General features: G+C 41.7%; 1 protein-coding gene and 1 non-coding gene across 2 annotated transcripts; one reads left to right on the top strand and one right to left on the bottom strand.

The window, feature by feature from the left end:
- Window positions 1–50,957: 50,957 nt before the first annotated feature.
- PAG1 (phosphoprotein membrane anchor with glycosphingolipid microdomains 1) lies at window positions 50,958–112,710 on the top strand. Its single transcript, XM_019453349.2, has 8 exons — window positions 50,958–51,047; window positions 86,284–86,490; window positions 88,287–88,338; window positions 92,566–92,662; window positions 94,969–95,570; window positions 99,266–99,325; window positions 104,032–110,579; window positions 110,637–112,710. The coding sequence occupies exons 2-7, from the start codon at window positions 86,366–86,368 to the stop codon at window positions 104,398–104,400; spliced, it is 1,305 nt and encodes a 434-aa protein (XP_019308894.2). The 5' UTR covers window positions 50,958–51,047; window positions 86,284–86,365; the 3' UTR covers window positions 104,401–110,579; window positions 110,637–112,710.
- Window positions 112,711–133,935: 21,225 nt separating this feature from the next.
- LOC128775377 (U2 spliceosomal RNA) lies at window positions 133,936–134,127 on the bottom strand. Its single transcript, XR_008420107.1, has one exon. It is a non-coding gene; the product is annotated as a U2 spliceosomal RNA (small nuclear RNA).
- Between the last annotated feature and the right edge of the window lie 10,052 nt (window positions 134,128–144,179).

Raw genomic sequence — 144,179 nt, 5'->3', positions numbered from 1 at the left:
TTTGTTGACCTACTTAGTGTTGAATGGTAAAGTAGTATTTTAAAATTTATATTAGTATCTATTAAAACATTGTGAGACATGTGGGGCACCTGGGTGGCTCAGTCAGTTAAGCCTCTGACTTGGGCTCAGGTCATGATCTTGCAGTTGACAAGTCTGAGCCCCGCATCTGGCTCTGTGCTGACAGCTCAGAGCCTGGAGCCTGCTTCTCATTCTGTGTCTCCCTCTCTCTCTGCCCCTCCCCTGCTCATGCTCTGTCTCTCTCTCTCTCCTTCAAAAATAAATAAAAACATTAAAAAAAAATTTTAAACGTGGTGAGACATGTAAAAATCCAAACTTCTAGCTTCTCTTAAGAAAACACAGAGAATCTGCCAACACGGGGTTCACATTTCCAAGTTCCCCCAAAGAAGTAGGATACGTCTGCTTGTCTGCTCAGTGACTCACCCCTTTAGATGAGGAATGTTCGCCTCAGTTTTCACCACACCTTATTGCTCGCAGATACACAGCCAGTCATCAGCTGCCCTTCTATCATTGTGTGGCACAGTTGTTTTTCTTAAAGCAGAGTAGAGGAAAGTCACATTTATACCCACCTCTCTACCAAATCATGGACCTGACAAGGCTTTGAGTTCCTGTATACTTCACTCATATATGGTACCTACATGACAGGGGTCAACACTTGAATGTATGACTCTTGGCTTTCATGATACTGCAACACTGTTAACCTCTGCTAGGACCGTGTTCTCCTACCCTTCCTCACCTCACCTGCCCAAATGGGACTTCTTCAGAGTTTATGCAGCCTTTCTGATCTCTTCAGTAAGAATTTATTGCTGTGTGTACACACACACACACATACACACACACACACATACACACGTTACATTTCTTTCTCATGGCTTTAATGTTCTACCTTTTATCTTAGTAATTTGTATCTTCCCCAATTATAAAGTTGTATTTCTGAAAATCTCTATTGTTAAAGAATTTGCAGTTGTTCTAAGATTTTGATGTAATCGGAGGAGCATTTAACCATCTATGGAAGTTATTCACTAAAATGAAATAGGTATATGTGAAAGAAAATATGTCTCCTTTGGCATTTCTTAAATCGGTAGTAATGAGTATTGTGTAGTTACTTCTTCATTGTTATAGTCACTTTAACATTTCTTGCTGAAGACTTTCTCATAGTTCTATCTGGAATTTCAGTGAGGTGCTTATAAATTGATCTGGTTTCATGGCACACAATATACATGATATTTCTTCTGCATCTGGTTTTCTAACAAAGTACTCTGGTGTTTTCAGTTTTACAACTCAGAGGCCCCAACTGTTTCCTGAGGGGCCCAATGCGCAGTGTATCTCCTCATTCTCAGATATTCAATCTGAACTAGGTGACCTAGTAGGAAATAGGAGTAAAGAATCTCACAGAAGGAAATTTACCATGAGGGAAGGATTAATAAATTATTCATATTGATATACTTCGTAGTACTTAGCACATTTTTGGTACAGAGCACACATTCAGAAGAGAACTGATTATGTTCGATATTGAACTCCTCAGTAATTCAACATGGTCTGAGGATAATGGTATTGCAAACGATATTACAATTATGTTTGTTTCCTGATCAAAGAGGAGATGGCAGGAGGCTGCCTTGTCTGCATAAGTTGTGTTAGCCCATGAAGAAGATAACCTTCCAGGCTGGGCATGTGACTGGTCCTGATAGAAAAGTGGGAGAGGTTTCAGGAATGGAAAGTCTCCTGGGCTCTATCTAGTCTGTGGACCCTCCCTGCTCATTTCACAGCTTGCTTCTGATCTGTGCTATCTTTATTCGAAGGGAAGGTCTAAGAAGGTTGAGACCCGGCTGGGGTTTCACCAGATCAGGGGATCAGCATCTGCTTAGCTCGTAATGCTAGCATGGGCAAAACTCGAGCATTTACAAGAGGGAAGGAACATAATGGAGAGTTGAGCAAAAGGGTGTCAAATAGAGTAAACGTTGAGAGGATAAGAGTTTGGACTCTGGAGCCAGACATTTTTGGTATGTCTACCTCCCATTCTCCCTAATCGCTCTGTGACTTGAGCAAATAATCTCTCCATACTTCAGTTTTCTCATCTGTAGAGTGGGATAATAATCGTATTTCCCTCATAGGGTTGTTTCAGATGAAAAGTGCATAGAACAGTGACTGGTGTATGTTGTCAGCCCACTGGCAGTGTTGGCTATTATAGGAGGGAAGGCTCACAGGACAAAGGCAGAAGACATGCTTGCTCTCTCCTGCGCCAGTCAATGTTTCCTTTCAGAAATAGCAACATCTCTGCACGGTACATTTTTTTTTTCTTTTTGGTCAATTGCTCTTTTTATTCTGTACCTACAAGGTCATCTGAAACAGCCTGTCTTTTAATATAATGAGTCAGGAGCCTGGGAACTAACTTAGATAAAAATAAGGAAGGATAAAGAATGACAGTCAAAGCAACACTTGCTTTTGGGACCCTTATCAATGTGTGAGCATTCTCAGACGTCTCTTTGAAGACCTATTTCCAACCGTAGATGTTTTTTCAGGTTTAGTCTTTGTAGTAAACCCAAATATCTGCTCATTTCCAAAATACATCCACTCATGACTTATATAATGTTAGGATGATCTTTGCCCCTGTTGGAAAAAGACTTAATTCTTATCCCCACTTGCCTAAGGACTAGAGGAGAAAAACCTTGATGTTAACTGTGAAAGTGACCTCATTTCTTTTCAAGATACTTCTTTTATTTTAAATTTTTTTAACTTTTTATTTTTTGAGAGACAGAAAGAGACAGAGCGCGAGCAGGGCAGGGGCAGAGAGAAAGGGAAACAGAATCCAAAGCAGGCTCCAGGCTCTGAGCTGTCAGCACAGAGCCCGATGTGGCACTTGAACCCACGGATACGAGATCACGACCTGAGCCAAAGCTGGGCGCTCAACTGACTGAGCCACCAAGGTGCCCCACAAGACGCTTGTTTTTAAAGCATCTTTAGTAATAGACTTAAATGTTTTTTGCAGTTGATTTTATTATACAGATGAAAAAACTTGTCACCTTATTTCAAGAAACAAGTATGTGAGAAAAAACATGTAACTGAGCAATTTGAACCCAGAAACTCTAGCATTAAAAGAAATATACTAGCAGACTCTTTCTTTCTTTCTTTCTTTCTTTCTTTCTTTTTCTTTCTTTCTTTCTTTCTTTCTTTCTTTCTTTCTTTCTTTCTTTCTTTCTTTCTTTCTTTCTTTCTTTCTTTTCTTTCTTTCTCCTACTTCAATATGTCAAGAGGTTTGCTAAGTACATTTATAACAGTGATCCCACAAGGAAAAGTATTTTTGAGTTCAGGAATTTTCACCGATCCAATTCCATTCACGTGGCCTTGATTCCTGGGCCAGGCAATGGTAGGCACCATTATACACACCTGTTGGGCAAGATGTGAGTCCGGTCTTCAAGGAGCTGCTCTTCCAGCCCCAGGTGTGGCTCCTTGGAGTGGATTTAGAGGCGGAAGGGAAAGAGCAGACTGAATTGTGGGAAGAGGCATTCATGCTGTCAGGGAGAAGCTTGGCACTGAGAAGTGGACATAGGAATGAAGGAAGTTTAAAGGCTTTTGAGATGGCAGGCAAGGTTGGTGTGAGGAGATTTGACTGCCCCTTATTCTCTGGCATCTCTCTTTCCTGTTCTTTCAGGAGCTGCTGTATCTCAGAGGTGGGGAATTATGGAGAGTCACTTAGAAAGTCATGAGGAGCCAGAGTGGGGATGTTTCTCTTATCTCTTGCCTCCTCCGCCTTCACCTCCACCTCTTCCTCATTCTTGATCTTACCTTGTCACATAGACCTGACCTGCAGAGTGGAAGCTGGGAGGGGGAGTTTGGAAGTATTGGAAGAAAAGGAAACAACTTTTTTCCTTCGTCTTCTCCGGTCTCCCTTAGTTACTGCATTTCTTTATAGGTCCTGTGGGGATAAGAGATCCAAATCCAGAAGGCATACAAATGCCTCCTTTTCCCTTTTTACCTACCTCCTTCTTTGCTACATCCCTTCCAGCAGAGCCCCCCCCCCCCCACATATGCACTCACACTTCCAGTCCATTCTGAGGTATGTGTGTATGTGTAGGATGGTGATAACTATGGCTCCAGTAGAAAGGAGGTTGAGAAGTTGCTGCTGGATGTTGTAATGGATGACCTTACATTATGAGGAAGAAGATCAAAAGATTCAACCATTGGCCTAAAATGATTCATAGTCCAGAGAACTCATTCTAAGATTTTAGTACACGTAATAATGAAGCGGTAGGTTCTGACTGATGAGGTTAGGAAGACTGCAGAAGCCTTGCAAAGTGAATTCTAATTGGGCAGATGGGAAAGGAAAAGAGAATGATCCTGGCAGAAGTAACAGCTTGATAGCATTATTCAGGGCAAGAGTCACAAGCTCAGGTGGGTGCCATAAATGAGTTGAGTGAGCCAGAGCATCTCAAAGCCCTCCCAGGAGGTCAGTGATTTGGTAAAGAGGTGGGTAAGATGACATCCCCTTTCTTTATAAGAACAACATCAGTGCCATGCAGTGCTCAAGAGCAGCTAGTACTTGGGTGTGGTATCTGGGAGATGATAGGGAGTGGTAAGGACTGTGGCAAACAGGGAACATAGGCTTTATTTAAAGGGCAGCAGTTGAGGGGCGCCTGGATGGCTTAGTCAGTTGAGCATTTGACTTCGGCTCAGGTCATGGGTTCAAGCCCTGGGTCGGGCTTTGTCCTGACAGTTCAGAGCCTGGAGCCTGCTTCAGATTCTATGTCTCCCTCCCTCTCTCTCTCTGCCCCACCTCTGGCTTGTGTGTGCTCTCCCTCAAAAATAAATAAATAAACATATTTTTAAAAGGGCAGCAATTAAATAGTTCATTCAGTTGCTGCTTTTGGGGAATTTGGGAATGTGGGTCTAATGCTGGTAGATTTTACTGACATAGGCCCTGTTCTTAGTGCTTAATATACTGACTTAACACAAGCTCAAAAGTGCAATGAAAATCTCTTAAAACCTGATACCTCAACTAGTTTGTGATAGGCTTCTTGGGATGTGCATTTCAGCAAGCAGTATCTTGGTACTTTTTTCCTTCATCTTTTCTGGTATTTTCTGGGGTACTTTGTACCTTCAAGTGATGAAATGATGTTCTTTTATGAAGGACGTTACCTTGAGAGAGAGGCGAATGCTTCTGGGTGAGCCTGGCTCTCATATGGTGGTTTCTCTCAAGGTTTATTTAGGAGGTGGTACCTACAACATAGGTCAGTCTGTTCTTGGCTCCAACTAATCTGAATGTTCTGCTTACAGCAGAATTTTCACATTTTTCTCAGACCTTTAGCCTAAACGTTGAATTACTTACTTGGTTAATCTTTTGTGTTTTTAAAACATGCCTTCTCCAATGCGGTGCATTTCTTTTATGTTCAACAAATTCTTTTCTGATTTCTAAATGTGCAAAAAAAACCCCCTCTGCGTTGTTGAAAGAATATAGCCAATTTTTTCATACCTGGAGAAATTCATGTTTTGTTTTGTTTTTTTCCAGAAAAGTCACCATATGTTGGGAGGGTGCCACTTCGTATTCATGTGTGAGTCGAGACAGATGTCTGTCATGTCCAGATCCAATTAAAGTGTGTGTCAGTCCTTTTCAGCCTTTTGCAAAATAATAATTGCACAACAGTGATGGAATTTGAATACTGAATATTTTTAAACACTTTTTGTGGCTGAAGTCTAGGGGGAAACCCATAATAAAATTCCCCTAATTTAATTAGAAATTGTTCCTAAAAAAAAAAAATAAATAAAATAAAAAAATTAAATTAAATTAAAAAAATTAAAAAAAAAAAATTGTTCCTAATCTGATATAGGAAATATGTAATCTGGCCAGTCCAGGAAGGTGTGCAGGGAACTGGCTTAAAAGATGCAGTGACAAGGGGCACCTGGGTGGCTCAGCCGGTTAAGCGTCCAACTTCAGCTCAGGTCACGATCTCACGGTTGCTGGTTGGAGCCTTGTGTCGGGCTCCACGCTGACAGTGCAGAGCCCACTTGGGATTCTCTCTCTCCTCTCTCTGCCTCTCCCCCGCTCATGCTCTCTCTCTCTCTCTCAAAATAAATAAATAAACTTAAAGATGCAGTGACAAGCCAGCATGTTGACAGCAACTCAAAGAAGCTTTTGCCGTTTCTCAAGCCGTTCTGTTTTTTTGCTCAGAATACATATCGTTGAGGGTTTGAATTCTATTCATTTAGTTGGAGTCCAAGGCAGAGCTACTTGTCAGCCTGGGCTGCATCCCTGGACCTGAAATCCGGATTTCGATCAAGAAGCCATGGTGTGGTCTCATCTCTGCCGCGCGTAGTGAGCGAGCCTGCTACTGTGAGATGGTTTTCTAGATCTGCTTCCAGCATCTTTATAAGTGTGTTCAAAATGTTGAAAGAATAAAGGCCTCTGGTGGAAAATAAATACATCCGGTGTTCTCAAGAAGCTATAGATTGCTATGTATTTGTAGGTGCACAGAAGAGTAATTTTGGGAGGAATAGGCCTGAAGGAGCAAGAGGTGGTAGAACATTGGGGTCGCAAGGTACCAGGCCCAGTTCAGGATCTGCTGCTGCTTGCACATCACTGAGGCTTTCTGGGTGTCTTCCTTCCTCAACTATAAAATGAAGTTTGTTGAACCAAATGGCTCTCTGGTCTGTGCTTTCAGACTTTAATGTGCATACACATTGCCTAGGCATCCTGTTAAATTGCAGATTCTGATTTAGTAGGTCTGAGGCCTGAGGTTTGCCTTTCTGACGAGCTTCCGGTAACGCTGCTGCTAGGCCACAGACCACATGTCGTTTAACTAGCTCTGCACGATCCCCAAGCCCATTAGCTCTACAAGGCTGGGAGTGTGATCATCCGACATTTCAGAAAGACAGGAAGGTTTCAGGAAACATGCCTGCCATGGTATTAACTGTTCTCATTCTTCATAATCATCTTCATCAAAAGCCCTTTAAGTGCCTAATTACGCATAACAATTTCACATGCTTTACAAAAAGAACTAAATAGGTTTGGCCCTTGCCTTATCAGACTTGACAACCTAAGACAGATGGAGAAATATGCAATAGAGACAGTCATAAATATTGAGTGATAAATATCCAGATACAGAACATGTTAAAATAAAAAGGTTATATATTTAGCATGAGCCTTAAGGTATTTCTTTTCTTACAGCTTTGGTTCCTTTGAAAAGCTGGGAAACTGTAAGGGTTGTTCTGTAATTGTATTTGAAGAGGTTTCTGTTTCTGTTTTATGGATAGGGACTCGGGAATGGGAAGGTCAGTTTCTGAGGCTTCCTTTGTTGTTATTGTTGTTTATTTTGGCTTTACTAACTTCAAAAGAAATATTTTATCGGCCTCACATGCCAAACTCTGATTACCATGAGCAGGTGTCCTGGCCAGATTTTGCATTGCTCAGTGCTGAGTGTGTGGACACAGTCTCCTTAACCTCAGCTCTTCTCATCCAAGGGCCCTGGGCCCATCAAGTCGTCACACTGCCCTCAGGAAGGGGGTTAGGGGGGTGGGCAGGGCCAGACGTTGTGGCCTCTGCCTCGTGGGCAGTTCAGTGATTCAGGGAAGGAAACCAGTGTGTCTGAAGTCTTGTGGCAATTAATTCACACAATAAGGTTTGGATTCTGTTCTTTTTTCTGTATGCTTGCTAAACCAACCTGAGGTCTCTGCCTCCTTGCTGGAGGAAGGGGTCAGACGAGTGACCATTGTCGGTATTTTCTTCTGACAGCAGAACAGATTCTGTTCCTCAAAGCCAGGCTCCCCACCTGCCGGGAAGTATATTCAGGTACCTATAGTAATGAATAGGTTTGTTGCATGCATATCAAAACTTATCAGAATGATGCCAGATTGGCTCAGTTTGTTCATTTATTCTAGCTGAGAAACAGCTAAAAGAATTATCACAGATCTAGAAAATGGTCCCACAGATCTAGAAAATCTAACCAAGAGGGTCATCATCAAATATTTACTGATAATGGGATTAGAGACCATTGATTTAGACCTTCTTGATTCGTGTAGGCACATATAATATTTCGTAGTGACTGTGCATATGCTTTGGGATGCAGAGACACAGAGGAAATCATATGGCCATACTCTTAGGTGACGGCTGTAAGTTAATCTAGTCTGAAATGGTATGTGAGTGAGCCCACGCTTTGGATCAAACTTGGGTTTGAAACTTGGCTCACTCACTGGCTGTGTTACTTAACCTTCCCAAGTCTTAGTTTCCCCATCTGCAGCATAACAACAGCACAGACCCCATGGAATTCTCATGAGCATTGCATGAGATGAGAATGTATGGGGTGTGGAGCACAGTGACTGCAAACAGTAGGATCCACAACTGCAATTTTTAGTAATCATGATGAAACTATTGGAAGTGCAGCCTCTGGAATCATTTAGGTCTTGAAAGAGAAGAGATTCTAAATTTGGAATTTTTATATTATTTCATGCGTGCGTATTTGTGCGAGAGTTTGTGTCTGGGTTAATGAAAGTGTCACACTCTGTTTATTAGGAATAAAGCTGTTATTGAAGCAGAGCCTACATTAATTAGGCCCAGCCTCATCTTTCGTTCCGTAATGTCGTGTACAGCCGCTGTTTTCTTTGTTTTATAAAATTAGCTATAGTGAAGGCAGTCTGCTCATATTAAAGGAGATACAAAATCCTGAGTAATTATGATAGCAGGAAGGTAAACCTTTAGAAAGCCGTCTTACGTATTTTGCCAATACCGTGTATTTTGCATCAGTGCCTGGTAAGCAGTCTCTGTAGGCGCGTGGAATCATGTAGGCTGATGGAGTGCACTGTCAGCTTGCCACCTCGAGCAGAGGGGGCCAACAGGAAATTGGTCTCAGGAAGCAAGGGGATGCCACTTACCTTCAGAAAGGATGGGGATATGAATGAGGCACTTGGAGGGGCCAGCATTCTTTGGTAAATGGAATCTAAAGCCTGCCGGCGATATCATAAGGCTCTAGGGCAAGACGAAGCAAGGGCGTGAGGAGCTGGATAAAGACCCAAGAAGCCAAAAGGAGCCGTTTAAAGTGGAGGAGGGGGAAGTGGATCCCCAGGGAAGTCCCTAACCTCAGAAACCTATTCAGTAGCACCTTTCTGTCTGGTGTCTGTGGCTTCTGGTCAAGTGGGGGTTGAGCTAACTTGGCTCAAAGCAAGCCAGTCCTCCTTCAGATTTTGTTGTGCACCCGAGTCACATGTTACAATGTAGATTCTGATTCAGTAGATCTGAGATTCTGCATTTCAAAGTCCCAGGTGTTGCTGATGCTGCTGGTCCAGGGACCACACTTTGAATAGTGAGGGTGTAACCCCCCCCTCCCCAAGCATCCTATCCTCCAATCACCACCTCTTTCTGTTCATTTGTACCCCCATACCTTAATTCCAGTGATTTTTGCATTCTGCCAGTACCTACGGTCCATCGGTCCTCCTAATTTCCACTATCTGTCACTCCTTCCAGTTCTTTTCCAGGTACCCAGCTTAGCTCCCGTTGTCTCTCTAACGCTCCTTTGCATACATACATCCTCAGGCTCTTTGCTTCTTTCTCTCTTTCTTCATTGTACTGACCTGCATAACTCGACTCTCTACCTGCCCCATCTCTTCACCTGGGCTGCTGATGTGGCTGGAGGAACACACACCCCTATGCTGATAGGTCTCACTTTCATCTCAGTGGGCCCCTAAGACTGCTGCCTCCCTTGTCCATTCATGCTTTCCCTCTCCCAGAAGACTTCTTTCTACTTTCTGCTCTCCTATGAAACCTTCACTGCTTCCTTCCCCGTCCTTATTCTCAGCTGATAACCTTCCTTCTGACTTTCCCTCTGCTGGATTCACCCACATGTCTGCATGTGGGCCCATGTCTGGTGTCCTCCCTGCAGGAGCCATGAGGGCACTGGGCATGCTCCAGTTCTACCAGTGGTGCCATCATGATGGTCACACTGAGGGGCCAGCATGACTGGCTCCTCTCTGACTTGCTTTCCCACCACAGTCCAGCATGTGCCTCCAGTTGGCCACTTCTGTTCTCCCCCACATCCCTACCCAAACCTTCCCCATGCCTTCAGGGCCCTGCTCAGCCAGCATTTTCTCTGTGAGGTCTTTCCCAACTCCCCACTGAAAGTAATGCCTTCCCCTAGGGCTGTACCCAGCCCCGAACTAGCTTCAGTTGTTCAGTAATTATCAGAACTGCTTTGCCAGATGGATGGCTTGTCTCCCACCTCTGCTAGAAAGTTCCATGACGGCTGGGAATTTTGTCTGTCTTGGTCAGTATTGAAACCTCACCTAGAATGCTGTCCAGCACATGGAAACTCTCCTTAAATAAAGTATTTGAACAGATAGCAGATATATTAGAATAGAAGATGTGATTATATTTGAACAGAGTCAAAAAAAGCCAAGTAATAAAAACGACATATCAACATATATATGTTTAAAAAGACACTATCCTCCTTTCTGAATACACAAGGCTACGGGAGACCCCTGTTTGGGGACTCTTTTGGACCTGACTGTGTTGAATGTAATAGAGATTGTTGAGCCCGCTAGGTCCTTGGGAGATCAGCAGGGAAAATGACCAACATCCAATTCCGTCTAAGAATTCCTGTCATTCTCTCATTAAACACTCTCAGGAAGGTTGGTAGTTAAGTCAGGATATAGCCAAACCACCTGCTTTGGGCTACAGAGTGTGTTGTCTTCACTTGGGACACTGACAAAGAGCTGTAATCAGTTAGCCTTTGACAATTCCACGGGTTAACTTGTACATTTAGGAAAGGGGGTATTTGGGGCCATTTGGGCCTACGATTATGAAAACAACCACGTGGCTTTAAGCTGGTAGAGGAAATATACTATGGAGCCACAATAGAGGCACTCACCATGAGAATGTGTGGTGCTACTCATTCTCAAGGATGAGAATTTAGGCAGTTGGTCTTTTGCGAGTGAAGGAAAAGGCATATCAGTGTCTGTGTGAAGTTCTAGAAATAGTTTAATTTTATTCTGAAGAGTTTTGCTTTTAATAACATTGCCAGAATAAATCATTGCCTCTCAAGGTTGTAAGAAAGCTTCAGTATAGGAAGAAAAAGCACAGTGTGTTTTGTGAGTATTAAATTAGATGACTGACCTCACATAGGACTGAGAATACAGAGGTTGTTCAATATATGTGCTTTCCTCCCTCTCTCTACCCCCATCTGTGCCCTTTCTGATGGTCCCCATCCAAATTGTTGACTTCTGCATAGTATGGGTTAAGATATAAATATTACTGTGTTTAATAAGTCATCATTCATTCGAGACCAGTGATTCTCAACTGGGGAATGATTTTGCCCTTCAGGGCACATTTGCCAAAGTCCGGAGATCTTTTTGGTTGTCACAGCTGAGGGGTGGAGGAACACCAATCCCTCAAAACAAAGAATTATCCAGCCCCAAATGCCAGTTCTCTGTACTTTACACTGGTGTTTATAGTTTATTTCTCCACTGGACTCGAAGTAAAAGAAGGGCAAGATTGAGAAGGATGTGACAGGCGGTGGACCCAGGTTGGAACAGATTAGAGGACCCACCTGCTGGGTACCAGGATCCACTTACTCTTAATAAGCACATTACAAATAGTTTCCAGCTTAAAAATAAGTGCTTGGGGCACCCGGGTGGCTCAGTCAGTGAACTATCCAACTTCAGCTCAGGTCATGATCTCGTGGTTCACAGGTTTGAGTCCTGTGTTGGGCTCTGTGCTGACAGCTCAGAGCCTGGAGCCTGCTTCAGATTCTGTGTCACCCTCTCTGTCTGCCCACCCCACCCCCCCACCCCCACCCCCCGTCTCTCTCTCTCTCTCAAAAATAAATGAATATTTTAAAAAAGTGCTTTATTAGATACTCATTTCTAGATTAGTTGTTTGGCTGCTTGAAAAAACAACAGGCAAATGAGCAGTGTGGCAGAGGCATGGAGAACCGTGGGTGGGAGGTAAGGAAGATGAGACATGTTGAAATAGGGTGCTGGGCATGGTGGCAGGTGCCATGGTGGGGAGCTAGTCACACCATGCCAGTGGCTCAGGTTTCATCCCAAGAGCTGTGGATGTACTCCCAAGAGTTCTACATATGGAGCCCTCATGCTCTTAGCTGTACTGTATTCACAATCTGTACATACTTTTATTGTTACTTTTATCTCTGTATCATATATATTGGTAACTTGGTCTCTTGAACTGAGACTTACCATCGTCGATTTTATTTGGCAAAGAGTTTTATCAGTAAGGCTTATTAGACAGATTTAGCAGCATCTCAAAAATAGTTCTCCGCTTTTGAACAGGTACTGTTTGCAACATCTGTTTCTGTTGCAGTTGATTAGAGCTTGAAATGCATCTTCCTAGTTTTATAAATGATCAGTTTTCAGGAAACCTACCAGAACCCGTAATATTGCTGAGCTATAATGCTTAGTGGTTCAGAATGGGGAATTTCCCAGCAAAAGGGAGAGAGGAAAGAATTTCCATTGTCTTTCTTTGTTGAAAGCAGACTGTTGGCCAATGTGATCTTTACTCTTTTCCTGCTCCCTCAACATGTAACTCTCCCTTGCCTTTTACTGCACTTTTCTCTTGGAACTTATATCCAAGAGGCTCTTAGACCATGTAGATGGGAGCCCCATGCGGTGCAGGAGGAGTTTTGGGAGCTCTTGTCCTGTTGGCCACTGGAGAGTCTGACCTGGCAGGTCATGGAGGGACCACAACCTTGCTTATTGTCAATTTTACTATTTTTTTAATCTCTAGCACTGTTTTGCTTTTCATATTTTTTTTTTTGTAAGAAATGGCTCTTTCTTTTCCCTTTTAAACTTAACCAAAAAAGAAAAAAAATGCATTGGTTTATATCAGTGGATACTGTTTCTGAGAATATTCAGTCTAGTCATTGGGTCATTCTTTCATGACCGTTGCTTACTTCACTGAGCATACTTTAAGGTGCCTTCTTAGATCCATAGTCAACAAAAACGGAATTTTCCATTTGTGATTACATTCCTCAAACTTGAACCACACTTCCTTTCAGAAGAAGTGATCTTTATAAGTAATACAGTTTTTATTTTCACATGAGAAACCATGCAACATATAGCATGTTTCAAGAAGAAAACAAAATAAAATGGCTAACTATGTTGTAATAATTATCGCATGGTTCTTTTCAATTTTGTTCCAGCCACCTTTGTTCTAATAAGGCTGTCATCTTCTTGAGACATGCAACCAACCCTTTTTGTTTTAATCCATGGGACCTTGCAGAATTGTAAAGGTCTATGTGTGAGGTGTGCGATACTAACCCACTATCACTGTCAGTGTCTGGGGGAGAGAGGTAGATCGAAGCAGTGAGTGTAAAACAGCATGGGCATAATTATTCATCATTGGGAGCACATATGATTCGTGCCATGTTTACTTTTCTACATATATAAAATTTAGGGTAAATATTTGGTCTGTGAACATTTTAAAAGCAAGTTTTAACCTTTGTTTTTCAACATTCTTTTTTTATAGCATGAAAATACTGAAGGTTCATTATATAGTTGTCTGTCAGTTGCTTTACTTATTGCTCAAAACTTGAATACGTAAATGAAAAGGTAATCATTTTGCCCTTGGTTATTGTAATTTTCCTTCATTTCAGAGTTTTGAAATTGTTTCTCCTTGTGTTTCCTTTCCAGAAAACACGAGGTCATTCTCTCATTCCAGCAGTTGGGTGTAACTTCAGAGCTGGGAAAGAACGTTTCCAAGGTATTCATGGTATCTGATATTTTCTACATTCTTGCTTAGTCAAGCTTGCTTTGAGCTTAACTTACAACAGGCATCAATAGAGTATTTGGGGACTCTGCATCATAGGACTGCAGACACAGCTTTGAAGTTGAAAAATCTCTCAGCCGGAGCGCCTGGGTGGCTCAGTCGGTTGAGCGACCGACTTCGGCTCAGGTCATGATCTCGCGGTCCGTGAGTTCGAGCCCCGCGTCGGGCTCTGTGCTGACAGCTCAGAGCCTGGAGACTGTTTCAGATTCTGTGTCTCCCTCTCTCTGACCCTCCCTCATTCATGCTCTGTCTCTCTCTGTCTCAAAAATAAATAAACGTTAAAAAAAATAATAATTAAAAAAAAAAAAAAAAGAAAAATCTCTCAGCCGACTGAGCTACCCAAGTGCCCCCTTGAAGTTGAAAAATCTCAAGAATATTAGCTTGTGCCGTTTCAAATTTGGCACCGTGGATTTTTGCCATAGAGACTGTGAGACACCAATGGTTATGCTTTCTATAGTATGGTTTTCCCTTTGGTGATGGGCACTACACTCTGCCTTCTAATGCCAACGGGAGACCGGGCAAGATGCCTACCCTGTCAGTCTCTCTACTTGTCTTTCAGATGGGGATAATCATTAGATAGTCTGATGGGTTTGTTGGGGAGATTACTCGGATACCACATTATTCACCGCTATCACCACCACCCCAAATGAAAATATATGAGATTGTGTTTACTGTTGCTGTTATTAATGGTGTTAGTAATCTCAGGTAGTGCTAATGATAAAGTTATATCAAATTTCTTTAATGATCTTGGGTCATCTTTGAACAGAACCAAATCCAGAAAAAAAATCATCCAACCTAAATAAAGGACAAGTTAACACAAAGGCATTCCATTTTTAATTTTAGCAATTAGTTTCCTACGTGATTATCAATTTTTATAACGAATCCTGGACTTTGAAGTGCTATGTTCACCCATTTAAAAGATTTACAAACCTCAAACACTGTGACCTGACTGACCCCCATCCATTATACATCATTATCCAATTCCTCTATGGGCTAGAAAGAAAGGAGTACATCTGGCCTGAATGTTCCCAATCTCTTTACAAAATGAATCTCATAAAATAGGCCACTGTCTCTTAATTAAATCTTTCTTTCAAGTTGTTGAGAATTTCTTTCTCTTTCAGAGTAACCCCTTCCTCTTAGGAGAACAGGGTGCAATTTCAGGGTCGTTTTGGTTCCCCTCTAAGGTCTTTCTAAATATAACTACAGATCCTGGAAAACAGCCTGCCTTTTGTTAGTTAACTTAGTCTAAAGAATCAGTGCATTAAGAGCTTTGATTATCTACCCTCCAAAAATGCCTTCCTGTGATCTCTCAACATTTGACAAGAATCTCGATTCGGGGATTAAATATTTTCTCTAATGCACATCCATTTCCACTAGAGCCTCTTGCCTTACTCATTTTATTTGTGGGCCTGAAACACAGAGCATTTTCCAGTTGGGGGGAATTAAGATTTAACTCAAGGATCTATATATTCTAGAATAGGTCTCAGATGTTTCTATAGTGGAATCACACTCTTAAGTTTTTGGAAAGCATTGTACTGTGTGCTACTTTTTTGTATGTGGCTGATTGCTTACATTTTACTGAGGATTTTTGTTGTTGTTGTTCTGTCAGATTTCCAGTGTGCTCCCTGCCAAATTCCTGACCCCAATGTTTTGGTTATCTTCATTTGTATATTCCAAGCAGCTCTCAAAATTAATATGGGTTCAGTGAAACATCTCCCCCCGCCCGCCTCTCTCACCTTCTGCTTCCTTCTTCTGCTCCTTGTCCCGGAATCAATATTTCAATTAAAGGCATTACTGTTGACCCTGCCACTCAAGCCAGAAATCTTCGACCTGGCATTGCTTCACCCTCTGCATTGAGGTCCACATCAGATTCTGGATTTAAGATAATATTTGAAAATTCCAAGAACAGTGACTGGTGCTTGATGAGGCCACACATTAACTGCCAGCTGCCACAAATGCTCATTGTAGATATGTTTCCAGCCTTGTGCTCTGCCCCCCACCGTCACTACATTAGCTCTGGCCCTCATAACTATGCATCAGTCTGTTGCTAGAGCGAATATAGCTCTCTTCCAACAGACTGTACCCATTCTAGGTACCTGGCTTGCAAATTTATAACGTTGGTTCCTGCTCAGTGACTTCTGTGGGCCCTTCAACCTTGGGAATGGATCTAAACACTTTGGTGTGGAGCCCCACAGCTGGTTCTGTAACCCCCCCGCACCCCTGCCCCCCCCCCCCCCCCCCCGCACAGGGTACTGTTTACTTTCCCCTACTTTGACATCTCTGCTTCATTAAGACAGAATTTCTCAGGATACTCCAACACCCGAATGTCCTTTTAGGCACACAGGCCTTTGCACGTGCTGTTCTCACTTCTGAGAACACCCTTGCCCCTTTGTGCATTGCATCTTTCAAGGTCCGCCTCAATTTCCAGGTCCTCTGAGAAGCTCTCTCTATCCCCCAGTAGCTGGGCTTCCAGAATTCTTAAGTTGGATCTCTGGTCGTACTGTACTTAATTATCCTGTTGTATGTCTGACCCTCCTGTGGACACTGAGCGTGAGGGTAAGATTTAACTGTAATAAAAAATAAGATGATATTTGTGAAAAGTAATCTCAAGCTCTGCTTTTCTCTAAGTATAAACATTTTTTTTTATCAACAGTAATGTTTACTTTCTATTTTACTTTTCATATTCATGCATTAAAGATGAGCCACTAAAACCAATCTGTGGTCCATCTCCCTCTTCTGCTGCTAATAGTACTCACACAGTGGCTACATATTTTGAAACTTGTAACTGTGTGTGATTTCCACCTTGGAAGTGGATTTAGCCAATATTCTCACCACCTTGGGTGATGATAGTAGTTACTTTTATTATATTTGAATTTGAGATTCAAAATTTAAATTACGCCGACCCATCTTCAGGCTTCTAATGTGCCTTTGGCTTGGAAGTGTGTTTTAAACTTCCAGCGTTCTTTCCACTTATCAGAAAAACCAGCGATGTGAACAAAGAGCAACAGTAACTATTTGGTCAGACCTGAGCCCCTGATCCAATTCCACAAACAAGTGTGTTTCTTGAGAGACCACAGTTAACACAATTAGCAATAGGCTGCATGTTCGAGGAGCCAGACAAAAAGGAAGGGATTCATTTTTAATTCCAACTAGTTGTGAGCAGGAAAGCAAAGGCCGTGGCTTTCTGGAGTGGCTTTGTAATCAAAGGTTACCACAGGCCTGCCAGAACTTTCAACAACTGTCTTCACTGTGAAAATAGGTTTTCTTGTTGGGTGAATGCAGGGCTGAGGAATTGATGACTGTAGCCCACTTTTATGTCTAGTTTGATCTTTGGCTCACAAAGATGAGGTTACTTGCAGTATAAGGTGTTAGCTTTATTTTTTAAATGAGTCAATTAAAAAAAAATTTTTAGGAGCACCTAGGGGGCTCAGTCAGTTAAGCCTCAGACTTCGGCTCATGTCATGATCTTGAGGTTCATAGGTTCAGGCCCCGCGTTGGGCTCTGTGCTGACAGCTCAGAGCCTGGAGCCTGCTTCAGATCCTGTGTCTGCCTCTCTCTCTGTCCCTGTTGAGGGACAGAGTGCAAGTGGGGCGGGGGCAGAGGGAGACACAGGATCTGAAGCAGGCTCCACGCTCTGAGCTGTCAGCACAGAGCCCAATGCAGGACTCGAACCTGCGAACCACAGGATCATAACCTGAGCTAAAAAGTTGGATAGTTAACTGACTGAGCCACCCAGTGCCCCTAAATCTGTTAATTTTAATAGCAACCTGCTTGTGCCCTGAAAAATGTCCAAGGTCAGTAAGAAAGAGTTGAATATAAGTATGTGTTACATTGTGAATCTTGGCTTTCTCTAGGCCAGTAGTCAACAAAATACTTGTCACTCTAATCTTCTTTTCTTTTCTTTTCTTCCTTTTTTTTGTTATCCTTATGCCTACATTTATTGTGTGTGTGTTTTCTGAGTTATAAAAGCCATGTGCATATTCACTACAGAAAATTGAAAACTACAAAGCTCCTAGGAAGGAAAAAAGCTTCCACAGGAGGCTCTAACCCAAAGAGAACCATTGTCTGCATCTTGGCTGATACTAGCTTTATAGAGTTTTCTCCAAGCAAACATATGTACTTTTCAAATTCTTACAAAAAATTTTGCACACACAGAGTTAATAATATAGTGAGTTCTCATACACTCCTAATGCCTGTTCACAAATTACCAAGAATTTGCCATCATTGGTTCATCCTTCTCTTTTTTTCTCTTTCCCTTTCTCTTCCCTTTTGGAAGTATCCACTAACTGCTTTGTAAAGGAAAGGGGGCATCCTGATAGACTTAGCACCATGGAAGGCAAGCTCCTGCCTGCCAACTTCACATACCCTCACTTATCTTTTATTAGGGTGCAGAAAGTATGATTTTACACTCAGTATTGCATCGTACTTTGGCAATCAGTAGCCTTAAAGCTCAAGTCTATCACATGCTAGATGGGTATTGATTTTGCCTCTTAAATCAATGTTTCCCTAGAGCATAGTTTTATTTATTCATAAAGCTAAGATGATGTCTGACAGGAGTTATAGCAGTGTAAATCTGTGGTGCAGGCACAATACAAAGAGCTTTTGTAAGACTCAAAAATCAATGATGCTAGAGGGTTACTTCAGAAGCCTGAAAAAGTGCATTTGCTGTGCTCCCACGTGTGAAAGGGACGTTTCAGCGTATGGCTAACTTTCATTCCTCTGTTTTTTTGTGCCACTCTTCAAATGAACCTAAATGAAGTGTAACTAAAATTGGAACATCAGGCTGGATAGAATCAAAGCCTCAGCAACGGTCCCTTGTTGACACCAAATCTATCAGCTTACTCTCAAAAGATGTGCTGGCCCTGCTGATCTAAACCCTGTAATTTTGCCTCATAGTCCAGGGACCCCAGAACGTGGGTTTTTCTACACAAGGGGCAGGCAACACAATTGTGTTTATTTTGGGGGATACTTCCTTCACTTTGGACTACTTTTGAGTACTTGGTGGTATTTTAAGAATATATGACAGCTCTGTCGGGGCACCTGGGTGGCTCAGTCAGCTAAGCGTCCAACTCTTGGTTTCGACTCAGGTCACGATCTCATGGTTCATGGGCTCCAGCCCCGCGTCTGTCTCTACACTGACAGTGCAGAGCCCGCTTGGGATTTCTTTCCCCCCCTCTCTCTGCCCTTCCCTCACTCTCTCAAAAATAAATAAATAAGTTTTAAAATATATGTATCTTTTTAAAAAAGAATATATGACTGCTCTCTGCATAGCTAGGCTATATAAGTCATGTGTAATTCTGAAAGTATTCACTTTTTTGTTCATACATGGGTATGGGTATTTTTATTTTGTTCTAAATTTTTTAACATCAGCTGGTTCTTAGGAGATTAAAAATGTATCTAGTGGCTAGAATGTCACCATCTTGAATTGTAAATACCAATTTTCTGTTAGCTATCTGATCTTATAGCCCAGTAGAACCGGCTGGGGCATCAGATGACCTAGACGCTAGCTTCACTATTTGCTTCTAGCTGCAGGTGACCCACGGTGAATTTCTGAACTTCTCAAGGACTAAAGTTTTTGTGTATAGTGTCATTTTGTTTGTTCATTTAAATGAAGGTAAGTGAAGGTTTGTGAAATTTGCCAGCATTCACTTGACTTCCATCATCTTCTGTATATCAAGACTCTTTTTTTTCTCCTTTAAAAGTAACTAGTCAATACTTAAAAAAAAAAAAAAAAAAGGAAGGAAGGAAGGAAGGAAGGAAAGAGGAAACAAAAGAGAAAAGAATGGCTGTTTGAAATGAGGATGATTTCTTCCTGGGAAATCTTTTTCCAGTTTCCATGGTCCATGATTTTCTGTGAAAAGATTTCAGATGATTAGCTCAGCTACCAATAGCCACAGTTTCTCTAGAAACCTCAGAGCCATTGAGGACACATCTTAAGTTTAGAGACTGGGATGTGTTCATCAGCACCTCCTCCAGCCAGGTCTGTAGCTCTCAGGGGGCCCCAGTCCCCCTCCAGGGTTCTGGGGGAAGTCTCTAAGATACTGTCCTTTTGGATCTCACCTGTTTCTTGTCTCCTGGTAGCAGCAATGAGAAGCTCTTCAGAGGAGGGTTCTAGGAACTAGAAAGGAAAGGATATAAAACTGTGTACCGTGGTTACTGTTTGCAGCTGGTCACAATTGTTTTCCTTTGCCCACAACCTAGTGGCATATCAGTGTTACAGGGTTTCTCCCATTAACTCCAAGAACATTGCTGTTCATTTCATGAGTGCATGGCCTACTTGGCAAAAATGAGAAGATACTGAGAGCTACTTCTTGGAGCATAGAGGTTAAGATCTGGTCTTCAGCTGACACCCAGGTTGCCTGATGTGAAAGGCACACTCCAGGGCCTATGGATGAAGAGGGAGTTGGCCGTTTAGACTCTAAGCATTATGTTAAGGTTATTTGTTATGTTTTCTAAACAGCTTTCGCAAAGTCCTCCAAAGTCTTGTTGACGTTCCTCCAGTATAATCGGCTTCATGGTCTTTAATGCTACCCTTTTGCCTTATCTTTTAAAATCAATTTTGCACTCCTCTAGGAAGCTGGTTAGGAACGTCATCCTTTGCCCTGTGTTTCAGAGTCCTCTGAACTCAACCAAATCAGCGCTGGTCATCAAGGGAGTGATAGGTGTCACAGCTAGATGGCCCTGCGTCCAAGTTAACACATGGTTATTCCTAGTGGTGGACCTCTGGGATCAGCCATGATTTCTACTGATTTTAATATGTTGCTGCATTGTGCGGGGGGCCTTCCTTCTTTGTGTGTGCCTCACGCATGTCTTCAGGCACCAGGCAAGTTATTCTGAGAGCCTGTCTCTGATGGTCTTAACTATGAACAATCAGAAAACAGGGAGAAAGACAAGAGCTTAAAACTTTTTCCTATAACTTCCTGTAGGGGAATGACCACAAGGTTGAGAGTTCTGTGAAACTGAAATATTTTCTAGTGGGATAGACAGAAAATATAAAAACTCGAGAGTGGCAAACCAGGGTTTGACATTTCATTAACATAATCCTTTGCCATCGCCCAGTAAATGCCCCACAGCACACAAGCATGCTACCAGATATTAATGTTTAAAATTTATTTTTCCACATTTGAATATATATGGTTTATAAAATGTGTATGTACAATTTAAGGTGGTATTAGGCAAGTATTAAGCCAAACAAGTTATGTTTGCAGAAGATAAGGGAAGTTTAATTTTTAGTTGAATGTGTGCTTGAACCTCTACTAAAGAAAGATCTCCTGTTTACTTTAACTGGAGACTTTTGCCTCTTCGATATAGGACTGTGACGTATGCTGCAAATAGCAACTCAGAAAGGAAGCCAACTGGTGACGGTGGGGATGAGTGTGGGCGCCGTTACAGATGACTGAGGCATTGTTAGTTGAATTGTTGTGAGTGACAGATCAAATTGTTGTTGACTGATTTCAGATTGCTTTGTCTTACAATCTTATATAATCTGATGAATATTCTAATATTTGAAGATTTTGTGTGCCTCAAACACACAAAAAAATGGTGAAAACTGCTGAGTTCCAAGAGTAAATTATGTTTCTCCAATTTGCCACGCGATGCCCTATTCCCATCAAAGATAGTTTTTTATAGGTTGAAAGTGTAGAGGATGTTTCCTTCTTGTCTTTCAGATCTCCACTTAAATGTTACCTTCTCAGGGGTGCCTGGGTGGCTCAGTCAGTTAAGCATCTGACTCTTGATCTTGGCTCAGGTCATGATCTCATGGTTTGTGAGTTCGAGCTCCACATCAGGCTCTGCACTGATGGCATGGAGCCTGCTTGGGATTCAGGCTCTCCTTCTCTCTGCCCCTCCCTCACTTGCACACTCTCTCTCTCAAAATAAATAAATAAACATTAAAAAAAAAAATGTTACCTTCACAAAAAAGACTTCCCCAAGCAGCCATAGCTCAGGAATCCCTCAAGATACTCTATCAACTTCTTTTTCCTTTACCTTTTTTTTTTTTTAAATGTTTATTGATTTTTGAGTGAGAGGGTGAGAGTAGGGAAGGGGCAGAGAGAGAGGGAGACAGAGGATCCAAAGCAGGTTCTGTGCTGACATCAGTGAGCCTGATGTGGAGCTTGAACTCATTGACGGTGACCTGAGTTGAAGTTAGATGATCAACCCACTGAGCCACCCAGGTGCCTCTTTCCTTTACCTTATTTAAAAAAAAAATTTTTTTAATGTTTATTCATTTTTGAGAGACAGAGACAGAGCATGAGTCGGGGAGGGGCAGAGAGAGAGGGGGACACAGAATCCGAAGCAGTCTCCAGGCTCTGAGCTGTCAGCACAGAGCCTAACGTGAGCTCGAACTCACGAACTGTGAGATCATGATCTGAGCCGAAGTGGGAAGCTTAACTGACTGAGCCACCCAGGCACCCCTTTCCTTTACCTTTTTAAAAAAATTTTTTTAATTATGTTTCTTTATTTTTGAAAGGCAGAGAGAGACAGAGTGTGAGTGGGGGAGGGGCAGAGAGAGAGGGAGACAAAGAATCTGAAGCAGGCTCCAGGCTCTGAGCTGTCAGCACAGAGCCTGACGTGGGGCTCGAACTCACAAACTGTGAGATCATGGCCTTAGCCAAAGTCGGATGCTTAACCAACTGAGCCACCCAGGTGCCCTCCTTTACCTTTTTAATTTACTTTCCCCATCTGATACTTTAGTGTTAATCCCTTTTGTCAGTCTTCACCTGTAGAGAAGTAGGCTGACTCTTCATCTGTTTTGTTTATCTTATATCCTCAGTGCCTAGAGCAGTGCCTGGCATGTAGTAAGCACCCAGATGTTCTGGATATGCTTTCTTCTCTGGATCTTCCCCTCTTGCTGATCTTCGAAACCATTTCATCATCACTGCCTGGAAGCAGGCTTTACTGTCACCTCCCCTAGCTGTAGAATCCACGGTACTTGAAACTCTGTATTTCTGTAATTAACCGGTGGTTGCTTCCTGGTTGCGGCATCTGATTTGTGCGATAATAATACATCTGTGTGTTAATATGATAGGCATTTCAGGCGCGTGAGTCCTATCAAGTTTTCCAACCACAAGATAGCTTACAAAAGATTTTGAGAGATAAACACATACGCATTTAAGAACCACCTATGCACTGGCATTAATACTAAAGGTCAACTGGGTAGAGGGCTCTGCTTTGATGGTAGACTTAAGCAATGGCTTGTTGTAACTTCCTTTTTTGGTAGTGTTATTTAACTTACCCCTGTGAATAACTCTTTTAGAAGGAAGGCTTTCGTTTTTGGAAACATTCCACCTCTCCACCCCCAGCTCCAGCCCAGGAGCCTGAGTCTGATCTTGTTATGTCTGGGAATATCGATTTTCTACTAATGGCTGTATTTTACATGATAATGAATCCAGTCTTTTCTACAAGTCTGCTTCATTTATGCAGAATAGATATAAATTGGAACATGTATGAATCGAAGTATTCTTTCAGGCAACAAAGACGCTGCTGTAGAGCCTGCATACAATTTTATGGGCCCTTGCTTCAGGTTAACCAAGGAGATGTTGGTTCTGGGGTCATCAAAGATGATTGTTGGACAGTTTTAGGTGGACAGAAAACAGCTTTTAAATTTCAGGGCCTTTGCTACTTGTACTTGCTTCCTGTCTTAGAAAGGTCAACATCTTTTACACTTTGAAGTAGTAATCTCTTGCATATTAGTTACCTTGAAAGCATTTAATGACACTCCTCACTGATTTTCAATAATAAGGAAAAGTTGTTCCAAATTGATCTTAGCTCTTAATACAGAAAAGGCAGAAAATTAAATCAGCAAGGAGGGTGTATCAAAAGCCTTTTGTAAATGCTGTAGTCTCTCAAAAATCTAATCCTTGGGGCACCTGGGTGGCTCAGTCTGTTAAGCGTCCAACTTTGGCTCAGGTCATGATGTCACAGTTTGTGAGTTCGAGCCCTGCGTTAGGCTCTGTGTTAACAGCTCAGAGCCAGGAGCCTGCTTCAGAATGTGTCTCCCTGTCTCTCTTCTCCTCCACCACTTGCACTCTCGCTCTTTCTCTCTCTCTCTCTCTCTCTCTCTCTCTCAAAAATAAACATTAAAAAAATAAAAAATCTGACACTTGAGAGAAATTTATTTTGTTCTGGAAAGAATAGGTTACTTTCCAAAGAGATGCAAAATGCCTTTCATTTTTAAGAGATGGATTATAGCCTATGAATGGAATAGTAGGATTCTCAATTTTTAAAAATCAACATGTAAGGAAAACATTCTGATACTGCAACGTTCTTTGACTTATACAAGAATTACCTCTACAGAGTAATTTATAGATAAGGTCTACTAATTAATAGTCCAGCATTTCAGAAGTGCTCAGCTCTTGGGATATTTATTTATTTCTATTTCTGAGCTTTATAAAAAGGTGTCTTAGATCCCAGAAAATAATGGGTGGTTTAAAAATTCTAGGAGTAAGTTTCTCTTGGTAAATAGTGTGACAGAAACTTGGTTTCTCACTAATGGACAGTTTTGAGTTCGGATCTGATGCCAGTGGTCTGGGGCAGAAACACAAAATTTTATTTGCTTAATTTGGACTACTAATCTAGTCTTTTATTCTTTTATTCAAAAAAAAAAATTAATGTTTGTTTTTGAGGGGGGAGGGGCAGAGAGAGGCGGAGACACAGAATCCAAAGCAGGCTCCAGGGTCTGAGCTGTCAGCAGCAAGCCCGACCTGGGGCTCGAACCCACAAGCCCCAGGGTGAGATCATGACCTGAGCCAAAGTTGGACGCTTAACCGACTGAGCCACTCAGGCACCCCTCGTCTTTTATTGTTTTCAAAAATAGGAAGTTGGAAAAAAATACTTAGGCTTTTAAAGTAAGAAAAATGTGCTTTTTAGAGACACCTTTTTACAGCTCCCAGTTTAGCTTTGGAGAAGGAATAGACTCCTTCAGGAATTTAATGAGCATTCTGGACTGTCTCTGAAGGACACATGCACAGAAAGCCTTGCATATAATTGCAGGTCGTTTACAGACCCTCCCAAAGTTGGCCAGAAACCCCGTGGGGTTATCTATCTCTAGGGCCCAGGTAACAAACCCTGACTTGCACCTTCTAAGTAGAAGCTGGTGCTTCGTTTTTGTGCTATAAATACTGGTCATTTAATTCCTGGCATTAACATAGCACCCAAGGCCTATTTGAATGTTTCTATGAGTTTCATTTAAATAGACACAAAGTTTATTTAGTCCTTTAGCAATGGAGTCTATGTTTAAGATGTTGGCTGTTATTAATGAAATAGTTATAAAGCTATCTATAGTTATATGAAATAATTATAGAAATAAGCAGACACACTTTAAGTGTTATGAATGCTGTTTGCCCTTACATAACCAAATCATTATATTTTCTCTTGCTGTGCCTTCCTTGGCTTTTCTTTAATATTGAAATACTCCATCCATTTCATGGGTGGGAACAATTCATCCTAGGGTTCATATGCTTTTGGAGAAATTAAAAACTGACTTTAACAAAAATTTATAATTAAATATATTTAATAATCCAGTATGTTTTGTGTGATTATTGAACTTTAAAAAAATGGAAAAATAGTATCACTGGTAAAATAGAATGTAGAAATTGATTATTTTTACTTATAACTTAAATTATGTTTTCTTTTTAGGTTAGTGGCTTTTCTTGCACTTCTTACTACCATATATGTGTATCCCTATGCTAGCCATTGTTTCACATGTCAAGGAAAAAAGTAAAAATATATCCTTACTGAACTGCACAGAAATTGAAAATTAAATGCTTTCAAATTTGTATCATATGAATTTGCCTTACATATATATGTTCTTTCTAGGTGATCATCTCCAATCCCAGGACTTCACTGTCCTCTAACTTGGGTTGGCAAATTGTGACTGCCAGTCCAAATACATTGATACCTATTTTTATAAAGTTTATTAGAACACAGACACCCTCATTAGCTGTTGTTTATGGCTGCCTTTTTGCTGCAGTGACAGAGTTGAGTAGTTGTGATAGATCATATGGCCTGCAAAGCCTAAAATATTTACCCCTTACAGAAAGTAGTTGCATACCCTGATATTGCTCACTACTTCCAACCTTTCTCCTGAGAACTTAATTCCTAAATTTAGCTACCCACCAGATTCCTTTACCCCCATGCCCCACATCCACCATAAAGTCAGCACATAACCAAACTGAGTTCCTCTGTTTATTTCCCACCCTAATCAGTTGCTGTGTCGGAGTCTCCTATCTCAGTTAATGGCACCACCATATGCCCAAGGTGCTTCTCTCCTTTATACTTATGCCTGATCTGTCACTAAAGCCAGTGCATTGACTATTCAGAATACACCAGTGCCTTGTACGCCATAATCTAGGCTTTTAGTTAACCCGTGCTCATCATTCTTATATTCTCAGGCCCCACCTGCAATTAGACTAGAAGTCCCTTTTTTGGCCTTTTAGAAGTTGCCATAAGATGTATTCAGTGAGAAGGAATTATTGGAATGTTTTCATGAACTGAGTCATGGAAAGATGGGTTCATTTCTGAACTTCAGATACTGTGTCACAAATAAGGATTTAGATGTGCTGGGAAGTCAGAATATTGTATGTTTATTATTTGAATACGCTGAAGACAACATGGCTATTTGATTTACTGGGTTGGAACTTTAAAAGAATTCCTTGATGTTTTGGGGCGCCTGGGTGGCTCAGTTGGTTAAGCGTCCAACTTCAGCTCAGGTCATGATCTCGCGGTCCATGAGTTCAAGCCCCACATAGGGCTCTGTGCTGATGGCTCAGAGCCTGGAGCCTGCTTTGGATTCTGTGTCTGCCTCTCTGCCCCTCCCCCGTTTGAGCTCTGTCTTCTCTCTCAAAATAATAAATAAACATTTAAAAAGGAAAATAATTCATTGATGTTTTAAAATTAAATCTTTGTTCTTTATGCAGGGCCTCACTGGCTGGGGCATGAGGAGTTAAAACCTTAACATTAGATTACCCTTTTTTTCTGGTTCATCCAAAGAACATATTCAGATAAAAAATGCATTTCTATCCTCATCAGTATTACTTGAATATTGTTTTAAAGCTCATGATATTATTAACTCTGCATTCTCCTTTATGAATTTAAAATTATGCTTATAATAACTGATGAGGACCATAGAAGAGCATAGTAAAAATAAATAAACTTTGAAATGCAAAAGGATTAGTGGGGATAATAAATATCCACACAGTGTTTTAGCGTTTTTGATCTTGGCGTTTGTTTTATCTGGCAAATATTTTCATAGTGCTTTAATTTCAGTTTCTCTATCTGAAAAATTATGCAGGAGCAGTCTTTGTTTTCAAGAACAACAGAAATGTTTACAGCATTTATGTCAAAAGCAGAGGTCATAAATTAATTCTAATCCTCTGAGCAAAGACATTAGCCTTTGTGTAACATTAGGATTTGAGCTTGTTCACACAAAATAATCCCAAGAATAATAGTTCCCCGTGCTGAACGGTGATCTTAAAGATTAATATTTTTCTTTGGTTAATGATTATGTAATATATTAATAAGCTTCTCCAAATACTTCCTGAAAATTTAATTATCTGTAGACTTTCAAAGCTATATTTTGATCAGACATGTAAAGAAGCAATGTAGCTCAATTACTGTCACATTAAGGATGATTTTACATTCTGATTTAGAGAAAAATGCCACCCACCAGCAGACTTCAAAATAGCTGAAGTACTTAGAGAAGGAAAGCGAGTGGTTGAGGACATTAAGCTAAACTATTGTCTCAATACCCTGTGGGTCAGGCAGTCTGGTGCAGCGAAGGTGACTGCTAGCCCTGTATTACCATTTCACTGTTCCATCCACCTGTGGTAGTGGCACCCCTGGGACCTGCCACCCACGCTGGAGGGTGCCCCACAAAGTCTCCCTACAAGGTCTCACATAAAAATCACTTTCAAGTCTTCAGTGAATAGATTTTAGCAGGTTGATAGTCCCTTCCAGTCATCTTTTTCTGAGAACTAGGCAGTTTGGGGCAGAACAAAGAGATCGAGGCTTCTGTTACAAGTGTGGCTCTGATGGAGATTGTGTAGCCTTAGATGGGCCCCTTAGCTCATCTTCATACGTGAAAGGGGAATATTAATCCCTACTTTATGAAAGTTGTAAAGGATAGGAATAATATTTGCAGAGCACCTGGCAGGTGATAGATGCTTAGGAAATTGTCGTGGTAATGGTGGTTGATGTTACAATAATAACAACAACAGCAGCAACAGTAACAACAGCCACAGCCATATTGGAGGCAATACACTCGTTAATTGTACATCTTGTACAATTGTTGGGTTTTCTGGTATCAGCCTTGTCACTCAGGTGCTCTCGTGAGCTAAGGGAAGGAAGAGTAATCTCAATCTTTATGAATAAATGGGTCTTCCTGGATGCCATATTTTTTATCGTATGAGATCATGACTTCATATCATTGAGAAAAATGTGCTGAAGTCATGCAGATATTCATAACAGCACAGTGTTTTCAAAATGAAGATGAGGAAACTACTTGCCTCAACAATGAGGACATGGCCAAGGATATAAAAATAGATAATATTTTATAATTTTTAAAATGGCATATAGAGGCTGTTTTGAAACATGGAACTGCATATCTGATATAATAACTGAAAATGGTGTATTACGGTGTTTCTTTGCCGATGGCAACTTTGTAAATATTTCTATAAAATTAAAGAGCAAAGGAAATTTCAGAATACGATAGATAAGCAGGGTCTTAATGTTCATTGGTTTCTTTATTTTCCACAAAGTTATTTAACTTTATAAATGTTATGACCTGTCCTAAGAATGTAAATAACTTTCATTTACTCATTCCAATGAGAACATGCATTCTGTGTTCCTAATGACAGGTTTGAACATGAACTCTGGAATGAAATTATTTTGTAAATTACCCCTCTTCTGTTTTTTATTTTTCTGGGTTGCCAAAATCTTGTCTGTGTCTGATAAGCCAAAGAAGGTGGGAAAGTTGAACAGAAGATTTATCCAATTAATTAATCCAATACAAATAGAGAAATGCATAAGTAGATGTACCATTCTGTGATAATTTATGTGGCAATTTGGGACCTGATGGTTTGAAAAAGCTTAAGTGGTCTTTTAAAGGGCCGCTGACAGTGATTTATATAAATTAGGACTTCACTGTGTTCTCATTTTTCCTTCCGTCTCATCACATCTAACAGGGACTCTAGTGTGGCTATGCTCAGTTTACCTAAGAGAGCCATGCCCTCAGGCACCGTGCATGATACTTGGGCTTGTGATAACCTTGGCATCACAATTACCTACCCCAGCATTCAGACAATATCAGAGGTAGCTTACAGATTGACAGGGAATACACACTGAAATATAATGCTGCATTTATTAAGAGTTTTTTAAACCGTAGATGGACTTCATCTCAAGACAAGGAAAGCATAAGGCAAATATAAAGTTACAGTCCTCTAGAGGAAGAAGGTGGTGGAAGGGATGGACAGGTACAGCACACTTGGGTGCACCTCTCTCCTTGTTCAATTCCAGAAGGTTGATAACCCGTGAAGGTATGAGGTGGAGGTCGCTGTTTCTTTGTAATGAGCGCAAGTTCTACTGTGTTCTGCCAGCTGATCAGCGAGAGCGAGGCCACACTTGTGGGGTCAGCTCACTGGCCGATTGACTCAGTTACCTCCACTCCTTTTTTCCTTGCTTCATTGGGTTTCTCTACATCATGCTTGCTGCTCTTTATTCCTGCCTGGCAGGGAACCTGCCTTAAATCCAAATGTATTTACCACTTATTGATAAATTTATGGGCAAAGATAGATAAAAAGCAATGGGGATGCCATTCCTTTTCATTTTAGGACTGAACACGGGTCTTCTCTCTCATACTTTGACATTTTATGACCACTGCACTTATGAAGAGGCAATCTCACATTAAAATTGTGGCTTTAAAGCTACAGAGTGCTTCCCTGTGATTTCGGATATGTGAAAACCCAAAACGGAACATCAAAAAGGGTCTTCTCCGGCAACATTCCCGTCACTGTTCCTGTGAATGTTTAAATCCAAGTTTGTTTCATTAGATAAATTTTGACACTTTGGTACATGAATGAGGTAGACTAATTTATGTGATTAAATTCTCATTCATTTGATAGATTAAATGCTTCATTTAAAAATGCCAAAGGATACTTTTAATTTGGAGTTTCAATTTTAATTGAAACACTATCATTTGAATTTGAGCATTGAGGAGTAACAATGAAACATGTTTTTAATTTCTAAAGTAAACGATTAAGCTGTATTAATTTTAAAGCAGCCTTCCCTAGCTTTGCTCTTATAGGAAAAATATTTGCAAGCTTATTTGTGTTTTTACCCATATATAAAATTAAAATAGTACATTGAATATGCCATATGCATGTTGATGACTGATCCTATGTCAAATAGGATGACCTAGGGAGAGGCAGGGGACCATCTTTAACCCAGCACCAGTGTGCTTTTTATTACCCAGTAGGTGCTCAGTAACTATTGATTCTCCAAATGAATAACTACTGGGAATCAGCAATCTGAAATGGAGTACCAGCCCTGCCAATTCTTAGGAATATCACTGAACCTCTCTGAGCCTCAGTTTCCCCACTTGTAAAGTGAATATGATAATGTTTACCCTGTTGTTTCAGGGGATACTGTGAGAGTTAAAGAAAAATGCATGACACATCTTTGAAAACTGAAGAGGGCTTTCTATAAGTAGTCCTTACTAGCATTATCATTGCGTTACAAGACTGCTCATTAGTACCATATGTTTGTTGGTTCTAGCATCCAGTTAGCATTCAATAAATGCATATGTAAGTAAAAAAGAGATTGCATGCCAAAAAATAAAAATGAAGAGGAATTAGTCATTTATCACATTAATTGACCTTTAAAGTTGTATTTTTTTACATAATTGTAATCACTTCTGCATTTAATTTACTTTTGTTATTTCATGGAGGACACAAACATACACTTAGAGAATCAAATTGTTATTCCCCAGTAACATTGCACATTAGTAGCTTTATATGTCTATGTGAGGCTTTTTATGTAAAAGCAAGCAAAGGATAACGTAATATATTATAGGAAGGTGTAAGGTGCAGGTAAATGAAAATTTGGCTTATGATGGATTACCATTACTGCTTTGGAAATTAGATATGGATACACCTGCATACACCCCACATACAATTCACTCTTAGATGTGCTGTAAATTCAATGACAGGGTTTTGTTGAAATGAGATCTTGTGGGTTTTGATGAAAAAAATCAGTATATGCCTTATATTTTATTCTCTCTTTTTGCTCTGTGTGCTGTTAAATTTACTCTGCAGGATCACAGTGTTTAGCATTTATTAATTGCCTGTATTAACTTTATGCTAACACTGCTAAGTGATACCAAAAATGCGTTAATAAAGTCATAACCATTAGCTAGACTCACAGGTATTTGTAGTCCTAAGTTTTGCTTTTAATCTTCTATATAAATTGGATGATGTATTCGTATTAACCCCATCTGAGCTTATTTCTACTATACCCTGGGCATTGTGGTGAAGCCCTGGGTGGCAAAGACTTACGAGACATGACGCAAAATTATGTCCAGGCAGGGACATGGTACACAACCTCACATCCATTTTTTAAGCTATCTGTATCTATACACATGCACACGCACACACTCTCATGTATATGAATGCAGCTGGAGTCTTTGATAAAAACCACAATAGTGAAACCTCTCAGACCCTTCCAAGTTCTGAAAAAAATAAGAGATAGGGTTAAATAATTGGCAGGTAAGACTTAAATATCACTTTTGTTACTAGTAAAGCTCAGGTTGGAGTGCAGGGTTTTTTGTTGTGCTGATACCAAAACTCAGAAGTAAGTGCAGGCCACACTGGCAGGGACAGGGCTTTCTGCGGGCTTCAAACTATGGCGTGAAGATCAGAGGAAAACACATCTTCCCAGAGGTCAGCCCCACTCCCTAGAGGATGAAAGGAGTTGCTGAGCCTAGGATACCTCATTCGTGCTTTCTCCAGTCACCCATTAGAAAGACCCAGGAAAAACCCAGAGTGTTATCTACTAGAACTGTGTAGAGAAAGGATTCACTCCCGATATAGGACAGGTAAGATAATACTTGATGCCAAATGAGCTGAGCAGAATCTAAGGACAGAAGGAAAAGACAGAAGGAGCAGAATCTAAGGACAAAAGAAGGACCTTCAGTACTTGGAACTAAGTGGCCAGGAGAGAAGGGGAGAGAAAATTCCTGGCGTGAATGGTATCAGCAGAGGCACAGGGAAGGTGATTGTGTGGAAGGGAGGTTACAGAGGGCTGGGAAGTCCCTCCATAGGAACTGAGGAGCCTTCAGAAGTGGCACACTTGAGTATCTCTTTGTGAATGTGTGTGAGAGGTGTTTTTTTTTTTATTGCATTGAACTCTGGGAATGTTTTGGGGTATTCATATATTTGCATGGTTCTCTCTATAACTTATCTTCGCTGATTACGTGTACCTGTATGTTTTCCAGATAGGTCTTGAACTTGGTAACTAATCATCAGATTTCAATAGCAAAGAGTATCATTTTTGGAGTATGTGACCTATATAAGGACATGCTGCAGAGCGTAATTATTCCCTCCCTTTCCATGATGCACATCTCTGTGGTTACATTAAAAGTGCTCTCTAAAATAGATTTAGTTCTGAGGTAGTTTTCAAAGCTGAACTTGTAGAGTATGTCAATCTGGGTGGACCCAGTGGAATCCTGCTCATTGAGTCATGCTCAGATACGTTCATGAGCCAACAACCTATTGATCTTGAAGGCTTTTTTATAGCCTACGTTTCTCCCAAATAAAGTCCTTAGAAATGGGGCCTCAAAACAGTAACAATCAATTATGGAGTCATTTATTACATAGATTTTTTATTCCATGTAGTAAATCACATTTGCTCCAAAACAGTGTTAGTTACTAAAAAGGAAAAAAAAAATCCCTTTAGTACAATGAGATTCTAAGATGGCTGTATCCTGTGCCCCATAAAGCAATTGTTAACTCTTTGCTGAATGCTCTGGGGATGGAATGGTGAGAGCAGAGAATGCTCATTAGCTACCTTCTCTGCCTTTTAATGTTTACTATTTATTTTTGAGAAAGAGGAAAAAAAAGAGAGAGAGAGCGTGAGTTAGGGAGGGGCAGAGAGAGAGGGAGACACAATCCAAAGCAGGCTCCAGGCTCTGAGTTGTCAGCACAGAGCCCGATGTGGGGCTTGAACCCACAAACCATGAGATGATGACCTGATCCGAAGTCGGACGCCCAACCGACTGAGCCACCCAGGCCCCCCATACCTTCTCTGTCTTCTAGAATTTGAAATTTCATTGGGGAAATGTGACTGGCATTTGCATCATAGGTGGTAAATACAAAGAGTATATGAGTAAGTGCCAAGATGTCTGCTTTTGTCATTCTTTGCCTTGTCTATTCAGAAAATATTGAACAGTTTGGCAAGTGTTGAAGATACTGTGTTCTTTTGCCTGACATCCTGACAAATGTTACCGTCTTGATTTAGTACAGAGGTCATTGGATTCAACACATAACTGATTTCCCCTCCATTATCTAAAACTTGGTAGATTTGAGTAATTCCCTTCTTGGCTATCATTCATCATTTTGGTTCCTTCCTTGTTCTTGTATTTATTGAACTAAGTATATCTCTAATATGATACAGAGGGAAAGAAGAAGTTCCGAGGCCTAATGAAGTTGCTGTATGTTGGCAACAGGATGGTCAGAGTGTGCGGGCCTGGTATGATACGTCCCGGTGTCTGTCGTGATTTCTTTAGGATGTTGTAAAATTCACAGGATATGGTTTTTGTTTGTTTTCTCTTGAATTAGTGCAGAAGATTTAATTTATCTATGCAGATGTTTGGCAACTAAAGAGTTAACTTGTTTTGACTACAGTTCTTGCAGACTGGATTGAATTAAATGTATCATGCTTTTTTTTTTTTTTTAAATGTGTTTAAATAGTTATAATTCGCATGTACTACAATTCACTCATTTAAACTATACAGTTTAGGGGCACCTGGGTGGCTCAGTCGGTTAAGCGTCCGACTCTTGATTTTGGCTCAGGTCATATCTCACGGTTCGTGAGTTTGAGCCCCATGTCGGGCTCTGTGCTGACAACGGGGAGCCTGCTTGGGCTTCTCTCTCCCTCTTTCTCTGCCCCTCCCTCTCTCTCTCTCTCTCTCAAAATAAACATTTTAAAAAATAAAAAATAAACTATACAGTTTAGTGGCTTTCAGTATATTCACAGAGTTTTGCAACATCATCATAGTCAACTTCAAAGCATTCTTATAACTCCAAAAGGAAACCCCTCGTTCCTTCACTGTCACACAATGTCCCCATCTTCGGCACTCCCCCCCCCCCCCGCCCCAGCCCTAGGCAAGCAATGATATACTTTCTGTTTCTAATGAAGACTCTAATGAAGGAAGAAATCATCTCAAGTTTCTAAGTGTGACAGATTAAAAGAATGAATCTCATAAAAAATAATGGCAAGCCCGAACGCAGTCACATATTCATATGTGGGAAAGTACTCCTCGGTCATTATCTGTTGTGTGCATCAGATTTGCAGTCAACCTCCACTCTTTCCACAAGACATGTTTAATAAGATAAAGTCTATGATAAATTGCTGTAGTCATGGCACTGTGCACTGTTTACCGAGAAAAATACCATTTTGGACATTCTTTATGTAGGGACTTTGCTGCTAAGGTAATGGGTCTCCCCTCAAGGAGCTCACAGCAGAGAAGAGGGAGATGGATGTGTGTAAACAACAGCTACAAAATAATGTCCAGATGCTCTGAATACAGCACAGAGGGGACTCACGGGACAGTCAGATATGCCTGGGAAGCCTGGCAGAGAAGGGGGATGTCCAAAACAGTTCCTGAAGGAGGTGGCCCTGGGAGATCAGCTGAGGCACATTAGCAGTGCATGCAGGCATGAAGAACGGCATTTGGGTAGAGGGACCAGTGTGTTCGGAAGCAAGGAGGTTCAGAGTCAAGGAGGTAGGAAGCATCTTTTCACGTGAGACATAAGGCAGTAGGGTGTTGTTCACAGGAAGGTTTGGAAGGAAGATACGGAGGCAGTGAGCCACACTGCATGAGAGGTGCTATGTGAGGTATCTAGGAGGTTGAACTTGGCCCTCTGCATTAGTTTCCTATGGCTGCTATTACAAAGTAGTACAAACTGGGTGGCTTGGAACAACAGAAATTCATTATCGCACATTTCTGGAGGCTGAAATTCCAAATCAAGGTGTCAGCAGGTTCACACTCCTACTGAATTCTGTAGGGGAAAGACCTTTCCTTGCTAGTTCTAGTTCTGGTATCCCCAGACAGTCTTTGACTTGGGTCAGCCTGATTCTACTCTCTGCCTCTGTCGTCACATGATGCATTTCCTGTGCTTCTTCACTTTATCTTCACTCCATGCATGTCTGTCTCTGTGTCCAAATTTCCTCTTTTTGTAAGTCATATTGGATACGACCTCATTTTAACTTGATTACCTCTATAAAGACTCTATTTCCAAATGAGGTCACATTCTGGGGTACTGGAGATTAAGACATCAACATCCATTTCTTAGGAGAGAAAATGCAAACTGTAATGCCCACCAAGCATTAGTGTGTTACTGAAGGAATTTAAGCAAAGAAATTAAGTGACTATATTTGCATTTTAGTAAGTCACTTGGTCAGCTGTGGAGGATAAATATAAAGGAGTCAAGAAGAGTTAGGAACCTGTTGACCTTGTCCAGGCAAGAAGTCTTATGGATCTTGGATGTCTGATCAAGTAAATAAGGTGTTACTTTATTCTTCTCTCATCAAATTGAAAAAAGAGAGAGAGAGAGAGACACCAACAAATCCACAGCAGCACTGGAAAGCCAGGCAGATATACCATTAGCAGACAAAGATACCCAAGAATGCCAGAAGGTATTAAGATAAATTAATCTGATTGGTGGTAAAACCCAAGAAAACAGAGAAGTACATTCTTTTTTACAGCCTCATAGACAGTATATTAATACAACATTGGCTTTAGGTCAGTGAGGAGAGGGAGAATGAAATGAAAAGTACACATGCCCTTTGACCCATCAATTCCATGTCTGTGAATCTGTCCTATCAATATCCTCACTCACAACCAGAGATATATAGGCAAGAGCAATCATATAACATTGTTTCTAATTGAGGAATACCAAAAACAATGTAAATATCCATTGGCATGGAAATGCCCCAATATAGTATCTCCATACCATTGAATGCTCTGTAGGTATTAAAAGAAATGAGATAACTCTAGGGGTGCCTGAGTGGCTCAGTCGGTTAAGTGTCTGACTTTGGCTCAGGTCATGATCTCATGGTTTGTGGGTTCAAGCCCCACATCGGGCTCTGTGCTGACAGCCCAGAGCGTGGAACCTGCTTTGCATTCTGTGTCTCTTTTCTATCTCTGCCCCTCCCCTGCTCATGCTTTCTCTCTCTCTCAAAAATGAATAAACGTTTAAAAAAAAATTTTTTTAATGAGATAACTCCATATGTGCTAGAATGAGAAGTTCTCTAACATACAGCAAATGAGTACAATGAAACTGTTGAAAAATGCCTACTGTAGGGATGCTTTATGTTACCAAATATGTAGCAAAGAAAGAAAAAAAACTTTAGATTTTTATATCTTTCCAGGCTTTTTTAAGTGTTTTACTCAATTCTAAGTGTGCTTACCTGTAGGATAGGAAATGGGATTAGGGCAATAAGGTAAAAAGGAACTTTTCATTTTTCATAGTAGGTTTTTTTTTTTTTTTTGTATTCTGTGAACCTTTTCAATACGCAGGTATTATAACAACTGAAAATTTACTGTAACAAACATTCAAGGAGGTAGAACCCATGAGACTTGGTCAGTAGGTGAATGTGCTGAACAGCAGGACGGAAGGAACAGGGAAAGCAGGAGATAAATGGAAGGGATAATGGGGAGGCGAGAATTCAAAACCCCTCAGAAGCAAAGGGGCAACGTTTTAAAGAGAGAGAGCTGTTTTATTTTTTAATAAAAGAAGCAAACAAAAAAGATAGAAGGTGTATCTTACCATTAAAAAGATGTACGTGTTACAGTTTGAGAAATAGGATTTCTTCATCTTCAGCTACAGTTGGCAAAGCCCTTCACCATGAGAATGGAGAAGCAGAGCACCATGAGCTGAGAGTTGGTTGCAGAAATTAGTGTCATCCCCAGAACTGCTTCTCCTGAAGAGTGTATTAGGCCACCAGTAACTTAGTGCTAGCCACTTACCAATTGCAGATAAAAGAACAGACTAGTGGAGATGGGTGCCTATCTGTGGAATGGAAAGGAAAACTTTCCCCCTTTAACTCATGCGTTCCTCTCGCTTTTCCCTCTTTTCTGTCTTCCTCCTTTACCCCTTCTTCCTTTGCGCGCGCGCGCGCACACACACACACACACACACACACACACACACACACACACCCGTGCCTGTGATACAAATCTGCCAGACTGAAAACAAAGGTAAAAGAAAAGGAACTAATAGAAAACTGGGACATCCAAATCAGATAAGCACCTCCTAAGAATGATAAGGAAAGAGATCTTCTTCCAAGAACATTATGTGAAAATTTTGTGGTCTACTTAGCATCAAAAATGTGATAAGTAATATTAACACTGCAGAAAGCTTGAAAAACAAGGGACAATAGTATTTCCAACATCCGCTCTTATTTACTGTTTATGAACAAAACGCTTTCGTCGCATTATTTTATGTGAGCCTCATATCAACCCTTTGAAGGAGGGAGTGCTTACACCTCTTTATGAAAGGGGATACCGAGTCTCACAAACAGGCAAGAGAGGTAGTTAGGTCTCAGAGCCTTATCTGCTCACATCTCAGCTGTCTCTTGTGTACGACAGTTTGATGTCTGCCTGGCTTAGCAGAATATCCTTAATACCACACTGATTTGTCTCTCAAGCTAAACCTTTCAGACATTACCCTTCAAAAACTTGTTTTGTCAGCTGTCCTAACTTGGAAGAATCATAGAAGTTAGCAGAGTATATTAATTCATGTCACTTATTGAGTGGAGTGGTCATTTGAACAACAAAAATCTTGACATAAAAGGGGATAGATTGTGCCCTTTGAGGGGGGCGAACCAACAATAGCTTACAAAATAAAAATGTAGAATTTAATTTCAGAAATAGTTGTCTCCTCGTTCATGATGCTAAACATAGAGAGGGTGTTATCAGAAGCCATGAGCAATGAAGGAACGATTGTAGCTATGGGGTTCTGCTTTAGCCAGGCTCTGAGGGATTTCCTGACACCGGCTTTACAGGTATTGGTTATATTTGTTCATATGAAGAAATTCATAGCATGCAAACCCAGCTTCTCTCTCTGAAGGCTAAAGCAGAGAAAATGTCACTAAATATACTCCCTGCAGGAGTTAGAAGTACAGTAAGGAAGTCATTCACTGATAGATGTTCAGTTTTTAGCAGTTTCCAGACACAACACTTCTCAGCTGTAACCTTACCCACAGCATCTTCAGAAAGCTACAATGTGCACATGGGAATGGGCGTATAGATTAGCACCTGAAATAAAATCGCGAGCCACAACGGTCCCCGCTGAGAGTTCCCTGCTTCCTCCAAGGAATATGCTCCTGGGCTGAGACCCTCCCTCCCCCTGCAGCATCCCTTTCAAACAACATAAAGATCTGACAAATGGCCAAGAAAGTCTCTTGTTGCTCATTCTTTTAGGTCTGAGGTTAGTTTTGCTACAGCACATTTTTCTTATTTTTTCCTGTATGGTGGTTTTGTATAGATTTTCTTACCTCTACTACTTCTTAACTACAGGATAGTTACCATGGTAATACCTGTTGATGGCAGACCAAAAAAAAAAAAAAAAAAAAATGCAATTCTGCCATGAGGAAGCTGCTTCTGTATTTCTTGCTTCTGGCTCTCACAGTTAGGTTCAGGGGACATATTTGTTTCTTTCTAGGCTTATAGGTGACACCAGTTTTTCCATTTGGGCAGATTGATATGGAAATTGCTCTTAGCTCTCTCTGTGTTATATGCTAAGATACAACCTCCTGGAACATTTGTTTCCTGGTGATTTTTATCAACTATAATAGAGATTGTGTCTTTGTTCCAAGGAGTTCACAGTCTTGAAACCCTGGGGGTTTTTTTTCTTCTCTTTTTCTCTCATTTTTTTCTTCCCTCTTCCTTTTCCCTTCTACTTGATCAATTAGATGGGTTTATGTTCCTTCTTTGACCAGACAGACAAAGGGCCACGGTAGCAGAGCCCATATTTCACGTCTCACTTAAAATGCCATTGGTCTGGAAATCAAAACAATAAAGAAAATAAAACCTGGGTTGTACATAATGCCAATTAGTTATACAAGGCAGGTTAGTGGACATATGTTCTAGATATTAAGTAAATTGAAGAGACTTAAAATAACAATATGCTAAAGGGCAGTCATGAACTCTCCATTGCTAGTATCTTATTACAGAAACTTAGCTAGATCATAAATAATACATATTTAAACAGGCATTTTGGTATGCCTGTTCTGGATATGGCAGTGTAGCAGAGTCTTTGGATGAGATTTCTAGACAAACAAAAAGAGACACCGTCCCTGAAGCCAAATCAGCTGATTAGGGAGAACACAACACAGGTAGACATGTGTTCGACACATAAGACATGATGAGGGCACCACTACAGAAAGGTAATGAACGAAAAGGGACCTGGGTTCTGTTCATGGCTCAGACCCTAAAGAGCTGTGTCATCACAGCTGGGCATTGGTTTTCTTATTGCCAAAATTAGTTGGGCCGAAATATTGTGGGTTTGCTTTTAACTCTAAAATTATATTAATCCAATTCTGAAATAGGCACAGGTGCTACACAGTAGAACACTGGACGGGGAACCAGAGCAGGCTTTTAAGCATGAATTTTGAGGGACTTTTCAACGACAAAGAAAAGCATAAATTAAGCAAGGGCAGGAGTCAAAGAAAAAGTAAATGATCTGTCATATCAGTCTAAATATAATACGTCCCAATGAAGTCAAAAATACCTTAGGAGTTTTGATCAGTCCAGATTCTTAAGGAGCCCCTTCAAAATGTTCCTCACAATTAAAAAAAATATTGAAAGTTTTCTCTTTAATTCTACTTCATATTGTTTCGGTGACTGTTCCCTTCATCTATTTCTGAAAACAGCATTTAAAAATACAGATTCCCTCTTTGAGATTGTATCACGAGTTATGTGAACATCCCTGTTACTTCAATGTTCACTTGAATTTATATAATTAAGAAATAGTTCTGGTATAGCAGCTGGGCTGATGTGTAAACCTTCTTGATATGAGAAATGCAGAGTAATGACCACTGCCTTGCTCACCCTCACCTCTGTGCATTTAAGTCAGGACTCCATATTAGAGAACTTGACCATTTTTTCCATGCCCTGGCTCTGTATTGGTTTCCTAGGGTTGCCATAATAAAGTACCACAGACTGGGTGGATTATCTCACAGTTCTGGAGGCTATAAATATAAGATCACAGTGTCAGCAGGGCATTCTCCTTCTGAAAGCGCAGGAAAAGGTTCTGTCTGTTCCACACCTCTTTTTAAGCTGCTGGTACGTCCCTGGACTGTGGCTGCGAACCTCCTGTCTTCACAGAGCATTCTCCCTGTATACATTTCTCTGTATCCAAGTCTCCCCCTTTTATGAGGACACTGATCACATTAGATCAGGGGTCCACCCTTCTCCATTATGACTTCAACTAATTACATCTGTAATGATCACATTTCCAGATGAGGTTACATACTGAGGTATTGGGGATTAGGACTTCAGCCCTTCTGGGGGCTGACCTTTGGGAACGACATTTCAACCCATAACAGGCTAAAAAGGCAGCACATGGTCATGCTTACACATGCAAAGTCCAGTATTCCAAGTATAGCCACCCCGCAGAGAAGATGCAGCTTAGTAGATCAGAGACCATCATGATGCCTTCAGTTCTTCTAAACGCACCATGTTCACAAATCATAATAGAGCATTGACAGTCGCAAGGCTCTTGCTAGTGTGCTTAAGCATACATGATTAGGTCACACATCATTTCCATTCAAATGAATCTCCTTGACTTTCTCTGGGATACTGAGCATTACATCTCACTAAGTGTCTCAGAATTTCTTGAAAGGTCAACTTTGGTCATTTAGTAGTTGTTTTCCATCAGAGAAAAGATTGAAATGTCATACATACGATAGCATCTCATAAAACCTACCTCAGTTTGTAAGAGAATGGCCACATGAGTATACCAGTGACACAGTTCTGGCGTGCTATCTATAGGCAGTGTTGAAAGTCTCAGAGTGAAGTCAAATGTGTCTGAGTGTGTATACTCCCTCTGCATATATAGAAAATATATATTCTATTTATGTACATGTATACAGGGAGAGGTGGATATAGACTTATAGTCTGTAATATACATGTGTGTGTATATATATATATATATATATATATATATTATACAGAAAGAAGGGGGCACTGTGAATTACTGGGTCCTATAGGATCCATCTGCAAAATGCTAACCCACCTGCCCCCACCACACACCCTTATGCATTCCTTTAAAGTGCATTCCTTTAAAAGTGTCCTGTAAGACACTTTACAGACAGCAATCTTTAATAATGTGGAAAGCTGCCAGGAGGACAACCAGAGCTTAGATGTATCCCCCTTCTTGACTCCACAGGCAGAGCCATCACCTCAGGCCAGCATAAATAATACAGCCAGTTCTGCAGAACCTTAATAAAAGGCGGAATGGCTCTTTCTATCCTGAACTTACTCTGCAGCCAGGACTTCTAACAGGAAGTGGATTTCTGTGAATTTTGGGATTTCTCAAAAGCATTCCTGGGCAAAGCTCAAGTTAGTGTTTGATCCCACACCTTCCTCGGCTTCCTGGGGAAGGGGAAGTCTTCCTTGCCTATGCCCTCTTCCCTCACCCCGTACGTACCCACCCCTTCAAACAACGTCTGGGAAGGCTTGGTGATCAGTGATCCTCCAACTCCACTATCTCTTGGATGATCCCAAGACTAGATAGAACAGAAATTACCCCTCACCAGGAAATGTCTGAAGGCCGATCTGAGGCTCTGTGATAGACAGTGAAGTGTGCCAAGCGGGTACGCAGTCAGGTACCCATCATGAGGCAAAGACAAGCCAAAGCTCTAGGCTCTATGAATGGCAGCTTAAGTTCCAGTGCAAAAGGCAGATTCTCAGATAAAACAGAGTGGAAGGGACTGGAGTAGTGTTTACTTTTTGTTTTTAGCAGGAAAATAACGCTGAAAGGTGAATAAGAATGAATGAATGAATGAATGAATGAATGGCTGACTTCTTTAATTGCCCTGTTTATTATTCCATGCTTATTTACACTGCCTAAAGGAAGATGTCTTTATTTATTTTACTACCAATTCACTAACTAGTAAGTAGAGGAGTCAATTTATGTATTTTCTGCTCACCAAAGCAGCATTTAAGTTCCCAAAGCTAATCTTTTTATTGTTAGTGTTTGTGCTACCTTGCTTTATGTTCAGATGTCTGAGAAGCATGCACCTTTCTTTAAATACATTAAATTTGCATATTGTAAACTATTTGATTTTTTGCCAGGAAGAAAGAATTTTTTTTTCCTGTTGAGCACTTTGGTCATTTTGTTTTTTTCTCTGTTAATATTGAAACGGCAAGGAATTCAAATCCAAGCCTGGCTTAGGATGCATGCTTACAGATAAGGCTTATGGGAAATAGTGTCATTTTAGACCTCTTTCCAGGTAATGTTCTTATGAAAAGAAGGTTTTTGCTAATACAATGTCATTTGTTAATAACTCGGTGTGTGTATTATAACTGTATGTGTGCTTACCTGGGTTCTGTATATTGTAGATAGTATGAGGATACGTGTTTAAGGATTTTTATCATCAGTTCCCCAGAATTCAAGAAAAATATGTTCTTCTTGGGAAGAGGATTATTTTTATTAAACCACACCATTTAAGAGGATTTTCAGAAGGAATTATTATCCCAGTGTCATATGTACATCTTTCTGAGGCCTAAAAAATTTTTGATTTTTTTTTCTTTTTTTGCTTTCATCTTATCTTCATAGTAGCCTCTCTTTGGCACCTCTGAACTTTCCTTTCTTGCCTCTCCCATTTTTCTGTTCTCAGTAAAGAAAATTAACTCCCTGAAAACACTCTTTTCTTAATGGACTGTTGCTTCACATACATGAAAGATTTCAGCTGTTAGAACGTGTGAGAAATGAGGCAGGAGACATCAGATGGCATGAAAACCAGAACTGTTAACACAGAAAATCCCGGGAAAGCTGGAAGTGTAAGCTAAAGCAGCTGGGGGGTGGAAGAGACCGGAGACACAGCTGGGAGAGCTGGCAAGAAAAAAATTGCTGGAAAACGCAAGGGAGCTTAGCAAGGGGAGAAGTGCAGTGAGGGAATCGAGAATCCTTGGATGAGAGAGGAAGAAGCTTCCATGGTAAATTATGGTTTTCCAGTATTGTTCAGGACATCATAACCCATATACATTGGCTTTAGCTACCCTTTTAATTGCTCTAACCATTGAGCATATTCGGTATTATTTTCTTGCATGATTATTGTGAAGGACTGGATATTGACATTTTCATGGAAGCAAGTGTCTGTGCTTTGAGATTGATCTCTATTCTATTGATGATTTACTAATTTATCATAGAATTCAGATGGATTGGGGCACCTGGGTGGCTCAGTCGGTTAGACATCTGACTTGGGTTCAGGTCATGATCCCACAGTTTGTGGGTTTGAGCCCCGCGTCGGGCTGTGTGCTGACAGCTCAGAGCCTGGAGCCTGCTTCAGATTCTGTGTGTGTGTGTGTGTGTGTGTGTGTGTGTGTGTGTCTCTCTCTCTGCTCCTCCCCCACTCATGCTGTCTCTCTCTGTCTCTCAAAAATAAAATAAAACATTTAAAAATTTTTTTAAAAAAAATTCAGATGGATTAATAAGAAATATGCATTAATTTATAGATATATTTGTGGTTTTCTGTACCCAAAGTATATCAAACTGCTAACATTTATCATTTGGACAAATAGGGGTATGTCTAATTAGCTAGATTAATAACCAGTTTGGTATGTATATCCAGAGGGAACTGATTAATAAATTGCTCTCTCCTTAGAGAAAGTTTTCTGGTATTTGAACCAAATCCTGTCCTAGTCAACATTCAGCCTCACTTGGGTGAAACTGTACCAATGCTTGGCCCAAAGTTAGGAGAGATGGCTAATGTAATAACAAAGTAGAGAAACCGAATTCGAGGACATCTTGACCTTTACCTCAGTGATCCAGATCTAAGAGGCAGGAATGGCACAGGGATGATGTAAGCACCTCACCACCACCACCACCACCACCACCAGTGAAATTGCAGAAGGACAGTAGGAGAGGTATGGCTTAGAATCCTCATATATGAAAGAAATTTAGATTTTGTTTAAGTCAAGTATAAGATCCATATATCCCAATAGTACAGTGTAGCTGGTGCAAAAAGCTCCTGTGATCACAGGTTTTCCTAAATAAGAGTATAGTGTCTGCACTGACACGAATAAGCCTATTGTACTCTTCAGTGACAAAGTGCTACTTCTTTTAGAGACTGCCTTTGAGGTTGGTCACTTGCAAGAGAACAACTCAAAAGTGAAAGTGTTGGCCCCCAGCATGTCTCCTCCTGCCTCCCCTGTTTCTTCTCCTTGTTCCTCTTGCATGCATCATCTTGCCCTCCCCGAGTCTGAGCTTGTTCTCACTGAAACAGGAAGTACTAAAGATGTTGAAACCTAGCCCCCAGGGCAGTGCAACACATCTCTAGTCATGTTTTTTCCATGCGTTTCCCACAATACAGTTTTGCTCCATACTAGCTAAATTGTTTGTTGAATTTTAAGCTCCCATGCTGACAATTGTGTTGCCCCAGTGCTGACCGCTGAGATGACCAGTGTTGCTTTCCAAGTGGCCTGTATTGCCACCCAGGTGTAGGATCTGGTGTCTCAGGAATGACTTCCAGATTCCCATGATACTCACTCCTTGACCTTGCAAGTTTCAGCTCTTTCTCTTCCTATGTATCTAAATGTGTGGGACTGACCGTCTATGTTGGGTACCATGGTCTGTCTTCATGTTGCCAGGAGGTCTTCTCAAGAATTGTGGCTCTTACCCTGAATCAGTGCCCAGTGGCCAGATTCTGCAGGTGTGACTAGACCCCAGGGTGATAATGGCACTGTTCTGGGTTCACCAGCCTGTTGCTCCCTGTTGACAGCTTTGTCTCCTTATGATATCTGGTCCCCAAGCATCCCCCTAGCACCATTACCAAAACCCACATAAGGACTGTTTCCTAAAGGAGATCAAGGCTACCTTGTCCATTGGACATTGTGCTTGGCCACTCTCCTGAGTTGGGCTTTACAGCTGGAATAAGCTCTCAGCCTGCTCTGTTCTTGTGAGCAGGCCTGGCCAGGGCCTAGCTCCCTTCTTCTTACAGCCTGTGTGCTCTTTTGAGTTAGGGTAGCTGGTACTCAGAACTATATTCTCTAAAATGGAGAAAGGGAGGCTCAAGGGCAGGAGAAGAGGAACTTCTTTAAATATGTGTCTTTGAGCATTGAAAGGTTGCCATGTAGGGAAATTATTGGACTTGGTCTGTATGGCCCTAGAAGTTAGAACCAGGACTCCAACTAGGTTGAGGCTACTAAGTCGCTGGGTGAAAAAGAACCTTCCTTACCCCAGCCCAAATCTAACAGCATTTCCCAGAGACAGAAATGAATGCCTTCTGGGGGCCCTTCATTAGGGAAGGAATTCTGGCATAGGCTCAATTAGCAGATCTAAGTTTTGTTTATTAGTTTGTTTCCATTGCAACGTGGATAGAAATGGTGTTTACTTGGGTGGCGTTTGCATGCGTGATAGGTTGCTGCGGTCACACGCCAATCATGAGTGATCCCCAATCCCACTCCTTCCTTTCCTTGTCCACAGGGACTGCGAGAGAGAGCAGCTTTATTATAGCAATATCTTCAAATCTACTCTGAATTTTTTAAATTAATTCACTCTGTAGCAGGATTCTCACACAGAGAGTGGTGACATCGAGACTTCTTTCCAAAAAGCAACTTTATTGGTACTGGCACCGCTCAGTTGGGTTCGTACCTGAAGAACTGAGCCCTGAACGCCACATGGCATAATTTTTTTTTCTTTCTATATGTTTTCTACTTCTTTGTCTCCCATATATGGTAACACACAAACATGTAGTCTGATTAAGTGGTCTCATGTTACAAGGTCGTGAGGGATGTTGTCACGTATGCGTATGGCCAGGTTGCCTTGAGGTTTGTGTTTTGTTTTGTTTTTTCTTTCCTTAGGGAGGGGACCCTACCACAACTCAAAGAGTAGTTATTATATGTTAGGCACTGTTATTCATTCTGTGCTCAGTACGTTTAACTGTTATGTTTGACCAAGTCCTTTCGATATTGTATTTATAACCTACAATGTCACAGACATTGTAAAAAGGGTCCAAGTATCAAGTGGGGTTGATTTGTAGATCATCTTTAAATTTCTTTTAAATTTAAAAATCCCTAATTGAGCTTCATGATTCTAGTCCCACAGTGAGCGGATTACCTGCCTCCAAGTATAGTTTTTAAAAGTCAGATGTGAATTTGGAATTGGGTTGCTCAAGTCACTGCTACCAAGTCCCTGTATTTACCAGATAGCAGGGGAATATGCTATCAGCGTCATCACTCTTTCCCTAGAAGGGACTGTAAGGGCGTAACTTTAACAAACAAAAACAAAAAACAAAACAATAAGAACATTCCTCTTCCTGTACCTCTTCTCAGCAATGCCTCAACTCAGCTGTGGGTTGGGCCAAGCCATCTGTCAGGTGCATATCCCAACCCGCAGGGTCCCAGTGGCCCAGAAATTGAACTCTATGTCAGTTTTTCTGAGTGACTTTAGCTAGAACAAGCCTTCAGGTTAGCAGACAAAATGCATCATGAATTATCAGAATTCACTTGTTTGAGCCGCCTTATGAATGTCATCATCCATGTTAAGAACCTGCTCACAGCCCTAATGAAAACTTCTGTCAGTGCAATAGGTATAGAAGAAACATTGCTGAGTTAGGCATTCCACTGACATAGTATATGCAGTGGCAGGTGGTCATGTTTGAGTAGATCCCTCATTTCAGAAGTCCTAAAACTCCATTCAGTGGAAAAAGAAATCAACATGGAAAGCATATGATTTCTATTTGATTGGATCTGTCATCGTGTGCAGTGACTAACTGCTGTGCACACTTCCAGATAGTCATGAACACGAAAGGTAATCTAAAAGGGACACTTGATCCACGCAGAATTATGTTCAGGTTGTCTCAGAATATGATAGTTGGCAGCGGACCCCAGTGATCCTGCTTCGTGCAGTAACCTATGGATTCCAGCTAGATTTACACTTGGGTTTGCCATATTTCTTTCAAATTGACCTGGAAAATGACTGATGTTTTAATGTTCACATTTCTTGGAGTTTATTTTTGGTAGCAGCCTTATTGAGATATGATTCACACACTGCACAATTCACCCATTTAGAGTGTACAATTTAATGGTGTTCAGTACATTTACAGAGCTGCACAACCACCACACGATTTTAGATCGTTTTCATTACCTCACAAAGAAACTCTGCACCCCTTAGCTATCATCCCCATCTCCTGCAGCCCTAAGCAACCACTAATCTACTTTCTATCTATATATTTGACCATTTTGAACATTTCATGTAAACGGAGTCATGTAATATTGGGCTTTTTGTGTGACTAACTTTTTCCACTTACCATGTTTTCAAGATTCATCCATATTGTAACATGTTGGTGCTTCATTCCACTTTTTTTGGCAGCATAATATTCTTTTATATCGGTACACCCATTTTCTTTGTTTATTCACCAGTTGATGGCTATTTGTATTATTTCCACTTTGGGGCTATTATGCATGCTGCTACTGTGAACATCTGTATACAAGTTTTTGTGTGAACATATGTTTTCATTTCTCTTGGGATATTCCTAGGAGTGGAATTACTGGATCGCATGGTAACTCCTATGTTTAACTTTTGGAAGAACAACCAGGCTGTGTTTTAAATGGCTGTACCATTTTACATTCCCATCAGCACAGTACGGAGGGTTCTGATTTCTCCACATCCTCACCAGCACTTGTTACCATGTAGACTTTTTGATTAACACCATTCTACTAGAGATGAAGTGCTGTCTCATCTCATTGTGGTTTTTGTTTCGATTTCCTTGATAACTAATAATGCTGAGCATCTTTTCACGTGCTCATTGGCCATTGTATGTATTTTCAGAGAAATGTCTGTTCAGATCTTTTGCCTATTTTTGGTTGGGTTGTCTTTTTATTATTGAGTTATAAAAGTTCTTTATATATTCTAAAAAAATGTTTTTTACATTTATTCATTTTTGAGAGACAGAGAGAAACAGAGCACAAGCCGGGGAGGGGCAGAGAGAGAGGGAGGCACAGAATCTGAAACAGGCTCCAGGCTCCAAGCTATCAGCACAGAGCCCAACGCGGAGCTCGAACTCACAAACCACAAGATCATGACCTGAGCCAAAGTCGGACGCACAACCGAGCCACCCCAGGCACCCCTTTATATATTCTAGACAAAAGTCCTTTATCAGATATGATTTTCTCATATTTTTTCCCATTTGGGGGGTTGTCTTCACTTTGTTTTTAATTTTTTTTAATGTTTATTTTTGAGAGAGGGAGACAGAGGGGGACGGGAGGAGAGAGAGAGGGAGACACAGAATCCGAAGCAGGCTCCAGGCTCTGAGCTGTCAGCACAGAGCCTGATGCAGGGCTCAAACCCACAGACTGCAAGATCATGACATAAGCCAAAGTTGGACACTTAACCAACTGAGCCACCCAGGTGCCCCTCCCAGCTCATTTTCTTAATAGTGTCCTTTAAAGCATGAATGTGTTTAATTTTGATAATGTACCTATTTTTTGTTGCTTTCGCTTTTTGTGTCATATATAGAACTCCACTGCCAAATCTTAGCTCATGAAGATATTTATCCCTCTGCTTTCTTGTAAGAGTTTTGTTGTTTTAGCTTTTAAATGTAGATTTGATTCATTCTGAGTTAACTTTCATATGCTCTGAGTTGAGGGTGCACCTTCGGTGTTTTGCACATGGCTATCCAGTTGTCCCAGATATTTTTGTTGAAAAGAGTATTTTTCCCCATTTGAACAATTTTGGCACCCTGGTCAAACATTAATTGGCCATAGATATATGGGTTTATTTCTGGATGGTAAATTCTCTTCTACTGAACTGTATGTCTGTCCTATTCCAGTACCACCGTGTCCTGATTACCTTGCTTCTTTGAAATATTTTTGAGTCACAAGATGCATATTCTGAAAGTGCAAAATTATGCACCACTTTTAGGCTATTAAAATAACTGTCAAGTTGTGTGCTCAATTTTCAAATTAGACTCTTTACTCCCATCTAGCAATAGAGAAAGCATATGCAAAAATATTATTTCTAATACATATTAATAAGATTTGGCATTTTAAGAAGAATATTCTTCTCATTTTATTTATTTATTTTGCTGCAGCAATTTGATTTAGATAATCAAATCTTGCTTCTATTTTTAACAAATCCCAGAGAGTTCTCTGGGACCAACCATGATGACATGCGGAAGTGGAGGTGTTTACAATTGGAATCCGCATCCAGAGATATCTGCATGGCAGGGTTTCAGGAGGAGGTTTGTTTTAAAATCTAATGAAAGAGTGAAAGGTGGTTTGGGAAAGGCTCTTGTCTGTCAAGCCCTCACCCAGTGAAACCGCCCAGACCTCTCTTAGTTCGCATGATTGACAGTGGAAAGACCTGGAGTCAAGTTGGAAGAAGACAGCCCATGATTGTGTGTCCTATTCTGGTCTTTTTAGACTTACTAAAAAAAAGAAAATAATAATAGCTGAATGCAGCGGCAAACAAAAGGCAGCCACTTCTCACTTAGTAACTGTCAGGCAAACAATAGATGTACCTTGAGATAATATAAATAATCTGCTGACTCTGCTATGGGAGAAAGCAACATACAGTTTAAGATGATCATATGTGGTCCTCATAATAGAACATCACTACATGCAGATCTGGAAGGCTCATGTTCTATTTAGCTTTTTATATTATAAATCAGGAATTGAATCTCTGTTAAAACCATTGAGAAGCTCTGAATCTTAGTTAACAGCTAGGATATCTCCCTTAGGGTGTGAGGTCATTCATTCATTCCATGCCTTCCCCCCCCCACACACACACTGCACTTACTGCGGTGTCTTCCATCAAACAGAGGTTCGGTTCGGGGGATATTTGTTAGGGGACGGGAAGAGATCTGGAGAGGAAAGGGGGATGGAGGAAAGGCTGGGCACCGAAACTAGAGCAAAGCCACGGGTGGGATGGGATGAAGGGTGCTCATGAAACAGGAGGGAAATGGAGGGAAAGCATCCCTGCCTGTCATCCCTCTGTTTGTGCACAGCTCCCTCACGCCCACAGTGGAATGGGCGAAGGAGCAATTTGGGATCAGGAGCTCTGCGTGTCATTCAGGCCACACAGTTCACACCGTACCCATCATGCTCCTTTTAAACTTTTTTAACGTTTATTTTATTTATTTTTGAGAGAGAGAGAGCGAGAGCATGAACAGGGGAAGAGGCAGAGAGAGAGGGAGACATAGAATCCAAAGCAGGCTCCAGGCTCCGAGCTGTCAGCACAGAGCCTGACACGGGGCTTGAACTCATGAACTGTGAGATCGCGACCTGAGTTGAAGTCGGACTCTCAACCGACTGAGCCACCCAGGCGCCCCCATAATGCTCCTTTTAATATGACATTCTCATAGTTAAATCATGGCTTACTTTATTTAAAAACATACTCTTCAAATAAATCGCTTTTTATCCCAAATTCAGGAACTGAATTTTAATATTAACCACAATAACACATAGATTTATTTATCACAATATTAGGGGAAATATGGAAAGAACCAATAAGTTGATGTGTGTTTGATTCGCCATTGAGTATTAGAAAACATTTTTTATTTACTTACTGCTGTTTGTACTTTTTCCTCGACCTCGCAGCTAGCTTTCCTCAGGAAGGAATGAAAAAACTTAGCATTTGGCGTAAATTTGCGAGCATTTGTACAGCAAACTGGACAGGTGTCTTTCAAAGTCTATGTCTATCTGCCTTTTCCCCCTAACTTTCTTTCTCTTTGGTTATAGGTCGGGGAGGAAGAGAGGCCTCTCAGCACATTTCAGAGGCAGTACATTGCCAGGACATTGGCTACTTATTTGGACAAACATTTCTCCAAGGTAAACATTCCCATTGTAACAAGAAGGGGGCCCGTCATTGGGATTTGCAGATTGCGGGGGTCCTGCACAAAGGCTGGATTGTTTAGCCTAACACAGACTCAGAGTGCCATGGCGAGAGGGAGGGAGAGAAGAAAGCAGGACCGTGGGGACACCCTGCAGTGTCTCCTAACCGTGTTCCCGGGAGAATGGCGGCCGAACCGGGAGCTCATGGAGTTGTGCTCCAAATGTGGGGGGAAGGAAGGGAGGAAAGGGGAAGCTGTACTTTTTGCTTCGTGTTAATCTCTCTCTGGTGTTCATGAAAGCGACAGGCTGTGTAGTTTGGTTATTACAATAGCATTTTGTCCTTTATGGGGAACGTGTGGCATCCTTCTTCTTAGAGGTTACCAGACCATTTATGCTGTGCCCGTGTCACAAAGGGAAAGGGAGCGGAAGCATAATATTTTACACCAACGAAGACTTACAAATGTGAGGAGGATTTTAAAGAAAACCCATGCTCTCCTTTTACCTACTAAGTGAGCCTGTGGTTGGTTGGTGACAAATACTTCATGAAGTTCTTGGTTGGGAAAATCCTATCTTTAATACCTCTTTTGGGAGGGGGAGGGGTACACGTATGAGAGAGAAAATGAAAATGAGAGAAAGGGAGAGAGAGAGAGAGAGAGAAGAAGAGAGAGAGACCCCCAAAAGGAGTCTGTCAGCATCATACTGTACATTTCAGAGGAGTAACTCCAGGCGCTTTCTTTATGAATCATGAGCTTAGCGGGAATAAAGGCTTAACAGAAGCAGCTGAATTCACCGTCAGCTTTAGCATTCATGAATTGGCTGCCAATATTTTAACACAAATCGCTGTGTCATTTCTATGAAGTTCCCCTGTTGCTGCTCAGTCTTTAGCCAAAAGCTGTTTTTGCTGAGCCCTGAAATTACATCTGATAAAACACCTCCTTCCTTCCTGATAAAGATACCCATGTACACAACCCACAGAAATGCAAAAATATACGATCCAATTTAAAAGAAAATAAACTTGTCAGCTTTCTCTGTTTAGCAGTTAATAAATGGCTGACGTTACTTAGTCCTTAGCTTGTGAGAATGCAATTTCAGATGGCAAGGAGCGAGTAATGTTTTCCTCATCAGTCCTCATCCTGGTGGTTCTTTTCTGAAGGGGCTGAGTGGGGGAAATGGAGGCTGTACATTAGAGGAGAATTTTTTGATACTATTCATTGTCTGTTCTGACAGAGAAGACATTGTTTGTTCACTGTAATAGGCTTGGCAGGAATCTGTGCTGTGCATACAGAATGGGAAAATAGCAGAGCAGTGGAGAATCTCAAAATCCTGAGCAACAGATTAGCTTAGAGGTTTTGTAAAAAAAAAAAAATATATATATATATATATATATAATATAATATAATATAATATAATATAATATAATATATATATTTCAGTAGTTTCTCATTGTAGATGCAAGTCACAATTTGGGGAAATAGTTTCCTTTAAGTGATAGTTTCCCTTACCTTACATTATGCATGTATTACATTAAAAAGGCTCAAGATAGCAGTGTGCCTATCTAAAATACTGTAGTAACAAGAATTGCAATCATGAAAGTTTATGAACACACCAGACCTGCTTTGAGATTGTTCCCTGTGCATTTGTATTCATGTCAGTGTAAATGAAAAATAACCTGTGTGCATCATCTGATGATTTCACAGAAGCAGGTGTGGGCTGCCTGAGGTAAGAGAAAAAAGACCCATTAAAAGATACGCTTTGAGGCAAGAAGTACACTGCTAGGGACTCTGTGAGAGGGTGCCATGCCCCAAATGTTCAGAACTTTAAAGTTAACAACTGTAGAAGTGAAAGTGCAAAGCAGTGTGCAAACCCTGCCTTGGAAACTGAAACGGCAGAAAGCAAAGCAAGACTGAGGCCCAGTGTTTCTTCTTCTTAAGGTTCTATGTTCACCCCACTTGCCCCCTCCCCCCCCCCCCCCAGCACAGGAACTGTGTGGTGCGATGGTCCCCAACAGCCTCTGGTGTCCAGGGACTTCATATGTGTGCTTGTGTGTTTCTTACTAGAGCAGAAAAAGATGTTGTCAGGCTGCAGGCTCCTATGTTCCCAGACAGAGCACATGAGCCAGACCAGGAGAGCTCCAAGAGCAGGTGTGCTGGGGCCATTCCCAGCCAAGTTCAAGGGCCCCTCGTCCTTATGCTCCAAGAGAGATTTATCATATTCCCCAGTCTTGGCTTATATTTGTAAGAACTCTCTGCATGTTTTTATAAGGACTATATCATGTAAACTATGACATTTCTAAAATTATAGTTGTGATAATGTCGCAATACACTCAGTCATTAGATTATTGCAAACCCTTCTCGGCTTTTTATGTAACCTATATAAGGGTCGGCCTTAAATACCGAAAGCAGATCTTTTACTCTGCTACTTATGACACATTCAGGTTCATTATCTGCTTAATTTTTAAATTTCTCAGTCTTTTAAAGTGTGTTTGGCAATCTTTTCAAAGATGTGTTTGTATAACCTTTTAAAAATATACAAAATATATTTATATGATGATATTTTCAAGTAAATACCAAAGGAACCAAGAACAATTAACCAGGACTGTTTCCGTTCATTGCTTCAGTATATGGGTACATTTATATTGTCCGTTCTTAAAGTCATTTTTATTTTATTATTTTTAACAACCCAGTGAAGGGCTACCCAGGGAGGTAAGGCCGAGGTGCAGCCAGTCCCTCCTGTCCCCGCAACGGCTCCTTGGAGACGCTGCCTGGGGAAGACAACCCGCGGGCCTCAGAAGACAGTTTGCAGGAATTGCTAGCGCTTCTGTGCCCTGGTGGCCCCGGCTCCCATCCTGCCTTCTTGTTCCTATTCTGCTGGAATCCCCGGTAACCGCTGCACTGGAGGCCTGATCATTAGCATGCACCAGTGACAACTGGCTCTCCAGAGCATGCGGCCACGGCCTGCCGGAAAGCACTGGGAGCTCCCAGGCAGCTAAGTCAGTGTGTGCACCTCTAGAGGCAGAATCGCCTGGTCTGGCTTCATTCATAGGCTTGTAACTAGGAGACAAGGACTATCCCTGTCTTAAAATGAGGAGTTGCAAGGGTCTTGTTTCACCAGTGACAGCTCATCTTTGTCTGTTGCAAAAGGAAACCCATACCAATAGAGGGAAATTGGAGTAAATGCTTAGTAATGCTTAACTATTTTATTTAACAAACACTTAAACTGCTCTTACTATGAGACAGGCAGTGGTCTAAGCACTTTGCAGATACTAATTCATTTAATCCACTTGACTCTCCCACTACTGCTACCATTAATATTATTCCCGTTTTACTGAAGACGAAACTGAAGCGCACAGAGTGTGGGTGACTTATCCATGATTCCGCAGGTGGTAAGGAAGATGGCATGTGCACTGGGGCTGTCTGTGCCAGAGTGTGTTAGGGCTCCATGCGCCCAATCACAGGTACCTCCTGTACATGTACCAACGACAGAGCTTGCTTCGAAGCCATGTCCCTTGGGGATCTGTAAACACACATGCCACCCCCATGGAAGTGCACATGATGTGTTACATTGTTGGTTTTCAAACTGTGCACCCCTTGTCTCTTGGCGTTTATTTACATTGGTGGAAGAAGCATTTTAAAAAAATGTTTTTTTATGTTTATTTTTATTTTTGAGAGAGAGAGAGAGAGAGAGACAGAGTGCAAGGAGGGGAGGAGGAGAGAGAGAGGGAAACACAGAATCAGAAGTAGGCTCCACACTCCGAGCTGTCAGCACGGAGCCTGATGTGGGGCTCGAACCCACGAACCGCGAGATCATGACCTGAGCCAAAGTCGGACGCTCAACCGACCGAGCCACCCAGGCGCCCCAGGAGAAGCATTTTTGATTTCTGTCCTTCTAGAATTCAGAGTGGGTACAGGTTAATGCTGTGTGGTAAACCTGGGATTCCAGCCACTGCATCCCACGGCTGTCAGGGTGAGCTGGACTCCGCAGCACGCCTGCATAGGGCCCCCCAGCAACAGTAGGAGGAAGCCAAGGGCGGCCACTGTCCCTCTGCCTCCGCACCTCTTTCACTGGGTGGGATGTGCTCCAGCCGTGAGGCCAGCAGTGTTGGACTTGCCAACATTGAGAGACGCCGCTATTCAAGCTGATATGTCAGTCAGTTGGATGTTTGACCACTCTCCTCTCACCCGTCGTGAGGATTTAGACAGCTGGCTTTGGGAGGTCGGTCTTGTCTTACTTAACCCAGCACTTCCCAAAGAGAGATGTTAATAGGTTCAGCTCCCTACTGCTGCTCCTGAAAGAGAAAAGAAAAAACGTTTTATTTACGATCAGATGTTTGAGAGACGTGGGTTAAACGAAATTAAATCGATGTACTTACTGCAGGTTTCTCAGAATTTTCTTGGGACTCTCCAGAGCAAGATGTAGAATGCAGAATTTCCTAAATTTTTTATTCCCACCGATGGGGAGAAATGTCTACCAGCACCCCTTGGGCAGTGCTGCCTTAAGAAAAGGAGAAAAGAAAAAAGAAAAGAAAAGGAGAGACAACAGATGTGTCATAGAAGGTAATCAGGTATTGAGGAAAGATCAGTCAGCTACATTTGGGATCCCTAAATTCCAGCTCATCTTTAAACCAATAATCATTGCAACCTTAGAACTTCAGATTTCTCATCCGTAAAATATGGAGGATAGAACTGGATTATCTCTAAGCTCTTTTCATCTTTATGAAAAGCTGGCAACTGTTTGTTTATATCCTAGCTTGCTCCAGAAGGGTTTGTAAGAATAAGGCACAATATATAACACATTAAGACAGAGTGGATTAAAAACAGGTGAAGGTAAAATGAGGCACAGGGAATATAATGTAGGAAACACAGAGGAAGGAGGGAGGTTAGTATGCAGAATGAATTCTGTGAAATCTTTCATGGTTAATATGAAAGAACCAAGTTTTGTTCAATGCTTTCTGATGAACAGTCTGAAGAGAAAACTAGAATCATAGCCTTGTGATTAATAGGGTCCTAAGCTAAAAACACATTTTTTCCTGAAGAAACAACTATTCCTAGTTCTGAGACCAAATTTTTCTCATGATGTTTATATTTTGTGGCCTTTTACTCTTTTAGATAGAAATTTTGGCTCTGTGACAGGCTGGTCCCAAAGAGATTTGGGCCATCTATAAATGTGCTTCATAGGTAGCTGTGGATACATCGTCCTCATTTATTAAATCATTACACATTGTAGACCAGCTCTGCTTTGCTATATGTGAAGGTGTCTGGGTCTCATTTCTCTGGACTCTGGAGGGCTGAGTCCCTGAGTCCCTGAGGCCCTCCTCTGGAGGGCTGTGTGGTGGGAGGCCAAGGTCTGGATTGCTGTGCTGGGGTGCACGGTGTATACAGCAGAGCCCATTTGTGTGGCCTCCCTTGTACGCTGTCATTACTTCCATTCAGTTTTGAGGACGCTCATCCCCTTGTCCCCCACTCATGTCCAACTTCTTACCCTTTGTCGTAGCCTGGATCAGGGTTTCCCTACAGCCTCTTCAGAAGATCTTTGGGATTCAAAGGTGTCCCAGGGATTTTACACTGTTAGGGTGGTAAAGGTTCAAGTCCAAGGACTCTTTTTAAAAAGTATTAGTAAATAGCGTGATTATGTAAATATTTTTAAAGAAAACAAAACTGTTGGAGGACCTCTAAGAGCATAGAAAGCCACTGATGACAGTCAGATGAACAAATATGCTCACTCAAATTCTGCAAGTTTCCAATGCAGGTTTAATTAATACAGTCATGTATTGTTTATTTATATATGTCTATGTATATATGTATATATATGTATGTATATATGTACATATATACATATATATACGTATATATATGTATGTATATATGTATATATATGTATATATATGTATATATATACACACACACACCAGATAGCTGATTAGTGAGACAATAGGCATAAGAAGTATCAATGTTATATTATCAGCTTCAAACATCTGGTCAAAATTCTTATATACTTATCATAGTATTGATAATGTTTTATGTTTTAAATTGGGTAGTGGTTATATGAGCATTTGTTATATCATACTTTTTGTGAATCTTAAATATCTTAATATATTTGGTAAGTTTTATATTAGTTTACTAGAATATGTATGGTAGGGCTGCCTGGTTGGCTCATTTGGTTGCGCACCCAACTCTTGATTTTGGCTCAGGTCATGATCTCACAGTTGTGAGATCAAGCCCTGTGCTGGGTGAGGAGGCTGACTGAGATTCTCTCTCCCTCTCTCTCTTCTTTTTCCCCCCTCTCTCCCCCTCTGCCCTTCCCCTGATCTCCCTCTCTTTCTCTCTCCACCCCCCACCCCGCGCAAAAAAGGAATATGGTATAAAATTCAATGTTAAAAAAAGAAAAAGTAGTAGTGACAATCATATAATCTGGCTTTTCATTTATTAGAATTAAGTATCATCCATACCGTTAATATATATGTCCTCAAGCTCCTGTTGGCAAGCTAACAACATGGTCAGATCAGACAAAATATGTTTGTTGCAGAGAAACGCTTACAAACAGCAGCCTCAACCTTTTTATCTTGTCTCATTGTTTTAACAGTAAACACAAAAATTATCATAGGTCGATTATGTTTGTCCAAAATGTTGAATACTCAAACATTAGCTAATGAAAGCAATTATTGTCTGTTTTGGTACTGTAACATATTAAATATAATTTGGAACCTATATATTTGAAACTTACATATGAAAATATTTATATATGTGATATACACCAATATGCCTTTTCAAAAATTTGTCTGAAAGTCATGTATTTTATTATAAAAGGAACTTAGAGCTCATTGAATAGCACATCACTTGTTAAATAGGAAACCCTCAGAATTATTAAGGTTTGTATGTAAATGAGCATAATAATACAAACTTTCATAATAACCCATCTAAAATCAAATAATTGTACTTAAGTCATCTCTGTCTTGTATACCATAAAATTTTTAACCAAAACATATCTGATGGAGGCTTGCAAAAATAGAACTATGCAAGTCAAAACAGGTGAAGACTTTAGTGCAGCCTGGACAAGACGTTGCAATAATTATTTGTGTGCAGTTTAAAGAGAATCTTGCTGTTCTGGAGTAAATGGTTGGTAATGAGATAATATGAGGTATGGTGATTTGCAGAAAGAAGATTAAAGGCCACCGGTAGAGTCAGTTGATTAGAAGAAAATGTTATGAAACCACTCTTGCTCTGCCTGCCTCATGCCCCCCGCCCTACATGACAGGAACATCTGCTGTAGTTTCCTGTTCCAGCTCTCAGGGAAAGTCAGCGATTACCTCTTTCAGGGAGTGCTGACCTCAGATGTGTTCCAACCTCCCCTGCCCCGTGCTGATTATGTTCTCTTTACTTATTGTAAGATACACATACATACATATACTGTTTTGAAATACCAACCATAAATCAATGGCATTTCCACTATTTATTGTTCTTTTTTACAACAAAAGGTGACTTCTTCCTAAGAAGTCTTAATTTTCTTAATCACGTTAAATTTCTCAGAGTTTCATTTTCTTGTGTTCTTGGTCACTGGAGTATTATTTGTACTGTCTTGTTAGGTGAGTTTATTAGTTTTCATGTTCCAACTTCACTATTAACTTATTTTTAGTACAGTAAAGAAATTTTTACATTTATTACATTCAAATGCAGCTAATGCATTTCAAAATGATTTCAATCAGCATCATTATTTTCCAACAGTCTTAATGTTGCTTGACTATTCTAATTGTTCATTTAAAAACCCACCTTCATCGAAATAGCTACTCTTTAATAAAGCTTCAGTAAAAGTCTGAAAAAGCATTTCAATGGATTGGACCTAAGGAAAAAGAAATACATGTAAACGAAATCTCTTTTACATTTAATTAATTGATGTAAGCTACAATATTTCTCTGTGAGTTGTAACTAGCTTTCATTTTCAAACTTTGGAAGAATGAGTCATTTGTACTAGGAAGTAGATGCTGAAGAACTATGTTTGGCAACTTGGAGAACATTTTTAGCATTTGAATTTCCCTATTTATAGTACAGCATCAGGCAGAGTAAAATGTTTGGCATTTCTATAAGGGATGCAAACTCTTTAACATTCTCTGTTGTGATCTAACAATTCATTTCAGAGTAAGATGAATCAGTCTTGTTTGGAAAATGTTTTATACAAATATTGGCAAGGAAACTGTAACTGCATTTCTGTGGATTTTAAAAATGCAAACTCCCCTAAAGAAAATGACAAATTGCACAATATTACTTCTTTCTTCTGCATTACTATAGTTCTATGTGAACTGCCTTTTATTGCGTTAAATTCTCACACTACTCTGCCCCATTCCTTGCTTTTTCGATTTTGTTAACCCATGTTGAAATCAGACACCATGTTTCTGGGTCCCTCCAAATGTCAAGTTCCTTTTAATCTAAATGTCTCCACAGTGTTTTTCTCATAATTAAAACTCCAGATTACTTTATTAAAATATGCCCTTTCCTTTTACCTTGGACAATATGAGAGTAGTAATTCTCTGCTCTTACTTGCCTGAACAGAAGAGAGATATTCATATTCTCTCCCTCATTCTCTCTTTCACACACACACACACACACACACACACACACACACACACAGTGTTGAACTAATAAAAAAAATAGAGCACGCTAAATCTAATGTGGTACCCTGGATGGGATCTTAAAACAAAAAAAGGACAGTGCTGAAAACGAAGGAAATCTGAATGATGTATGGACGTTACTTAATAATAATGTACCAATGTTGGCTCATTAATGGTACAAATGTACCATGTTAACGTACAAAGTTAATAGTAAACTAGAAAAATTACAATAACTATAGCTAATATATTAACTATATTAATATGGCAGAGTTGACTGCAGTCTGTTTTGTGACAAGAATAATTAGAGTATGGAGTGATAACTGGTTCTGTTTTTGCCGAAGTCCTCTTTGAACATAGCTGTCTGTAGCAGGGGTTGGCAACATCTGGGGCCAGATCCAGCCAGCTGCCATTTGTGTCAGGCTCGCACATGCGTTGCTTTTCTTTCTCGTGTCCGTCTCCAGAGGGCTGAGAGGGTGTGGGCTCAGGCTCCCTGGGCTGGATTCCCAGCCGTTTGGTTAGCGGCTCTACTTGACTTGTTTAACCTCTCTGGACCTCATTTTCCATTTCTAGGAAGTCAGAGGACCAAATCAGATTTTTCTCTCGGGGAATCTGTGGCATACAAACTTCTGATCCTGTGTGCTACAGGTCTGTTTGTGATCGTAGCTATGGAATTTATTGAGGATAAAATTGTGGCACTAAGCCAACTTGCATACTTTATGATAGTTCATAGCATGAGATTATCCATCATTTTCTCAGCATTTTTGAACTCTGCCAAAAAAAGAAATAGTCCCTGAAAATAATACTGTTGCCACGTGAGAGTCACTTATGCATTAAAAGAAGACAAGACCACAGTTTCTTGAAATACCCGCATCAAATCTGAACTAAAAATCCTATTAAAATATTAAACTATACCTTAATTTGTGATGAAGTACATATAAGTAAATATAAGGTACATCTCAAACCAAATTTTTTCAGTTAATGTGCCTTTGGATCATACACTTAAATGTAATTTAGTTTGAATTTATTATTTAATATAATTGATAGCTTATTTGTGGTATTCTAGTTTATGATAATAAAATTTTGAATACCTAATTATGCTTAAGGCCTCTAAACACACTTAAGATCCTGCCAAGTATCCATATTACACTTGTTGAGTTAATCATTAGGAAGTTACTCATCTGATAATTATTTCTTAATTCCTTTTGAGTCAGCCATTGTCCATAAGAAATTAGTTTCTAGCTCTAGTATTTCAGTCAGTGCTGTATTTTGAGTAGAGGCATATAAAAAAAAGAAAGGTAACTTAGGTCTGCCTTGAAAGTTAAATCGAATAATAACCACTTGACTGATGGAAGTACTCCCGGAACAATTGAATAGTGGTTCTCAACCTTGACTGCTCAATAAAATCACTCAGGGGGCTTTTAAAAATCCCCGTGTGCAGTTTGTACCCCAAACTAATTAAACCAATCTCTGGAGGCATTGTTTTAAAACTTCCCAGGTGCTTCCAATATGCAGCAAAAATTGAGACTCCTGGCCTTGAGGCCTTGTGATGGTCTCCGTCCAGCAGAACTCCCCGGCCCTTCGAAATTGGGTGACTTGAGCAGCTATTAGTCACTTAAAGAGTGAACCGTAGTCCCCCTCCTTGTCCGCAGGGGACAGGTTCCAAGACCCTCCATATCTAAAACCACATGTAGTACTGAACCCTAGATATACTATGTTTTTCCTAAACATACATACCTACAGTAAGGTTTAATTTACAAATTAGGCACAGTAAGAGATTAACAACAATAGCTAATAATACATAGAACAGTTATAACCACATTATAATTAAGGTTATGTGAATGTGCTCTCTCTCCCACAGTACCCTGTCGTACTATATTCACCCTTCTGGTGATGATGATGAGAGATGCTAAAAGGCCTCTGGATAAGATGCAGTGAGGGGAATGACTGGCATCATGACATAGCGTTAGGCTACTGCTGACCTTGTGACAACGTATCAGAGGGTCATCTGCTTCCGGACCACAGATGGCTGTGAATAACTGAAATCGCGAAAGCCAAACCATGGATAAGAGGGGACTGTTGTCTACTTCCAAAGAGAAAGAAGTTTGCCAGTAGTAAGGAACAAAAGCATGTCCCTTGCCCTAAATCTCCACCTCACAAATACCAGGAGAGTTTTCCCTGATTTTGAAATTGCATGCCTTAGTGCTACAGTGTTTTCTGTGGCTTTTGTTTTACGTGGTTTTTTAGTTCCCATACAAGATCAGTGAGAGCTAACACTTACTGAGCACATCCGGCAAGTTTCAGTCCCTGTACTATACATCATTCTGCCTCCCAGCCAGCAAAGAAAAAGTTAGTCACTTCAGAATAAAAGTAAAAAGCCAGGGTTTTGTTTTGTCAGAGAAATCTTATCTCAGTGTAATTGGATATTTGATCATTTATTCATTCATTCAATAAACATTTATTGAATATATGTGCTGTTCCAAAAACAAGCTTTAAAGGTAGTTTAAGTTTTAAAGTACGAAGGATCTGTTTGTGCTATCATTTGCTTCATAACAAGCTTAGTGACTCAGTATGACCATTAGTTCTGTAATTGGCAATGAAGGCTGTACTTAGTTGGGGAATTCCTCAGGTCCCCACCAGGCTCCCACACACAACAATGTTCAGCTATGGTTTGGCTTTACTAATCTTAGCTGGGCTCTCACGTGTCTGGGGTGTGGGCTGGGATAACCTGGTTGACAGAACTCTGGTCCATGTTATCTCTCATCCTTCAGCATTCTGTCTCATCCTTCAACAGGGCTAGCCTAGTCTTCATCACTTGAGGGAGTTAGGGTTACCTAGAGAATGAATGCAGGGTTACGAGGCACCTTAGGCCTCATCTCAGAACTGGCACACGATCACTTCTGCCACATTTCTTGGCCAAGCAAGTCACAAGTCGGGTCTAGGTCCAAGGGCTAGGGAAATAGACTCTATCTCTTGATGGACAGTCCTGAAAAGTTCTATTACAAAAGGTGAGGATAAAGGAAAGAGTAGAGTAATTGTGGTTATTTTTGCAATCAACCACAGATGGAAATTCTAATTCTGTCTTGGGACGTTAAGGGAGATTTCTGAGAGATGACTTGAGCAGGTTCAAACCTGGAAAACAAATAGTGCGAGATGAAAACAATAGCATGAGTGAAACTGTCAAGTTGCGGTTTCCTTAATGAAAAACAAAATGGAGATTGTAAAATTTCCTGAATATAGGAAATATGGCTAGCCCAACACAGAGCATTTAGAAGGCACTCAGCATGTACTTTTTCATTTGCATTTACATCATTTACATCAAATTGGGTGGGCCCATAAGACAGATGTAATAATCTGATAGCTTTATAACTTACCATCTGAGTGACCTTAAACAAGTTACTACCTTCTATAGCTCTCTTTAGTACAGTGAAGAGAGTAATGTCTTTTGTATCAGTTCATTTTTGCTGCATAACAACCACCCCACAGCTTAATGGCTTAAAACAACAGCCATTTACTGGACTCCTTACTCTGTAGGTTTATAGTTTGGGCTGGCCCAGCGTGGCAGCTGGTTTCAGTTGGGCTCACGTATGTGTCTGTAGTCATCTTACAGTCAGCTAGGTGTCTGCACCTAGCTGGGGGTATAGTGAGGATATCTGGGCACCTGCCTCTCATTCAGTAGGCTAGTCTGGGCTTATTCATACAGAGGGTCACACAGAGGATCCCCAGGCTTCCAAGAATGAGACCAGAAACCCACAAAGCTTATGGGCGAGGTTCACAACTGACACACTGTTGCTTCCACTGCGTTTCATTAGACAAAGTGAGTTGCAAGGCTAGGTGAGAATTAAGAGTAGAGAAATGGGCAGCATTTTTTACTGTAAGGGGCTACAAAGTCATATTGCTAGGGGTGAGGACGCAGGGAAGAGAAGAATTGTAACCACTTACACAACCTTCTCCACCTGCCTATGGTTCACAACAGTCCTGTGAAGAATAAGTTAACTGTAACTTGATTTTTCTAGATGAGGCTTCAAGTTAAAGAGTGTCTGGCAGATAGTGGATGTTCAGTAAGTAGAAGCCATTAACTTTTTCTTACATATATTAGAAACCAGAGTTTCAGCAAGATTCTTTTAATTACCTATTTTAAAGAGCATCAGATGAACCACCAAATGGTATTCACAAAGGTTACATAAATGTTATGCTTTCTTTCCCTGTTGCAGAAAAGTAATGTAAGTAGAGAAAAGCTCACTGCCTATGAGTGCGTGTGTATCTTGGCACAATATTCAGGAATTGTCACCTGATGAGTCTGACAAAACCTAGCAGTGGGGCCAGGCATCTTCACAGCTGCCCGGAAGAAAGATATACTTAATGAGAAGAGTCAACTCCAGAAAAAAAAAATAGAGATAGTAAAGTGTAGTATTTCAATTCCAAAAATATTAAAGGCCCTTTTAATGGGTTAGAACCCATTTTTAAACCTATGCAAAGAATGAAAACCTTAATAAATCTTTATTGATTTCTTTCACTGTTGCATTGTAAGTGTTTTCACAAAACCAGCGTAGCCCCATATAGTTCCAGATGGATCCAAAAACTGCTCTTGGATCCCATAAATTGGATTCAATGGAGATTTATTTATCTGACAGCTAGACTGTCTCTAATCAGTGATGTGAACTGGGTCAAAAAAAAAATCTATGTTCTTTGAAATAAATAGAACATCAGAGGTGACTCAAGAACGTGTAGTATAGAAAAATGGCAAATGTTCATTGAGGATGGTGTCTGCTTTTTACATCTGTGGTGCTTCTAAGCTCCTTAAAGGGATCTCAGATGATCATTGGGCTCTGCATCCCAAATCCAGCCTCTGTTAGCCAGCCGTCCACCTCCAGAAGCCCCAAGGCCCTCAAAAGGCCATGTCCACCTGATAACACTAATTTCCAGGTGCCGAGCTCCCACTGTACTACAGTTCCTTTTATGATTTTAGAAGATTCTTGAGGCGGAGTGATTGAGACCGATGGTCCTCATCCTTACCTGTCTCACTTTCTTCCTCTCTGAGTGATGGGCGTGAAGAGCTACTGAAACCCTAGAAGCCTCCGTTCCTTATTTCACCAGCAATGATTGTACAAAGACACTTAGGTTTACATGGCCGCTCCATCATATTTATAGTCATTAGGTTATTAACAACACAAACATTGCCTCCTGGAAATTTAGATTATCAGAAAGAAAAAGAGAATAGAAGTTAAAACATTCAAGACAGCCCAGCACAAACACGTTTGCTGATGGCCTTGCTTTTGCTTTTAAAGCCTGCCGGTCCCAGCTATAATCACCACCCTGTCTCACCCTAAGACACGGGAGTGCAGTGCCTTTGCCGTAAGAGTAAACAGTTCATTTGAACACTTGGTGTTTGTGTTTAAAGTAATGTTTTATGGACCGTGTAATAAAGTACCTTACCTGGTACCGAGCATATGGTAATAAGTATTCATGGACGTGATATGTCTGTTTGTGCATGCCTGAGAGTGATTTCTGCTTTATGAAATTCATGTTGGCAAGGACAGTGGTTTTTGCTGATCCTAATAGACCATCTGGGGCTTGCTATTCTCAACTTGATGGCTCTGTTTATACCTAATATCTTTAAGGGGAATTCCATATTTTTTAACTTTGTTTGGCAAACTAGAAGTTGTATACAGGCTTCTGAACCCAATTCAGAGAAGTTTACCCTGCAAATATCTTAAATTAGTGCAATGATTTTTTATAAATAAAAATTAAATGCAAATGTGCTATGCTCAGTCTCAGAGATCCCTGGAGATCCTGAGGTTTTTGGTATTGTTACTATAAAGAATTTACAGTATATTAAACATTTTACCTAAAACACACACTTTGAAAGCTGTCGGAAACCCTATTCCAATGAAAGCCATCGACAGATTTAGGAGGTATAATTGGTCTTATTCAGATTTTAGATGATTAGTAAGACATAAATACTGGTTCTGTCTTCTACATCTCCAGTATTAATGCAAGTTCTCACAGGCTGACACTGAGTAATACACCACCAGTCTACCTTTTAAGACCGTAGAACTTTGTCCCTTCGAGAGGATGTCATGCCTTTTAAAAGAATGGCAACCAGCACCCAAAGTGGGAGGGTGTGGAGTCATGGTTTGCTCCACCCTACGCTGTTATTCCCCAGCTTCAAGTTGAGTGTTAACCACCATGTCCCGTGTGCCGTGGTTTTATTAAGTTCGAGTTAAGCAAAAAAGCAGAAGATAGAATGAACAGGTTGTTTAAAAGAAATGAACGTTTCTTTAAAGAAAAATGAGAAACATTACGTTTCTTTGCGAAAGAGAAAATACTTCAGCGTAGTGAATTCCCATCTGGCCTGCCCCTGTGTTTGCAGTACCCGCCAGGCCGCTGTGGCATTGGAGTTGGTGGCTGGGACAGCTGTGTGCTCTTTGCGTTCCTGGCTTGTTGATGAGAACATCGTTTTGTATGAAACCACATTTTTTTAATACCGTGTATTAAATACTGCATTTTCAATACCATGAGGAAAGAACATCAGGTTTAGAGTGGAAGACAGGGATGGCACTGCTGTTTTCCTGGGTTAGGTGGGGTCTCGGCCAGCCTCTTACTCCCTCTGGTCCATTGTTTCCTTGTTGTAAAACACCAATAATGATTTAAAAGAAGGAGAACGCTGCCTTAAAGGTTTCTCATAAGATTGTTGAGCTAGTCAAAAAGTAAAATCTGTGAAAATGTTTGAGTATTACACAAAAATAAGGTGATAATAATGGCTGCCCTGAACTTCAAGCTGAGTGTTAACCACCATGCCCTGTGTGCTGTGGTTTTCTCAAGTTAGAGTTAAAAAACTCTGCCCTGTGGGGTGAGGGAAGGTGAGGACTCTTGGGTCTTCGTAGATGAGTAAAGGACTCAGACTGAGAGACTCCACCTGGATCATGGGGTGATCATGGGGTGATTTACCAGTGGAGCAGGATTTAACCTGTGTCTGTCAGACCCCTGAACCCATGTACATCTCCTGTGTTATTAATAATGTTGTGGTTATTGCCTTTTTTCTATGGTCTGCCATAAAAAGTGCCAAGTCAGACGTACATAATACATATTTTGTTGCGTAGGACTCCAGGAAGTAAATATGATGGAAATAAGGAAAAGGGGCTAAGACTGAACCTCAAAGAAGAATCACAAAATTATACAACCATGGAAAGGAGCAAGAAAGGCCCTAGGAGTGTCTTCTCAGTATATGGTTAATGCCACAGTTTGTCATTTTCATTTCCTTACAAGTCCGTGGCATTTTAGTTGACACATTGATAACAGTCATTATGGATAGTTATACAAGTGGCATATATAAAATTTGTTCTTTCTTGTTCATAGATAGACACATACATAAACTTAATCAGAAACCTAACAATCTTGTGAGTGTGAGTTAACTGACCTGGGGAGACAAAATCCTTGGTTGTAATTTGATCATTTCAGTGATGGAAGTAAAACAACAGCAACAACAACAACAACAAAAATGAGTAAAATCCTGGTGGTTATATCTAGAGGGTTAATCAGTTCAGGTTCACATTTTTGGCAAGAAGACTTCATAGTTAGTGCCTCCTCTCACACAATAGAACCCCATGTCTGATTGTGCCTCCACTCATGACGTTAAGATTAATCATTGGGTTCAGGTGTGATCATCCTGACTCACTTACTACAAAGTTTCCTATCAGCCCAACCCTGTAGTTTGAACAGGCTTGGATGATCATTGCTGAGAAATAATGGTTAGTTATGTGTTGGCTTTGTGACTATTTATGACCTACTGTATGCATTACATAGGTTCCTGTAAGTTTCTATAAAAGTCTATTTGAAATTGAATTATGTTTTAAACAAATTTGAATTGGTCATGATTTAAAATAATATTTTTTTATAAAAACATCCATGTCATTTCATTTCATTTCACTCTTTCATAAATAGAAATTTATATGTATTGGATGTGGTTAAAGCAAGATAACACAGGGGCGCCTGGGTGGCTCGGTCGGTTAAGCATCCGACTTCGGCTCAGGTCATGATCTCGCGGTCCGTGAGTTCGAGCCCCGCATCGGGCTCTGTGCTGACAGCTCAGAGCCTGGAGCCCATTTCAGATTCTGTGTCTCCCTCTCTCTCTACCCGTCCCCTGTTCATGCTCTGTCTCTCTCTCTCTCTGTCTCAAAAATAAATAAACGTTAAAAAAAAATTAAAAAAAAAAGAGAAAGAGAAAGCAAGATAACACCATCTCTTAGAACTTTATAGTGTGATCAAACTTTCTTCATTTGAATCAGCTAATTCTGATATTGATAATGATTACAGTTTACCATTTGAATTTAACTCTATTTAAAAAGAGAAATAATCAGTGTCACCTTGGTAGCTCAGTCCGTTAAGCGTCTGACTTTGGCTCAGGTCATGATCTCACGGTTCATGAGTTTGAGCCCTGTTTTGGGCTCTGTGCTGAAAACTCAGAGCCTGGAGCCTGTTTCAGATTCTGTGTCTCCCTCTCTCTGCCCCTCCCCTGCTTGTGCTCTCTCTCTCTCAGAATAAATAAACATTTTTAAAAAAGAGAAATAATCAGATACAACCTATAGATTTAAGTACTTTATATACATTGAATCTCTTTAAGATGCATATTCTTCTTCTTATATAAATAGCGAGGAAAGCAGAAGGAGGAACTAGTATTTATCAGGTGCCTTTTCTGGGCAAGGGCACGAAACTGCATGTTTCACAAGATACAAACGTAGCTGACTTTGATAGTGATATCCAATATACTTTTCTCTACTGAATGGATAACTGAAATATTGAAGATTCTGAATGGAGCTGACACGCAAGCATAGCACATATTTGGAAAGCTGGCAGAGTGTGTTATCAATATGGCTTAAAGTGCTAATCTAGACCCAACAGAAGCGCCTCAAAATAGAGGTAGTGTCCAACTGTCGATTCCATATGTCAGTAGGATTTGTCCTGAAGATATTACAGCTGACTTCCTGGCCAGATCTATTAGTATCATGTGGTAATGATGGAAGGGTAAGATTACTGACAAAAGATCCCAGGCTGTAATAAATCCACCAACATGAAGTGGATGCTTTTTGCAATGTAACTCCTGTCCCAAGCCAGACGTGTATGGGAATGACCAATAACAAGGGATCCAAAAACTTTTCCTTGGTACACTGAGGATCCTATGCCAAATAAGCACGTGTTACCCCCAATAAAGTGGTCTAAAGAAACCCCAACAGAAGATTGGAAGTGCAGTTTCAAACATTAACGTCTAGCTGCTTTCTGTTGGGAATTGAAAGAAACAGCCAACGTTGCAAGATGTGCAGAGAAGCTCTCTGGCAGAAGCTTAGAGCCAGCAAGGCACAGGGTGCATATCACCTTCTCTGCAAAAGTGGCTGGCTTTGTGGGTCTGATTAAAATCCCAGTACATGCATATTGTTTGGAGAACTGCATGTTAAAATTGCAACTGTACATACTCATTTATGATCTATTAACATCAGTAGTTTCAACCTTAAAGAAAATAAGACTGTATTCAGAACACTCTTGGTCAGACTGCAAAGGTATGCATTCATTCACTCTGTCAATATTTGCTGAGTGACTGCCACTCTTGCTGGTTTTGGAGTTATAGCTGCACGGACAAAGAGTGCCTGTGCTCATGGAGGTTATATTCTAAAGGGAATCATGCAACCATAAATACAAAGGCCAGTATATAAGATGCTTTCATATAGGGAAAGGAAGAGAAGATCATGGGATATGGCTGAGGTAGGGATGGGCAGGAGAGCTTTAGAATGACTGCTCAGAGTGGACTTCTCTGAGAACATGATGCTTGAACAGGATAGAAGAAAATGGAGAGGAAGCAGCTCTGTTATGACCTGAAGGATGATCATTCCAGGAGGTAAACAGCTAGTTATAAAAGATCCAGGGTAAGGACAGACTCTTTATGTTCAAGAGCTAGAAAGAAAAAGCCATGGTAGTCTTTCAATAAATGTTTGTCAAACTGAGGCGAACAAAGTGTATTGTGTCCACTTAAACAATGGAGATCAAGAGAAAAGTTAAAGTAGCCTAAAGCATAAAGAAAGGTATTGTTTTAATAATGCATTGATTGCCAGGACGCTCTTCCTCTAAGAATTATAGATCATTTTGCAAGTGGAAGATAATGAATGTATTTTTTAGGTCAACTTTGACATGTAATCTAAAACCAGTGGTATGTGAGAATAACGGACCAGGAGAACTTTTTTGTATTTCTTGGTGAAATTTTCATATTTGAATATACTGTAAAATAATTCTATTTTAATTTACCCAATTATGTTTAGCCATACAACTTTTAGATTAGTGTTTGAGGGACGCAGAGAAAAATAGGTAGACATTACAGCGGACAATCAGACAACATGACTCAGTGCCCACATCTTCTGAGTCTGGGTGTCTATATTGCAAGCTCAAATGCCACCTTCTGGAATAGACTCTATACATGCTGTCTTTTGGCCCAAGCTCTGAGGATATACATGTGCAGAAAACTTGGTTTATGTGGTTACCAGTGTGGACTCATATGGGGAGAGGAACAATGAGCTATATCTGTTTGACACGGTCACATCCTGACTATGCCATGATTCAGTACTACAAGAAATAACGTGAAGTAGCAGGTCCCAGTTAAGAGTTTAGAAACATGAATGAAGAGTCTAGCTAAGTGATTCTCAGCGCTAACTATATATTCACATGCTATGGGGACACATTTACAAATGTCAGTGTCCAGGCCCAATCCCTGCTCAACTGAAGCCGAAAATTTCTGGGGTTAGGCCTGGGCATTGGTATGTTGTAAAAAGTTTCCCAAGCGGTTCTAATGTATAGCCATGGTTGAAAACTCTAGTCTAATTCAGAGGAATTTAATAATTCTGTATAGCCTTTAGGATAAAGTTGGTTTGATTTTAATTATCTTAGTCTTTGCATCTCATATATCATTTGGATACTTCTTTCAACATTTCCTTAAAGATCAGAACTTACGATCCAAAAGATTAACGTAGTGGGAAAGTCTTCTTTTCCTTCCTTCCTTTTTCCTTCTTTTATCCTTTGCTTTTTAAAAAATGTCTCTTCCTCTAAAACCTATTCTGGACATTGAAAACTTTTAAAAATCTATAAATAGTTCATGATAATTAAATTTAAAACTTCATATATGCAATATTTAGAAATTAAGATATACTTCTAAGAAATAGTGAGGTTGTTATAATAAAGACATTCATGTAAGACTCTTCCAAATGTATGAAATAAAAAACTTGCATTTGGGGCTGGTGTAGAGAGAGGAAAGAAAAAGCTAGACTACGGTAATTGCGATAATTGAGGATAATTACATCTTTGAGCTTCCAGCCAGCTATATGAGAAGGGAAGAGAAAAGGAAATATGACTTTTCGTATGTATAGTTGAGTTATTTCAAAAGGCAAACTAAGCTATCAGGATAAAAAACCTTTTCCAGGCACTAAAATCTCTGAATTTATCACACAAACACACCAAGCTTTATGTAGTACACAATAGAACAATGTCATTAATAGTTTTACTAAAAGATGAAGATAAGCAAATCATGACAGTTTCTGATATTACTGTTTTATAATAGCCACTTCTTTAAGACATTAGTCAATTGGTTCAGCTGCTACCTAATGCAGCCCTCATTCATGACAACAGGACCACATCAGTGACAATATGGAGGATGTTCGTATTCCAGTTAACCAGGGTAGGACACTGTCCTTCAGTCCACCTGAAAGCCATATCCAATAATAGGTTACAGAAAAAGGCATCAGGTCACAACTCTGTTAGGAAATATGAAAGATTGGAATTTGATCTTTCAGCCTATCCCTACCCTTTACAATTTTTATGGTGGTAGTACTATGAAACAGTCTTGGGAGAATATTTATAGTGTGAGGACTTTACTGAAATCACGGCATCTTAGATGGATCCTGGCTGCAGAATCAAAGACTTGTGATAGATTAGTGAATGTTACAGAATGTCTCAGATTGTTTTTAATCATGTTCTCAAGAAGATGAAATATAGGACGTAGGTGACTGCTAGTGGACCAGTTGTCCCTAAAATTTGCTTATTCCTGATATAATATTCCAGTATATCAGGAAATAAAATCAAGTCGGATTTCAAAGAGTTTGAAGAAAGGTCTAAGAAAAGTTATGTAAAAAAAAAAGTTAACTGCTTCTCTTAAATTTCAGCCATAGCAATGTATTGTTTTACAATTAGTATTGAGAAATCTCATATCCACTATAAATAATTGCTTACAAAAACAACTGGAATGAAGCCTGGCCTAGATTATTTAATCCAATAGGATTGAAATGATAAATACTAACGTCTTTCCCCAATAGTAATAACTAGGTGTGAGTCACTATTTTGATTTTTTTTTTTTCAACGTTTTTTTTTTTTGTTTTTTTTTTTTTGGGGACAGAGAGAGACAGAGCATGAACGGGGGAGGGACAGAGAGAGAGGGAGACACAGAATCGGAAACAGGCTCCAGGCTCCGAGCCATCAGCCCAGAGCCTGACGCGGGGCTCGAACTCACGGACCATGAGATCGTGACCTGGCTGAAGTCGGACGCTTAACCGACTGCGCCACCCAGGCGCCCCTATTTTGATTTTTTTTAATGAGTTTTCTTTTTGTCCTGAAAACACACCTTCTTGTTCCTTATGTAAGTATATTTTTCTTGAAGTCTTTCTGTCATAGAGGCATGAGAAATAAAGGAATGATCCTCTCGAGATCAGATCCCACTATTACATTTCCCACAGTATGCATTTACAGAGCTGCTGCTGTGGCTGTGCAGTGCACCCCCCACACCTCTAGGAGGCACCACTCACATGGTCCAGTCTGTGCTCTCAGCACAAGCAGAGCCACTCAGACTCTCAGTGGCAGAGAAGAGTGAACTCACATTCTTGACTCCATGTGCAAATTTTCTTTGAGTTCCCATGTTCCATTTTTTGAGTTACTAATAGTTTTACCTTATACTCCATAAATATCTGTATTTCTTTTCTTACTACAGTTAAAATTGAGTAACTTGGACACGCAGAAGATGTGTCCCAAAAAGGCCGACACCTTTTTCTGGATCTTACCACAGCACATCTCTACCACGTGCCTCTCCCATCCTGTGAAGCTTGCCACCTTAGGCCACTCCCCTACCTCTCAGTTTAAAGCCTTTGAAATGTTTCTTCCCCCAAAGAGGTGAAAACATGGCATAAGGAAATGAAGGGTGGGGGATGTCAAAGCCTTACCCTGATAATTAGCTCTTACTGTACAATCTGAAGACTCTCCTTGTTCTCTGCTTTCCAGAGAAGATGGAAATTGGGGCAGAGTGACTACACTGACTATTTAAGGTACAGAGTGCTTTGACATCAGCAGGGGAAGAAGGCTGTCTCTAAAATGTCAGTGTTAGGAACCATATTCTGGGTCTCTCCCACACATCTCTTAATACTGTGGTATATAATGTGAATTCCAAATGTGATCCCTCATCTTGGAAGCCACTGTGACACTCAAAATATAAAACTCTCCAAATTTCAGGCATTGGGGTGGCTCAGTCAGTTCAGTGCCCGACTCTTGATTTTGGCTCAGGTCATGATCTCACAGTTCATGGGAGTGAACCCACATCAGGCTCTGTGCTGACAGCATGGAGCCTGCTTGGGATCCTCTCTCCCCTTCTCTCTCTGCCCCTTTCTCGCTTGTGCATGCTCTCTCTCTCTCAAAATACATAAATCAACAACAACAACAAAAAACCCTCTCCAAATTACACTAAGACTTTCCATAAACACAGCCTCAACCCATAACTTCCATTTTATTCATGATTTACAAACAGAGAAAATGGGAAATCTGGAGGGAGAAGATGTGATTTTCATTAGCTACGAAGATTTTCAAAATTGCATTAGTTTCAGTTCATTAGGTCTTATAATCACATTAGCTACATGACATTGTAAGGAGAGGAGGTGCCCTGCGGAGATCCCCCTGTGGATTTCCCTGGAGTCTCATTACCTCTTGTACACTGGGACTTAATACGGGATTCGAGTTTTCCTTTCACGGGATGAACCGATAGAAACGATACAGCATATAGAAGCCATGTTTACAAAAACATTTCCTCTCGTCCTTCCCTAATTCTTCCCACAGTGATTTCCCTGGCCAAATGCTGTGTCAGTTTTGAGGACTTCTGAACTTTTGAAAAATTGATGAGTGACTTCCACCTCATTAGGATTCCCACTGGGCTCGTAGCAAACTCTGAGCCAAGGGTTTTCGGTGAACTCCTCACTTCAGAATCACTTAGGATACGTGCTAAAAATACAGATTCATGGGGCACCTGGGTGGCTTAGTCAGTTAAGCAGCCGACTTTGGCTCAGGTCATGATCTCGCGGTCTGCGAGTTCGAGCCCGGCGTCGGGTTCTGTGCTGACAGCTCAGAGCCTGGAGCCTGTTTCAGATTCTGTGTCTCCCTCTCTCTGACCCTCCCCTGTTCATGCTCTGTCTCTCTCTGTCTCAAAAATAAATAAACGTTAAAAAAAAAACATTTAAAAATACAGATTCTTGGGCCCCACTCCAGCTCTATCATGTCAGAATATCTGAGGGTCAGGCCTGGGCATTGGCAGCATAGCAAGTGCCCTGGGTGTTGTGAAGCAGGACTTGAGAGAGGGTTCTGGAGGACATCTGTGCAATGGCTGGCATTCTCCCAAGGCCTGGGAAGGAAGGCATGTGCCAAGCGATGAGGCCAGTGGATGGAGGGACCTGGAAGCCGTGCACTTTAATACATTGGGGGTACTTATTCGGGAAGGTCACAGCCAAAATACTCCTCCCTCCAAGCTGAGGAAACAGTCTCTTACTCAGAAGTGCAGTACTCTTCTATCCTGCCATGTCTGTCCTCAGACTCCTGTAGTTCACTCCCTGTTGCCTTTTATATCTAGTCCAGAGTCTTCTGGCTGCCTAGCATACGAGTGGCTCTGGAATGAGCGTGGACCTTTTCCAAAGGAGGTGACTCATTCCGGTTGTGGAGTTCCCTGTTTGGTCACGTCAGACCTTGTAAGAACAGAATCTCCAAGGTGTAGTCACTCTGTTAACCTGCTCCCCTACCTCTGCCGGTATGGTTTTATCTTCCCTAGATTGGGCAAAGGAAGAGAGGAAAATAAATATATCGATGTAGACAGGTACGTACATATGTCATTCTTAAATTCACAAAGTAGCCCATGGGTTAAGACCAGCTGTCGGTAAAATGACCAAAAAAAAAGGCCCCCAAATCTCTTCCCCTTGCCTACCTCAGACACACAGTGCCTGCATTTTGGCCTCACCCCTCTCATCCTTCTCCTTCCCCTCCCTGTTCCTTACCAGCTGACTTGGTCTGTTCCAGTAATTTATGCCTTCGTAAGATTTTAAATGCACATGCCAACGCTCGCGTGAATATTTGTTAAGCTTCCTCTCACCATAAAGTGAAAGCAGCTATTCTCCCACTTAGTAGGGACACGGTGAGGCTCTCCACGTGCCTTCCCTGGTCCTTGAAATCTGGCCTGTCCCCAGGGGCTGGCCAACCCTGACTGTGATTGAGCGCGTGCAGGGGAAGTGGTCCTTCGCACCCTGTGAACGTGCAAAGGCTGTCTTTGGAATCCACCAGACACATTGAGGACAGTTCTCAGCTTGAAACAACATCAGTCCAAGGGCACTGCAGCTGTGTCCATGCCATAGGGCCTCTGCCATCAGGCTACACAGAATCAAGCTGCAGTTATTGTGACTAATGCAATATGGTGGAAGGGAAAGGGCTTGTGGCTTTTTGTTTCTTTCTGATTTCACATGCTTGGAATTCAACAATGGGTTTTCTTAATCTTTGATCAAAATATAGCTCTGTATTAAGACCTCAATTCAAAACACTTTTCCCCTCTTGCATATTGAGTTTTGCAATTAAATTGCCTCAAACCAGTCTAGTCTCATATTCAAGGGGCGATTAGAAGATGAAACAGTGTTTAGTGTATAGTAGGGATTTAGCAATTATTTTTTTAATGAATTACAGAGTGTCAAAGAGTAAAATACACTTTGTGCCTTAGTGTTAAAGAGTAAGAAACATCAGAGGTATTTGTCAAGCAACTAATGAAACCAACCCAAAGAACTATTTTTAAAAACAGAGACCGAGAACTTCTCCAGAATGTTCTATTACATTTGGAGCCTCTTCAGGCTTATCAAGTACTGAGGTCGGAAATTAGATAGATGCCTTTCAGACTTGCTTTCTGTGTAAGATCTTCCTAAATTTGGGCATGTGCCTCTTTAAAAAGCCTCAGAAGCTTCCAGCAGCAGCATTTTCTCTCTCCGTTACCTGTGTATGCCCATCTGCATATTTTTGGTTTTGTCTTTGCATTCTGTTTAAAGGCTGTTATAAATAGGAATTATCGATGTGTAACTATGCCAACTAGATGTTGATGACTCTAGTCAGAGACTCATAAGTCATCCCTGCAGCCAGTGTTTGGTGCTGGGCTCTCCGGTCAGGCACTGTTGGGATGGATTCCTGGCACTGGACTTGGGACTAAAAAGGCTGCCTGCGATTCTTCCTCCTAACATTCCTGTAACTGCTGTATCCTTGTCAGGTGTTCCAGGGAATTACTAAGCTGTGCTTTCTGGGGAGTTGAAACTATTGATCACACTGAGAATTTCACGTTCTTGCTGGGTGGACAGCAAGTCCCTCTGGGTGGAGAGTCCTGAATTTTTATTTTAGACCTGAGGAATTTCTGGCTACTTTCATAAAATGATAGAGTCTCAGAGCTGGAAAGAAACTTTATAAATGGCCTCATTTTTCAGGAGAAACTGAGGCACGAGAGGTTTGGGCTTGGTTAATTATGTGGAAAAGAACAGATGATGTGTCCACTCACTGCCATTTTATGGGACCCTGGGTTGGTAAAGAGCTAGTACTTATATGGAAATGAAGAGAGTCCTAAGGTGCAGGGGCTCTGTGACCTCATTTTCACGTAACTCTGAATGAGACGAAGTCCAAGCTTCAGTACTAGGGATCTGGCTGGATGACCCTTCCATCCTTGTTGGAAGGAAGATGAACGTCTATGCTATAGTACGACTCCAAATAATGGTCCTTGGCCAGCAGCCTAGACCTCACCTGGCAGCCAGTTACAAACGCAGAATTCAGAATCTGCACCTTAACAAGATCCCCAGGTGATCTGTAGACACACTGAAGTGCTGTTCTTGAACAGTCTTCTCAAATTTCAGCCTGCATCACCATCACCTGGAGGGCTTGTTAAAAACTGAGGGCCCCACCCCAGACTTTCTGATTCATAAGCCTCAGGGAAACCCAGAATTCTACATTTTTAACAAGTTGCCAAATGACACTGAGGCTTCTGGACCAGGACCAACCTTTGAGAAGCGCTGCCCTACTAGAACCACTGCCCGGCCGCTTGTCTGCACAGAGCTGGGGAATCTTCTATAGCCTGTTCCTGGCAGAAAGTCTTGAGGATGAGCCCCGAGAACCTCCACTTTCAAACACAAGTTCTGACTTACTCTAACATAGCTAGTCCCAGCCCCGAGTAGTTCCCGGTAATAGTAGCAAGTGACCCACATGCATGTTTTTGGAAGATTTTGGAGTCAATAAAAAGTCTGTCGTCTGCTGGTTTTATAATACAAAGGACGCATGGTGTTTTTAAAATATAGTTGAGAAGAGGGGCGCCTGGGCAGCTCAGTCGGTTGAGCGTTCGACTCTTGGTTTCGGCTCGGGTCATGATCTCACAGTTTCATGAGCTCGAGCCACGTGTCTGGCTCTGTACTGATGGCACAGAGCCTGCTTGGGATTCTTTCTCTCCTCTCTCTCTACCCCTCCGCTGCTCATGCTGTCTCTGTCTCTCTCAAAATAAATAAACTTAAAAAATAAATAAATAAAAATAAAACTTAGTCAAGGTGAGAACGAAGATGACCGTGGTGTAGCAGGCGCCGGGTGGCACGTTGAGCCACATGCCCGCCGGCATCCATGAAAAACAGGAACTCTGAAGTCAGCCGAGCTTACGGTAATGAACAAGTAGAAATACATCAGAAGGTGCGGTAGAGACAGCCGACTGCTTTGTCCAGCCTTGCTGTAGCTCACAGTGAAACCCACGCTACAAAGTGGGATTCCCCTGGTACGCGACAAATTGCCGTCTCCTCTTAAATTGTATCTCTTCCATCTTGAGAGCTTACCTTTCCCAGGGTAAGCACCCTTTGATGTGCTGTCTCAACGAGGCAGCACGGTTCGGGTGAGGGCTTGGTAAAAGCTAATCGGCGTGTGATGGATACTGGAGCATTTATAATTAGCTGTCCGACCACAGTCCAACCAACTAGTGAATGTGATCACCTAAATGTCATCAGCCGTGAATGGAGGATTTGAGAGACGTTGATGTCAAAGGGTAAATTTCTGGACCTCACAGCAAAGACACTGAAGTTGTTCTTGGTTAAGTCTTGTACTATTATGAACGAGAAGGTGGCTGAATCACCGTGCCCAAGAAGCCAAACAAAACCAGTGCAAAACAGTGCTTAACAGAGCAGTACTGTGAAATCCTGGCCTCAGTAAACTGGCCTGCGTGCTAACACCAAATCCTCACAAGACACGGGCAAGGGCCATAAAGTATTCTCGATCCCTTGGAAGGAGGACACATGATGAATGCGTGGCTGGGAATGAGCACTGGGCAAACCAGAAGAGAGGGAACATTCTTCTCTCTGGTGCTAAAGGCAAGTCATGATAGAGAGAGGTTCAGATTGCCAAGAGGGTGAGGCTTTTGTGTCCCGGACAGGCAGCCACCTGGGGATTATGAACACCATGGGGATGGTCACCGCCCCATCTGTGAGAACACACTGCTGGGCACTAGGCTAGGGTAGAAAGTGCCAGGGACACTGAGTCAGGAAACCTAGAGCTGCATGACCCTAGACATGGTACTTAGCTTTGAACTTCGGTTTCCTCATCCATAAATAGATACGGTGGCCCGACCCCAAAGGCCCATAAGGATTAAATAGCATAACGTGCAGGAAGTGGCTGGCGGGTTGCATGTGCTCAGGCGTTTTCAGTGTTTTTAATTTCAAGCCTTTGAGTCAAAACTGGTGCGTGGTAGGTCTCTTCAGGACCTGGGTAGGGTCAAGATGATCATTAGTAGGATGGAGCCAGTACCGTGGAAGTCCGTCTGCCTGGTAGCCTGACAAGCAGACTTTTGGAGCTCCTGACGTCCCCCTTGGAATTTCAACATCATTCGAAAATACTGAGAAAAGGGGTTTCTTCTGGTCCTTCCTGTCTCTGAAGGCCTGGTCAATATCCACCCCTTCATGGATGCTTTTTCTCTTCCGATCTGTTAGTTCCTTCAACTGTTTATTCATTCGGATGATTAAATGCCTACTGTGTGTGCTGCACACTAGGGCTGCAGCTGTGAACCGGATAGGTCTGTTCATGGCATTGCCTTTTGGAACTTAGGCCGGCGGAGGAGACAGCGCAAAGCTTCATCATTTCCATGTTGAATAATGCCACGAAGGAGAAAGCTTCTTCAGGCTTTTATGAAACAGGCCTAAAACTAAAGCAGTGTGGGGGGAAGGGGATTGAAGTACATCGTCAGGAAAGTCGCTCCAAGGAAGTGACACTACACTGAGATCTGAAGAATGGTGAGGCTTTCATCAGATGAAAAACGTGGGAAGAAGAGCCAAGAATAGTTAAGGCTCCTCTTTCCCTTGAGACATGTAAGACTTAGCACCTTTTGAGGGCTAGAAGAGCCGGGAAGGCATGAAAGACGGTTGCTGAGAAGGGGTCAGAGGAACACCAAGCTTGGACGCTACAGTTGGTGAGCAGCCATGCACACAGACACCAGCATTCTCACTGCTGTGCCTTTTCTCGAGAGACGTTCAGCTGCTTCGATGACAGGACAAAGAAGCCAGGTGGCTGTGTTCATTCACGAGTTAAGGCTTTGCCTTAAGACATACTTGGCGTATTTTTTAATTATTTGCTTGATGTGCTCGTCTCTTTTATTCTCCTCCTCTCCCTTGCCTTATAAATTATTCAAGTTGCATTTTGAGAGTCAGCTTGGGAATTTACTCCTCATTGTTCCTACAGAAATAAGTATTCAATAAAAATTTCTTGATTGGTTCCTACTTTCCAGTTTATTGTAGATGCTGAGAATAGGGTGGGAGATGAAGTGGACATGTCCCCACCCTCAGGGAGCTCTGAATTCAGATCAGATGAACAAACATGGAAGGCACAGGAGATATAGACCCTAAAGCCCAAACTGCACATTTTCCATGAAGACTTGCTTATGCAAAATGAAACTGCTTTTTACCTGTGTACCTCCCCTGGTCTCTGAGAATCAATCATTATCTCCCCCTTTCCCTCTCCTCCCTCCCTGTCTTGAGATTTGCCATTAAAAAATAAAAAACAAAAAGAAAAAACCAAAAACCTTGGCAATTGGTTTTCAAGTCAGAATATGAGCAAAAGCAACCTTAGAAGTTATTCTTCATCCATCAAAGTCTCTTACCTTTTGGCTTTTCTGAAGGCAAAAAACCAAAATGGCGACGGGGCTTTTATAAACAGTAAACGATGTTACTTCTGTAATATAAGTTTAATGTATCTTTGAAGACAAGTGAGAGCCACACAGACCCCTCCTCCTGAAAGGGTCAGCTTTCCCGTTTCCTGTGTGGATCAATACGTTTGGTATGTACGAAAAGTAATCAGGTTACACTGACAGATGGCCTTAAGGATTTATAACTCGCTCTTCAAATGAATGCCTGGCTCTTGCTGTCTTCAGCAGCAACCCCTCCATAACAGGATCAGCCAGTGACGCTAAAGGTTTCCAGGTTCCTGTCTCTTGTGCTCACAGGTAGTGTGCTTCCCTTAGGCGGCTACCAAAGAAATGTCAAGTCATTGCTCCGTAGTGATGTTTTAAAATTTATAGTTCAAGAAACTATAAGCAAGAAAACCTTACCTTTACCACCTTCCTCTCTTTGGATATATTTCCCCCAAGTCAGAAAAAAGAGAAATCAAGACATCTTTGTTTTTTTTTTTAATGTGTTTATTTTTGAGAGAGACAGAGTGCGAATGGGGGAGGGGCAGAGAGACAGGCACAGAATCCAAAGCAGGATCCAGGCTCTGAGCTGTCGGCACAGAGCCTGACGTGGGGTTTGAACTCACGGACCATGAGATCGTGACCTGAGCGGTAGTCAGACACTTAACCGACTAAGCCACCCAGGCGCCCCAGAAATCAGGACGTCTTTGTAATGACCTTATTTGGTAGAGAACCATTGTTCCTTAGCCAGAGGGACGGCAAACATTTGCTTAGATGGCTGGTCAGCGCTCAACCAGAGTACAGCATACAGGCTTGCCTGTATCACAGTCTCCTTACTCTGAAATCTACCTAAATTTCAATATTTTAGCTTCAAACTCTTTCAGGGCACTCGAGAATTCTATTGAGAGGTTAATTTAGCCTTAGCGAATGTGCCTCACAGGACAGGAGCCCTGCAGGGAATTTAGCTCCTCAGCCATTGTGAAATTTGTTCGGCTAATCTGTAGCTCATAAAGCATCATTTTAACTCATGGTTCCCACACCTGGTAATGACCAGGAAGGAGGAATATTCCCATGGGGTTGGGTCCTGTCCTCATTTTGTTCATCAGTGAGGGGTCATGAGCGGAGGCGGTTTCTATCATACTTAATTATGAGTTGAGCAGGACAGCTGTAAAATGGTAATGACTGTCATTACCAACCTAAACCTGCTTCGGAGGAACTAAAGTGTCTGCTTCTGCAACTAATCTCACCGGCCATCCCAACACTACCAAATTATTACTTGCAGAATTTGCCGTGATCAGAGCACCTACCTGCTAAGAGTGTTATAAAAAAATAAAAATAATAAAAATAGCTGTCATCTGGTTGTCACCTTTCATTAATTTCATCTGGTTTTTGTTTTCTTTCCTGTTGGAATTGATGTTGGTGGCTGATAGTCTAGGCTAATGAAGACAAAATGCCTAGCACAAGGCACCAACCGCAGGTATAGCGGTCGCTCCTTGAAGAGGCTGAAAATAGGATTATACCGCCACCTTGTGGTTAATAGTGGCACCTGCTTTTTAAAGTAAAAGGCCATCAGTGTTTCTACTGATTGAATCACCTATTGGTTAGAAACATAAATGGATGTAAAAGGATAAGAGATTCTGGAGAAGAATAATTTTGCTCAAAATAATTATTCAGGCAAACTTTTAAGATCCTTTCAGAGGCTCCTCAACAGACGTTCTATAAGATCACGTACTGACCCTTCTTGGCCAAATGACAAATTCCCACAGTAGTTTAAATTCTATATAATTGGGGTGGATGGATGGAACCATTGCCTATGTTACAACGATATCACACATTTGTCTTAAGTGACAGTCTCAGCCGTGATTGTATATCAGTGCAGCCAATAATGAAGTCTGTTCTAAAACAAAAATAACTGATGTGCAACTATTACTCTAAGTGAATATTATGATTTTCTGCAACTCATCTTGGTGCAGCATTTGGGTGCCATCATAAATTTTAGTTGAGATGCAATGAATGCTGTTCCTTTTCCCTATGTTAAGTAACTCATAGAATATTTATACATGTGGTCCGACAATGAAATATCTTTGAAGCTTCGAGAAAATAATATTCTATAGTTGAATATAATTTTATTGAGTCACATAAGAACAGGGTTAAAAGAAATAGGCTTAAATATCTCTTAAATGAGAGATCACTCCAAATTGTTCATGTATTTCTGCTGGTGTGGATTAATTCTAGGTACTCGGAAAATACCGCGCTTGATATAGGCATTAGCAGAAAATTAGATGGTCCTCAGGGCCAGTAACAGTATCACGGACTTTGGAGCCTTAGATCATCTTTTCCACATGGAACCTGGTCGGTAAAAGGGCACAGTGAGTCGTCTGGAAAATGTCATCACTGTGGCAGGAGCGTTCCTTTTCAGGGTGACTTTTTACTTCCCACACACTGTGCCTCCTGTCCTCTTATTCTGACTCTCTGTTGCTAATCCTGAGAGAAGCCTTTTGGCCACATGGAAAGACACTGACCCGCTCACTCCTCAGAACACACTAACTTGACCCCTGCCGTTTAACCTCAGTGAAACCAATGCGTGAGACAGGCCATCGCACTGCTTGGACAGCCCTGGACCATCCACACAAGGCCTGTGCTCCCCATCCCCACCAAGAAAAAAGAACATGGAAGTCATATGTGCATCTGTGCAGGAGGGGGCAGCCCATCTACACACATGCGGGGGGGTGGGGGGTAGGCACAGAGGGCGGGGGGACAGTCCTGTCTTAATTGTAGATAAGACACCAAAATTTAAGGAGATGACCAGAGAAGGAATGGGCAAGAGAATTTGGAAATGGAAGTCCAGAGAAAGGAAGAGACCAGGAGAGAAGAATTTACGAGTGCAGACCTCTGAAATAGGAATAAACCCACCCGGGAGGTCCTGCTGTGAGTGAGAGTCAGAGGTCATGTATGTGTAAACCCCTGCACTCTGCCAGGCCTGCTGCGACCGGTGGTGTTCGGGTCCTCCTGTCAAGTTTCACTTCAAGGTTTCTGAGAGGTGGACGCAGCCCAAAAACCAGGAGCCCCCCATCCTGAGGGATTACAATGTATCTGGCTCAGAAACATGATGATGATCATTCTTCCCATGGGGAGATTCTTGTCCACCTAAAAGTAGTCCTTTCAGTAGCTTTTCAACAAATTTTAGTTGAAGGAGAATCCCAGGAGCTTTGACACATTTTCTCTGAGTTATATCTTTTATTCAGTATCTTGTAATAACCCGCTTTCATCCTCTCTCTCCCTACACTGTGCTGGTAGGCTGGGCACCCCACATGTTTTCATTGTATTCTACCGGCTTTCCCCGATGAGAGAGAGCGAGAAAAGAAGGAAACGTGTACAGAAATAGAGAAAGGCCCTACAGATTACACACTCGCTTCCTGGATGGATATCTGGCTTTTGAATAATTCACACAGCAAACTATTTTCTAGGAATCTGGCACTTTATAAATAGACATTGATTAAATCTGTTGTATGAGTGAATGAGTGAAGGAAGGAAGGAACAAACAAATGCCTGCGCAACAGATACCTTTTGTTTGTGTTTCCTAAACCGTGTTATCCTTCGGACCTGTATATGAAAATTGATATCCTGTGTATTCATAGGTCGCCTTGATTTATGTGCCTGCTTGACTATATTTTAGTAACTGTGGTACCAATTTGTAGTCTAAATTTAAAGTACATTATTCATTGCCTCAACAAATCAGGAGAGACGTGCTGGTCATTTTCATTCGGTGGGAGCCATCCAGGGGCAACCACACAAGAGCAATTTGACCATCCATTACTGCACGCATGTGGTGTTTGCAGGTGCAACTTCAAACCGACATAGGAAGACGGTCCCTATCACACCTTAAGTTGTATGTTTCTATATTTACAGAGCATTAGGAAGTGTTCGTGTTGATTCAGGGACCTAAGGAAAACATGGACTTCATCAAGAATAGTCTGCATACATTGTAGACAAAAGTTTCTTTTTCTCCAGCTTTTTATTATTCTTCAACCTTAAATATGCAGATAAATGCAATGTGTTTCACTCAGAGAAAATCCGGTCCAGTTCAACTGCCTTTGCTGAAATGGTTTTTGTTCTCCGAGCCCTCAAGGTGTGCTCCTCTTTGGCCCTAAGCCCTCCAGGCGCTGGCTGGATGCGGACAACGCAGGGCTCCCGAAATGCAGTTATGGCTCTTTCAGAGAAGCAAATGAAAATGTAAACGTGGACAGTCTTTTGCACGACAAAAAAGTTTTTTGAGTTCTGATTCATTAACACAATAGTTTGCTTACTTTATTCGTGAAACTTGATATTAAGTTATAGGCTATTCCTTTTAAGATGGAATATTCTAGAACTGAGCAAAGCAGACGTTCTATAAACGAGGCCTCTCTGACAAGAGATAATTGTTCAAAAAAATTGGGGGAGGGGGTGCCTGGGTGGCTCAGTCGGTTGGGCGTCCGACTCTTGGTTCGTCTCAGGTCATGATCTCACGGTTTCGTGGGTTGGAGCCCCGTGTCGGGCTCCTAGCTGACAGTGCGGAGGCTGCTTTGGATTCTCTGTCTCCCTCTCTCTGCCCCTCCCCCACTTGCGCTACCTCTGTCTCTCTCAAAATAAATAAATAAACTTAAAAAATTTTTTTTCTTGCATTTTTTTATTTGAGGGGTGCCTGGGTGGCTCGGTCGGGGTAAGTGTCCAACTCTTGGTTTCTGCTCAGGTCATAAACTCACAGTTGCATGAATTTGAGCCCCATGTCAGGCTCTGCACTGACAGTGTGGAGCCCGCTTGGGATTCTGTCTCCCTCTCTCCCTCTGCCCTTCCCCTGCTATCCCCCTCTCAAAATAAATAAATAAACTTAAACATTTTCTTTTTATGTGAGTATAGTTGATACACAGTGTTACATTGGTTCCAGGTGTCCGGCATAGCGATTCAATTTCTATTCGTTATGCTGTGCTCACCACAGTTGTAGCTACCATCTGTCACCATGCAACGCTATTACAGTACTATTGACTGTATTCCCTCTGCTGTGCCTTTTATTCCCATGACTTATTCATTCCATAACTGGAAGCCTGTATCTCCCATGACAATCATTAATTTTTGGTATATGGCTCTATTTTTCAAAATCTGTCACTCTTGAAATATTTCCCAGAACTCATGTGGCCATTTGCATTTGGAAGCATTGTCGCCGGGATGGGGAGCAAGCTGTACCCCCGTTGAGAAGGACCTTCCTCGCGGGGCTAAGACTACAGGTTTAGAGTCAGAAATGGCTCGACTCATATCCTCACCGGCCACTTAGCATCTGTGACATCGTAGGAGAACTTACTCAGTGTCTCCGCCATTCAACTTCCTTGTCTGAAAAATGGGGATGAGCAGGGCCTTCTCACCGTCTTGTAGCAGTTCAGTGAGGAAAGCCTATAGCAAGAGTCCCAGGACATGCCAGGTCCAAAAATGTACTAGATACAGCTCTCATGCCTCATTTGTAGTTACTTATAAATAGGTCTTATTTATTTACTGCTGATGATGTATTCTTAGCACATACTTTCATCTGTTCGTTTGAAAATGTACTTACTGAGGGCTCATAGAAGCGCAGTGAGAGCCGGCCCTGAAAACAGGTACATATTCACAGTAGATAACTGTTACGAAAGTGAATAAAAGACATTCTCTTTCGTTAATTGTATTGGCCTTAGACCTTCTCAAAGAAAAGTAGGTTTGGGAGCTAGGGAGATAGGTGGGGAAATGTGAACTGCATTTTTGTGAAAGCTATAATAAATGCTTTACACCGCTCTGGGGGAAAAAAAAAATCCAAATAAGCACTTACTTGCTATGGACTATCTGGAATTTTATTTGAGGACATTAAGAATCTGTCCCCAAACACAGCAAACTAACAAGCCACGCATTGCCTCAAGCACTGCTGGGTACTCATGCATTGCCACTGTACGTTTTTAGGTTAGGAAAACAAAGGCCTGGACAACAGAGGGGACTTGCCCAGAGCCAGGTGTCCAGGTGAGTGCAGGGCATCCCGCACACACATCCTTGCCTTTGCTCTGAGGCTTCCTCCTGACATGCACTAATCACAAGATTGTGTCACTTCACGTGAGAAGCTGTTTCAAAACACACTGGTCTCTCCGCAGGAGGACGAAGCACTCTGTGCCCATGTTACCACCTGTGAAGGACTGACTGACCCACCAGCTTGTGCCACTTCTTGCTCCCGCCATGGGACCTTCGGGGAGCGTGCTGAGCAGCGGACAGATGCAGGTGGTCCTGTGGGGCAGTTTGGCGGCTCTCGTCACTTTCTTCCTCATCAGCTTCCTCGTCTTTCTGTGCTCCAGTTGTGACAGGTGAGATCTCCTGTGTATCCGCCGGAACCTTGAAATAACCCGTTCCCTGTGCCCAGAAGACTCTTCATAGGAAAAACGTTATAAACAGAATCCCGCTACACAGACATTCACAGAAACCCCTGTGTTTCTAAAGTTAACTAGCTTCTGTGCTGCAGAGCACCTCAGGACGTTTTTTGTATTCATCGAATGAAAATCCATATTTGATTTTGCTCAGGAGCAACTGGGAGAACCCTTGTATACAAAACTTCCCAAAATGAAATTTTGCCATTCTTTTGAGCACATCGTTGTTAAAATTTATATTGTGTTTTCCTGTCGATGGACATTTGGAAATCTTAGTATGATGTGCATGAAAGATACTCTTTGCTGCCACTTGACAGTTACTGATTATAATTGCTATTACGTGGTTTGAAAGGACCATTCAAGTTTTGTGATCTAGAACTGCAATTTCTTAAGAAACATTAATTTTCCTAGAAGAGAGATGAAATAATCATCTTGGTTGTTTTTAGAGTTATGCTGCTTCTCCCCTTCCATGTCTCCCTCATTTGGGATGTCTGTACCCCCCCCCCCCAAAATAAAAGCTCTTTGCTCAGAACCAAAGGTCTTTCTAACATGTTGGGAGTGATTTCCCAGGTGTTCAGACGCTGTTAGGATACTTTTCAGGAGCGCCTAGGTGGCTCAGTAAGTTATGCATCCGACTTTGGCTCAGGTCATGATCTCATGGTCCGTGAGTTCAAACCCCATGTCAGGCTCTGCGCTGCCAGCTCAGAGCCTGGAGGCTGCTTCAGATTCTGTGTCTCCCTCTCTTTCTGCCTCTCCCCTGCTTGCTCTCTCTCTCGCTCTCTCAAAAATGAATAAATGTTAAATTTGTAAAATAAGAAGGATACATGCAGCCTCCTGGCAGATTGGTGCTGTGGGGCTGGAGCAAACCAGCCAGTCTACCTCCAAACCTTCCTCTCAGTAACTTCAGGAGAGACCCAACAAGGGTCATTTACAAATCTGACAGGACTTCTTACCCTGAAGTGTCTGTCAAGAAGAGGAAAGTCAGACTCTCCCAACCAAGTAGCCTTCCAGTCTCCTCCCAGTTTAGACCTGGAGCTCTACAGCTGGATCTGAGTCTGCTCAGGAAGGTGCAAAAATAGAGGCTGGTGGAGTTTGCTCCCCTGGACTAGGGAGGGCCTGCCTGTAATTATTTACACTCCCACTAGGCGTCACTGTTGCCTTGACAAATATGGGACATGTATTCTCTAGTACGGATGGCTTTCCTTAGACTGTCCTGAGTAAAAATAAATTCTATTTTTATTCGATGGACTTTTCCATAGACTGGAAGTACATATGACTCATCCTGAGAGCATGTATCCTTCCCAACGTGCCAAAATTTGTATTTTCTTTCATTTTTTTCCCAGTCCCATTGCACTGGGTAGTCGACTCTGAGTTTGTCTGGATTTTCTTTTAAAAAAGGAAAAAACAGGTAAAATTATTTCCAGTATTCTAGAGTCGAGACAAGTTTCTGCTCAGGAATGTGCCTCAGTCCTCTTGTGAACTTCTATTTTCTACTCTGGGAGAAAGAGAGCTAGAGAGGTGACTGGTCTCATGCTGTGACTTGACCCCCCTCAGACCCTGACGCCTGCAAAGGAGTGATGGAGTCACGGTCCAGCTTTTGCTTTTTTGGCAAAACAAACCAGGATCCTAAAAGAGAGATTTAAATGTGGACAAATATTCGGATAGCCAAGGGGAGCGTCTGTTTGATTTTAGACGGCACGTTTGACGTCACAGCAATGTTTTCTCTTCCATTTCAGAGAAAAGAAGCCGAGACAGCACAGCGGGGACCACGAGAACCTGATGAACGTGGTGAGCCCATATACACATGTCTGTGTGTGCTTTCGAACACCGGCCACTTATCTAAGTGTGTTCCCACAAGCTGGCAACCTGAGGGAAACCGAGGGAAGGAGCTCACCAGAGTTAACTGGCTGCCTAGAGTCCTCCCTCTGAAGGACTCTTACTCAGTGTGGCTAGAGGCCTGTGCAATTAGCCGGGTTGGTTGGGAGAGTTTCAGAAATGGATGCGATCGTGCTGTTGCCGGAAGGATCCTGAGAGCGCGCCAACCTACTGCAGGGAGCCCCTGCCCAGCTCCAGCCTAGTATTGGTTTGCTAGGGCTGCATAACAAAGGATCACAAACAGTGGGGCTTCAATACCAAATGTATTGTCTTGACGTTCTGGAGGCCAGAAATGGAAATCCAGGTATCAGTGGGGTTGGCTGGCTCTTCTGAGAGCCTGGAGGGTGAATCTGTTCCAGGCCTGTCCCCCAGCTTCTGGGGGTTTGCCGCTCCGCGTGGTCTTCTCCCTGTGTCTCTCCATGTGGTCTTTCCTCTGCATGTCTCTGTCCAAGCTTCCTCGTTTGGTAAGGACTCCAATGTGACCTCATCTTATTGAGTTTCATCTGCAAGGACCCCGTTCCAAATAAGGTCACATTCCTAAGGTATCGGAGGTTAGGACTTCACCTCTGAAATTTGGGGAGTATCCAGTTCAACCAGTAACAGCTGGTCATGAAGCTAACCAAAAGGTAGGACCCCCGTCGGCCCGGCTGGGTTTCCACAGCTCTCACATGGGGTGCTGTCGAGCCACAAGGGGCTCTTAGACCCACCCTGGTGAGGAGCAGCCTGAGTGTCGGGGTCATGCCCTTACCTGGCTGAGCACTTCCAGCAGCTGGGGAGGGGGCCACCCCGTATTCGCAGGGCTGACTTCGTCGGTCTTGCTCGAGCCCCATGGCGGTGCTAAAACAGAGAAGGTGTCTCCGTTCGCTGACATAATTCCTTAAGATCAGGCAAAATCTGCCGTCGGGAAGAGGGTGTGAAATAGGCAGCCAGCAGACAGAGCTTACCCAGGAGGCGTCTCTGGGCCCAGTCACCACCCCCCACCCCCAAGGGCGTGCAAGGCTCTGGTATCCCAAGCAGGCTGGAGTTGTTGGGGCTTCTCTCCTCCGGGAGCCCCTGGGGTGTCCTTGCCTCCTCCTCTGCACGCACACCTTACCCGCTGCTGTTCTGCGTTCTCAGCTCTCCCTTTGCCCTCTTTCTTACCCCCATTCCAGTCTCTGGCTGTCAACCCCACTTCTCAGCTGTGCACAGCGCCCCCGTCCAGCGCACAGAGCGCAGATCGCTGCTGTGGTGGCATCGAGAGGGTGGAGGGGCACCTCGGTGGCTCAGTCGATTAAGCCTCCCACTCTGTTTTTATAAATGTTTGTTTATTTTTGAGAGACAGAGTGCAAGCAGGGGAGGGGCAGAGAGAGAGACACACACAGAATGTGAAGCAGGCTCCAGGCTCTGAGCCGTCGGCACAGAACCCCATGCAGGGCTCAGATTCACGAATGGGAAGATCATGACCTGAGCTGAAGTCAGATGCTTAACCCACTGAGCATCCCAGGCACCCTGTGCAACTCTTGGTTTAGGCTCAGGTCACGATTTCATGGTCTGTGAGTTCGAGCCCCATGTCGGGCTCTGCACTGACAGGGCAAAGCCTGCTTGGGATCCTCTCTCCCCACTCTGTCTGCCCCTCCCCAGCCCATGCACACATACACGTGTGCACCCTCTCTCTCTCGAAATAAATAACAAATGTTTTTTAAAAAGGTGGGGGAGATGGGGGGTAGCTCTGCGGTTGCTTCTCCCACACGTAGGTCCCTGGTCCTGGCTTTCGTCACCACCCCCCATGCTCCTTGGTGCTGGTTGGGGCTAGAGGAAGGGCTTCTGTCTCTGTCCTCCTCCCAGATTCCTTCCCTGTGCTGCTACACCTCTGGCGGGGCCCAGGGAGCCGTCAGCAAGCCCCCCTGCCGTGTGGTTCTGATGCGTGCCCCAGCGGGAGAACTCCTGCTGCAGACCTTCAATGCCTGCGTGGCCCAGGGTCAGGGATGAGGTCGAAGGTAGTGGCACGGGGGACGAAAGGAAAACGCAGGCTGTTCCCGTGCTGTATCCTTAACTAATAACCGCACAGCCTCTCTTCTACAAACGTGTGGGGGAGAGCACGCAAAAGCACGTGTTCACATGGGCCGTGGTACGTGAGCTCACACACACCTACCACAGCCGTCCACCCGGCTCTCTTTAAGAGCTTCTCTCTCAGCTGCTCGATCTTATTCAACTTGCAGATTCACCACTTAGGCCAAAGAAGCCCCCCAAGTCAGCCTCGCCTCTGCACCCCACCCCTGATCCCAGATCTTGTACATCCTTGCTCCCTCCTAAGCCCCAGATGGGCCACCACTAAAGCCTAGCCTGAAAAGATCCAGGGGCATGGGGGTGTCCTGAAGTTTGCTCCTTGTGCTACAGAGAGAGGGAGGCTCACTCCAGGCTCCTCTGGGGGCATTTTCTCATGGAAGCTGAGAGGAGAAGTGGTGGCTAGGACCCAGGTTATGCTGCTTCAGCAGCGATGGGTACTTATGCTGTGATGAGCCGACCTGGGAGCTTCCCCCCCTCACACCTGACTCCTGTCTGGGTGCAACCTTTCTGGGATATGAGAGCCTGCACCTTAAGCTCCTGGCGTCCTAATGCAATGACCCACCTCCTGGCACCCTTCACTCAGGAGCAGCGTGAAACTGAAACAGCGGACTCTCAGTTAAGGGTTCATGACATAGCATGAGCTATTTGCTTTATTATTATTATTATTATTGTTATTATTATTATTATTATTATTATTATTATCTGGTTCCCAGTAAGAAGTCAGAGAATTTGTGAGGCCACCTAGCCAAGCTTCTGGTGCTGTTTGTATCAGAATTTCCATGTGGAATCCTGGAACATAGTCCAAGTGTGGCCTCCTGGGTCATGCACACTGTATTCTGCGAGAAGGATTTGGGGACAGGTCACATTAGCAGTGATTCAGGCTGCTACATGGAACCAGTTGGGCATTTAAAGAAACATGTGCTTTCTGACTACTTGTTTATTCCATATAGTATCTCCATATTCGAGCCCAGTAGAAAAAACCTTCAATGACTTTCTTCCCTCCAAGCATCCAGAATTTGTGAGAAGGAGAAAGATTTGCAAACCTACTATTTAACATGATTGTTCTTGTGAACCTTAAAGCAGAGACTTGGCTGGTTATAAAAGTCTCAGAAATCGATTACAGTATCTGTCTTTGACCAGACTTAAGCCTCTTCCCTTCAGATGGCATATTTGTCTTGGTGTGGCATGCCTTTAAGAATAGCATTTTGTGGGTCGCCTGGGTGGTTCAATCAGTTGAGCATCTGACTCTTGATTTCAGCTCAGGCTGTAACAGGGTCATGGAATCAAACCCCACGCACATCAGGCTCCTCACTGAGTGTGGAGTCTGCTTAAGATTCTCTCTCTCTCTGCCCCTCTTCTCTGATCACATGCACACATGTTCTGTCTAAAATAAAATTTTTAAAATGTTTTTAATTTTTTTAATGTTTATTTCCTTTTGAGAAAGAGAGAACACAAGCAGGACAGGGGCAGAGAGAGGGAGACAAAGAATCCAAAGCAGGCTCCAGGATCTGAACTGTCAGCACAGAGTCTGACGTGGAGCTCAAACACGAACCACGAGATCATGACCTGAGCCAAAGTCAGACGTTTATCCAACTGAGCCATGCAGGCGCCCCTAAAATTAAATTTTTTTTAAAAAAAACAGCATTTTACAGAGCCTGTGGTATAAGGAAGGATGCGGCTGCTCTCTGCTGGGGTCAGTTCTGACCAGCACTGGGCCAAACTTTTGGCCACCTTCTCACCTTAAGCTAAGGGGACTGATCCCTCATGACCTACCTGTAGCCCAGTTGAAGACCGCAGGTGGAAAGCTCTGCAAATGGTCTTGAAGATTCCCAGTGCCCCGAAGATTCTAGAACAATTCTGTCCAATAGAGCTCTCCACTGTGATGGAAGTGTTCTGTACCTGATCTGCAGTAACCACTAGCCACCTGTAGCTGATGAGCATTCAGAGCGTGACTAGCAATTCAATTTTGTTTAATTTCACTTAGTTTAAATGCATTTGGGTTTTTGTTGCTGCGGTTTTAATTTTTAGAAAAAGCCATGGCCACTCTTCCTCTGCCCGCAGTCTGATTGCTCATGTGGTATGTTCGTTTTGCAGCCTTCTGACAAGGAGATGTTCAGCCGCTCAATAACTAGCCTGGCCACAGATGCACCTGCCAGCAGTGAACAGAACGGAATACTCACCAATGGGGACAGTAAGTTATGCAAAAATACGAGCTTTCCATGCAGACCCCATCACATTTCAAAAAACGTAGCTCAAAAATTAGCAAATGTGTTCTTGCCCACTCTTGGTATTCTACCAGTTTTAGTGAATGTCCTCTCATTTGGATGAAAAGCTAATATTTATTAATTGGTTTCTCTGTGCCATTGCTCTAAGATCTGTTTGTATACTAACCCATCCATACCACTACTATAAGGTTACTGATATTAATATTCTCACTCCCTGTAAGATAGCTGTTGTTACTGTCCACAGCTTAGAGGTGAAGAAACCGCAGCACATTGCTGCTTCGACAGATCACCACAAACTTAGTGCCTTAGAACAACTGAAATGTATTAACTTACAGCTTTAAAGTACCAGCAGAAATGCACTTCTTCCTGGAGGCTCTAGGGGTGAATCTGTTCCCTTACCTGTTTCAGCTCCTAGAGGCTGCCTGCATTTCTTGATTCCTAGCCTTTCCCTCCATCTTTACACCACTCCCCAACTCTCTTGCCCCACTCTGTCACTTAAAGGGACTCTTGGGGCACCTGGGTGGCTCAGTTGGTTCAGCATCTGACTTCAGCTCAGGTCATGATCTCACGGCTCATGAGTTAGAGCCCTACATCAGGCTCTGTGTTGACAGCTCAGAACCCGCTTTAGATCCTCTCTCTCTCCCCTCTCCCCTACTCTGTCAAAAATAAATAAACATTTAAAAAAAAAAAAAAGACTTTCATGATTACGTTGGGCCCACCTGGGTGACCCAGGCTACTCTCCTTCTCAGGGTCAGCTGATAGTTAACCTGTATCCTTAATTCCTCCTTGGCCACGTAGCATAACACACACATACACAGGTTCCAGAGGGTAGGACATGGACACCTTTTGGAGGCCATAATTCTGCCCGCCATGGAGAGGCTGATAATTTGCCTGAGATCACAGTCAGTGTGCTGACGATCGGTAATCTGAGTGCTGGGCACACCTCTGGATCCACTCTGCATACTGCCTGTTGCACGCATGGAGTGCTGTCCCTGACAAAAATAGCAACTGCATTTGCTTCACACTGTCCAGTTTACAAAGTGCTTTCACCTGAGGTAGGAGGTTGTCCTGTACCCCGTGTCCTGCTAAGGAAACTCGGGGGGGGGGGGGGGGGCAGTATCTACCCCAGAATCTGCAGACTCCAGTGCTTGTTCTCTGACCACCATGACACATGTCTGGGGCCAGAGGGCAAAAGTTCAACCCCTCTGTGATGAGTAAGGAAACCTAGGGTGGTACCTGCCGTTGTGTCAGACACTGTCCTGGGCTGCAGGGGTCTCAGAGAATCCCAGTCTAGTCAATAAAGATTAAAACTCGTAAGTTATAAACACACACATACGTACATATGTAAAGACTATATATCATATATAAGAACTATATATTATATAAGGAGCATGTAAGATAGATGTATGAATATAAATATACCTATTTTAGTACACATTTATTCGTATATACTTATACTTTTTATGCTTACACATGAAGAATAGATAGTATATAAAGAACATATAATAGAGCAACAGTAATTTAATAACTTGTTCACTACAATGTAGGTATCAGAAGGGCGGGGCTGGCTTTGTTGATGTATGCCCCGCACTCCAACCATCTCTGGCACACAGTAGGCACTCAGAAAACATGACTGAATGGTTTCACACAGTAACATTTCTGTGCAAATCGAAGGATTTCACATTTGGATTTTCTAATGTGAGGTAGAAATGGTAGGGGGAAGGGCAGTGAGATGGAAGGAAGAGGCACAGGTGTACAGTCCCTTTGTTACACTGGTTTAGGGCACATTTTTGCCCCCCTGTTTCCATCGTGTCTGTCAAACAAAAGTGACCACTGAAAGGGAATGGTTTCCAGTTATTCCCTCCAAACGGGAGGAGGCCGGTAAGGCCAGGGAAGGTGGCCACCATACATGCCTCCCATTTTGGTGCCCAGCCACTCACGGTCTGGCTCCAGGGAATATCACTTTCTTCCTCTGGTCACGTTAGGCACTCTGCCTACCAGAGTCCCACCAATAAGCAATGAAAGTAACTGTGAACCAAATTAATAGCCAAGACAACTTATTAAATATTGTATTAGAAAGATGTAATAGCTGGTTTTAGTTTCAACTGTGGTTGAAGTAAGAATATCAAGTAACAATCATACCATCTGTAATTTGCAGTTTAGAGTCCAATAAAAAGCACCTTGATTTAACCTAACCTTGCATTATCCAATTCGCTGTAATAATTATTTAAAGAATTGTCTTTCCTCATTTTTAATACTTCTGCTGCCTTAGTTCTTTCAGAAGACAGTACTCTGACCTGCATGCAACATTATGAGGAAGTCCAGACCTCAGCTTCAGATCTGCTGGACTCCCAGGACAGCTCGGGGAAGCCAAAATGTCATCAGAGCCGGGAACTGCCCAGAATTCCTCCTGACAGCGCCGTGGACATGATGCTCAACGCAAGAGCCGTGGATGGGGACCAGGGCCTGGGAACGGAAGGGCCATACGAAGTACTCAAGGATAGTTCCTCCCAAGAAAATATGGTGGAGGACTGCTTGTATGAAACTGTGAAAGAAATTAAGGAGGTGGCGGCAGCTGTGAACCCAGGGAAAGGCCATGGCAGCAGGTCAAAGTCAACTTCCGCTTTGAAAGAGCTTCCGGGGCCTCAAGCCCCCCAAGCAGACTTTGCTGAGTATGCCTCGGTGGACAGAAACAAAAAATGTCGACAGAGTGTTAATGCAGAGACTGTTCTTGGAAACTCATGCGATCTGGAAGAGGAAGCCCCACCACCTGTCCCCGTTAAACTTCTGGATGAGAATGAAAACCTTCAGGAGAAGAGAGAGAGCAAGACAGGAGATGAAGGAGCCACAGAGGGGACCAGTGAAACCAACAAGGTAGGCCCCCATGTTTGTGCTTCATGTGCTTTTGTCATGATTAGGAATCTAGCTGATCTTGGGGCTTTTACTGGCACATCATTCTGGGAAATACATATAAACACTTTCAGGTTCATTGAATGATGAAAGCTGCTTCAGTGTAACCTGTGTGTGGCTCTCCCCACCCCACCCCCACCCTTCCAAATAATAAAGTGCTAAAAACTCATGTTTGTAAAATATTTCTCTCTTGGCCCCTTACTTGGATATTTTCCAGTTTTTACATCCTATCTAATTGGGGCTAAGTATTACTGTCTTCATTTTGAAGACCAGGAATTTAAATGGAAACTAGACTGTTTGCCCCGTGTTTAGCCTCTTCTGTTTGCTGCTGCCTCAAGCAGCATGGTGATCCCAGAAGTCAGAGCATAGGAACACACACAGAGGGAACAGACTCACAGTTGCCACTGGTTGTATCTGATTATATGCATACTTCTATATAAAATCAAGTAAAAGATTTTATTTTGTGACAATTTCAAAACAATAGCCAATAACTCTTAAGGTTAGATAGTCAACAAAGCTCTCAAATGTATTAACAATCCCCGGGCCTTACCTGTTTCTGATAACTGGATGTATGAGCCACAATAACTTGAAATTCACATTTCCAGTTGTCAGTGTCTCCTTGGGATTTAACCAGGCCCAGTCTTCTTTAGTCAACTATTATCTGATTTCTGTCCTCTCCACAGGAAAAAGCAAGGTTCTCATCTCAGGTTTTGGTGGGAACGACAAGTAGGGGTTAGTCAGTGAATACAGTTGTAGCCTTAAAAAAACATCTGGAGTTTATGATCAAAATGTGAACCCTGGCTATGGCTTTATAGGTTATACCAAGTAAGTCATTCTTTGTGGTATTCTCTGAATGCGTTTCAACTTTTCATATTATCTGTCAAATCGGCTGTTGAGAGCCCCAATAAGAGTGTTCATGAACCTAGTCATAAATGCAAAAGTGCAGTCTATTGTTTTGCCCTTCATATAACCAGAGATAATAAAACTAATTTAAAGTCTATTATGCCTAAAAAAAATTCAAGTTTTTTTTACTTATAAGCACTTGAAAGATAAGGTCAATTGTCTAACCACTACCACTAAGCAGTTCTCCAGATATCCCATTAGAAAATGGAAATACCCATCTGGGAATCAATAGTAATACAACAATGAATAACCCATCATCTTCATATAAACAATCTTAATTTTAAGCAACTCAGATAACTTGAAATATTTAATATTCATTCATTTTTTTATTCATGCACAAGATTTTTGCAAGCACCTACTACGTGCCACATAATCTTCTAGGTGCTGAGAATCCACTAGTGAGCAAAACTTCTGAACAAAACTTCCTGCTCCAGTGGAGCTTACATTTTAGTGGGGAGAGACATAAATATGCACAAAACTAAAGTATATGGCACTTTAGAAGGCTTTAAAGTTTATAGGGAAAAAATTAGAACAAAATAAGGAGGATCAGGAAAGTGGAGTGAGTACAATTATGAATCAAGTGGTCAGGGTATGCCTACTGTGAAGGTGGCATTTGAATAAGTCGTATACATTTGGGGGAAGAGCGGAGGGAATGGCCAGTGTGAAGGCCCTGAGGCTGGAGCTCGTCCGGCCTGTCCAAGGGAGAGGAGCAGGACAGGTGTGGCTGGAGAGGAAAGGGTAGTAGAGAGAAAGGTAACCAGGGGCCCAATCCTATGTGGCCTTTACTCATAATCTGAATAAAACAGGGGTCGTTAGAAAATCTTGAGAAGAAGGGATGACTCTTTGGGTCTTTGGGAAAGATGCCCCTGACTGTACTGTCAGATTCAACTGTAAAGGGGAGGAGCAAGGAGGAACACCAGGTGGCCATTCTCACAGACCAGACAAGAGATGATGGTGGCTTAGAACAGGGCAGAAGTAATGGGAGAAGCTAAGCTGGAGCCAAGAGATTGGTTGGTGGACCAGATGTGTGATGAAAGAAAGAAAAGATAATGATGAGTCCCAGGTTTGGCCTGAGCCACTACCAAGATGGAGTCACCATTCACTGAAACGGAGAGGGCTGCAGGCAGGCAGGTTTTTGGAGAAGATTGCGTATTTGGTGCTGGACATGTTTCGTTTGAGATACATACTGGATGTCTGAGTAGAAACAGCAGAGAGCAGCTGGATGGATGAGGAGGTTTAGGAGAAAAGGTCTGGGTTGGATTTGTACACTTGGAAGTCATCAGCAGAAATTTTTTCTTACGGCCATGACATTGCTTTAAGGGGGGAATGAGATCACTGATTGAGTGTAAATGACAACTGGAAGAGTTCCCAGGGCGCAGGTCTAGGAAAGAAAAGGAACGAGCAGAGGACACCTAAATAGGAAAGAAAAACAGGAAAGTTCAGTGTCCTGGAAGCCACGTGAAGAAGGTTCAGGGACAGGGAAGTGGCCACTGTGGCAAACGCAGCGACGGGTCAGGAATGGTGAGGGCTGAGGATTGACAGTCACATTAGTCACATGGTGGACATTGGCGTCCTGGAGTGTCAGAGGCAGAAACTTGACTGAAATGGTTTAGAGAGAGAATAGGAAGAGAAAAATTATTTGAGCAACTTTTTTAGACAAGTCTTTTAAGAGCTTTTGCTATAAAGGGATGAGGCCATAGATGGAACTGGAAGAAGGGTTGGTTTGTTTTGTTTTCAGAGTCAGAGAAATAACAGCATGGTTTCACGTGGGTGGGAATGATTTCACAGTGAGGGAAAAGCTGATGATATAAACTGAATGGGAGACTTGCTGGAGTCTCATGAGTAGATGTGAGGGGGCAGGATCTCCTGTATAAGAGGAGGGGATCACCTTTAAGAGGGGCTTGAGGAGTTCTTTGGTGACAGGGAGGAAGGACAATTCGTGAATGCAGAGATGGGGGTGGGGTAGGGTATAAGTTCCTAGAAATTTCTGATTTCTTCAGTTTTCTCCAGGTCACCAGGTAAGAGTGAGGATGGGGGAGGAGGTATTGGGGCCTGGGGAGGGAGGGGAAGGTGGGAAGTAAACAGCCGAGCAGGGACCGGGTATACTGGCAAGGGTGGTCCAACACAGAGCCCTTGCTAAGAACCCACCTGAAGGTTGAATTCACCAGTGACCAGGAAGGGCATTGGGTATTTAATACTACTGGGTATTGAAAAACATCGTACAATAGATACAAGAGGGGGAGAGGGGTAGAAGGAGAGAGAGAATCTCAAGCAGGCTCCACAGTCAGCATGGAGCCTGACATGTGACTTGATCCCACGATCCTGGGATCATGACCTGCGCCGAAATCAGGAGTCAGATGCTCAACCGACTGAGCCACCCAGGCGCCCCAACACAATAGATTTTTTACATGTGTTTATAAGTGTTAGTTGCTTGACAGCATTTCTTTTATTAGTGTTTCTTCTTTTAATGTTTATTTTTGAGAGACAGAGTGCAAGCGGGGGAGGGGCTGAGCTGTCATCACAGAGCCCAATGCAGGGTTCCAACTCAAACCGTGAGATTATGACCTAACCCAAGTCGGATACTTAACTGACGGAGCCACCCAGGCACCCCTTGACATAATTTCTTTGTAGAAAATAATATCTTCCCTAAAAATCTTTTGAAACATTTTTATAGATGTGTCAAAACAAATGCAAAAGAAAGGCTGGATTATTGACTTCAAACTATATCTTCCCTTGGTCTGTGTTTGTTTTAACAGAGATTTAGTTCATTGTCGTACAAGTCCCGGGAAGAGGACCCGACTCTCACAGAAGAAGAGGTGAGTTTTGTTGCTTTTTAAATAACCAGAAAACTTTAAAGAATAGAGCGTTTCTCCCTGAATAAATGCACTGTTATGTTACTCTTCTCTGAAAAAGCTGAAATACTCTTTTTTTTTTTAATTTTTTTTAATGTTTATTTATTTTTAAGAGAGAAAGTGAGACAGAGTGTGAGCAGGGGAGGGCCAGAGAGAGAGGGAGACACAGAATCCGAAGCAGGCTCCAGGCTCTGAGCTGTCAGCCCAGAGCCCGATGCGGGGCTCGAACTCACGGACTGCGAGATCGTGACCTGAGCTGAAGTCGGACACTTAACCGACTGAGCCACCCAGGCGCCCCAAAGCTGAAATACTCTTAAGCATATGTGTGGAGGCCAGGATTTGGGAATGTTGGCTTTATAGTGGCTCAAGTGACTGGCAGATGGTAGGAGAAAAAGGAAGACAGGATGAACAGGTCATCTAAGTGAAAGAAACAGAGTAGGAAAGAAGGAACAGAAAAAAAAGATAGGAAGAGGAGGGGAGAAAATAGAATGACAAGAGAGAGATTTAAGTGCGAGAGCTTTAGTGAGCAGTCAGGAAGGAAGTCCACCTTCGAAGGCACTTAATCATGGGTTGGAAAACACAGGAAACTGGAACAGGTGGGTGTAAGGAATTTAATCCAGCCTGGGAAGTGGAGGGGGAAGGTTTTAATGAGGAATATGGAGGCAGAGAGCAGGTAACTAACTCCAGGAAGTACAATTCCAGGCTGCAGCAACAGTCAGACATAGCAGCCAACAGGAAAGCACTGTCTTCTTCCAAGTACCTGGGCTAAATATTCACCAGCTAAACTTTTCAGTGAAGCGTCAAAATCGTATAAGCCGGTATATATGTTATTATATCAAGCTAGGCTCAGAGGGCTGAACACCTCAATTTATCTGGCTATATATAGCTTCTATCTGGAATTCCTAGCATGGTAAATTTTGTGCATGTAGGAAAATGACATACATATGCAGGGACATCCCCTCACATCATAGGACTTTGTGTAGAGTATTAAAAAATGAAATAGACTACAATCCCCCATTGGGAGTTCAAAGAGCAGAGAGCTTTCCATAGGCAATGTTGCCCATGTGCTTCTGTGTTTCTTGCCCCAGGGAAAGGACCTGCCATCTAGCCACCTGCTCATATAAGCCAAAATCCTGGGCATCATCCATGACACCCCCATTTCCTCTATGTCCTCAGACTCAGGCAGTATCAGGTCCCCTGAATTCTACCTCCAAAGGGTTTCTTTCACATGCTGCTCTGTCCGTGTCCACTGTGCCTGCCCCTCACCAGCCTGGTGGCACCTTCACCTTCTTCTAGCAGTCTGTTGTCCCCACTGCACCAGGGCCATCCCACTTGGGACCAAAAAGAAGAATATATGAGAGGTCTGGAAACAAATCCTTTAAAATAGAGACTATGTAAAAATTTAAATTACTTTTCTTCTAATCTTACATTGTTTGTGGTTTGGGAAAATAGGACCTAGTTACACTGATGAATTTTTAACATAGATTAAAGAACGGTGACTCACATGTATTCATTTTAGGAAGCTGCTTTACAAAAAATAATTATGGAAGTCACTTATTTTGGTATTTTTGTACTATAGTGTTAGCCAGTCCAGACAGACACTGAGACATGAGTTTTAAGTACAATTATCCCAATTTAACAGAATGATGGGAAAGGGTTGGTTATAGGAAGAGAAATGGGGGAAAGGAAGAGGGTAATTTATAAGAACATCATAACAATTTGCAGCCTAAATAATAAAGATGAGAGATTTAAAAGAGAAGAATTGTAGGGGCGCCTGGGTGGCTCAGTCGGTTAAGCGTCCGACTTCGGCTCAGGTCATGATCTCACGGTCCGTGAGTTCGAGCCCCGCATCAGGCTCTGTGCTAACAGCTCAGAGCCTGGAGCCTGGTTCAGATTCTGTGTCTCCCTCTCTCTCTGACCCTCCCCCATTCATACCCTGTCTCTCTCTCTCTCTCAAAAATAAATAAACGTTAAAAAAAATTTAAAAGAGAAAACTTGTGACACTAAATAGCAGCAGGGCTTGAAAGGAACCTGTATACGAAATGGAAATCATAGTCCTAGAAGGTAGATATCCAAACATCAGAAGACTTGTAAATGTTAACACTTATGAAAGATTCTCAACATTCTCTGCACACTAGGCTCGTGCCCAGAGACAATAGTAAGTTGCAAGTTAATGAAAGAGCCTTTAACTTTTTAAAAAGAGTGTAAAGGCCAAGAAAACCCAAGTAATTGCAAAGAGCGGAGCATTAATGGCAGGATCGTGGGGAGGAAAGTTGAGGAGAGAAGCTGCAGTGTGCCCCCCTCATCGGTACAGGGCAGGAAATGGTGTGTTTGTCCTCTTCAGTGTTGCCCCTGAGGGCACAGAGTGCATTTCTACTTTGCTGGCTCCCCTCTTCACTGTCATCCATGATTCACCCTTTATAATCTGTCCACATTTTTGGCTTGGACGACCTTTTAGATAATAAGTTCCATATGTTTGCACCTCACTGTGAAAAGCAGGTGATTTATTCTTCCTAATTTCAAAGAAATTATCATTCTTCATTTCAAGAGTAATTTTCCATTCAGATCTCTAAGGTGAGAATGTTAATTTACTATTCACTAGACAGGTCAGATCAGCATGGCAGAATTTCCCAAAGATGATTCCTCTGGTTTTAAATCTTCAGATTGTCAAGGCCTGGCAAAACAGAGCCACCAGCCTGTAGTGAAAAGTTCTCATGCAAATGACCAGTTAACATGCGGCAGGCCTGTCTTAAGACGCTTTTGAGGCCAGCTGGAAACTTCATCCACAGTATGTAAGATATGTGAAAGCAAGGAAATATCTCTCCGCACTTGGGAAGCCAAGCATCTGTCAGGAGGCATGTTCATTTATTTCCTGGGTGTTTGAATAAATCAATCATTATGGCCAATGAAGGTAATGAAGGATATTTCTACTTATTTCCAACCGTGGTTTCTAACAATAATACCCCCCACACACACACAAAAAAAAAAATATCTCTTAATCAGTGTGTTTAATCTATCATTACCAAGAAAATTAAATCCCTCTTGATAGTAGAGGTTATATGGAGTATGTTAATGAGACTGAGTAGGGGTGTCCGGAAAATAGCCCACGCTTTCAGTAGGAAAGAGGGCCCTGTAAGTGAATTGTCCCCAGATTTCACTTCTGGGTTGGCTGGTTGCAAATAAGAATGGATTTTTCCCACTGGAGAAAACTTACCCCATCTGTAAATGTCTATTTAACCAGTAATATGCAATGAAGTTGAAAATTAATGGAAAATGAGGCTTTTACAGGTAGAAGTAGATTGCCAGCCAGAATCCAGGAGCTACTTTTCAGACCACTTCGATGCAGAAAGAGTGAACCAAACGGTCTAATTCGGGGGTTCTCACACTTTAGTGGGCATCAAAATCAGCACAGAGTGCTGGGCCCCGTCCCCAGAGTTTCTGATTCAGTGCTTCTAGGATGGGACCCAGATCCTGCTGCTGCCAGTTCGAAGCCTGCCTTTTGAGAACCATTCATCTAACATCTGTCTTCTTCCTTTTTCCTTAAAGCAGTAGAGCTTTTTTTTTTTCCCCAGGTGAAATATTCTGATGTAGAAATCGAGTAAAACATGATACTGTAGTCAGGTCCTGGGGGCCTCATTCTGCCTGCTCTCCTCCTTCCCGAAGACCCAGATAGAACCTGGTTGTCATGGGGTTATGTTAATATGACTGGTCTACTTACAAAGTTGAACATATATAATTGTTCTCTAGTAATGTACTTCAGGATTAGCACATGAACAACCCACTTCTGGGTATATAGCTGAAGGAGATGAAATCACTGTGTTGAAGACATACCTTTACCCTCAGGTTCTTAGCAGCATTATTCACCATAGTCAAGACATGGAAACAACCTAAGTATCCATCAACTGATGAATGGATAAAGAAAATGTGAGATACATATCCAGGTGTATACATTTTAAATATATACATATACACATATATATAATGTGTGTATACACACATGTACATACACACACAGTGGAGTATTATTCAGTCGTGAAAGAGATTCTACCTTCTGTGACAACTTGGATAGACCTTGAGAACATTATGCAAGTGAAATAAGTCAGACAGAGAAACCCAAATACTATATGTTCTACATAGATGTGGAATCTAAAAAAGCCAAACTCTTAGAAATAGCAAGTAGAATGGTGGTTGCCAGGGCCTGGGGAGTAGGGGAAAGGGGAGATGTTGGTCACAGGGTACAAACTCCCAGCTGTAAGCTGAGTAAGTTCCAGGGATCTGATACAGAGCATGGTGACTATAATTAACAGTGGTATACTATCATACTTGAAAGTTGAAAGAGTAGGTCTTAATTGTTTTCACCGCATACAGACACACACACACACACACACACACACACACACACATGCATAGTGGTAACAAAGGAGTTAACTAAGCTTTGTAGTAATCATTTCACAGTATATATGTGTATCAAATTACCATGTTGTACACCTTAAGCTTACATATGCTATGTGTCAATAGTATCTCACTAAAGCTGGGGAGAATTGGCAAAAAAAAAATCTTAAAGGGGCATACACATGCCTGTAGTGCTAAATATCTAGCTTGTCACTGTAAAGAGGGAGAAAGAAGTCAAACTTGAGGCTTATTTATTTAATTCACCCTTTGTTTTCTAGATCTCAGCCATGTATTCATCAGTAAATAAACCTGGGCAGTCAGGGAATAAATCGGGACAGTCTCTTAAAGCTCCAGAGTCCACCTACACCTCCATCCAAAGCGCCGCTCAGAGATCCCCCTCTTCCTGTAACGATCTCTATGCGACTGTTAAAGACTTCGAGAAAACTCCAAACAGCAGTAGCATGCTTCCAGCAGCAGTGAGACCCAGTGAGGAACCCGAGCCCGATTATGAAGCAATACAGGCTCTAAACAGAGAGGAAGAAAAGGCCACTCCAGAGACCAATGGCCACCGCGGCCTTCTCCCGAAGGAGAATGACTATGAGAGCATTGGGGACTTGCAGCAGTGCAGAGACATCACCAGGCTCTAGCAGCCCCGAAGACAACCCCAGATGTCGTGTGCTCAGCCGCCTGGAGGGCTCAGCCGCCTGGGGGGCACTCCTGCGGGAAACAAGAAGCTCTGTCAACCCACACTCTGTATGCTGCTCCGGTAACCTGAAGATGATTGAAAACGTGGAGACTGTTTAGCAGGGTCGGAAACAGTGAGGTACGTACCGAGTGCACCCAAGTGCGTCCCTGCCTGCAGGGGGCACTCGCACGCCCAAGCACATCTCCTTCATGCACCCTCGCCCTCTGGAAAGGTCCCAGCTGTCGGTGGTTTCATCCTATTCGTGAGGAAAGCCAAGATGTAAGGAAGAACTGCATTCAAGAACCACGACCCCACCTGCCTAAAATACTGCCATTCAGAAGAGCCAGGTTTTTCTTCCTTTCTTTTTTTCTTTTTTTTTTTTTTCCTGTCTGCCCCTAATATTTCTTCCCCGTGAAATCTTCCGATTTCTAATGGTTCATTCCGAGAAAATTCTCCCCCGAGGCTTGGCCCTTGCCTTCCACTTAGGGATTTTAAGATGGTAAGAAACTGTGGTTGCTGGTTCCTGTCAGCTCACAGGCCTCTTCCAAGAGGCGCACCTGGAAAATCGACCACTGCAGGTGGACAGGACCGGGGCTGCCTCTTAGGTTTAGGTCTTCATTCCTTCTGATTTAGGCACTCCACATCGGCAGCCTCTCCCAAAGTACTTGAAGTCGTTTTTAGATGCTTTATTTTATTTTTCTAGTCAAAGCGTGCCCCCCCAGTATTTGAAACTCTTCAGAGCCTTTTCAGTATTTTCAATGAACATTGTGGTACTTCTATACTTGTTTTAGCCCAGAGCTCATTTCTCTGAAACAGAGAGCCTTAATCTCCATGTTGGGACACACCACATATTTGGACGGCAGCCATGGCATCCGTCTCTGAAGGGCTGCGGACTTGAATGTGTATTTCTGATGCTCTCTGCTGCCACACTAACAGTGTGAGATTTCATAAGTTAACTGCTACCCTAAGGTAATCTATCTAAAATTAAAATGTAAACATTTATTTTTGTTATATAAATTTATAAGATGTTTTATGTTTAACGCCTAATTTCTAGAAAGTGCCAGAAAAAAATGTATATTAACTATTTTGATTTTGTGTACAATGATTTATACTCTCATTTTGAAAAGACACCATAAAGCACATAAGCTAGGTAACTACACGTAGCTGTTATCTTTTTTCTAATCAAGTGTTTAAAATACCGAAGGTTTTTTCAAGACTTAACTTTTCAAATGGTACTTGGAGCTCCTGGTCAAAGTCATCTGGCTCACTAGAGAAATCAGCAGAATAAACACAAAGGATCGTTTTCAGTGAGTTCAGTGGGCAATACTGAAATATTTGAAATGGTCAAAAAAAATGGAAAGAACGAAATATGACTAGGGATGTCTGCATTATTAACCTCATGAAGGTATTTATAATTCCATTAAGATTCAGTTACGTGTTTAAGAAAACAGTGATGGGTTCCGCAAGCCAGTCCTCACAAATGCAAATTGCCTATTGGGGTTTTTTTCCCCCTTCATTTTACAAAAATCAGTGGCTGAAATAACTCTGATTAAGAGCTCAGCCTGGTTTGAATTTAATCATCTCTTTAGACTTTATAAGGCCAACATTAGGAAACTTGTTCACTTTTCATTTTAAAAGGAACCTGCTATTACACCGTGTGGCTACAGAAAGGGACCTTTTCCTACACTGACAAAGGGGGAAAAAAGAGGCAGTTATTCAATGCTGCTGCGACATGTCTGGCCTTTCAGGTTGAATACTCTTGCTGTTTTCACTCATTATGACAAAGGATGCAGTTGGGAGGATGGAGCATCCTGCAAATGGTAGGGACCAGCTCACAGGCATGTTTTTTTCCCATCCCTTGCATTCATGGCTTGATTTTTGACTGCTCTGTGATACATTTCTGAAAATTGTGAAGTGAGCTTTGTTGGGGTAAACGGGTCGGCTGTCATTATGTTTCGGTCATCCTGGTCTTTCCCATGAAGACCTCTCGAGCCTAAGCACAATCATCACTGACTAGAAGATAAGGGCAGAAATACCCTTGGATTGGGGGGAAAGTTCATCAGGAAGGCGCCACAAGTGGGCCTTGTTCTCTGAATTCGTATCTTTCATGAGCACCGTTTTGCCTGGTGATTTTCATTGCTTACTTGGTATTAATGAGTTTGACCCAACAATCTCTACATCCTGGGGTTCCTTTAGCACTTGGGGACGGCCTTGTCACATCACATACCTAGTATTGTGCATGCTGCAGTGATGTCCTTTATGAGCGCTTGACCACTCCAAAGTTTTACTGTATTTCATAATGTCTTTACTTATTGCCAGGGAGGTGAGAATGACCTCTCAAGTGTAAAATCATTTCCAGAGAGGAAAGTTCTTTATAAATAGTCATATCATCTTGAAATTTCATTATCAGAATTTCCCCCAGAAGTTCTGAAATAAAGGCTAAATTATGGCAATATAGCCATAAAATATGCACTGAGCTCTCTCTTGATTTGAGAATCTGTGCTAAGAATAAGTTGTGATTTAAAGTATTGTAAGTATATTTTAAAAGAAACTAGAAGGCCCTCCGGCATAAATGCTAAAAGAAGTAATAGCACAATCCATGAGGGGTGGGGGGCAGGGAGAAGCGGAGTAAACTTTGGGAGCAGGCTTGCTGTTTAGACCATTGGGTACCTTACTGAACTACAGTATTGATGTATCCTCATGGTTTTGACCTTAAAGTACAGTATTTCATAAATTTTGTCACTTTTACTTTATTCATTGAAAATCTGTGCTAGTGTTTGAGTTGGACAAAAGCCTATGGCTTCTTTAAAAAAGTTTCATGTTCAGCTAAATGTTACAGTTTAAATCTGTGAAAGGTAGTTATGAAAAGTTTTTACAGTATTTTTAAAATTCAACTTTGACATCCATATTATGCATTGTTATAACTTACGTTATGTGAAATTACACAAATAAACTAAGTTTTAGGAAGTGTTTTTTGTCCTGTAAGTCAGAATTGTAAACTCGTCTTGCCTAAAGGCAGGATCTTTGTTTTTAGTCAGATATTTTGAAAGTTTAGAAGAATTTTTATGCTGTTTTTACTATTTCTCAAATGCAGTCAGCAGGAAAGTATGACCTATTTTACGTGAAATGTTTAAGGAAATTTTAAATTCTAGAAGAAAGTAATTTTTGCAAATATGTGGCCCACATTTTCTTTCCTGCCCACTAAATTATGTCATTAGGTTTATTAAAGCTTTTGAAGGTACTGCTGTCTTTTGTGGAAGAAGGCTAATTACTGATGTATCTGCCCTCAAAATCCAAGAGTTAATTCTAATTAAGTGCTAACAAGAGGTAGCCACCACAAAGAACTAAAATTTAACCTCAGGCTGTCACTATATCTATTTCTCGTATTTGACTTCCGTTTTCTTAGAGCATTTATTTACTTTAACCAGTAACACACTGTGTGTATACATGTACATATACTATACATACATACCTATACATATTTACACACACACACACACACATATATAAAGATGTCTTTGGAATGTCTCCCCTACTAGTGTGATGACTATTGTCATAAAAGCAAAATAGAAAAAAGCTACCCAATAGTTTTCACTCAGTAATTGCAAGAAAGCCTTCCTAGGTTACCCTCATACCATTTTTCTTATTAATAAATTCAGGTTTTAAGTTGTGTCCATAATTCTCTTCGTTGAAACCCAGTGGTGTTTTAAAATAGTTTTGGTTCTTTTTTTAATGTGTGTGGCTCATTGCATATTCAGCATGACAGGAGGAAATGTAAATAGGCGTCCTTCTCAGTGTTCTCAGTGTTGAGAAGAGATGCGGCCGAAAGCAACAAGAGCCAGGACTGAGCCACAGGGAGGTGACCCCCCCCCCCCACCACCTGGTAGCAGAAGCAGAGGCCTATTATCACATGGCTGCATTTTATCTCATTTTCCTTAGAAGGCCGTGTGAGTTTACCGCAGAACCAGCGAGCGGTGATGTAGCATGACGTGCAGAAAACCGCTCTGAGATGTTCTGAGAGGCGGCTCTCATCCCAGAGCTTCAGTTCAAGACTGAGTTAGGATTTTGTAAATGAGTAAATGACATTTTTTTTTTCCAGTGCTCCTTGTACTAGTTAATACTGAGTCCATGTGATATAGTGATGCCATTCTTCCAAAAGTGTCGGCGTCTGGTACCCGGCCAGCTTCGTGGTGGCCCTGGAAGCACAGCTGTACTGACTGCTGTTTCCTGGAAATCCTGACAGGCTTACTGTCCTGTGTAACCGGGAGAAGCTCGAGTGTATCGTTTGGTGTAAGTGACTGATGTGAAAAATAGGAACGTGTGTCTATAATCTCAGATACACCTTCTTTTTGCAGTGAAATCTATACGCCTCGTCCTGTAGTAGTGCTCTGTGTGCTGTACCTTTTCGTAAACACGGTATTCTTGATAGTGGCATTGGACAAGTTGAACGCACCTAGAAAGCGTTTGACGTAAAGAGACCAGTCCAGAAACCGTGATAGACTAGTCTTCATCTGGAATTATGAAAGTAAATTTTAAAAACTGTGGTCCAGAAGAGAACAAATATTCATAAGTGGTTTTTTTTCCTATCGCTCATTTTTAGGTCTGTTTACGTCCAGTCTCTGGTATTTATAAAGTAGTCATTGTTTCTCCAGGTTCTTCTTTATTTCAGTTTTTCTTAATGCCGGATGAAATGAGAACTGTTGTAACTTTTATTAAAAAGGAAACTCTTTTAAGCATTCCATTTGGTAATCGTTTATCTTAATGCAGTCAAATTAGATTTTTCTTTGCTCACCACTTATATACCATGGGTATTTTTTAAAAATATATTATGCTCTGGTTGTCTTAGATCACCTTCTGTAATGGATGATAAAGGCTGGTAATGGTCATTCCTCAAACTTCTGTGTATGAAATTGGCAACGGTTTCATTGTTGTTACCTTTTAAATATCCTGTTTTATGAATGCACCTCAAGTTTTCAGGGGAAGTTTGAAAGATAGCTAAACAAATAGGAATTTGCATTTCACTGTCCATGCATTTTTTCCTCATAAAAATAGTTTCTCAGAAGAAAGCGACATACTGTCCCATAGGTGGTCCTGATCAGTTTCAAAGTGCTCCTCTGACTCAAAAATAATTCATGACAATGGCGTTTTGACTCATTGTCTCAAAAGGTCTTTATAATGGTCAAATTGTCTAATTCACAAGAGAGTGGTAAAAGTTGTTTCTGATACTGGGCATTTTTAAACCTTAGTTTTAAGTCTGAAAATATCTTACTGGCTTTAACATCTTCTAATTTTTCCCCTCCGCTACCCTAGTCTTTTTAAGGAGAAAGTCTAAAGAACAGGGACATAAAGCCACTATTTCTTCCGATCTTACCTTGGCTCCTTCCGCACAGGTGACCTTCTGTCATTTTGCACAGCACCACACCTGTTCCCCCTCCCCACCCTGGCTGCTCTCTGCTATTCATAGGCCATTCCAACACATCTTTTGCAAAATGGACACACTCCTCAGATCACAGATCCTGCCCGCCAGCATGGAACCATTCCCTGCCACTGTCCGGTGGGCAGACAGCTCTGCCCGACTCACATGTTCCTATGTCCCAGGCTGCCGAGATAAGGTCATGGGTCCACCTGGGGAAGCAGATGCTGGGTGGTACGGTCATGAGCTTTGCTAAACCATGTTCATACCTGCCCACATTTTTCATGAGAATGGTTGGCACTAAAGGGCCGTGGAAAAGAACTTTAAAAAATTCTCCAGAATCAGAGTCACAACTGCAGAAAAATCAGCACCGTGCTCTAACTGGGTAAGCTCACTGTCCCTCATAAGGCTTTAGACTGCCTGTGTCTCCTAAGTTCCAGTGAAGTTAAATCCTTGGAATAACAGACCAATAACTTGACCGTAAAGTAGGAGGATGCTGAGCCTTTCAAGGAAAAACACCCTTTCTTATAAGACTTAATCACTTATAAAGTAAGCTGAGTGTAATATTTTTTAGCCATAGAGCCATTTACTCCCTCCCTCGGGAGACAGTGCTTATGGATTCTGGTAGTTATAAGTAGTTTGGTCTGCTTTGCCAGGCTTCAAGGACACAAGAATGGTCAAGCGTCTCACCGGGGAGCTACCAGATATTGAGAATAACTTGGCCATTCGTAGACAAATAACTTGGCCATTCGCTGAACTCAGCGAATGACCCTGAGTAGCCTAAGGAGCAATGTTTGATGTTTGAAGTGAGAAACCAGATCCCTTTTAAGCACTCACTTTCCACACAGCTAAGGATCCAGGATGTGTTTGGGTTTTTTTTGTTTTTTTTTTTTTTTACTTCACTCTAAGTTGTCATAGTTAATTATTTGGATGGGTATTCCAGAGTGTAATTTCCACCACCGCCCCCCCGCCAAGTTGAAAGAACGGATATTCTCTTTACACATGTAATTTTTAAAAGTTCACCTAGTATACCAGTTAGGCACCCATGCTAGGACGGTTAAGACTAAAAGGGAGACCAGTCTTAGCCCCTGGAGCCTCAGGGGCTGTCTTATACCTCAGAACTGTCTTATAACAATGTCTGGTTTTGTTTTGTTTTTTAACTCAGCAGTTGGAAACCATGAGTTTAAAGCAAACTTTCTTTTTCCCTTTTTAAGCAGAAGAAGGAAAAAAAACTTTTAACTTGAACTTCCCATTTAGGTAGTCAAGGCTTCCCTGAAAGACAACAGTCAGTGTCCTTCCCCAGGTAAAGAGGCGAGAACCAAAAGCCCAAGTCTATCTCTGAAGATTCCTTTTTAGGTACTTTTAATGTAAAACCCACACATGAATCTGACATGATGTTTCTGACCTGTCCCGTAAGCCTGCTTGCCTTTTTTTTTTTTTTTTTTTTTTTTTTGCGCAGTTTTTTGATGATAGGTTTTCTTGTTTTTCCTGGAGCCACACTAGAGACCGTTCCGACAGGCTCCTCCGTGGCTGACTACTGGTGTCCTGGACGTGTGGCCGCACCGTTAGCAGGGCTTGCCTCTTAGGGAGAAGCATGTGCAGAGTGTCAGACAAGCTGAATTTTATGTTCACGTCAACAAGCATTTATGCCTCAGGTTTTGACATTTAAAAAATATTTTTCTGAGGAGCAACTACATATTTGATACGGGGGGCCTGGCGAGCAGGAATAAAATCTGAACTAAGCGACGTGGGCAAGACTTCCCACTCCTCACGTCTCAGTTTGTGTCTCTGGAAAACAGATTATCCCAGCTCCCTGTCTACCACCCTGAGTAGCCTAAGGAGCAAACCATAGTGTGTAGAAATGAGAAGGATGACCTCAAAGATTTCGATCATTTTTAGACATTTTCTTCTTTGTAAACTCAGGAATAAGCCTGGTTTATGGATAGCATAATATGGCTACCAAAGCTACAGTTTTAGGCAACAAGATACATCCTTCAAATGTGTTTCATTTAAAAACCTAACTTGGTTGTAAAACTGGGAAAAGAAACTCCTCATAATTTTTAAAAAGCCAACAAAAAGACTTCAGTAAAAGAGTGTGGTATCAGTCTGTCATCTGCCCCAGAGTGCTTGTTTCTTACCTATAGTATTTCAACAATTTTTATGGGAGAAAAAAATGCACACTTCTTGGAAAAGTGAATTGAGGTTTTGAATTAAATTCTAAGAGATGACAATTTAAAGAGAAACATTGGGTTCAGAGATGAGCTCACAGCTCTGTGATCCCTGTTTCAGCATTGACTTTACTGTGTGACCTTGAACAAATTAACTACTCTGTGCCTCAGTTTCTCCATGTGCAAAATGGGGATAATGATACCAACCATTGCCTACCTCATGGGGATGTTATGGGGACAAAGGAGATAATATAAATACAAATGCTTTGATCTCTGGAAGAAAGGTGCTATATAAATTACAGTTATATTGTTTTTAATGATCCAATTGTTATGTTTAGAGTTTAAATAATAGCAATACTATTAGTCATGTTAAGAATAAGTTTCAACTCAGTGCATAATTACAATTCTCTTCTGTGGCCAAATCTTGATCATTCATCCAGTAATGGTACCTAAGGAACTGAAATGGGTATTTGATTTCTGTGTGTTTCTGCCTGTAGTGTTTCTATTCTGAATGTTCCCAAAAGGCTGGAGTTTAACTTGTAATACCTTATAGTTTACATGTAATGAACCTTATTCAAGCTGTGTATAAAAGTATAATTACATGTAAATAGCAGGTACATTGTAATTAAAGGCACTTATCAAATTGTCTTTGTTCTTTTTAAATTGCAATAAAAGTCAGTTTTATATAAAAGCTTGTTAAAACTCATTTGGTATTGTGGGAAGGTCAGGAATGCTAGTTTATATGCCTCCGTGCATAACCAGGGTTTGGGGATTTTAGCAATCGGTTCACTAAGTGAAAAGAAAGACAATGACCAGGCTACAGAGTGTAGCGGTTAGAATCGCAAACTGCAGAAAAGGAGTCTGAGTCCCAGCTCTATGATGACTTTGAAGAAGCTGTTGGACTTTTCCTTGCCCTTATTTCCACATAAAAAGTGAGGGACGGTAATTCAGAACCTACTAACAGGGTTGTCTTAGAGATTAAATGTGGTATTGAGCATGGTGCCCCGCAAATGCTAAACGCTCTGTAAATGCAAACAGACCATCTTCACAAGCCTGGGAAAATTGTGACGACCTCTACCCACACTGCCAGCCACTCTGGTGAAGAAATGCAACCTGAAAGCAAATAGTGTCCAGGCCATCAGGAAAACCCACCTGCTTGGTGGCTGAGGGTGTTCTAACCCCAGCAGGAATCTCAGAGCAAACAGCTTTTAAATCGACCTGGCTGCCCCCTTTCTGATAACAGGAGACTGGCCTTGGGGCCCAAAGGCGAAGCAAGCGAGGATTTTCTTTGGCAAGCTCCTGATTCCTTTATGTCTGTGCCCTTTATCTCCTGGATACCCCCAAACTCACACATTGCTTCTTACTAGACCCCCCACACCCAGCCACGCACACACACACAACCTGGCCCTTCTCTTGGGACCTTTTCCCTGCTCCCCCTTCTGCCACACCCCATCTGCACAATTATAAATCCCCTGTTCCCAGGGGCTCATCTGTTTGTTTCTAAGGAACTAACTCCTCCCTGTGGTAGGTTACCGTGCCCACTACTTGTAGGATTGTTTATGATTTAGGGAGCTTGCTGCCTATCACAGTCTTGAGCCAAAACCACCCGTAACTCTCACTGTGGGCATTGCAAACCCATGAGAGGCTGCGGGGAGTGATGGGGGAGGCAAAGGAGGGAGCAAATTTGCCTCATCAGAAAATGTTCTGCTGTGCCTTCCCAGAGGCCATGCCTGCTTCCCTCCATCCCCTGCCCCGCCCCATGCCAAAGGGTCTCTGCTCCCTCTCCACCTTTGCTTTCAGTGCAAGATGGCAACCTCAAGGCAAATGCAGGAAGAGCCTGGCCACCTCCAGTTCAAACCCCTGCTTCGTTTCTCACCACGTGGGGAGAATTTCCTCTCCCTTCCAGAGATACTAGTCCCAACTCCATTCTGTGTGCAGAGGGTCAGGGCTAAACATTTGTTTGGAGTCTCTGGATCACAGAATCTGGTTTCCCACCGGCACGAGCTGAGGAAATTGAAGTTTTGGAGCTCAGCAATCTGGTACATTTGCTGTCACCTGTGGAATGCAGTGGTCTTTGCAATTCGGTCAGAGGCGCACTGTCAATGCTAGGACATATTCTTAGGACATATTTAACAACTGCTCATCACAGGGAGTAGAGTATTATGAGGCCCTAGTTAAGGTGAGCCAGATATACTCCACTCTTTTTTGTCATTGTTTAAAAAAAAAATTATTCATTGGTCCATCTTTCTACTTCTGTAAATACAATCTGCACTATGATTCTTTTTATTTTTGTTAATGATTCAGGACCTTCCTGGAAGGTCACCATTGTGAATATTTGTTTTCATCCTAGATAATTCCTAAAATCTCCAGGCTGGCCTTCGGGCACTCCAAAGCCAACTGTCTACCAGGTGTCACATCTTCTTCTGAGATGTCTACATCTGTATGTCCTGAGGTCATCTCAAAACGTGATCATCCTGGAGTGTGGTGAATCTTTCCCGCCAGCCTCATTTGCCCTACAGGGTACATTTGAGCTTTGAAGTGTCCCCCGTGGCACATACCACAGTTTCCTGCACACAGCAAGCACTAAATAAATGTTTGATCTGACTCGAATTCTCACACTTCTCTATCAACCGTAGTCCAGTGAGCCTGCCTTGGACTAGCATGTATAAACCCTGAGAGTTTTACACTTGAGCTCTTCCCCTACGCCTCTCTGTGACTGCGAATTTCTGAAGAGACAGTGGAGTAACAAAGTAGGAGTGTCTTCCAAATTAGACCGGCCTGCAAAGCAGCAGCCAGGAGAGGAAGGGAAGCATCTGACATGTAGAGGAGCAGCCCTACAACCTGGCAGTTGTCTTGTAAAGCAGACAAGTCATTCAATGCAAACAGCTTTATAAATGCTCAGGTCCAGCATAAAATGGATGGATGGATGGATGGATGGATAGGTAGACAGATGATAGATAAATTGCAGCCTCAAAGTAGAAAACAAGTTAACCGGAAAATAAAAGAAACTATAGAAAAATCATGTATTGATCCATTCAGAAAATATTTACTGAGCACTTACTATATGCCAGCTGCTGAAACCAGCAACGATTGAAGAAAAACTCCTGCCTCCTTAGAGTTCATGGGGAAGGGGCAGAGAGTGAGGGAGAGGGAGAATCCCCATGAGGCTCCGCGCTGTCAGCACAGATCCTGGCAGGGACCTGTCTCAGGAACCGTGAGATCATGGACCTGAGCCGAAATCGGGAGTCTGAGCCACCCAGGAGCCCCAACCTGGAGTTCCCCTTCAAATGGCCTCAATGCTTACCTTTAAAGGCTTGGCATACATATTTAAATTTTCAGGGTGCCCGGTAACTCAATACCTCAGCCAGTTGTAACAAGTCCTTGGAGATGGACTCTAGATGCAGGGGTCCGGAAAGGCTTCGGGGAACAGGTTACAGTTCAGGTGAAGCCAGAAGGATAAGCCAGAGAACAAGTGTTCCAGGCACGGAGCGTGCAGCATGGCCAGCACCAGCGCTCCAAGCAAACAAACCAAGCTCTTCTCCCGCAAGTAGACCTGAGGCAATACAACCTGCCAGGCCTCCTGCATTTCTCATTCTCCATCACCCTTGCCCTTGTCCATCCAGTTCCCGTCCTAACTATCTCTGTGATACCTCAAATCAAACTTCATTATACTCAGAATAATCTTTTTCAAAACCAAGCCTTTTTTGGTCAGAAGAAAAGGACAGGCTACCCCATAAAGTAATTATTAAGTACCTACTATTTCCTGGGCGCAATTCTAGATTCTGAGGATACAGCAATACATTAAAACAGGCAAGGCCTGCTGTTCCCATGGAGCTTACATTTCAGTGGAGGAAGAAATGATTTATCAAAACAAATTTCAGCTCATAAATGTGATGAATAAAATGAATAAGTTGGACTAAGGTAATGCTGATGAAATAGTGCCTAGGTTTGGGTGGGAGGGATGATATGTTTTATACTGGGTGGTTGGGGAAGGCCTGAATGACCTGGAGCAGCCCTATAAAACTTGGGGAGGAAAACATTCCAACAAGAGAAAATAGTAAGTGCAAAGGCCCTGGGGAGGAAGAGGCCGGTATGTTCTAGGACCACAAAGGAGGCAAGGGCAGCAATAGCACAACAATGGAGGGTAGTAAAAAGGGATCTCTGTAAGCAGGTGGGGGCCAGATCCTATACAGCAAAGATTAAAATAAGGAATTGTACTGTGATTCTAGGAGCAAAGAGAAATCATTGAAAAAGTAGAAACAAGGATTCAGTGGCAATTGGTTTTCCATATGAAAAATAACATAAAATTGAATTCCCAACTTACACACCGTAAATGAAAACAAATTTCAAATTGATCAGAGAGAGGATAAAAAAGAACATAATAGAATAATAGTACAAATTACAACTCATCAGATACAACTCTATATGCATGTCATTGTATTAGCTCATTTAATCTCCAAAACAACCGCACAAGTTAAATACCCTTAAATGCTCTTATTTGTACAAATGAGCAAACTAAAGCACAGAATCCTAAGCTAAGTTGCCCAGCTTTTAGTGGACAAGATGGAATTTGAATTCAGGTCACTGTACTCTAGGCCTGAGGGGATTTTTGTTTATTTGTTTTTAGAGAGAGCATGTGTGGGGAAGAGAAAGAAAGAGAGAGAATCTTAGAGAGAATCCCACCACCCTGGGATCCTGACCTGAGCAGAAATCAAGAGTCGGATGGTCAATCAACTGAGCCACCCAGCCACCGCAAGGCCTGAGTTCTTAATCATAATTGCGCTATGCAAGATTTTTTATTATGGTTTAGAATCAAAGAATGTCTTAGGCAATACACAAAAAGTACAAATCATAAAGGAAACACAGATATGTTTGACTCCATACGTTTACAAAACCTGTTTATAAAAGCTTAAATATATGCATCAGGGTAAGAAGGAACATATGCAAAGGCAGCAGTATCTGTTTTATTCACTGACATAGTCTCATTCACCTAGAGTGTAGCTGCACATAGTAGGACCTCAATAAACATATGTGGAAAGGGTGGATGATGGATGGGTGGAGGCTTATGTGGAGCCAATGTTCCAGTCTCTATGCTATGTTCTGGCAGCACAAATGTGAATCAGATGGATTTTGCTCTGTTCCCTTAAGCACCCAACCTTCCAGGTGACGCAGGTGACATGTGCAGATCCAATGGGAGGTCACCGAGAGGCTCTAATCTGAGGCACTTCGAGTTTGTACTAGGGGCTGCTGAGACCAGAGGCCAGAGACCAGTTTGGATGTGATGAGCGCTGGACCAGGGCAGAGGGAGTAGGAAGAACAGATGCTAATTCCAGACACAAGTAGATAGTAGAACAGAAGGGATCTGGCAACTGATAGGATGTCGGGGATTAGAGGTACAGACATGAAAAGACAACTCTTGGGTTTCTGGACAGATGACAAAATTGATGAACTACAAATACAGAGCAAGAGGGTGAGAAGGGGGGTAGATAAGGATTTCAGTTTGAGTTTATAATATCGGCCTTTCCATTTCCACAACTGGTAATATAATATTCACCTATTTCCTACTGGTTTCATAATTATTCAATAATATTGCTTTGAGCTTCCTAGTAAAAGATATTAGGTAATATCATGTACCAGGCTGGGGGTGGAGGAAAGAAGGAGATTTAAACTCTCCAATTATACTAAATTGGAAAACTACGGAGTTTCCACTGAACGATGATTAACCAGACATGAGCCAGATCAGTGCGTCCTTCCATACGAGGGTTTACTGAAAACTCATAGCTATCTTCATTAACTTAGTTTACATTAACCCCAGTCCCAATGGAGACGTGTTATGTTATATTAGGATCACAGCCAATGTTGGATGAAAAACTCCACTAACTCTTGAATGAAGACTAGCATAGTAACTGAAGAGAGACTCAATTAAGTGGAGCCGGCCAGCAGATAGAGGGAAGAAAGGATGCATAGGGAATTACCGCTACTGATCAGCCCAGTAAAAATAATTTTCCTATAAAAAAAAAAAAAAAACATATTCCCCGCTCTCTCCTTTAATCCATTACTCATTAATTACTGGGAAGCTTTTGAAAATGACACGTTTTTGGTTCTGAGATTCTTGTTGTCAGTTACAATTATTATTAGCGGTTTTTTTCCTCCATGGTATTCAATCCCCTGGTGCTTCTCACTTCATTCTTTTTCATAACTACTTGGATCCAGTGACCTTCAGTTGTCCCCAGTGTCTTTCACTTGCTTATCATCCACATCTTGTTAAATGGGGAAGGGTAGAACTAACAGATTGACTGTTTCCTTGAGAAAATGTTAAATATTCATATCCCTTGGCACCAGTGGTTTCCCACTGAGTCCTGAAATAAAGCAGCCATGCGTACTGTGGGCCCTGCTTTCACTCTGCTTTGTAAATCAAATGCCCCTCTCTCCTTGCCTTCGCGATGCTCCCCACACTCAAGACCTTACAATCAACGAAGGTCGTGTTCTCTTAAATTTCAGCAAAATGGCACCCACATACAGTGCAAGTCCAAGGTTGTCCCAAGATATCTGTGGAGTGCCAGGGACCTTCGGCGTGCATGGCTCTTGCTCCTTAAACCATCCATCTCGCTGTCTTCTTAGCTCCTACAACTGTTCTCTTTCCTGTTCTACGGTGACTCAGACCCCACCTTTTGAATGTCCCTGGAAATCATTCACACAGAGCATTCATGAAGGTAACAGATGTCGCTGCAGGAAAAAGTTAGAACTGAATATTAAGCATCTCAGCTGAACCGCAGGCGTCCACCCGCAATGTTCTTCCTCTGAACACACTTGCTTCCCAAACTCCTCATTTGAACATGCTGTACAATCCCGTTCTGCACGCCCAGCTGAGCCCCAGACCTTCCGTTACATATTCTAAGACTAATTAACAGCCTCCTGGATACAAAAGATCATCTACTCCGTGTCTCCCTCTTCCCAGAAAAGATAAACAGGCAGCGGCGTTAAAGTTTCGCTTCTTGCCTTCCACAAAACAGCCTCTGAGGAGCTGGGTATCTGGGTCAACAAAGTAGCCGCATCAAAGGAAGCCATTTAACCAACCCACCGAAACTAGATCTTTTCTTTGCTTTAAAAAAAAAAAAAAAAAAAATCCGGACTTCGCCACATGATCCTGGTAGTAAATATTTAAAATTCTGTTACGTACAAATGTGTCTTTCTGTTCCTCTGTACACAGCTCCTTCCCTTTTCCCCATACGCACAACGCTGGCTTCCACTCACTCTTTCATCTCCCAGATAATAACTAATCTTTTGATGTGCCAGGCACTCTATTTCCCTCTAAAAACAGTAGAACTGCAGCTGAAGAGCGTGGGGACTAGTGCCCGATTCCAAGTCAGTTTTGAGAAACTAAATACCACTATGTGTGTCTGGAACTGATGAGGAGGGAAGTTTTCCACCAGGACTAACTTCGTCTAGAGTCTAGGTCACCCCACCGCCTCTCCTGAAATCCTTCGGGCTTCACAAACGGTTACAGCCAGAAGGAGTCTGAGCTCACCGGATTCATCTGTCTCCTTTTACTGACGAAGACATGAGGCAAAGCGATTTCCCTCCTGAGTTTCGTTCAGGAAGTCCCCAGGAGACACATCCCTGGGGAGGAACCGCGGGAAGAAGGCCCTGCGGAGTCAGTGTGGGGAGCGGGCCGGCTGCAGGCTCGCCTGGTGTCGAACACCAGAACTTAAATCCCAGCAACGCCACTTGCCCACCATTTAACCTGTGTCAGGTGAGCTTAGCCACTCCGTCGACCTCGGTCTACTCCTCCGGGAACATGGGACGGTGCTCACCTCAAAGGATGACATATGAAACGACATGGATGCAAGTGACTGACTATTCTCCCCGGCACGCTTAGTTTTCTTCGTTCCTTCCTTCAGACACCCTGTCCCTCTGCGCTGGGGAATAGACAAGGTACCCGTTTATCTTTGTCATGTCTTCTAATAGCCTCTTCCTTCCGCCACGCAGGCCCCCCAGAGGCCCTCACACAGGCACACGCAACTCTGACTCCCTCCCTATGGCCGGGGCCACCCAGCCCGCTCGCCAGCACCAAGGGGGTGCCCACCATGGATCCCACGAGGGGTCCTCTGTTGACTACAAGGTCTGGCCGCGGTTCCCAATAACGACCTGCCACGTTGCACCCTCCCTGCGAGAGCCTGCGGCCCGAGAAAGGCTACAACGCCAGACACCACACCGAAGACGCTTCCTGTCTGGCTTTAATTAATTTCTTTGTTTCACTTTGAAAAGACATCTTTAGTTGTCTAATCCGCACTGTGTTTTGGCTGCAGTACAAGGCTCTAATTCAGCTGTAGAAAGTGGTTAACTTGTAGTTGAGCACTAGAGAGGTGAGAAGCCAGCCTCCTTGTCCCAGGGATCAAAGGCAGCAACACAGTGGTGAGTGCTATTCTTACTTCCGAACCTATAGGGCAAGATTTGGAGGGATTAGAGTTTCACCATTTGTGGGTACCTGGTGTGTTTAGAAATATTTAGAAAATAAACTGCCAGTGTATAATAAGATGCTGCCTCCTCAATACAGAATCAGACGATTTATGGTGTGTGCATTTCAGATTAAACAATGCTGCTAATGATGAGAAAGGACACATTGGTGTTTCAGTATGGATCTTTCTGAGAGCCACTAGGGGAATCTTATAAACAGCCACAGAAAGCCAGGAAGGACCTTGGCACTTTCCCAATGCTGAGTACAGGAAGATCTGTTCCGTAGATATGGCCATCACCTGATACATATTCAATAAATATTTGTTAAATGAACAAATAAATAAATGAATGGAAATGACGCAGTCATATCTAGCCATTTTCATGTGTGATCCCACCTTGCAAAGACTTGTTTAAAAACCTGAGTTAGATTCTTAGTCACTATGACCTAGACCACGATTTCCCAACCTACGTGTCTGCTAGGATCTAATCCCTCCCAGACTCACTAGCAGCGCTCTGTCTTGAGGACAGCTCTCCGTGGGCTCAGCAGTGGTAGAAGGGAGTCTGTCTTCCCCTCTCCTTCCCCACACCTGCTTCTCTTGCTCTCACCTCTGCTTGCTACTTCAGGCCCCTCCAGGGTTTGACGAGAGTGAAAGCATGGCGAAGGGGGGCAAAAAAGAAAGAAGGGAAACACCTTGAACCCAGTGGTCCCCTCACTCTGTCATGGCGGGCATCCAGATGGTAGCTCTTCGAGGGAGAGAATTAGTGGGACCTCCAGGGATGGTCGAAGGGGACATCTGCGTTGCCCCAGTGGCAGCCACTTGTGCTGGCCTCATTTCCTGCCCCCGGAAAATACCCCACAGCCTCACATTGGTCGTATTAGTCAGGATCTGATTTGGAAAACAGAAACCATCTATTTATTCTTACAAGATGGAATTTAAGGGTCTTGATCATGTTATTGAATTGCTGAGAAGCCAGCCAGGGAATGGCGAGGCATTCTGGAGGCCCTCAAGGTCAGGAAAGGCACTACCATCTCCAGGTTGGAGGGGAGAGGGAAGAGGCAGCATTATCAGAGGCCGGGCACCTGGTAGAAGCAAGAGCCCAGGCAGAGCCGGGGTGGAGGTGCTTTACTGAGCCCCCACGGAAACGTTGTAGCTGCTGCCTAATACGACACCCCAAGCAGAGAGACAGACACATTCTGGCTCCTTCCTTCCTCCTGCCCCCTAATCTCCTACCCATGTGTCCCATTGGCTGAACCCAGCCAGAAACCAATAGACAACGGAGTCTAGAAAGAGAAAAAAGTAGTTATTCTGTCTGCTTCTCTGCACCCCACATTGGGACAGCCATAGAACTGGAGTCATGCAGCCTGACCCTCTGGCTCCTCTCCTACCAGCAAGCGTGTGCTTGTTCCAACCCTCAGCCAGTGATGCACAAGAAGGGGCCCCTAGAAAGCCAGACCTTTCCTTCCCAAGTGGCTAGATTGCATCTTATTTTTTTTTTAAACGTTTATTTATTTTTGAGACAGAGAGAGACAGAGCATGAACAGGGGAGGGGCAGAGAGAGAGGGAGACACAGAAAATGAAACAGGCTCCAGGCTCTGAGCTGTCAGCACAGAGCCCGACACAGGGCTCGAACTCACGGCCCGTGAGATCATGACCTGAGCTGAAGTCGGACGCTTAACCGACAAAGCCACCCAGGCGCCCCTCATCTTATTTTCTCACTCTGGACCAACTGATGATAAAATTTGGTACCAAGGCTACCCCTTTCTGGTCCTATTAGCAGTAAAAGCACATGTCCAGAAAACAAAGCAGTCAGTTCAAGCTTATCTCCGTCACTGAGCACTGACTAGAAGAGTTACTACATACACACAAGAATCATACTGAACTGGGTGGCATCAGGGGTTTGCAATAGAACATCACTACTGCAAATGCAGCCTCCTCCCAAAGCAAGGGTCCTTCCACACTATTCTCCACACTTTTTTTGGTGCGTGTTCTTTCCACACAGCCTTCAGAAGCTGTGTGGAAGCAGTCAGAAGCTATGTCAGCACCACACAGACAAATTAGAAATTGCTAAAAAAAAAAATTTCACCTTGGTTGGGGTTTAGACTTGCAGCATCCAGGATGCTATAACAGGATGGCACTCTCAAAAAAATCAAAGTGACTCAAAATCTTATTTTCTAACTCACCCTGGCAATTGGTCACCAGTCTAAACGGATGTGACGTACCTCCCATAGAGTAAGTTAACAAACTAAAAAGTAGCCAAGAGGAAGCCAAGGGGCCAGAGAGAAAAGCCAAGCTGGTTGGGTTAGAAGACATTTGTCATCGTTTTGCTATCTGGTGGCCAACCATTCCCCCACAACATACACACACAACACTCCCACCACATACACACACTTACTGGAATCTGTTCTTCCTCGTGGGAGATTTCTCAGTGTGAACTGTGGGCTACACAGCAGGGTGAGCTCCAGGGGCCGGACTGTTCCTCTCCAGCTAAGGGAGTGGGCACGTGACCAACCCTATGTTCGTCCCGGGGCTTTGACTCTCCAGCCAGCAACACAAGGACTGAGGTCAGGCGCTTGGCAGAAGCAGGGGTGGCACAATGTCGGGACATTTCTGTAGCGTCCCCTCCTCCGCGCTCCCAGCTCTGAGGTGTCTGTGTTCCCTTGCTTCCTGATGGTCTTCTCAGCCCAGACTTTAGCCCCCAGCCAATCTGCATCCTCAGGATCCACCAAAGCGAATCGGCCCCTCTCAACTGCCACCCAGAGTCCTGATGGACACCATATGAATCCACTCTTCCGTCCACTCTTCCCCCCAGCAAGGTTGAAAAGAATTGAAGCTAAAGCCTGCTGTGTTTCTTCTGAAAACACACCCTGGGGATTTCAGAGATTCCCCGTTCTTGGGATCCACAGAGTTGTTCATATTTCCTACACTGAAGCACCTGTTCTCGTCTCCTGTAGTTCGGTAAAACGCTGGCACTTAGCATTAGCTCTGTTATATTCACGAAGGTCTTTTCGATCTTGTGGTTAATTTACCGTAAAGTCACAATTTAAAGAAGGTGGAAACATCTCCTTTTCATAGAGTCAGAGAAGTTGTGTAGAGAAAACTTTAGAGGTGCCCCAATCCAACAGCCCCATTTTACAATGTTCAGAAAACACTCCTCCTTCTTGGGAAAAGCAAGGAAATTCTGTACGAGGACATAGCCTCTGTTCCAAAGTTATTCATGCCTTAAAACAGGATTAAAAATCAATTTCCTTTTCTCCACACTATGGGGTGTGTCTCAAGCTTAATTAGATAAAATTTTTCTAAGAATTCTAGGGGTAAATTATCTACATTATGTGCATACAGACGCTTGTCATTTGTCACTCACCTAGGCTTTTTAATTACAGTCTCTGCCCCAGCAGCTCCATTGTGCCCTGCCCTTTCCAACCCCACCCTGGCCCAATCTCCACACAACCATAATGGCAGCCCCTCTAAATGCATTCCCTCTAAACCCGGTCATACTGCTCCTCTGTTTATGTCCGTGAGTAGCTCCCCATATGTGGCAGGCAGAATGGTAGCTCCCCCAAAATGCCCACACCCTAATCCCCAAAATCTATAAATCTGTAGAAATTTAGATGTCCAAGGAGCTGTTGAAATTGCAGATGAAATTAAAGCTGCTCACCAACTGACCTTGGAATGAGGAGATTATCCTGGATTATTCCCATGGGACCAATCTCATCAGAAGGGACCCTCAAAGTGGAAGGAGGAAGCAGAAGCCACAGAGGGACATGAAAACACCATGCTGCCTGCTTTGAAGATGGAGAAGGAGCCATAAGCAAAAGAATGCATGTGGCTTCTGGAGGCTGGAAAAGGCGAAAGAAAGAAAGAAAGAAAGAAAGAAAGAAAGAAAGAAAGAAAGAAAGAAAGAAAGAAAGAAAGAAAGAAAGAAAGAAAGAAAGAAAGGAAGGAAGGAAGGAAGGAAGGAAGGAAGAAAGAAAGAAAGAAAGAAAGAAAGAAAGAGAAAAGGAAAGAAAAGAAAAGAAAAGAAAAGAAAAGAAAAGAAAAGAAAATCAGGTTCTTTCTAGAGCCTCCAGAAAGGAACATGGGCAGCCCTGCAGACACCTTGGGTTTTGCCCATTGAGACACCAGACTTCTGAGCACCAGAACTATGAGATGGTAATTTGGGGGGTTAGGTGATATATTGCAGCAGCAAGAAGAAATGATTACACCATCATATACAAGGCTTCCAAGGATGAAACTCTGCTTACCATTCTAGCTTCAACTGCCCCCACCCCTCCTCTCCCACCCACACCAGAGCCATGCTGGGGTAGTTCCCCAGGCCACAGCACATACTACCAGCCCTCCGCCAGGAACGCCTGCCCCATGTCCTCACCTAGCTAGCTCCTATTTGAAGGAGTTCAAGACATGCCACCCCAAAATATGCCCCTTTGGTATACTGATTATTTTTGAGTTAAAGGCCCTTAACAAAAAAAAAAAAAGCAGGTGCAAGAAGGACAGTCTGACCTTCCTTTCTCTTCCTAAAAGCCAAAGATAAAACTCTCACGTGAACGGGTCCCTCCCTGTAACAGGAGAAAGAAACATTCTTATCATCAGAGACAGGGAGTCCAAGCTAAGAGCAATCTGGACATACAGACCTTATTAAAATAACTCTTCCTTCCTTTAGTGGTCCCCTCCTTTCAAGTATTTTAGTTACCTCTCCACAATTGCAACTCTGTGTTCAACCTAGTATATAAGCACTTGGCCTGCTCACTTCTTTTTCTTCAATTTTCTCTGGAGGCTCCCATGAACATATAAGTAACATTCTTATACTTTTCTCCTGTTAATCTGTCTTATATTGGTCCCAGTTGGAGCCCTTAGGAGAGTGGATGAAAATTTTGCCTACCCTCCATACTTATCCTACCCAAGTCAGACGTCAGCTATGGGAAGCCCGCCCTGATTCCCCAGGAGAAGCTTGCTAATTCCACAGAACCCTGTGTTTACCTCTGTTTTGGCATTTATTACCCTGTGTGATATGTGGTTATTTTCTCCTCCCCCTAGTGAAACTGAAATCATACCCAAGTCCTAGTACAATAAGTGGATGTTGAAGTAATAGTTTAATATATTATAATATATTTAATATATATAAACCCCATGAAGACAATTTTGTCTGTTTTATTTGCTGCTGAACACCCCCCCACAATGTTCCCTAAAACAATGCCTCGAATATAAGAGGAGCTCAAAACTTTTTAAATTAGTAAGTGAATAAATGCCTGAATGAACAGAAAATCTGGGCATAGTCTCAGACGTGACATTAAAATGATGAGAGAGATCAGGGAGTTTCCCCGCATGACTCTCTGAGAGCAGCTCCTCCCCCAGCAGGTGGAAAAATGGACCGGGAAATCTAAGACTCTGTAATTGTGGGATTGCCTTCCATCTTATGCTAACAAAAAATAAGATGAGATAGAAAGAGGCAGTCCTTGTTGCTACTTGTCAATTCCAAGTGTTAGCTGGAGTTGCCTGGCCCAGGAGCTAAAGATGAGGTCAGGCTGACCCTTTTTCCATGCCCTGCAAGGTCTAAAATGCTGCCATTTTTTTTTTTTTTTTAATTCTCATGACCATTGTCGGCTCTGACTCATGCCTCTGCAATCATCTACAAAGTTTAACTATTCAAACAACAAAAAAGTCTATATTTTTTTTAATATAATAGACTTCATTTAAGCATTTGTAGTATATGTGTATGTGGTAGGCAATATTTGCAGAGTAGGGTGGGATCGAGGGAAGAGAGGTATGGAATTTCTGCCAGCTACTTAACCGCAATTAGTTTTTAGTCCTGCTATCTCATTAAAGTCTTGTTAAATTAAATTTCCTCCCCCCCCCCCCACACAGCACATTACCATAGAAAGAAAATGAAATCCCCATCTTTGTCTTTATAGTTGTGGTTACCTTGTATCCCAAATAGTTCACCAAGGATTATCAGCCTTAAAAGGTTTTAGTGAAATAATTTTTTAGAGTCTTTACTGCAGATAAGGATCTTGCTTCTTATCAGTGTCCCCATTTCAAAAACTCATAATCCTTGAACCAAATGTGACTCATCAGTTAGCTCAATAGATTGAGGACTTTCCCAGGAGGCTTCTTGATTCATATACACCCAGCCCCCCTACTGGACCTATGTAGGCCTCCAGATACGCCCAGATATGCTGAACCTTGAATATCACAGCCTGCCTCGTGCCTAAAACCTCAATTACAAACATGTAAGCCTGAACATTCAACTAACACGTTTTCTAATATATTTTAAACAAATACAACCTACCATGACAAATAAGTACATTTAGAAAGGTTGTAGGACACTAGGCCAACACTCATAATCAATAGTATTGCTATATACAACCAATGAGAAATAGGAAAATAAACTTTTAGGAAATGTCATTTACAGTAGCATAAATAAACATAAAATGTTTAGGAATAAATTCAACAAAACAGACGTGGGACATATGAGCCCAAAATTTCAAACTGTGGACGAGGGCAACTACAGAAGACCCAAATAAATGGACAGACATAGGGTGTTCGTGGATCAGAAGACTCAATATCACTAAGATGTAAACTCTCCACAAATTGATTTGTGGATTTAATCCAACCCCCAACAAACCCCAGCATGATTTTTTTGGTAGAAATTGATAAGCCGATCCTAAAATTCATACCCCAAATCAAAGAAGCTCAAATAGCCAATTTTATTATAAAAAGAATAAAACTGGAGGATTTATACTCCCTAATGTCAAGACTTACTATAAAACTACAGTAGTCAAGACAGTGTGGCACTAGGTGTAAAGATAAATCCATACATCAATGGTTCATAGAAACAGAGAACCATGTATAGGGTCAACTGGTGTTTACCAAAGATACCAAGGTAGTTCAATGGAAAAAGGATAGTCTTTTCAACAACCAATGCAAAGACAGCTAGATAACCTTATGTGAAAAGAATGAACATTTTCATTTACCTTAAACTAAACCCAAGAATTAACTCAAAGTAGATCATAGACACAAGTGTAAGAGCAAAAACTATAAAACTCCTAAAAGAAAACCAGAGAAAATCTATGAGATCTTGGAGGAAGCAAAACTGAACACTTATGTCAGAACTTCATTCTCAGACTACATGCATTTGATTTTGTGTAAATTATACTTCAATAAAGTTAACCAAAAAATCCATCCAAATTTGGTACTTAAATGGGTATCTTTTGTTTTCTTTTTCCTTCTTTCCTTCCTCTTTATTTTTTTTTTAATTTTTTTTAATGTTTATTTATTTTTGACAGAGAGAGAGAGACAGGGCATGAGTGGGGGGAGGGGCAGAGAGAGAGGGAGACACAGAATCTGAAACAGGCTCCAGGCTCTGAGCTGTCAGCACAGAGTCCGAGCCCGACGCAAGGCTCGAATTCACAGACTGCGAGATCATGACCTGAGCCGAAGTCGGACGCTCAACCAACTGAGCCACCCAGGTGCCCCATCTTTCCTTCCTCTTTAGTCTCATTTGCCTTCATTTAGTCTTGACTTCAAAGTGTTTGCTCTTGCACCTAGAATGTTCTACTGCTACCCTTGGCAGGACAGGCCATTTCTCATCATTCAGCTTCAGTTCAGGTGGGACCACTGGAGAGGTTTTTTTCCTAGATATCCTCGGTAGTCCTTATCACGTCTACGCTTCACTCCTGCCATTATTAGTCATGTCCCATCCTGTTTCTCTGTTTATTTTCTTACTCAGATAAGAACTATTGCCAATAAGAAAAAAATTGGTTTAATTTATATAAATTATATTTATATGAATGTATATGTCAATTATATTTATATGAATATATAAAAATTATATTTATATGAATATATAAAAATTATATTTATATGAATTATAATATATAATTATATATTATATAGAATTATAAATTATATATTATAATTTATATTATAATATATAATTTATTATATACTATATATATAATATAAATATAAATTTATATTATATTTATTATATATAATTCTATATAATATATAATCTATAATTCTATATAATATATAATAAAATTATATTATATAATATATAATAAAATTATAAAAATTATAATTTATATATATTTATATAAATAATAGCACCAGAATGTGAACCGCACAAGGGCAGGGAGTATCTCTTTGCACTCTGTTTCTATCACCTACAACCGTGCCCGGTAGGAATTTCACAATTTTTTTTTTTAAATAAATGAGCTAGACCTTTTTTTTTTTTTTTTTTACCAGTGTGAAATGTCTCTTTTTTCTTAGGAAAATCCAATTGGTTTCAGATCAATGGGGGTGTTACTCCACCTGCTATGCTATAGATTTCCTTCGGATCCCATCAATGACCCGCTTTCTCATATGAAGTACAGCATGTTAATATCCTACTTAATCCAGTCTTGGTCTGGAAAGCTTCTGTGTTGGTGATTTGTCTTCTCTGTTTCCCTGCCTACATGCAAGTCAGAATCAAGTCCATCCTCGTGCTCTAAAACAAATGCATGAAGGGTAAACGTCTCTGAGACCTTTAGAAAAAATCTGAGATGATATCTGTGTCTGTTTTCTGTTTTCCCTGGCACTAGAACTTTCCAACATTTTCAAACATCTATAAAGCCATGGTCTTCCCTTCCTAAATCCCAGTGAGTTTTACTGAAACAAGTTGTGCTTGTCTAACATCCTCCCTATTACGATTATTAACCACTCCCAACAGCGAAAATCAGATCTATTCTATTGGATCAAGGACTTGTTTACATTTCTTTTACATTTTACTTTGGGAAAAAAGGACCCTTCCTAATGGATTAGTAGAATTCTATTCCTGTGTCTCTATCAATGTAGTAGTATCTGAATTAAGGACAAAATGTATATGACTCATCTAAAAGTACATATGATTTTCGATAAACTTGTCTCACCCAAGTGAGAGAATTTAAATGTAAAGTGAAGCTTGGATCATGCTACAATTGTCAAAGAACGAGGAGTATCTTGGAACCAAAGTTCTCTCTCCAAAATTCTAACTCACCAGATAGACTTGATCTTCTTAGATGAGCTCCCAGGCATATGCCAGGCATAGAGGACAATAAAATAAAAATTTCTTGTTTTTTAAAAACAATCTAAGGAAAGAGGGAAGAATTATTTTACTCTAGACCTAAAATAACTACATGAGCTTCAAAAGATCAAACAAATGTTTGAAAGCACCCTAAGAGTTACAAACTTTAACCCTAGAAAAAGCAAAAGCAAATTTTGGTGAGTGAAATTCCAAGACAATATTATTTTTTTCAGAGAATAATAGTGAGGCTGCCAGAGTGCCCTATGTTCTGAATTTATGGTTAATCCTAAAGAAGCCAGAAAGAAAAGACCTATATGACTAATATTCAAAGGAAATAAAAGAGTTGGGTAGACTCTGGTGTACACGCCTATAATTCCTTACATTGCAGTCAAGTGACTTAGCAGTTCTATAACTGATGGAAGAGATATTTTATGCTAGATCTAGTCATTTAATTCAATTGTTCTTAGTCCCAGTAATGTGACCTATACTGTCTAGGGCCCATTGGAAGGATCTTGTAAAATGTAAAAAGGCTTTGCTCCCTAGGACAAAATCTTCATAGGAGAAATGCATGAGTCATTGGGTAGCAAAAGATTTTATAAACAGAAGAGCAATAGCGAAGCTTGACGAAGAATGATGTGCTATTCTCCTATATAGGGATACGATGGCTCTTGTATACTCAAGTACCCACAACAAATATCAGGAAATTACTCCCAAAAGGAAAATCAGGATATTTTACCAGATGGAGAAATGGATGCTGGACATGGAAAAACAACAGCCTTGTGCCTAGATCCCTGGCCCCTGAGCTCTGCCCGTCTGCCTGGATCTGTTCATCTACCCTGTTGCTGGTTACTGAAAATTGGGATTGATATTCTGGTGTCCCTCAAACATTATATCAAAGAAGTAACAATGACTCGACTATTTCTATTCGTGGAACCCTTTGAAAACTCGAATTTTGGGCGGTAAAGGTATTAAGAGTTCAAAATGACACTAAATAAGTTAGCGATAATGACAACATGGTCACTACTTCAGTTTAACAATGTCTCACAGTGTCTATAAAACAATCCTCTAATTACACGGTCACTGGCAATTAGGAGTCTAACCACATGGTCTTTTCTACTCTTGGAGTAGCATGTTGCGTGTTTCAGTAAACATTCAATCTGTGGCTCTCCTCTTTTGCCTCCTGCTAGCAGGGCTGAACCCCTGCTCTATACTATGCCCTGCTCAGCTCAAAATTCCATCTGAAAGATTTATTGTAATACCAAATATACTCACCAGTATATGATTATATTCTACACCTTGACCCTAATGACAGCAAAACCACATAAACCATCTCTAATCTATAGCCCAATATACCATTTGCCTAACTCTACCTACTTCAGGATGTGTGTGATACGTAATATGAGAGAAAAGGAATTTTATCAAATACATTTGGGAAATACTGGATTGAACAAATTAAAACTAATTTCTATTCTGCAGAGCCTTTCATATGCCAATGTGCATACAAACCTCCAAGATGTAATTATCAGTGTTTACCAAAGTTATTTGACCATGAAGCCCTTTGACTTAGAAGAGTATCTTAGAGCCAGTATACCATGGAATATACTTCGGCCTTCTCACTCTTCCCAGTCCCTATGCTACCATGATGCTCAGGACCCTGGCCAAATCTCTCTCTCTCTCTCCCTTCCTCTTTCCTACCTCCTTCCCCACCTTGGTGATATTGCCTATGCTCTAACCATAATGAGTTTGCCATTCCCTAAAACATCTACGTACATTAAAAAAAACCCACACACATACAAAACCTCCACTTGGAATATGCTATACTTAAATTTCTACATTGGGAACCTCTCCTAGGAAAATAAATTAATCATTGCTTCCTCTGTACTCCTTCTGCAATTAAAGTGTACATTACTATAATTATATTTTGTTGTAATTATTTGTCTTTTTCTCCACTGTATTTAGAGCTACCCATAGGCAGATAATATATTATCTATATATGTATTCCCAGTGCCTAGCACAGTGCTGACTATAGCAGAAGAAAACATTCTGAATTTAACTCCCTTGAGACAATGACGCACATATCCATCTGCAGAAAAAAATAATCTAGAGGATAATACTATTAGGGATGCTTGATATGGGTGTGTTCAATATAATATAATGGTTGGTTTATTGACTCATTAATTCACTTGAAGATTATTATTCAGTGAACCTATATTTTGTGCAGGGCACTCCGAAAGTATGCAAAGTGTAATCAAGCATAATTACAATCTCAAAGCTTTGGGAAAGTCAGAAAAGTAGATATCATCCTTGACCCCTGGTTGCTTATATCAATCCATCATCAAGGACCATCAATCTTAACTACTTCACAACTGTGACACTTCTCCATCACCACTGCTACCTCTCTTGTCCAAGGAACCAGTCTCTCTCACCTGGACCACTCTAACCCCACTCAGTCCCTATTCCACACAGCAGCAGAAAGATCTTTCCAAAATGCCAGTCTGTGTTTGTCACCCCACTATTCAAAACCTTTCAATGGCTCCCCATTGCTCTTAGAATAAAGACCAAAATCATTCAACTATCTTCAAGGTCTTGAATGGTCCGTCCCCTGCAAATAGCTGGTTTCATCTTGCAGCATTGGCACCTTGCTACCCATATCCTAGCCAAACTGACTTTCTTTATATCCATAAAATCTGTGTTTGCTCTACCTGGAATGACCTTCCTTCTCACTACATTTTTACGTAATTCCTTATCTTTTAGAATTAAACCCCAGCATTTCTTTCTTAGGGAAGACTCCCAACCCCTTCTTCCAGTCTAGGTCAGCTTCTTTGTTAATTTGCCCTCAAAAGAACCGTGTTTCTTTCTCTTATAGCAGATATAATTTATATTTTATATACATAAGTTTATAATTATACATTTATATGATTTCATAATTAATATCTGTCTGTTCCACTTAACTGCAAGCTTCATGAAAGTAGGGGTTTTTGGGGGGGGGGTGTTTGTCATCATATACTCAGCATTTAGTACAAATAGTGTCTACAATGATATAAATCATACAAATAAATAAATAATATAAATAAATAAATGGGCACCATAAGAAAAGTTCATTAACATGCTAGCTGAGATCAGAAGAGGAAGAGGTTACATTTAGCTGAAGGAATCAGGCAAGACTCTATGACAATGGGAGTCAACTTGGCTACACTCTGGAGTCACCTGGGAAATATTAAACCATACTGATGCAGGTGCTCAAGAAATTAAGCATAGAACTACCACATAATTCACCAATTCCACTTCTGGACATATACACACACAAAAATTGAAAGCAGGGACTTGAACAAATATTTGTACACCAGTGTCTGTGGCAGGATATTCACAATAGCCAACAAAACGTAGAAACAACTCAACTGTCCATTAACAGATGAATAAACAAAATGTGCCACATACATACAATGGTGTATTGTTCACCCTTAAAAAGGAAGGAAATTCTGACATGTTACAACATGGATGTAACTGGAAGATGTTATATTAGGTGAAACAAGGCAGCCACAAATGGACAAATATTTTATGATTCTAATTATATGGGGCACCTAGAACAGGCAATTCCTAGAGACAGAAAGTAGAATGGTGGTTACCAGGGATTGAGGAAGAGCAGGGAGAGGAGATATGACATCTAAAAGTAGTCACATGGGGCGCCTGGGTGGCTCAGTCGGTTGAGCGTCGAACTTTGGCTCACGGCTCTTGAGTTCCAGCCCCACGTCAGGCTCTGTCCTGACAGCTCAGAGCCTGGAGCCTGCTTCGGATTCTGTGTCCCCTCTCTCTCTGTCCCTAACCCACTCGCATTCTGTCTCTGTTTCTCTCAAAAATAAATAAACATTAAAAAAACAATTTTTAAATAAATAAATAAATAAAAGTAGTCACATAAGCCGGAGAACCCGGGACATGAGGAAAAGTGCACACATGCACACGCAGCCAGGGAAGATGTATCAGCAACTAACATAAGCATAACATGTAGCTCAAGAAAACAGAATTGAGAGTTTCTTCATATTTATGGTCAATTGATTTTTGGCAAGGATACCAAGACAATGCAATGAGCAAAGAATAGTCCTTTCAACAAATGGTGGTGAAACAATTGGACCTCAACATACAAAAGAATGAAATTGGACCCCTGCCTGACCCTGTATAAAAAATTAAACTCAACACTCTTAGAATAAACCACAGGCATAAATCCTTATGACTATGGAATAGATGGTTTTTTAAAAATAACACAAAAGCAATAGCAGTAAAATAAAAAATAGACAAATTGGACTTTATCAAAATTAAAAACTTTTATGCTTCAAAGGACACCATCAAGAAAGTAAAAAGACAACCCCAAAATTGGAGAAATTATTCTTTTTTTTTTTTTTTTTTTTTTTTTTTAAAGGAAGGGAGGTGCACCGTTCCCGGAAGTACTGCAATACCGGGTCGATGCGCGGAGTGGACGGGAGCAAGCCCCTATTCCATCTCCCGGCTCCAAAAATCCATTTAATATATTGTCCTCGGATAGAGGACGTATCAGATATTAAACTGATAAGAACAGATACTTCACTTGATCTTAGCCAAAAGGCCAAGAAGCGATGGAGAAATTATTCTTAAATCATGTAACTAACAAGAGACTTATATCTAGAATATATATAAAATTCGTATTACTGACTAATAAGGAAATAACCCAATGTTTTAAATGAGCAAAAATCTGAATACATATTTGGGCAAAGAAGATATATGAATGGCCAAAAAGCACATGAAAAGGTGCTCAACATTGTCAGCCATCAGAGACATGCAAATTAAAATTAAAAACCTACTACTTCACGCACACCAGGATGTCTCTAATTTAAAAAGTAGATAATAGGAGACTACTGGGAAAGATGGCAGAGTAGGAGCCCAGGCTCATCTCGTCCCACAGACACACCTAAATAACCCCAAAAAATGACCTCAAAATTGGCAGAACAGACTCTTCACAGCTAAATGTAGAGAAGAGGCCACATCGAAGAGGATAGGACGGGTGGAGACATCGTTGGGATACAAACTGACCCATAGGACTGTCTACAGGAGGGTAGGACATTATGTGCACAGAGAGGGGAGAGGAGCAGATCCCATACCAGGCATCCCAGGCACAGCAGGCCTGCACCGAGAAGGTCCCCGTAACATTTGGCTTTGAAAACTGGAGGGGCCTAACTTTATGAGTTCTTAAAATCAGTAGGACTTAATACCTGGAACTTCAAAAATCAGCAGGCTTCACTCTGGAAAAGCTGGAGGGTGATAGGAAACTGAGTCCCCACCCTTAAACACACAGCATAACAAACAGCCCCTCTGAGATACCAGATACAGCACAGAAGCAGGAGTTTGAAAAACACCTGGAGGATGTGGGAGGAAGATTTGTTTACTAATCTTAGAGCATGTGCTAGAGGGTCAAGGATCTTTGGGAGACGCTTCCAGGAACAAAGTTGCTGGCAGGGACCATTTCCCTCTCCTGCCCCCAGCCTAGATACGTGGACACCTGCAGAAACGAGCACAGCACAGACACTATCCACCCATCTTGCTAACAGCGTGCCCTGGCCTGCATTCCCCTGTGGACATGCACTCCAACATGCCCTCAGCAGGAGTCCATCCAAAATGGTGCCACAAACCTGGCAGTGTGCAAGCAGCCCTGACGGGGGCCAGCATCACTCCAAGGCGACTTCTGCCACAAGATGGGAAGGCAACCACACACATCAGTCACCAAGACTGCAGCCCTAGACGTGGGCTGGGGGCAAACATGGAATGCGACCGTAGGTCTTGCCTAACAACAAAAGCTCCTCAGGGGACAACACAGGGAAAAGTGCCCTGCATTTTGGTGCTCGTGGCTCTGGCACGTACCTGGTCTGACACAACTCAAGCCCAAGGCTGGCCCCAGACTGGCCCACTAAAAACACACACAGTTGCAGACTACAGGACTGAAGGAAAAAGCAGCTCAGCCACGACAGCAGGATGCAGGCAACACACATAGGAGACACCCCTGAAGTGCAAAGTTCTGGTGAACAGGGGACGTGGCACTGCAGGGCACTACAGGACCTCTTCTTCATAAGACCCAGAGACATAGCTGACTTTCCTAACACACAGAAACAGACACAGAAATTTAGACAAAAATGAGGAGGCAGAAGAATACATCTCAAATGACAGAACAGCACAAAATCACAGCAAGAAAGCTAAATGGAACAGAGATAAGTAATACGCCTGATAAAGAATTTAAAGTAATGGTCAAAAAGATACTCACTGGATGTGAGAAAAGAGTGGAGGACCTCAGTAAGAGCCTCAATAAACAGGAAGCATGAAAAATAGCCAGAGATGACACACCCAATGACTAAAATTAAAAATACACTGGGGCACCTGGGTGACTCAGTCGGTTGAGCGGCTGACTTTGGCTCAGGTCATGATTTCGCGGTCTGTGAGTTCGAGCCCCACGTCGGGCTCTGTGCTGACAGCTCGGAGCCTGGAGCCTGTTTCAGATTCTGTGTCTCCCTCTCTCTGACCCTCCCCCATTCATGCTCTGTCTCTCTCTGTCTCAAAAATAAATAAACGTTAAAAAAAATTTAAAAAAAAATAATAAAAATACACTAAAGGGAATAAACAGTAGACCAGAGGAAGCAGAAGAATGGATCAGTGACTTGGACGACACAGTAAGGCGAATCAGCCTAAAAGCAATCAAGCTAAAAAAGAGAGGAAAACAATAATAATAAATGAAAATAAATTAAGGAAACTCAATGACACCACCCAGTGTAATAACATTCACATTATAGGGATCCCAGGAGGAGAAAAGAGAGAAACAAGGGCAGAAAATTCATTTGAAGAATAATAGCTGAAAACTTCCCGAATCTGGGGAAAGAAAGAGTAATCCAGATCCAGGAGACATGGAGAGGCCCCACCAAAATCAAGCCAAGGAGGCCCACACCAAAACACATAGTGATTATAATGGCAAAAAGTAGTGATAAAGAGAGAATTTTAAAAGCAGCAAGAGGAAACAATTATGTACAAGGGAAACCCCATAAGGCTATCATCAGATTTTGTAGCAGAAACTTTGCAGACCAGAAGAAAGGGGCATGATATATTCTGAGTACTAGGGGAAAAAGAACGCCTGCAGACAAGACTATCGTATCCAGCAAGACTATCGTTAAAGGAATTCATGACCACTAAACCAGCCCTACCAAAAATGTTAAAGGGAACCTTTTGAGTGGAAAGGAAAGACCACGAGCAGGATTAAGAAAAGTAGAAGGCACAGTAAAGAAGTTAAGATGGTGGAGGAGTAGCGGGACCCTAAGCTTACATCGTCCCTTGAACGATGAAGGCAGGGTGAAGGCAGGGATCTGGTAGAAGTTGGGGATACAAGAGAGGTGACTGTTTGCTCTTCTGTGAGGTCTTTCTGAAGAGTGGTAGGAGGGAACTCCCAGCCCTAGGGTTGAGAAAGCAGGGCAATGCCATTTTCCTCCCCACCAGTCAGCACTAACCAACTTCAGTGAGCGAAACAGCACGATCCAGTGGAAGCCAGAGCAGCTTACATCAAGCCCCACCTCCCTGCATGCTGCAGGCATATCTCTGTAAGGGCAACATTGTCTGAGGAGCAAGCCCTACCCCCAGAAAGCCAGCACAAACCTCTTGCATGCACCAAGTCTACTGATCATAGAGTGCTTCAAAACTTCAGATCTAGGGGAATAGGATCTAGATTACTTTTTTTTTTTTTTTTTTTTTTTGACCTCTTCTTATTATAGCCATTACTCTCTGGAGCAGGAACACAACAGGCTTTTCTAAAAATCAAACATAAAATATAGAGACCCAGACAAAATGAAAAGACAGAGGAATTCACCACAAAAGAAAGAACAGGAAGAAGTCACAGCCAGGGATTTAATCAATACAGATACAAGTAAGATGTCTGAACCAGAATTTAAAACAAGAATCAGGGGCTCCTGGGTGGCTCAGTCAGTTAAGCATCTGGCTTCAGCTCAGGTCATGATCTCGCAGTTCATGGGTTTGAGCCCTGCATCAGGCTCTGGGCTGCTGGCTTAGAGCCTGGAGCCTGCTTCAGATTCTATGTCTCCCTCTCTCTCTGCCCCTCCCCCACTCATGCTCACTTGCCCTCTCTCTCTCTCTCAAAAATGAATAAACATTAAAAAAAATTTTTTTTACAGACGGGGACAAAACAGAAGAGACTCATAAATATGGAGAATAAACTGAGGGTTGCTGGAGGGGTTGTGTGGGGGGGGAATGGGCTAAATGGGTAAGGGGCATTAAGGAATCTACTCCTGAAATTTTCGTTGCACTATATGCTAATTTGGATGTAAATTTTAAAAAATAAATAAATAAATAAATAAATAAATAAATATATATATATATTTTTTAAACAATAATCATACAGATACTAGCTGGGCTTGAGAAAAGCATAGAAGACAAAAGATATTCCCTTACTATATATATAAAAGAACTATAAACTAGTCAGGCCAAAATAAAAAATGCTATAACTGTGATGCAAAACCAAATGGATACACTGATAATAAGGATGCATGAATCAGAAAAACAAATCAGTGATATAGAAGATAAAATTATGGAAAATAATGAAGCTGAAAAAAAGAGGGAAAGGAAGGTACTGGATCATGAATGCAGACTTAAGGAACTCCGTTAACTCCTCAAAGTATAATAATATTTGTATCACAGCAGTTCCAGAAGGAGAGAAAGAAAAAGGAGAAGGTTTATTTGAGCAAATTATAGCTGAAAACTTCCATGATCTGGGGAAGGAAACAGATATCAAAATTCAGGAAGCACAGAGAACTCCCATCAGATTCAACAAAAGCTGGGCATCGCCAAGACATATTGCAGTCAAATTCACAAAATACAAACACAAGGAAAGAATCCTGAAAGCAGCAAGAGAAAAAAAAGTCCTTAACATACAAAGAAGGACAGATCATGTTCACACCAGATCTGTCCATAGAAACTTGGCAGGCCAGAGGGGAGTGTCATGATGTATTCAACAGGCTGAATGGGAAGAACATGCAACCAAGAACACTTTATCCAGCAAGGCTGTCATTCAGAATAGAAGGAGAGATAAAGAGTTTCCCAGACAAAAAAATACTAAATGGGTTTGTGACCACTAAACCAGTCCTGCAAGAAATATTAAAGTGTACTCCTTGAGTGGGGGGGAAAAAAGGCCAAAAGCAACAAAGAATAGAAAGGAACAGAGAACATCACCAGAAACACCAACTTTACAGGTAACACAATGGCACTAAATTCATATCTTTCAATAATCATTCTGAATGTAAATGGGCTAAATGCTCCAATTAAAAGACATAGGGTATCAGAATGGATTTAAAAAAAAAAAAAGACACATCTATATGCTGCCTACAAGAGATTCATGTTAGACCTAAAGACATCAGCAGATTGAAAGTGAGGGGATCTATTATGCTAATAGATGTCAAAGGAAAGCTGGAGTAGCCATACTTACATCAGAAAAACTAGATTTTGAACCAAAGACTGTAACAAGAGATGAAGAAGGCATTATATCATAATTAAGGGGTTTATCCATCAAGAAGATATAACAATTGTAAATATTTATGCTCCCAACTTGAAGGAGCCCACATATATTAATCAATGAATAACAAACATAAAAAAACTCATTGATAATAATACAATAATAGTAAGGGGCTTTAACACCCCACTTAGAGCAATGGACAGATCATCTAAGCAGAAAATCAACAAGGAAACAATGGCTTCAAATGACACACTGAACCAGATGGACTTAATAGATATATTCAGAACATGTCATCCTAAAGCAGCAAAATACACATTCTTTTTGAGTGCACATGGAACATTCTCCAGAACAGATCACATACTGGGTCACAAATCAGCCCTCAACAAGTACAAAAAGACTGAGATCATAACACGCATATTTTCAGACCACAATGTTATGAAACTTGAAGTCAACAACAGGAAGAAATTTGGAAAGAGCACAAATACATGGAGATTAAAGAACATGCTACTAAAGAAGAAGGGGTTAACCAAGAAATTAAAGAAGAAATAAAATAATACATGGAAGCAAAGGAAAATGAGAACACAACAGTCCAAAACTTTTGGGACACAGCAAAGGCAGTCCTAAGAAGGAAGTATACTCAATACAGGCCTACTTCAAGAAGGAAGAAAAGTCTCAAATACACAACTTAACGTTACATCTTAAGGAACTGGAAAAGGAACAGCAAATAAAGCCTAAAGCCAGCAGAATAAGGGAAATAATAAAGATTAGAGAAGAAATAAATGATATAGAAACAAACAAACAAAGAACAATAGTAGAACAGATCAATAAAACTACAAGCTGGTTCTTTGAGAGAATTAATAAAATTGATAAACCTCTAGCCAGACTTATCAAAAAGAAAAGAAAAAGAACCCCAATAAATAAAATCACGAATGAAAGAGGAGATGTCACAATCAACACCACAGAAATACAAGCAATTTTAAGATAATAGTATGAAAAATTATAGGCCAACAAACTTGGAAATCTGAAAGAAATGGACAGATTCCTAGAAACATACAAATGACCAAAACTGAAATAGGAAGATATATGTAATTTGAACAAACCCATAACCAGCAAAGAAATTGAATTGTAATAAAAAAAAAAATCTCTCAATAAACCAAAGTCCAGGGCCAGATGGCTTTCCAGAGGAATTCTACCAGACATTTAAAGAAGAATTACTACCTATTCTTCTCAAACTGCTCCAAAAAATAGAAATGGAAGAAAAACTTCCAAACTCATTCTTTGAGGCCAGCATTACATTGATTCCAAAACCAGGCAAAGACCCCAGTAAAAATGAGAATTACAGGCCAATATTCCTGACAAACTTGGATGCAAAAATTCTCAACAAGATAGTAGCAACTCAGGGGCGCCTGGGTGGCTCAGTCGGTTAAGCGTCCAAATTTGGTTTGGGTCATGATCTCATGGCTCATAAGTTCGAGCCTGGTGTCGGCTTGAACAGAGCTTGAACAGCTCAGAGCCTGGAGCCCACTTTGAATTCTGTGTCTCTCTCTCTCTCTGCCCCTCCCCCACTCATTCACTTTCTATTCTCTTTCTCTCTCTCTCTCTCTCTCCCTCTCTTTCCCTCTCTCTCTCTTTCAGAAATAAGTATTTAAAATTTTTTGAAAAAAGATAGTAGCAAATCAAATTGAATAGTACATTGAAAGAATTACTCAGCACAATCAAGAGGGACTTATTCCTGGTCTACAGAAGTGGTTCGATATTCACAAATCTATCAACGTGATACACCAGATTAATAAAAGAAAGGCTAAGAAACATATGATCCTCTCAACATACACAGAAAAGGCATTTGACAAAATACAGCATCCATTCTTGATAAAAACCCTCAACAAAGTAGATATAGATGGAGCATAGTTCAACATCATAAAAGCTATATATGAAAGACCCACAGCTAATATCACCCTCAATGGGGAAAAACTGGGAGCTTTTCCCCTCTAATGGTCAGGAACAAGACAGGGATATCCACTCTCACCATTACTATTTAACAGTACTGGAAATCTTAGCCTCAGCAATCAGACAACAACAACAACAACAAAAAGGCATCCAAATCAGCAAGGAAGAAGTCAAACATTCACTATTCGCAGACGACATGACACTCTATGTAGAAAACTAGAAAGACTCCACCAAAAAATTACTAGAATTAGTAATTCAGCAAAGTCAGCAAATTCAGCAAAGTCACAGGGTATAGAATCAATGTACAGAAATCTGTTGCATTTCAATACACCAATATGAAGCACTAGCAAGAGAAATCAAGGAATTGATCCCATTTATAATTGCACCAAAAACCATAAGATACCTAGGAGTAAACCTAACCAAAGAGGTAAAAGATCTGTATTCTGAAAACTACAGAATACTTATGAAAGTAATTGAAGAGGGCACAAAGAAATGGCGAAAAAATGCCATGCTTGTCAATTGGAAGAACAAACATTGTTAAAACGTCTATACTATCCAAAGCAATCTACACTACACATTTAATGGAATCCCTATCCAAATACTGCCAGCATTTTTCACAGAGCTAGAAAAGAGAATCCTAAAATTTGTATGCAACCGCAACAGACCCTGAATAGCCGAAGCAAATCCCAAGAAAGAAAAGCAAAGCTAGAGGATTCACGATACAAGACTTCAAGTAATATTACAAAGCCACAGTCATTAAGACATTATGGTACTGGCACAAAAACAGACACATGGATCAATGTCACAGAATAGAAAACCCAGAAATGGACCCACAACTATATGGTCAACTAATCTTTGACAAAGCAGGAAAGAATACCCAATGGAAAAAAGACAGTCTCTTAAATAAATGGCATTGAGAAAACTGGACAGCCACATGCAAAAGAGCTAAACTGGACCACTTTCTTACACTATACACAAAAATAAATTCAAAATGCAGGGCACCTGGGTGGCTCAGTTGGTTAAGCATCCAACTTCGGCTCAGGTCATGATCTCGTGGTTCATGGGTTTCAGCCCCGAATCGGTCCCTATGCTGACAACTCAGAACCTGGTGCCTGCTTCAGATTCTGTGTCTCCCTCTCTCTTTCTGCCCCTACCCACATCGTGCTCTGTCTCTCTCTCAAAAATAAACAAACATTAAAAAAAATTTTTTAATTAAAAATAAAAAATAAATAAATTCATAATGGATGAAATACTTAACACATGAGACACGAAACCACCAAAATCCTAGAGGAGAACACAGGCAGCAACCTCTTGGACTTTGGCTGTAGCAACTTCTTACTAGAAATACCTCCAGAGGCAAGGGAAACAAAAGCAAACATGAACTATTGAGACCTCATCAAGATGAAAAGCTTCTACACAACAAAAGAAACAATCAACAAAACTAAAAACCAGCCTAAGGAATGGGAAAAGACATTTCCAAATGACATATCTGATAAAGGGTTAGTATCCAAAATCTATAAAGAACTTATCCAACTCAACACCAAAACAAACAAACAAACAAACAAACAAAAAAACACACAACAAATAATCCAGTGAAGAAATGGGCAGAAGACGTGAATAGACATTTTTCCAAAGAAGACATCCAGACAGCTAACAGACACATGAAAAGATGCTCAACCTCACTCAGCATCAGGGAAATACACATCAAAACCACAAGGAGATACCACCTTACATCTGTCCGAATGCTAAAATTAACAGCACAGGAAAGAACAGGTGTTGGCGAGAATGCAGAGAAAGGGGAACATTATTGCACTGTTGATGGGAATGCAAACAGGTGCAGTCACTCTGAAAAACAGTACAGAGATTCTCAAAAAGTTAAAAATAGAACTATCCTATGAGTCAGAAATTGCACTGCTGGGTATTTACCCAATTGATACATAAATACAGATTCAAAGGGCTACATGAACCCTGATATCTATAGCAGCACTGTCAGCAATAGCCAAACTATGGAAAGAGCCCACGTGTCCTTCAATTAATGAATGGATAAAAAAGATGTGAGATATGTGTGTCTGTATGTGTGTACATATATATGTATATATATATATATATATATATATATACACACACACATATCTCACATCTTTTTTATCCATTTATTAATGGATGTGTATATATATATATGTATATATATGTGTGTGTGTATATATATATATATATGTATATATATATATATATATATATATGTATATATACATTATATACATATAATGGAATATAACTCAGCCATCCAAAAGAATGAAATCTTGCCATTTGCAACAATGTGGAAGGAGCTAGAGTGTATTATGCTAAGTGAAATAAGTCAGTCAGAGAAAGACAAATACCATATGATTTCACTCATATCTGGAATTTACAAAATAAAACAGATGAACATATGGGAGAGGGGGAGAAAAGAAGCAAACCATAAGGGACTCTTAATGACAGAGAACCAACTTAAGGTTGATGGAAGGAGGTGGGTGGGGGGTGGGCTAATTGGGTGATAGGTATTAAGGAGGGCACTTGTGATGAGCACTGGGAGTTATATGCAAGTAATGAATCACTATACTCTCCTGAAACCAATATTATACTATATGTTAACTATAATTTAAATAAACACTTGGAAAAATAAAGGCCTTGGTAAAGAAAAAAAAAAATAGGAACCACAAAAGCAGTAAAATTACGTATATTTATATAAATCAGTTAAAGAACTCATAAAATAAAAGGATATAAATTCTGACAATATATTCCTAAAAATGTTAGGAGGGAGAAGAGTAAAAATGTAGTGCTTTTAGAATGGGTGCAAACTTAAGCGGCCATCACCTTATAAACTGCTATATGCTTAAGATGTTACATATAAACCTAACAGTAAAATCAAAAACCAATAATAAATAGGTAAAAAGTAAAGAGAAAGGAATCCAAGTTTGCATCACTAAAGAAAGCCAGCAAACCATGAGAAGACAGCAAGAGAAGAACAGAACAGAGAAGAACTATAAAAACAACCATAGGGGCGCCTGGGTGGCTCAGTTGGTTAAGTGGCCGACTTCAGCCCAGGTCATGATCTCGCGGTCCGTGAGTTCGAGCCCCGCATCGGGCTCTGTGTTGACAGCTCAGAGCCTGGAGCCTGTTTCAGATTCTGTGTCTCCCTCTCTCTGACC

This window comes from Panthera pardus, unplaced genomic scaffold (assembly GCF_024362965.1).
Source record: "Panthera pardus isolate Hobbes unplaced genomic scaffold, ASM2436296v1 HiC_scaffold_7, whole genome shotgun sequence".
Lineage (NCBI taxonomy): Eukaryota > Metazoa > Chordata > Mammalia > Carnivora > Felidae > Panthera > Panthera pardus.
This window is presented reverse-complemented; position numbering and strand designations above follow the sequence as displayed.

Coding starts and splice junctions, on each gene's coding strand:
- PAG1 (XM_019453349.2), top strand. CDS start 86,366: ATGGGACCTTCGGGGAGCGTGCTGAGCAGCGGACAGATGCAGGTGGTC. Junction 86,491..88,286: donor CTGTGCTCCAGTTGTGACAG/GTGAGATCTCCT, acceptor CTTCCATTTCAG/AGAAAAGAAGCCGAGACAGC. Junction 95,571..99,265: donor GGACCAGTGAAACCAACAAG/GTAGGCCCCCAT, acceptor TTGTTTTAACAG/AGATTTAGTTCATTGTCGTA.